The sequence below is a fragment of the Equus quagga genome, chromosome 11 (genome assembly GCF_021613505.1).
Source record: "Equus quagga isolate Etosha38 chromosome 11, UCLA_HA_Equagga_1.0, whole genome shotgun sequence".
Lineage (NCBI taxonomy): Eukaryota > Metazoa > Chordata > Mammalia > Perissodactyla > Equidae > Equus > Equus quagga.
In genome coordinates, this window is record NC_060277.1 from 105,556,262 (window position 1) to 105,700,440 (window position 144,179).

The window sequence follows — 144,179 nt, forward strand, 5'->3', positions numbered from 1 at the left end:
GTTGTTTCACTGATTTTTCGAAGTGCTGGCTATACATCAGGCACCCGATCTATATTCTGCAATCACATTTGATTTTCCTTTTCTAAGCCCAAATGAAAGTACAGGAAACCAATGATGGACTGGGCTTGTGTTGAGGAATTAACCTGTCTATGGAACTAACCTATTTGAAAGGGAGGCACTGACCAAAATATAGTAACCAGAAAAGAATAGAAAGTTCACCCTCTATCTGGACAAGTTTTAAAGTACCAGAAGACCAGTCAGTAGGTGGAACGTCAGCAGATTTCAGGTAGTGGCAACAAGCAAATCATTCAAGATCACAGTATTCTAAGGCAGAACTCAGTACAGCTTGCTTTTTAGAGGTACCGGTACTTGAAGCTGAGTATGAGTGGGGAAATTAGCAATTAACAACAACATGCATGTTGAATTAAACAAACAAAAAAATCTACTGGAGTAGAAATGATAACCCCTGGGGATATGTATCTTCACCAGTTGTATGCTATTTCTTTTCCTTTTTCCTTTATACTCAAATAATTTACACTTATATTTGGGAGTTTCAATTGGCTATTCCTAACACTGGGCTCTTCTCATTTCTTGCCTCCTTTCCCCCAAGAATCTATACAGCACATCACCTGTCACAAGCTTAGAACTGATCAGACAGAAGTATTCTCAACTGATTACTGTTCTCTACTCTCCTCCAGTTACCGATATCTGAGCTGGGCCAAATGAGTGGATTTGAGACTGTGCTGCCAAATCGAGTACACTGCACAATTCAGTTTCTGCCTCTTGAATCCCTACAGTTCATTCATCTGTAGCTCTCTTTTTGAAAAAAATAAATCACCTTAGGCACTATTATAGGCAGGCCATGATGCCATACTCTGATAGCTTGGTTATATTGGTAATTACAATCACATGAGAGAAGTAGCCCATGTAGAATATGACAACAGTAACTCAATAAGGGTAGAGCATTGGTAATTTGAGTTACCACTTTAAAAAGAATCTGATTTTTTTTTACATGTTTCCCTTCTCCACTTAAAACTTCAAAAATCTAGTGAGCAATGTTGGGAGGGTTGGGACAGCTATACAACATTCAAACTTCAGCCTTTGATAATCTCTGATGTCTAGGGGGGAAAAAAAGAAAAGTGACTCACCAGCCATCTCTGGTTTATGGAGTTGTCTTGTGCTCCTCTGAGGAAGCAAAACATATTAATTCCATCAAGGAAATGAAATATTTGGCTTCAAAGAAGTATAGGTAAGAGGGTTTAATACCTTCAATAAAATCACGTTCCCTGTATGAAACATCTGCTGATTTCCTTTTAACTCTTGAAAGCAAATATTGTTCTCACATGTTATCCTCATTTGGGGATTCAAGCAAAGTTCCCCAGAAAGGGCCTGAGATTGATTAATTGATAGAGATTTACTTATTTATACTCAAGAAACTTAAGAAACATCTTTCCCTAAATGTGAAGAATTTAAAAAGTTCTCTAAAATTTCTATTTCCTTTTTTTCAAATGGCAAATCATTCTGTTTAGCAAGTTTATTAGCAATGAGAATCCATTTCCTCTGTATTGTTCTGTGTGTGATTCCAGACCTGGCTCTTTTCCCTTGTTCCTCATCTATCATCCTGTCCAGATCAATACATGTCCTGTCCCTGGATGGCACAGCTTTCTATTTGTAGGCTTTGGGATAAACTATCAAGAGATTGAAACTTTCAGTGGCTCTTTCGAAACTCAGCTTTATTTTATGTCCCGAAGTCAGCATTCACTTGATTCTATACAGGTGGTGGGATTTTCCCCCTGTTTTAATCTTGGCTCTCTGTTTCTGGTTTGACATAAAAGAGGTTTTCTTAAGTGGCTATAAAATTAATACATATTATCAACACAAAACATTCTCAGGGGCACAGGAAGTTTTGAAGGTGACCTTTGGTACTGATTGTCTCAGCCAATTCCTCAGGAATCAATTTAATCATAGAAGGGATGTTTACAAGAAGATATGCAATGTACATATGTGTGTATGCTTTATAGCTTGTTTTCTTGGATGAGAGCTAAAAACATGATGAAAAAGAGGCCAAGCCTGGTATGGGTGTTCCTGTCATTTTATATTTACGTTGGATCCTTGTAAAATTCTTTCCAAAGAGTGAATAAGATTCTTAGACAGAGAAGATTCTGAACTCTGAACGTTATTGAAAAACCAGATGAGATATATTAAAAAGCATTTGCTTTGGTGTTTTATGTAAGTGGACTAAGGTCATAGAATTGGGGGACAAAACACAAAACAAGAACAATAAAATCCAACTTTAAATGAAAAAAGAACAGAACATTTCAAAGGTAAGAAATTGCTGGATAAATTTTCAGACTCTAACAGTAGTAAGTTGATATGCTATAGAATACTGTGATTAAGATCTGAAACAAATAGAAGAATTAAATAACCAGAGCTAGGATAAAAGATGGAAGATGAGCTGGAAGGATAACATAATCTAATCAATAAAGCATTCCATCATGTAAGAAGAAAAGAAGTTCTTGAACAATTTCTTCAACTCTACTACCATATTTAAGGTCCTCTAGTATGAGGAGATGAATGGTATTATTGGGGACAGGTGAAAAATATAGAGGTAGAATGATTTAATACATCAACACAACACTGAACAGTTATCTGGAAATCTCCACGGGTTTAAGAAAAGATTTAACTCTTCATTTGACTGTTTAGGTCTTAAATAAGTAGAATCTGAGAATATACAGTCAGTTCTGCTATAACACTTGTTTTTAAAATGCAAATTAGTTCCAGTGGACTTGATATACTGAGAAACGTTTGAACACAACATGTGTTTGATTGAGCATAAAGCAGTTTGAGCAAGATTCTTATTTGCCTGTATGTGATTTTGTCCTCAAGAAACACTAGGTGAATGAAAAAAACTGCACCTAACTCAACTGTTAAAGGAATACACAAAACACACATGCTCTAACTTCTAACATCTACCAGCCATCTCAGTTCACCTCATGTGTTAGGAGCTCTTCCACTTACACCTGGCATTACAACTTGCCATCAGATTTCAGATGATCCTCCTTCCACGATCTCACAATAACTCACAAGCTGCAAACCTTTCTTCCAATGCCCACTTCCACAAGTAAACCTCAGGCTTTTTGCATGGCAAAGTACCATGTTTTGTATCGCATTTATGCATTCCTTAATATTGACCATATGTAAAACTGTGGCACGCTTTATCAGGTTCTCATTTGTTTTAACTTGTTGCTGACTAAATTTTTTCTTTTTAAGTTTCAGGTATAAAACATTATAATTTGACGTCTGTATACACTACAAAGTGATCAACACCAAAAGTCTAAACATCCATCACCATACCAATTGACCCCCTTCACCCATTTCGCCTACCCCCTGACTTCTTTCGCCTGTTGTAACCACCAATCTGTTCTCTGTATCTATGACTTTGTTTTTGTTTCATTTGTTCATTTGTCTTGTTTTTTTTTTGGTTCCACATATGACTGAAATTGTATTCTCCATCAGACTTATTTCACTTAGCAAAGTACCCTCAAGGTTCATCCATGTTGTTGCAAGTGGCAAGAGTTCATTCTTTTTTATGGGTGAGTAATATTCCATTGTGTATGTGTGTGTGTGTGTGTATGTGTGTTTGTGTACCTCTTCTTTGTGCGTATATATATATATATATATCTTCATATACATACATATATATATACATGCATATATATATATATATATATATATATATACACACATCTTCTTTATCTGTCTTTATCTGTTCGTCCATTGAGGGCACTTAGGTTGTTTTCATATCTTGGCTATTGTAAATAATGCTACAATGACCATAGGGCTGCATATATCTTTTCAAATTAGTGTTTTTGTATTCTTTGGATAAGAATATAAAAGTGGAATAGTTGGATCATATGGTTGTTCTATTCTTAATTATTTGAGGAATGTTCACACTGTTTTCCATAGTGGCTGCACCAACTTACATTCCCACCAACAGTGTTCAAGAGTTCCCTTTTCTCCACATCCTCTCCAACACTTATTTCTTATTTTTATGATAATAGCCATTCTAACAGGTGTGAGGTGGTATCTCAATGTTGTTTTGATTTTCCTTTCCCTAATAATTGGTGATGTTGAACATTTTTGCATTTACCTGTTGGCCATCTTATATCTTCTTTGGAAAACGTCTGTTCAGATCCTCTGCCCGTTTTTCAACTGGGTTTGTTTGCGTTTTTGTTGTTGAGTTGTATGAGTTCTTTACATATTTTCAATATTAACCCCTCGCTGGATATATGATTTGCAAATATCTTCTCCCATTCAGTAGGTTTCCTTTCATTTTGATGATGATTTCCTTCACTGTGCAGAGGCTTTTAGTTTGATTTAGTCCCGTTTGTTTATTTTTGCTTTGTTTCCTTTGCCTTTGGAGTAAGATCCCCAAAGATGTTGCTAAGATTGATGTCAACGAGCATACTGCCTGAGTTTTCTTCTAGGAATTTTATGGTTTCAGATCTAACATTCAAGTCTTGAGTCCATTTTGAGTTAACATTTGTGTATGGTGTAAGACAGTGGTCTTCATTCTTTTGAATGTGGATGTACAATTTTCCCAACAGCATTTATTGAATATACTGTTCTTTCACTATTGTAATTTCTTTTTTCCAAATTAATTGTCCATTAATGTGGGGGTTTATTTCTGTGCTATCAATTCTGTGCCACTGATCTGTGTATCTGTTTTTATGCCAATACCATACTGTTCTGATTACTATAGCTTTGTAGTATAGTTTGAAATCAGGAAATGTGATAGCTCCAGCTTTGTTCTTCATTCTTAAGATTGCTTTGGCTATTTGAGATCTTTTCTGGTTGCATACAAACTTTAGAATTATTTGTTCTAGGTCTGTGAAAAATTCCATTGGAATTTTTATAGGGATTGCATTGAATCTGTAGATTGCTTTGGCTAGTACAGACATTTTGTTTTTTTTAAAGATTGGCACCAGAGCTAACAGCTATTGCCAATCTTATTCTTTTTTTTAATGCTTTTTATCCCCAAATCCCCCCAGTACATAGTTGTATGTTTTAGTTGTAAGTCCTTCTAGTTGTGGCATGTGGGACACTATCTCAGCGTGGCCTGATGAGCTGTGCCATGTCCACACCCAGGATCCTAATCAGCGAAACCCTGGGCCACCGAAGCAGAGTGTGTGAACTTAACCACTTGGCCATGGGGCAGAGTATGCTGTGGGCATTTTAACAATATTAATTATTCCAGTCCATCAGCACAGAATATCTTTCCATTTATTTGTGTCTTCTTCAATTTTTTTCATCTGTGTTTTATAGTTTTTAGTGTACAGGTCTTTCACCTCCTTCGTTAAATTTATGCCTAGATATTTTATTATTTTTGATGCCGTTATAAACGGGATTATTTTCTTAATTTCTTTTTTCTGATAGTTGGTTATTAGTCTATAGAAATGCCACACATTTCTGTGTATTGATTTTGTTTCCTGCTACTTTACTGAATTAATTTATTAGTTCTAACAGTTTGCTGATGAAATTGTTGAGAATTATTCTACAATCCTGTTTTTTACACAAGTCATAAGTTTCTTTTTGTTTTGTGAATCATGCATAGTATGTAATGATTTTTAGGAACACATATATCCTGTTATAGTAGAACTAATTACTATGCTGCAGCGGAGAACCCTGGGAATGTGGGGCACCAAACACTTTAATGTGCCGGGACTCTGTACCCTGGAGGTGCTATTTCCTGTGAAATAGGATCTCTACACTACCCTCACTACATTAGCAAGAAAATCTATACAAGTTATTTTGTCATCATTTTCAAATTTGTCCTCTGGTCATTTTATCCCTAATGCCCCCATGGCTTCATTTACCTAGGATGAACCTAACCAGTTGGCAGTGCTTCATATTCTGAGATGGCTTTTCCAAAGACCAAATGGACCATTTTCTTGCCTTTTCAAAGAGAGCCACACAGGAAGGAAAACAAGAAGTTCAACTTTTAAGCTGGGCTATTCATGGCCTTTGCTAAATCCTGGCAAAGCATCTTGCTTTTTCATTACAATTCATCTCACTGATTTCCTAATGGAATGAACGGGTCTTTTCATTAAAGCCATAGGAAAGCGAAGTTGGGTTACCCAAGCCATTAAGTGTTGTTATCTGATGAGTGAAAAATGGATTACTTTTCAACATGCATTTGGGGAGCCCTGTGTTTTCTTTCACTGGGTTCTAGTTTGTGAAAATTGGTTCAAAGGGAAGAAGAAAATCAATCTTGCATATTCTGTCCTGTTAGAACAAAGTATGCCTTTCCGCTCTGTGGGCAGGCAAAGAAAAATAGACGGTCTCAGTAATCAGAAACATGGTGCTAATGTTCCTATTTCCTACTTTCAAGAGAACCCAACCATCCCACTCTATCAAGAACATTCTATTCCTATAACCAACAGGAGTGTTATTTCATTACTTCCTTAGCTTTTCAATTAAAGCGGGGACACACACAGGCACACACGGTGACATTTCCTTCTTCTACAAAGCCCCACTTCATAGAGATATCAATTTGCGTAAGAGTGGAGAATGGATTCATTTAAACCACATTCTAAATTCATTGTTAGGAACATAATGATCTCTAACACTGAACCTATTAAACTACTTTGTGGATAAACAATGCAATTACATCTTTGCTTTAATTTGAGCTAAATTTACAGAAAAAAACTCTCTGTGATTTATAAATTATTTTAATGAATACACTGCATTTACTTATTTGAGATAATATTAAACATAATCTTTGAAGATATGATTTATCTTATTAAGGTACTATTTTATCTTAATATAGTTTCAGTTTATAACATAGATGGAACTTTTTGCATATCCAATTCATTATTTTATTAATTTTTAAAGAAGAAACAAGAATGGTAGTGAATTAGGATTGGAATGAAATAGTATATACCCCATTAAATATAATGTTCAAGCATCTTTATTAGAAATAAACAATCTATCATCCAAGTATTTTGTTTTTGTTTTGTTTGAGGAAGATTAGCCCTGAGCTAACATCTGCCACCAATCTTCCTCTTTTTGCTGAGGAAGACTGGCCCTGAGCTAATATCTGTGCCCATCTTCGCATCAGGGATCCAAAATGGCCAACCCTGGGCTGTCGAAGTGAAACGTGTGAGCTTAACCACTGCGCCACGGGGCCAACCCCAAGTATTTTGTTTACATAGCACTACATATTCAGATATTTGGTAGCGCGTGTGTGTGTGAGAGAGAGAGAGAGAGAGAGAGAGAGAGAGTGAGAGAAAGCGACAGAGAAAGAAAGAGTAGATACTGGTACTTAGCAATTTGGTTTTGAAATACATTTGTCAGGATATGAGAAATTGTGAATCCAAAATAAACTTTCTAGAATAATTGTATGCAGAGAGTTGTCTACACAATTCTGCTAAGTTTTACTTCCATCATTCTTTGTCCTTGTGCATTAATCAAAGCAATAGTTGAAATGTGAAGTATGTTGCTTTCTAAGCTGAATTGCATTTTACAAGGTAGTGAAACAACTGGGCATTATAAATATAGTCAGTCAATTTATTGCAGGAAAAAAATTTCAAGATGTATTGTATCTTCAAACAACACTATACAAATCCATGACCAAATGAAAGATTTCTGAGCCTGTGAAATCTCAGAGCAAGTACTACCATTTCAACTTTGTCTGGATCTATAATTTATACAGTGCAGTATTAGCCACTATAAATAAGACAGTGGGAATAAGAGATGTACAAAAATGTATGGAAATCTTCCATTTTGAAGGTTAATAATTGTTGGGAACGTTTACATAAGAGCAAAGGCAAATAACTTTTAAGATTATAAGACCATATAAGTGTGACTATAATTTTTTGGTGTCAAATAGACTGTGTCTACACGAATCTAACACAACCACTTATGCTAAAACTTCAAATGGTTATTTCCATTGAAAAAAGATTTAAATTGATCAATCCTTTTGCCTTGATACAAGCACACAATCTTCTGTTGATTCATTCATTTGTTCATGCAATCATTAAATATGTGTTTATCGAGCACATATTATGAGCCAAGTACTGTGTTAGGCACTGAGTATGCAGTGTAGAACAAAAATAATACATAATCCCCGTTTTTATTTATGTAGCTTCATTTCATTATAATATGACCAGTTGAAATAATAAAATTATATACCTAGAAGAGACTGTAGAATCATCCAGAGGTTTTTTTTTTTTTTCCATACTAAAAAATTAAGATCCAAGAAAGAAAGTGTTTTGACAGGGGTCATCCCTCTGGTTAGTTGTCAGTCCAGAAGTAGAATCCAGTTTCCTGACTTATTCTCCAGTGATATTCCCTCTACAATTAACTGCTTGTACTTAGTTGATGTCATTGCAAAATACTCTTCTCATTTAGGAAGTGAAGCATCTTCAGAAACATCTCTCCCACATACTCAGATAATGAAAACTCAGAATTATCTTTTGCTCTTTCTCCCCTATTGCTTAGTTTTATCAGCTGCTGAAAAACATGAAGGCATTCTATTCCATTTACATCTGCCTAATTCTTCCTCTACCCGCTAACTTCAACATTCATTAATAACTTACTCCTTTTAACTTATTCCTCTGTTTTTTTCTTTTTACCCCTCCACTCTGTCTTTATTCACTCAAGTTTGTGCTCCATATGGGCAGATACACATTTCTGAACCTGGCCTTCGGTAGCTCTCCATTGCCTACCAGATCAAGGACAATATTCTCATCTGACAATGAAGTTCTTCCAGGATCTGACCCCAAACATTTTTTTCAGTCTTTGATTCAGGCCAAATGCTCCCAAACTACAGTCAACCTGTATCACCATTGTGTCCCCAATAATTTCTCTGTTCTGTCTTTGTTTGCGCTTTTCGTTAGGCTCAGAATACATTCATAACCTTCTCTACCTTTTGAAAGTTCATTAGCTCATTGTGAAATCACCACCTGCCTAAAACTTTCGCTGATCTCCACCAATGGGTGGAATTGTCTTTACTTTGATCCCATAGCAGTTGGTTTATGCTTATTTTAAGCATTCACACTACCTAAAATCCAGCAGTTTTGTAGTTATTGTTGTTTTTTATACTTATTGTATTGTCCTACTAAGCTAATAAGTCTTCAATGGCAGGCAGAGGACTATGTCTTATTCAAGTTTTAACTGTGGTGTTCAACACATCCTTGGAATGTGACAGGTGCTCAGGCAACATGTGTGAAATTAAATTCCAAAAAAATATATAAATATCTAGGCCTAGATTTTATTCGAAAAGATGAGGATCCTTTCCTACCTCTTTCTCTTCTGCCCTGCCCTTTTTCCTACCCCCTCCCTCCATCCTTCCCTGCCTTTCTATCTCTTTCATAAAAAAAGCAGAAATTCTAATTCTGTACCTGCTTTACTATACAACAGGTATAAGATTCAGTGAAAAAATTCAAGGAATTGCTGTAATTTAGTGGTGTTCATTTTTTGCTATGAGAGTATCCAAAAGTCCTAGGAAATTGAGTTTCTTTAAACAAGTAAATAAAATAGGTGGAAAGCGGACTTTATTATAGGACTAAGATGTGTTATGTGAAACAGGGATGAACTGCAGTCAGGGTCTGAAAGGACCTGGAAGAAGGAGATGGCAGTGGTCTGCACATCAGATCTCTCATCAAATCTTGAGCTCTCATAGGGACACTGTGGATCCCTGAGTACTTGAGGCAGGGAGGGGGATTATTAAAAATTAGAAATCATTCTAAGTTGGGCAAACACCTTAAACACATACTAAATAATCATACAAAATATTACACCAAGAAATAAATTTACTTGATATACTTGCTTTACATTGAGCTTTAAGTCTGTCAAAAAAAAAAAAAAAAGACATCATCTAAACTTCAGATTTTGAGATTTTCATTACAATTTGGTTGTTTTTAGCTTCCTCATTAGTTGATATTATTTGGAACAAGAGATGCAAAAATTGACCTATAGTTACCATAACTTGATTTTGCTTTCATTTAGGGGCCGATGAAATTCACTCTGGGGCTGTTTGTTGATATCTAATCAAGACAATATATTATTTATTTATTTTTTATTTTTATTTATTTATTTTTTTTGAGGAAGATTAGACCTGAGCTAACTACTGCCAATCCTCCTCTTTTTGCTCAGGAAGACTGGCCCTGAGCTAATATCCATGCCCATCTTCCTCTACTTTATATGTGGGACGCCTACCACAGCATGGCTTGCCAAGAAGTGCCGTGTCCGCACCCAGGATCTGAACTGGGAACCCCAGGACACCAAAGCGGAACATGTGAACTTAACCACTGCGCCACTGGGCCAGCCCCTATATTTTTCAGACCAAGGAAAGATTTGTTTGGTTGGTACTTAGGCAAAAATAATTGGTTAAGAGCTCTGATTTTGCAGCCAGACTGCCTGGGTTCATATCCGTGGACCATTACTTGTTGGGTGGGGGGCCTCGAGCAGATATTACAAGATATCTATGCCTGCCTCAGTTTCTGAATTGATTAAATGAGAAAAATAAATGAGATAATACATAAAAAGTATCTAAAACAGTATACTGCTACTAGTATACACTCAATAAATGTTTCTTACTTTTATTTAGATCTTAATTATTATTGCCAAAGTAGAAATATGCTGTTGGAAAGTTTCAGAAAAAGGCTACTTCAGTTTTAGAGCAATGCTTTTTGTTATTTATACAGGATTTAACATATTACAGTAGATATCTTAATTACATTGTTTCATTTGAAATGACATCAACTTACATAAACACATTTCGTTCACATTTTATACAAATCACCAGCTTTGGGAAACTATAATTTCATCATTCAAAAAAAATCATTCATTGAACTATTGTTCATTATCTTATGAAAATGCTAAACTGGATTGATACTTGAGGAAACAAATTCAAGTTGATTATTGTTTCCTTTTTCCTCTGCTTCTTATTATGTATATTTTGGAAGACTTGGAACATCGTGAAAAACACAGAGCCCTTTAGTATTTAAACAGAAGAAAAAGGAAGAAATGAAAGAAGGGAGCAGGGAGGGAGGAAGGGAGGAAGAGAGGGAGTAAGGAGGGAGAGACAAGAAGGAAAGAAGGGAGGGAGGAGGCAGGAGGGGGATGGAGGAAGAAGGAAAGAATAGACGAAGGCAGCTTGGCAGGCAAAAGATAGTTAAGTAGAAACTTATTTTAAGAGTCAAAATTGTAGTTCTCAATACAACATGAGGCATTTTGATTTGTGGTTTGAGGGACTAGCTGTGTGAACTTTATCTTTACAAAAGGAAAAAATCCCGTTTGCATAAGCAAAGGCATCATGTTTCGGTTATATTCCCTTTGGAGATTCAAAAGGTCTCAAGTTCTCTCTCCTCCAAGTGGGAACACCAGCCGAGTCAGTTTTCTCAGTGGCACAAGAGAAGTTAAAGAACACGTGACTGGTAGACCAAACAAGAAGATATACAGACTCACTGGAAATGTCTAGATTTTGAAAAGTACCTGATGTGGAAAGAAATTAAGAGAGACATAGGAATGGAAAATTCCTTTGCTGGCTTCCTGTTCTCCTTCCTGCTAAGGTGGGATTAGTAACCGGCTGTCAAAAGAAAAACCACTTTTAATTCTTATTTGGGGGGAAGGGAAGCATTAGAAAAAAATGTCTTGGAAGAGTGTGAAGCAACAAGGACCTTCCTTTTTACAATTCATTCCTGCAATTTTGAAAGAGTACAGGGGCCAAGGAGAGGAGGGAAGGATTATGCCTCCACATGAAAAATTGAAAAAGAATTGAGGAAATTATTCAGGTAAACAAATCTCCCTCAAATATTTCCTAATGAAGTAATCTATGTGATAACGAAGTTAGTTAGGGGTTTGAGGCAACAAAGACAGAATTAATAAAAGCAAATAGTCTTGAAAATGAGGGCATCTTTTGAGATCCAATCAGTCATCTTTGACGCAATTCTCATTTCCATGAGGGGAGTAACAACTTTTCAATTTACAATTGTTTCTTGCAGAGGAATAGGATTTACCTAATGTTTGGGCACACCTTCAAATGTTTCCGTACATTTGTGGCATGATTGACAGTTTATGAACTCTCTCAAGGCATGGTTTCAGCTAGCCCACAGCATAGGGTAAATCATAGCAGTAAATGTGGGCATGATTGGGGAGGACTAGCTAGCCAGCGCACGTGCTCCAAAAGATCTGCACAACTTGCATCTCCTGAATGTTGGGAATTCCATGATTAGTAAATGCATCCTTTTGCATTGAGACAAGAGCTCCTTGACAAAGGTTAAAAAGCAAGATTCAAAATCGTAAATATAATTGAATCTCAATTTTATCTTAAAACAATAGGGAAAAAGACTGGCAATAATTCTGCCTTAGGAAATTGAGGTTTGTGATTAATTTTTATTTCCTTTTTTTGTACACTTTCATATTATCTATAATAAACATGCATAACTTTAACATCTGACAGAGATTTTTAAAGGTACTCTTCCCATTTTTTCCCCTCTGGAAAAGATAATGCAGCTTTTAACCTGTTAGCATGATTCAACAGTATCAAGATCTTTCAAATGATGATACAGTCAGTCCATTTCACCATTTTTATCTAAATCATTTGTTGGAATATTGTGCATCATCTTACAAAAATGCTGCAGGATGCTCTCTTGAGGAAGGAAATTCAGGTTAACTCTTTTTTTCCCCTTTTTCCTTGGCCTCCTATGACATACATTTGGGAGAACTTGAAACACAGGAAATCACACAATCCTTCAAATGTAAATGAGACACAATGAAAGAAAATTTGGGGAGCTAGGAAGATGAAAAGAGAGAAAACCCAGGCATGACCTAGTAATCATCATGTTGAGTGGAGGATTTAGGCAGCAAAAGGGTCTTGGTTGGAGACCTAAGAGGTGAGAATTGGACAAAGAATGCCAGGGAAGCTCCTTAAGACAATGACTGAAGAAAAGAGTTCAGAAAAGTAAAAAAATTAAGTATTTTGGCTCCCAAATATGGTATGCTTGCTTAATTAAGAAAAGCATTCATTCCTCAGCATCACTTGCATTACAGCTTTCTGGTAGACACTTTGTTAGATTCAAAGATGGTTGAGGTTCAGTCAACCCTGACCCAAGTACTGTTTAAAATTTGGTGAAGGAAATGAGACATTCAACAAAGAACCATAATACATACTTTGAGAGGGTTGGTGCCTGGAAAAAGTTTATTGTTTTTAAAAATTATTTTTAAAATAAACTATGAATTGGTGTTTATAGTAGGCAGGGAAGGAGTTAGTAAAAGGAACCTTGAAGGAAAGTGAAGATTCTTTTTTAAGATTTTATTTTTTTTGGGTTTTAGGTTTACAAGAAAATTGGGGAAAGTACAAAGATTTCCTACATGCCCACTGCTCTTATATATGCATAACCTCCTCTATTACTAACATCACTCACCAGAGTGGTACTTTTTTTTTTTTTTACCAAAAATGAACCTACGTTGATACATTGTAATCACCTAAAGTCCATAGTTTACCTGAGAGTTCACTTTTCCTGCCGTATGTTCAATGGGTTTGGACAAATGTATGATGATATATATCCATCATTGTAATATCATACAGAGTATTTTCCCCGCTGTAAAACTCCTCTGTACTCTGCCTATTAATTTCTCCCTCCCTCTGCCTTCCCATCCACCAACACCTGATCTTTTTACTGTCTCCATAATTTTACTTTTTTCAGAACATCATATAGTTGGAGTCACATATTATGTAGCCTTCTCAGATTGGCTGCTTTCATTTAGTAATATGCATTGAAGATTTCTCCATGTCTTTTCATGGCTTGATAGTTCATTTCTTTTTTGGGCTGAATAATATTCCATTGTCTGGGTGTACCACAGTTTATTCACCTATTGAAGGACGTGTTGGCTCCTTTCAAGTTTTGGCAATTATAATTAAAGCTGCTATAAATATCTGTGTGCAGGTTTTTATGTGGACATAAGTTTTTAAATCCTTTGGGTAAAAACAAAGAAGCATAATCATGATATGCTATGGTGTGACTGGATGGTATGTAGAAAGACAGGATTTTAGATTATAGAAATTCAGTTGACCTGGAGTTAAACTATGTTAATCATTAATCAGAAAAGAGGAACACTGTCTTTGGAGAAGAGTCAATTGTATGGTTTAGCTGGCTCAAGGATTGGCAAGCATTTGTCTGTAGAGGGCCAGATACTAAATATTTTAGGTTTTGAGGGCTGCATGATCTCTGTTGCGATTCTGAGGGTCATTGAACTCTTCTCTTGTAAAGTGAAACAGGCCATGGACAATACGTAAATGAATGAATGAGCGTGGCTGTGTTTCAATAAAACTATTTATGGACACTGAAATTTGAATTTCATATAATTTTCACATCACAAAATATTATTCTTCTTTTAATTTTTTCCCCACCATTTGAAAACGTAAAACGAGTCATAAGAAACACAAGTCAGGAGGACCAAACAAAAACAGTTTGCGAAGGACAGAGCTCGAGTAGTGATACCTCAATTCCATACAACAGGGAGCCCCTTTGTATAGTCTAACTTCTTTTTAGACCATTGCTAAAGTCATTGAATAGCAATGAAGTACAGATTATTGAAAAAGAGAATTATTTATCAAAAAGTTTTTACATTCACTTAATGAATTCTCTCATCATCTTGTTATCTGATACATCTTAAAACAAATATGCTCCTCCAATTTTGCCTCAGTTTCTCTCTGTGTTTCGGAGGAGATTCCAGTTCACCAAAGCTGAACTTCAAGAAAGTTAATTTTCAGTTAAGGTAGATTTAGGAGGCATAGACACACAACAGAGAAGCCAATCCAGATAATCATTTTTATTTGGCTTTAGAAAGTGTTTTTCTACTTACATGTGAGTATGGGTGTGTCGATGTTCTGGGAATTTACTTCAAACAAAGGAATGAAGCCATGCTGTGATGATCTGACTCAGTTGGAGTTGGGAAGCCGTCCAATCTCCCCAACTTGCCTCCTGTCCTGCTCTTCTCTGTGGTATTTTCTATGCTGTGTTTCGATGTCTCATCTTCTCAGATCAATCCAAACACTCAACAAAGCCACCTTTCCTGAAATTGTCCTTGGAGAGCAGAGAAGTTATGTGTACTGTGGTGGTTGCGTTCTTTTAAAAGTCCCTTCAGATGAAACACTACTGAAGGGAGCTCAGCTTTCAACCAAGCCAGTAATTGAGCAGAGTAATTGATAATACTCAGACAACCAACTCAGTCTTACTATGGATAAACCACAATGAAAATTGCCTTGATTAACATGGAAATGGAAACATTTCTCAAGCCTTCAAATTTCTTGGCAGAAGAGTTAACCTCTTGGTCTGCTGCTTTCCTGGCATTTATGGGTGATTGAAAAGATAGCTCCCTTGGAGGGTTCAAACTCTTCTACCTGTTATTGTGTAACAGATTGCAAACCATGTACTCCTATCAGAATGTCAAAACCTGAGTGACAGTTAACAGTGTCTAAGTGTCTGCCTGAGGTCAGTGTTGTTGTTGTATTTATTATTATTATCCCATTTTACTGATGAGAAAATAGGTGTGCAGAGAGGTTAAGCAGCTCCCAATGTCACAAAGCCTGTAAGTGAAGGCACCAACACTGAAATCCAGTCTTGTCCTTCAAATGTTCATGCTTTTAAAATGGAAACAAAAACCAAACAACCCTCAAACAGCAACTATGGTCAGAACCAGAAATGGCCCCCCTAAATTTGGAAAGTTAACCAAACTGGATGCGGCCTCCTTGACCCCCGATTACCAATGCTCTTTAGAGTAAAGAAAACTACTAATTCCTTGCCAGCATGATACTCCTTTTGAGCTCTCCTGGATACAGCTCCCCCAGGTTCTGAAGTGCTTAGGATTGTTATTTCTTTAGTTCCTTGTGGCTGCTTTTCACATTTTCTGGACCTTTCTCTTGACTATACCATTATAAAATCACCTCTTTGCTCATCATTCAATTTTCTGACTTCTGATCAGCTAGCTTGACCACATGACCACCTTAACATTTCATTTAATCCCTTGGAACCTATTGCTGGGGCAGAGGAACAATCAGACTTTACATTTTGGATCTGGGCCACAGTCTGTGTTTTATTTGTCATCTCTGTCTTAAGCTCTGATTCTTGGGGTTCGGGGAGGGAGGACCCTCCAGCCTCTATCTCTCTCTTCCATTTATCAGGGCTTCAACTGTGGATGCTGCTTCTTTGGAACTGTGCTGCCCAAGATTAGTAACCATTAAAGGCATGTTGAACAAAGGAATGAATGGATGCTTAGCTGTTTCCAGTTGTCCTGTCTCAGTTTTCATTGTCACGCAATCTCAATCCTAATCCCCTAAAATGTAGATAAAGAGTTCTGGTGAAAAGAGTTTCTTTGCATTGCCCAGAGAAAGTCTGAAAGTGACATGAGCATTTCTGTAGATTAGCTTCCAACACACCTGTTTGTAAATATTTGAGTCACTTACTGGCATTGTTGAGCATATTTCTGGTCCAGGAAATCTTCCTTCTTTGTACTGCTGGCGGAACGAAAACTTAGTCATGGTATGCCTGAATGACCTTCACGCTGTACCTCCTCCAGAGGCAGAGAGGCAGTGAGGTAACCTCAGTCTCAGCTGACCGGCTATCACCTGCTTTATAAGATGCCAAGGGCTACCTATGTAGATTCCCAGGGTGGAACCGTAGGAACAAACCAGTGTCAATGGTTAACCCAGATTCCTGGTGTCTGGAGCTTTTCTTCTCTTTATTATTAACCAAGCAAAAATGTTACCATTACCCAGCTGTGAGCACCTAGTTCATAGGTCTTCTATGGGGAGAGTGAATAAAGGTAAGCTTCGCTCTATTTTTGTTATTCTACAAAGTCACTCAGCCTATATTTTGCTCATGTTGGCCTCTTTGTTTAGAGAGCAGCAATGCTCTGTATCCAGCAATGTAAGTATCAATGTTGAATTAAATGCAATTAAGATAATTTAATTTCCTATCCAAGTGCTTTAAGTAGAGGTCAGTGTGTTATATTCCTTGAGTTCTTTTGAAGCTTTGGTCAAAAGTAGTTTCAAATTGGTCTTCGCAGAGTCTATTAAACAGATCTTATGTGCCACTAGACATGTAGCTTTCTAAAAGTGACCTTATTCCACAATTTCTTTCAAAAGCAAATTATTACATCTTGTGTGTATGTATCCATTTATGAATACATAGCTTCAAGCATTGAAATATGCATTTACAACCCCCGTAAAAAAAACTTCAAGAAAAACAGGTTATTTTTTTCTGAAAATTGTATATAATGAGAGAAAACAAAAGAATCCATTTTTCTAGACTGATTTTAACATAAGTAGAAGTAGAGAACTTTTTTCTTGTCCATTAAAATCTTAGAACTTTTGTCGTTGATTTTTTATGCAGAAAAGTGTGGACTTTTGATCTTTGCTTGCTGGATACCATGAATTCTCTCACATATCTAGTTGAATTATTTCCCTTGTTGGTGGATGTAGGTGGTAAGCTAAAGCTTTTCTACAAACCAGATGGATTTTGATCATGTGCGTTATACTCATATAGTTATATGAACTGGAAGATCTTTGGGAAAATAAGACTGGAGTAATTCTTCTGCGTATTACTCTTACAAGAGTCAGATCCTCAAGGAGAAAAATACATATTAATGTATCTTTGCCACTTTACCTTGGAAAATGTAGGCAAACCTCTCTCTAGGGCTTAAACCACAAACGTTTTGTAGAATACCATTTGAAAACTTCCTGAAATTAAGCCAAAAAGAAGTTTAAAAGTGCATAGGGTCCAGAGTTCAATTCAGTTCAAATCAACAGAGAGAGAAAAAGAGGGAGAGAGACAGAGAGACAGAGACAGAGAAAGAGAAAGCGACAGACAGGAGGGAAATAGAGCAACTAATAGATGTAATTCCTGTTTAAGTTTATTTTTAGAACATGAGAATTGTGGTAAATCCAAGACATCATCTCATACTAAACAAGACCATGACAACATTTAAAACTGGGAGAAAAGACTGGAGTGGGAGGAGCACTCAGTATGCTATTCTGATGCATTTTCCTAAATAAGTATATTTTGACTTTCGAGAGAATAAGAGTTTTCAAGCTTATTAAAAAAATATTTTATTCCATTCTACGTGTTAGTGGTATGTCCAAGTTAAGACTTGGACATAAATCAGTTGAAAATTATGAATTGACAAAAAGTGTAGTTTTGCAGAAAATGATTGATATATAAAGGATATTTAAAGTAAATGTTTGGTACCAAAACACCCATATATTTAGTGGAACCTTTTCTTTTTTGAATTTGTAAAACTCTTCATTTGGAGAAACTGTTCAACTTTTGTCCCCTATGAATTCATCCTCGAGTATTCTGTGTTTCTTCCTTGTACTAGGAAAAGTGGCCTCAAATCTAACTTTAGGAATAGCCGATGGAAAATTTCATTATTTCAGGCATCACATAGACTATAAATATTTTTATGATGGGGTGGGGAAATAAGCATTTTAGTGCTTACTATGTCCTGGATGCTTAAACTCTATATTCATTGGATCTTTGTCTCAAATTTGAAAGGAGCTATTAAATTCATTTTATAGATGAAGCTTAGAGTTTCCAGTTTCTGGCTGTGAAATCTTGGGAAAGTCGTGTAACTTCTTAGGGTTGGAAACCAGCGAATAGGGCTCTAAACAAGCAGCCCTACTGAGATGCATATTGTCTTAGTCCTTTCAGGCTGCTGTATCAAAAATACCACAGACTGGGGGATTAAACAACAAACATTTATTTCTCACAGATTTGGAAGCTGGATGTCCAAGATGAGGGTGTCAGTACATTCGGTGTCTGGTGAAACTTACTTCCTGGTTCATAGAGGGATGTCTTGTCACTGTGTCCTCACATGGCAGCAGGGACGAGAGAGCTCATGCCATTCATGAGAGCTCCACCCTGATGAGCTAATCACCTGCCCAAAATCCCACCTCCTAATACCATCACAGAGGGGGTTAGGATTCAACAGATGAATTTTAGGAGGACACAAACATTTAGTCCACAGCATCTGTTGAAAATAAATGCAGAAGGTTGAAATCAACTCAGACAGGTTGTTTTCAGTTAAAATTTCCAGGCCTGAGAGCTCCCCTTTGGGATAAAAATGGCTTATCTACACTCTGAAATGCATTGCATTGAAGGATTCCTATGCAGAGATTACTAAACTGTTGCTTCTTGCTTTCTTAGCTGGCCAGCCTCAGCAGACTTGGAAGAGAATTCTTTTTATCATCATTCTTCAGGCCTTGTGTATCCTGGCCTCTGCAACTATTTAAACATAAGGGGTAGATGACTTTATTTTTCTTATAGTTGCTCTTAAGTGAAAAAGATGGGATCAGGTTTTTTCCTCCTGTCACTCCAGAGTTTGTTTTCTACTCTGAAATCAAAGATTCAGATGCGAAATGTATATAGCATTTTAAAGAGGCTTTTCACTTTTATTTTTCATTTTATTTTATTGTTCTGAGGAAGATTAGCCCTGAGCTAACATCTGTCGCCAATCCTCCTCTTTTTGCTGAGGAAGACTGGCTCCGAGCTAACATCCATGCCTATCTGCCTCCACTTTATATGTGGGACGCCTACCACAGCATGGCTTGATAAGTGGCGCTATATCCACACCCAGGATCTGAACCGGCAAACCCTGGGACATTGAAGCGGAACGTGCAAACTTTACCACTGCACCACTGGGCCGGCCCTGGCTTTTCACTTTTAAATCCAACTTATTCTAGTTACCTTGGTTCCGTATTCACTCTCTTCCAAAAATAGACCTGAAACTGTTCTCAGATGTAAAGGACAATTGAAAAAAGTAAATCATCTGAGTAAGAAACAGCCCCAAATTAGATTTATCCAACAATTCTGCATAAAGAGTGTGATTTTTACCTTAACATGTTCCAGAAATATCACCTCAATTCCAAATTTTATTTTACTTATATATGAGTATAGTAGTAAGACTTCGAATGGTTACACGGCGTTAGATTATATTCCGTAAGATTTATTCTTTTAACTTAAAAACAAACATTCATTTATTCCTCCTTATTTTTTTAAAAAAGAAAAAAGCATGTTCTAGAAAGCTGACCAAAAGTCTACTTCATTACGGCAAATTTTAATTTTTCATCATATTCCATTTTAAATGTGAATCCTGTTCCCATGCAGTCAATAATCATTTATTAAGTCTGGATACAAAGATGACAAAGACATGGTCCCTGCCCTCCAGCTGGCAGGAAAAGGCAAATCTATAAATAATTAAGGGAAATTCAATGGCCTAGTACCTTGATAGCATAAGATATGATTAGCATATCAACCAATTGAACCTTTTTTTTCCAGGAAAACAGTAGGGCAGTGGCCAAGTTTATGGCATGGTGGGGGTGGTCCTGGGTGTTCTTTTGGTATTCAGAACCTTTAGATACTGAGATATTGTTTTTACTGTGAACTTTTTTTACAAGATTTTCCTTTGCCAGAAGCTCACTCTGACAGTTCTCTTCCAATTATTGTTTTCTTTCCTCTACAGCTTAGTAACTATATTAGTCAGGGTTCTCCAGAGAAACAGAGCCAGTGAGATATATATAGAGAGAAAGATTTATTCTAAGGAATTGTATTAGTCAGGCTCTCCAGAGAAACAGAGCCAGTGAGATATATAGAGAGAGAAAGATTTATTCTAAGGAATGGTTCACATGATCGTGGGGCTGGTAAGTCTGAAATCTGTAGAGTAGACCTGAAAATTAAGGTCAGAGTTGATATTGCAGTCTTGAGTCCAAAATTTTCAGGATTGACCAGCAGGCAGGAAATTCAGGCAGAGTTTCTATGTGGCGGTCTTGAGGCAGAATTGCTTCTCCTTGCTTCTTCTTTGGGAAATCTCAGTCTTTGATTGGATGAAGCCCACCCACATTAGGGAGGGTCATCAGCTTTAGCAAAGTTTACAAATTGTAAATGTAAGTCACATCTAACAAATACTTCACAAGAACATTCAAAATGGTGTCTGACCAAATAACTGGCATCATAACCTTGCCAAGTTGATACATGATATTAACCATCACAGTAACATAGGGCATTTTTCACCCTGATTGTATTTTGCGGTACAGTTATTAAACATTATAAGTTTGAAACTTCAGTTTCTGTAAAAGAAATTAAGAACTGTACTTTACTAGTTATATACATTTTAAATTCCATAGAATGTAGCATTTTTAGTGCTACAGCTTTTGATTAATGCTATTTGGTCAAAGAGAAAATGATTTCTTTTAATTGAGACAAAAAGCAAGTTATTTTAAAAGACTCTCACAGTCCAACCTTCTAATTGCATTGTCCCCGCTTCCCTTAACTTCACTTTCTGTGCCATGTCTCACAGCTATTATATATTCTCTCCTATGTTTTCATGTGGTTTATTTTTCATGTGTATGAGTCCTGACTCCAAATAACTGTGTTCACAGTAGTAGCAACATGCCAGGAGCTACGAGAAGCCACAAGATAAGCATGGTGTACCTTTTAGAAGAATTCGTTTAACCCAACAATTTAGATGGAGAGTAGGAGGAATTAAATAATTTAACTGATAAGCAGTTTAAATCATTATTTTTGTAATGTAGATATTGTGACATATATATATGTACATCAGAATTCAAAACTAGCTTATACTGTATATATCATATATTGTGCTAGTATATATTGTATATTGCATATATTGTAAAGAAAAATCATAAGACTGGAATATTTTGAGCTTGGGCCCAGTCCTTTGTGTTATGATCTCAGATTCTCCAGGATTTGGGGTAGGAAGAAGGATAATGTGCTCATTTCTCTTCTGTTTCTTCAGGATTTTTTTAATGGAAAATTTTGAGAAGCACCATTAAAGGGTGATTTTTGCGAGACTAAATTCTTGGGTTAGGTTACTACTTGATTAGTTAGTTGGCTTTGCCCCAGACAAATATCTACTCACCCACAAACTTGGCCAATCTTTTCACAACTATGTACTCTTCTCATCTCAAGTAAGACTGTTCCAAACAATGGGTAATTCAGGACATTCTGTCTCTACTTTGGGAAAAGAATTCCAAGGTAACCTCACAAAACAGGCACCTGGCTTAATGGCTGAACCACAAAAATTGTTCACTAGATCTCTGCTTCAAGGTTCTCCTATACAGAAGCGAAAACATTGAGTCTGCTGAACAAGAGCTTACTAGCTCTCCCCAACTAACTGGAAGACGCACTCAGCCATTCCCGATGAGCTATGAGGTCATTAACTGACCTTTCAGTGTTCTCATAATGTACTACTGAGTTCTGTTTATAGGCGGTCCAGTACAGTCCTTCCCTGGATTTGCAGCTAAAATTTGAGAAGCTGCCAGAATATCAGAGACTATGAGCTGTACACCAGGATTGTTACATCAAGAAGCCTGCCCTTTTGTATGTTTAGCTTGCCTTTCATTTGGGTCAGAATTGAGTCAACTTGTGGGTGGTTAGATAAAACTCTAGGAGAAAGTAGTATGGCTAATTTGAGCAAATTATCTAAGACTTATGAGTTACACATATTTAAATTTAGGCTTTGTGGGAATAGAAGGCGGTTTCATTTCCTGTGACTAGAGATTTATTTAACAGTATCAGATAACAATATTGAGCTGAAGATAAGATTACACCATTTGCATTAGGAGTTTAAAAGCTAAAGAAATATTCAGAGAAATGAAACTGAATAAAGCAAAATCACAAACAAGCAGACTCAAAAAAAATCAAACAGAAGATAACTATGCGGTACTTTACGCTTACAGGAATTAAGACCAGTAGAAATCAGAATAATGCTTCAATGCATTCTATTGCAATAGGCAGAATATTTTTTGCATGCTTCTCCTGCACAATTGTATCAGTTCATTCCCGTTCTTTGCTGGTGTAAAGAGTAGACACTGTTTCTCCAGTTCTGCATGGAATTTGATTGTGATCTGTTGGAGCAGCTTGTGCAACAGAAGCGCAGGAGTACAGAGTGAGCAAAGACAGGAGGCGAGGCAGAGAAGCCTAAAATTGTGTCTTGTAGACATTAGCTCTTCAGAGTCCCCATGCTTCTTTTGGTGTGGAAAATATGTGACTGTATTCATTGTTCACAGAGTAATACCATGATAATTGCTATTCCGTTAGTACAGTATTGTGAAACCTGGTTATTTTAGGCATCAAAATACTAGCATTCAGTAACCTCATTGCCAGTAAACAGAATGTTGTCATCTTTTACACTGTGGTTTCATGAATTGAACAATGGAACCTCTTTTCTTCTAAGTAGGTGTACAACACTCATTCCATTGGGTACTAGGTATATAAAGATAAATCCATCAGTTCCTTCCCATTGGAAAAGCCAAAGCCTAGCAAAGGAGAACACAGGCAGAAAAACCAACTGTGCCTGGAGAATTGAGGGAAGCTTTACAGTGTAAATAATACTTGGGTTTTAGCTTGAATAAAGAGAGATCTCAGCCTAATTTATAAAGAATTTAACAGGTTTGGGAAAATGTGAGAAGTTCCCTGTGACCAGTATGTAGGGTTCTTGGTGTGAGGATGGAGGCAGAGTGGTAATAAGTGAGATAAAGAAGTAGGTACAACCCAGGTACAAGGGAAGGATGCCTGTAGTGTTCACCCTTCTTTCCAAAATTACTCGGGACCATAGTTCTAAAACTGAGCTAGTTTCCCATTACCTGGGACTGATTCTACAAATGGAGGATTTAGTAAGAAATGGGGAGAACAGAGAACAGATCAAAGAAGCGAATTAGTGAGTTTTTCCTACTTTATAGAGAACTCTTTGGTTCTGATGCAAGGTAGTTTTTTCCAATAAATAAAACTATTTCTAACTCAAAGAATTTGGTAATTGCTTATCATGGTTCTATTTTCTTCTGAAGCTGACCATTCCCTGTCTTTTATTGTCCTAAATTGCTAGGTTAGTTAATGGTTAATTAAGTTAAACGTTAGTGTTAACTTAATGCCACTCTGTATGGAGTAGGTGGTCAGAATATCTTTTCACAGTTGGACAGAGTGCTTAAGATGGTTTTAAGAGTACATCTACACAGACTCAGTTCCTCTATGAACCAAGGGATGAGTAGATAGACTAAAAGAGGGACCATAGTGCAGTGGAAACAACATTGGGCTCAAAGTCAGAAGTCTTCTGTTTTTTTTTAAAGATTGGCACCTAGGCTAACAACTGTTGCCAATATTTTTTTTCCCCAACCCCCCCCGGTACATAGTTGTATATCTTAGTTGCAGGTCCTTGTAGTTGTGGGATGTGGGACGCCGCCTCAACGTGGCCTGAGCGGTGCCATGTCCGCGCCCAGGATCCGAACCCTGGGCCACTACAGTGGAGCGTGCGAACTTAACCACTCGGCCATGGAGCCGGCCCCAGAAGTCTTCTGTCTTACCATCATTATACACTTATTATTATTTGACAGTAAATAACTCTTTATCATCATTTTCCTCATATATAAAATAAATATGAATTTCCCTAGTGGTTCTGATTCTCTGATTAAGCCTTGATGATTGAGCCTGTTACGTATATAATTATCATAATATTCTGATAAGATTTGAACATATATAATGGCTCACACAATCTATGTGAAGCTGTTGTTTCTACATCTGGTTCTGGAGCCTGAAACTGTGAGGCAGGTAGTGGGAAAGGCAGATGGTTGTGAAGTGGAGGAAGACAACAAATGCGAACCAGTGAAGATTAGCTGAAAGCCACCAGGATGAAATGGAGCCCATGTCTGTCACTTAGAAAATGGGAGTGGCCAGCAAGGGAATCTGGTGCCGTCCCTCATATAACCCAGGAGCCATAGAAACTGAAGGAGGAGTCGTCCCAGTGGGAACTGCAGAAACTGTGGGTTCGCCTGCTGCCCCAGGCCAACAACGTGAGCCAGCAGATCACTAACGATTTTCATGACTTGCCACAGTGCCTCATGCCCTACGCCAACCTTCTGATGTAAAAAGAATGTGGCTATTTGTTCCCTTCCACCTTAAAAATGTCATGCAAAATGTCTCTCATGGCCCAGGCTAATCCGGAACTATGAAGGGAAGGGAATTCTAGGACATGTACTCCTAGTTAGCTAAATAAATACAATCCAAATATACCACCTGCCGTTCAGAATATAAAACAAATGATTAAGGCATAGTTCTGGCCTCCAAATAGCTAACCATGTGGTGGGAGAGAATCTTGATTCACTCTGGTATGTGTTACAATAGAACTGCTTTGCCTCTTTTACAAGCGTAAAGTGAGATTAATGCACACAAATAAGCTTTGAAAGTGTTAAATTTTAAATGGTTTTTCAGGATCTCATTTTGGTCCTCTGGCATTAGGTTACCTCTATTTTTAAAAGTAAACACTGAAAAATAAATGTATTCTAGATATTTTAATAAGTTTGCATTCCCTAAGAGCCTCTGGTCTTATTTCACTTCGTAGAGTAGTGGTGCTGAATGGATAGCAACCAAATCTCTACGCTAACCCAGATCCTTCCCTTCACGTACTTACTTACTCAAATCACCAACCATTTTTCCACAGAGATGATGTTTGTCCCACTAGAGTATAACTTACCTCTCTTTTAAGGTGATAAAAATAACAGAGATGTGTTAAGAAAGTACCAAAATTCCTTGACCACTGATTTTGAAAAAAAGCATTGAAGACAGGAAATAGCCTCAAACTGTTATGCCAGAACTTATTATGAAAACTACTCCTTTATCAGCACCATCTTCTCCAGATTTTCCCTACTACTTCTTTATTAGATTATTTTAAACTAACTCATTCACGTTAGTCTTCTGCCTCAGTTTCTCTTCCTATGATGCTGACTAGTTGGGTAGATGTTGTATATTTCAAAGACTTCATGTTTTCTCTGTGTGTCACAACAATAGTGTTACAATGATAGATGGTTTCATTGTTTCTTTGAGAGGTTTGTTTCCACATCCCAAATATTCCATTACCAAAGTCATGAAAAGAAGCTGTTTTTGCCGAATCCTCTATGAATGATAGGAAACTACGTGGAGAAACTTATGAAGCATTTCACCTACCAATAACAAGGAAACATGTCTCATTTCACAGCAGAAATAATATTTTCAATGTACCAATTGATTTTTCTTTACAAACACACAGTGCTAACTACATGCTGTGCATTATTCTAAGTGTTTTACAAATATTAGTCCTTCCATCTTCATAACGGAAGTTCGTTTTTCAGATAAAGAAAGAGGGGCACAGAGAGACCATGTAAAGTCACACAGCTAGTAAATGGCTGATTTTGGACAGTCTTTCTCTATAATATGTGTCTTTAACTATTAATCTAAAGAAACTCAATTCCCCATAAATTCATGTCGGTGTGATTATTAGAGATGATAATTGTATTAATACTTGATTTAGATTATACACCCAGCGGTCAACAAACCTTTGTACACAAGTCAAAGTGATAGCCTGAGACATGCTCAGGCATTGAAATTATAAAGTAGAATAAAATCTTACCACCTGAACCCTGCTCTCTGCTCTCTGATTATTGATTTCTTTGAAGTATTCTATTTTGCATGGCAAGCATTAAATTGCATTTTCTCTATCAAGGCATTTAAAGAATAAAAACAAGCAAATCAGAAACAGAAAAGGAGATGTCTGCACTCTATTTAATGGGCAGAACCCCAGCTGCACCAGCATGGGGATTTGTCATTTTCATCACGAACTAATAAATACAAACAGAATTCTAACAACATAAATCAATAAGGATTTCACTTCATTGAGGAAGTATAATATCCAATCTAAGGAAAGCAAATCTCATTGATGGGAGAAAATGCCATTCTTTTTTATGGTCCTGATGATATATAGGAGTCTGTTGGCTTTAATACCAAATATTGAACTAATATCAAATGAGCCATTCGTTTGAGGAAAAAAAATGTAGATAAAAGCAGAGCCCTATGGGCCTCGACAGATTTCTTTGTTTAGAGTAGAAAGTTTCTCCTTAATTAATCCAACATAAAGTAGCCTCGTTGTGCCAGTGAATATTAACTTCATTAGTTAGAAATGACTGCTCTTGATATGCCAATATTTACAGTGAGAATTTTAATGGAGAAAGTCGAGGCAGTTTCAGTTTTCATTCTTGTATTAAAGTTACTTAATTAAGAGTAACAGTGATGTGAATTGCCTGTGTTTGCCATTCATTGCATAGCAAATCCTGTATTTCACTGGTTCTGCCACGTATTACAAATGAAGTCAAATTTATATTTTCAGAAAGATCATCAAACAAAAGCCAATGATGAGCATAATAAAATTGTATTTTTGAAAGTAAAATATTTTCAGTATTTTATGAAAGAAAACTACACTTCTAAGAAAGAAAGCTGTTAACATTAAATTTTTACTATTATTAATCATTTTTCAACATTCATCAAAAGAATGTCTGTTAAAGAAAGAAATAAGATGTTTACTTTTTAAGTTGAAAAAAATAATATTGGAAAAAATTTGGCAGCTGCCCTACCCTTAAGACTGTTGGTGCATTCATCTTAAAGATCACTGAACTCCTGAAGGTTCTAATAAACTTCTGTGTTGTGTTTGGTATTTCCTTTTACGTAGTGTCAGCTTTTAAACTAAAGACCAGACCATCTACTGGTCTATTTTTATTTTTCTTGTTTTGTTCATCTTTACTCTTTTTTTGATTTGATTCCTAATGAAAATAACAAACAACATTTGTGGTAACACTTCAAAGCTTAGAAAATTATTTTACATCAATTATATCTTCAAAACAACTCTGTGAGAGTAGTGAGAGTAATACCAGCAGAATTCTTATTATGGTGATGGAAACACTAGAAGGACCACGTAAATTAAGTGACATGCTGGTGCATGGCAGACAAGGGAACTCAGGCTCCAGGGTTTCAACGCCAGACCCATTCCTCTTTCACATACCACCCAGCTACTACAGTGTGTTTTCTCCTCTTCTATCTTTGCAGTCAAGAAATCTTAAGAGGGTAACAAGTGCCTTCTTAGTGTAGCATCGGCTTGCATTTTAGAATCATACAGGCCTGGATTTTAATCTAGGCTCTGCCACTTATGATTTATGTGATTTAGGCTTGTGGTTCTCAAAGTATGATCCAGCACTAGCAGCATTAGAATCACCTGAGAAGTTCTAAAAAATGCAGATTCCTAGGCTCCACCTCAGACCTACTGAATAAAAGCAACTCTGGGCCTGGGGTCCAATGTACCAGGTGATTCTAACAGACATTAAGGTTTGAAAACCAGTGGTCTAGACCAAGGCAGTTTACCACTATAGAAGTTCCGTTTTCTCTTTCAGTTGGGTCAATGATAGCTATGCCATAGAGCTCTTATGAAGATTGGGGCACTGAATGTGAAACTCATATGGAGCAGATAGGTGCTTTAGGAATGCTGACATTGCCAGGGGATTGAATTTTGTTGCAAGGGTTAATTCCAACTCCTTCAATCAACTTGGTCCTCCAAGAGAAGAGAAGTGAAGTGGTCACCTTTCTTGGATGCGGCACTATTCCTAAAGCTGGAAGAGATGACTGTTCTAACTTGTGGGTAAACTGGATGGTACACATTGGCTATATTTGAAGTAGTTAGTGGCTGCCATTGAAAAGAAATCAAAGTAGGCCCAGTGATTTCTTCTGGTGGGAACTTTAGTAAAAAATCAGAGAGGGGACATGACCTCTGTCTTTGTCACTACCAGTTTATTTGCTGTTTGTTTATGTGATTCTGGCAGTTGTGTCACAATAGCTTTGCCCAATGGTCAATTTTAGTACCATGGCTTGAATTATTTAAAATTGGTCTATCTAAATATGCCTCAGTAGTTCAAAAGTCCTCAGTTTTCAAAAATCTATAAATTCAATTTAAAAACTCAATGAAAAAAGTTTTTCAGCCTATGTCCACCAAAATATATGAAAGTTGGTCTTAGGTAGCTATATGGTGGTATGACCAGGCACAGAAAGCCCATTTCTCCTTCTGAACCCCCTGTTTGCCCTCTTCCTGGACCTACAAAAGTCAAGAACTCTTGATAAATACTTACCATGTGCCAGGCTCTGTGCTGTGTGCTTGGGATCATCCTATCCTCATTTATTTGGCTTTTTTTATGGTGGTGGGGGGGGAGATGCTCTATAACAAGAAGTGGGGGATTTAAACCACATCAGTTGGCCACCTCAGTTTTCGGTTTTAGATCGAATTAAGAGTGGTGCATAATTTGTATACGAGTGTTAACTACCAGGAAGGAGAACAGAAGGATGCCTGCTTTTATTTCTGTCTCAGCATGCCCAGATTCCTGAAGTTTGAAGAGAAACAACCACCCAAAGCCACGCTTTTTCTTGTTTATTTGTTTCAATATTTCCCAAAGGTGGGATTCCTGACTTGCGGGGGACAGTGAGAAAAAAAACACCTTATAGTATAACGTATAAAACTACAGGGTTTCCATAATTGTGGTTGTCTGTAACCAGAGAGCACATTAATAAATAAGCTTAACTCTCTAGGAAGAAGGGAAAATATTTAGCCATAAACCAGACTTACAACTGCACGTAACATGTTTCCAAAATGCTCCCATATCTCTGTTTATCAAATCTATATGTAGATAAAAAGATTAAAAGCTAGTTACTCCATTATTTACAGAGAACACACAGCTCTGACTAACTGTTTAGAATCTCTAGTTGCATCAGACTCAAGAAAAAGGCAGAATGTGATATGCTAACGCTTCATAACTCCAGCAATAACTGCTTCTCTCACCCCAGCTCTCGCCCTGCCACATGGTTGCTTTGAGCCCGGAGATCTAGCCCAGGGAACTGGTGGGTTCCACCTCCGTCCAGCCCCAGCTGTCTCATTGCACCTCAAGAAAGCTGTTCAATCATTTGCTTAAGCATTTATTTTTTTAGGCTCCACCTCAGATTCAATCACAACTTTTTTTCCTGCCAAAGTATGTGTGCTGGTAAAACAGGGCAACTCAATCTAGGCAGAACCTGCTGTTTCTGCTTCTGTCGAAAGAGTCCGTGGTAGAAAGACTGATTGCAGTGATTTGGTATTTGAATGGGGCAATTGTTCCTGGTTTTTTGTTTTTCCCTTGAAAGAAAATTCTACAGGCCTGAAAGCTCTCAGATAAGGGGAAAAGTCTACCTGGAAACACTGTGTGCCTTCTCATAAACCTTTAGCTAGGAGAAAACAGATCATCTTTGTTATACTTTGTCTGGATAAAATTGCACGCGTTATTTGTGTAATTGAGGTCAATGAAAACACTTGGACTTTATTCTGCCAAGTACTTTTTGTGGGGGCTGAATTATGGACCTAATTTAGGCACACAGCCCTACTTACAGTTTGAGCTGCTAATTCATTGGGTGCATTTAGCATGTTCACATGCTCCTTCTGATGCTTTTGTTTTCATCTGTTCTATTGGTTGCAGGCTGAGTTCTTTGCTATGTCCGAGGTAGGGCTTCAGTTTCCTGCTATTACCCAACTGGGGCTTTAGGAGATACTGCTTTGGGGCTGCTTTGCTTGATTGTAGCCTATACTCTCGAATCATCCTCCTCTCCTACTCCATGAAGTGTCACCACTCCCTTATTTTACCCTTTCATGTAATATTTCCATTTAATTTGAGCCTCCAGGGCATTGAACTACACAATGAATAATGTCAATAGGTCAAGTGCTATGAGGGTCTGGGGAGGGGAGAGTTTTAATTTATGGCAGATGGGAGGGGTGGTTACTTGCACTGTTTAAGCAGACCCTCATTCACAGACCAGGAAAACAGATGTTACACAATACCAAAAAGTCTAAAATTTGGACTGCGCCGTCAATCACAGAATCCTGAAGTATCTATTTAAAAGCACATTTGAATGGACCAAAGCAGGCTCTTAATTTTTTTTAAATTTAGTTTTTATGGTTTTATGAGTCTCAGCTTCTGTATAGGATCAAAATAACTTAAACAACATGTTCTAAATATATGTTTGCTCTAGTTAGCCTATGTATTCAGAATTATGGAGTAAACTATATATGCAGATTTACCCCCAGGAAATGTATATCTAGTGATCTGTGGATACCATGAAAAATTGAAGAGCAAACTTTTTAAGGTTTCCATCACCTCTTGATAATGTGATATGCTACAACCTAAGAGTAAGCTTAACATCTAGAATGGCATTTTGGAAGAACAAACTCAGAACCTGACCTCTGCCGGGCAGGTGATTTTATAGTTGGAAATCAATCAATTACTTACTAGTCTATACATTTAGTTGAAAGGTAGTAGAAGATTGCTCAGAGAGGAAGAAATTTCTAAAAGATATAAAATAGCCTCTCAAATGCAAATATGGATGTTGTATTAGTTTCCCAAGGCTGCTATAACTGAGTGGCTTAAAACAGAAATATATTATCTCACAGTTCCAGAGGCTGGAAGCCTGAAATCAAGGCTGGCCTCCCTCCTCCAAAGCCTCCAGGGTGGCTCCTCCCCTGCCTCTTCCAGCTCCTGGTGGCCCCAGACATTCCTTGGCTTGTAGCAGCATAGCTCTCATCTCTGCCTCCATCTTCACATGGCTTCTTCTCTCTGTATATGTTCCGTCTTCTTATGACACCAGTCAAATGGGATTAGGGCCTACCCTAATGACCTCATTTTAACTTGATTACATCTGCCAAGACCCTAATTCCAAATAAGGTCACATTCACAGGTACCAGAGGTTAAGACTTCAAAATATCTTTTGGGGAGAAAACTATTCAATCCATAACAGAAGATGATGACAAAGAAATGAGAGTCCCTAGACGTTCCTCACCAAAGAGTAGAGAAACACAATGAAATGAAGATTACTTCACTTTCCTTTTCTTAATAATTCTTTCTATTATTGAGTTTTTAGTTTATGTTGGCAATTATGGAATGGTAAGTTAATAGTAGGTGAAAGCATTTATTTTTCTACTTATTATTTTGACTCTTTCATCCCTTTGAAGAGTCATGGCTTGACTATTCTTTTGTAATTTGCCATAACTGTTGGAATTTGATGAGCTGTCAGTAAACAGGCAACTTTAATGCTGATAATAAACAAAATGGAAGAAGATGTTTCACAAAGAGGAAGGGAAAGGCCAAATAAAAAGGGAAAATAAAAAGAAAAATTAACTGTGGATTGAGGAAAGGTAAAAGATGTGAAGTATTCTCACAAATAGTTATCCTATAAACATGGAGAAAATAAGGATTTGAGTATTGACAGAACAGCTCATGACTCAGATTTTCTTCCATAACTTTCTTGTGCCCCAGATAACCATGTGTTCTGAAGCTTCCTCTATATTTTCCAGACTTCCTAGCCTAAAGAGAAATAACAATAGTAACATTTGCATCTACTTAAGGCTTCAGAAAAAAATCAAAGTGAAAATAAAAGTAAACTTCAAGGAGTGTCTGCATGGAATAACTGACTCAACCCTTTTTGCCAAGACTGTCTTTTGGTCCTTATTTTCACGGCAGCGATAGCAATATTTTCAAGCAGTGGGGGGTGGAAGGTGGAAAGGTGAGAATATCAAATGGATCCTTCCATGAAAGAAAACATTGACATGCTGAAACATCTGCATAGTATTGATGAGTCAGTGTTGCATTTGCGAATTTGAGAAAGTTGCGGAAGTTGAAAGGACTTGAGCTGCTAACAGTTAGTGAAAGTAACTATTGTATACACAGACACCATCTAGATTGAAAGAATGGGTTGGCAAAATATTTAAATCACTACACGCAACCACTGTACTTTATTAGCCAATGAGGTAATAAGCCAGAGAAATATAGCCAGCAGAAAAGGTGGGGAAAATGGTAAAATACATTTACCTTATTTTTTATGACTAAATCAAGTTTGAATTGGTAGATTTGACAAGGCTGAAATTTATTATACACTACCCCCCCAGGTTTAAAATAGTTTTGGGTCGTTAAAATAGATTCATGCTTGAAAGTAAATGCAAAGTGGGCAAAATGCCATGTTTCCAAGAACATGATGCATCCAACTTGCTATGGTTTACCAGTTGTGAAAGGTGGCAGGAGCTGTTGTTGTCAAGATCTTATATTGCAAGGCCATGCAATTTCCCCACAGAAAAACCATTATCATTGAGTATTTGTTATGATAGTTTTCATTGAGATCAGAACGATTCAATTACAATTAAAACAATCTAGCTTTAATATATTGGCTAATAGATAATTAGATTTCTAAGAAAGCCAAGATGCCCTGAAAGAGAAAAAAAAAGAATGAGTAAATGCATATTTGGCTCATATAATAGAAGAAAGTGAATAATTTATTTGGGGGGGAGTTTATTCACAAGTGATTCAATTTGTAAGTATCAACGTGGAAGCTATAGGTTCAAAAAGCATGTTTTTGTAAGGTTGATGTCCCACATTTCATTTACCACCATATTGTGTTGCTTATGTTGGGAGGTTCAACATACAAATAAACGATGTCCAAGACCATATATGACAATACAATTCTCATCCACAACCTTTATAGAAAATAGGGACGATAAACCACAATCTTTGTAGTAATGGGCCCCAAATTGTCAAGAACTGGTCACTAACTTCCAACTTCCCTATTTTTTTCCTCTGCTTCTTAGAACCAACCAGAGAAAGCAAAATGTGCTTCCCAAACCAATCACACAGTAGGCCCCGCTTCTAGTCAGGCCACCTCCAGCTTCCTCATGCCAACAGCCTCTGATCAGACCATACCTAAAGCCTTCTCTTTTTTCACTGTAGCATTTTCTCACTCCTGTGCCCACCTTTAAGTCTCTGCCAAATGCAAGTGATGGTGGCTGACTCCCTTGTTGTAGCAAATTCTGAATGATAGCTCCTGCTTGTTTTCATTCGGAGGGTCTTTGTTTGTTTCTAACAATATGCTGTTTATTATAATTTCAGTATAGAAACCTTTAAATGGCAAGATGAGCCCTGCCGGAGTTAAGAAAATCAGTTGGGGTCAACTAGATATTAAATTTAGTGCCAATAACTTTGAAAGCCAAAAAAACTTCAAATTGGTTCAAACTTGGATCAAGATTCCTTTGACTTAGCCCTGATCTGTGATAATTTGGCATATGTATTACTCAGTCCTCTTTCTAAGTCATCACAGCAAAGGCCTCACTGCTTGTGAGTCTTCTGCACACAATCTGGTGTGCTTCATTGTTTTCTTTGTGGAACTACGGAGGAGAAATGGGACATTCACCTGTGGTTAGTTCAAATTGGCTCTATTTCTTTGAGAAGGTCTATTTTGCCTTTATTAACTGAGAAGTGTGTGATCTTTGATAGTAGAGGTTTCAGTTCTAACCCTGTCAATAAATTTTATTCATGGTGAAACTTTGGGAGAGTCTATCAACATTTTCAACTCTTATTTAAAAATTACTAGTGACACTAGTACTTATTTTATGGGTTGCTTAATAATTAAAACAGATAATTTCTGCAAAACGGTTACCAAAGTCCTGGTATGTAATACATATGTATTCAATAAGTAATAGCTATGGTTATTACATCAAAATAGGTGCTTGCATTTTTAAATGAACAATATTTTTTTGTATCTGATGTGACAACAGAACATTTGGAGCAAAGATTTGGAAATTGCTGGTAACATGCTAGAATTTTTTTAAATTAAATTCATAATAGTTTACATTATTGTGAAATGTCAGTTGTACATTATTTCTTGTCTGTCACCACATAAGTGCTTCCCTTCACCCCCTGTGCCCATCTGCCACCCCCCTTCCCCTGGTGACCACTGAACTGTTTTCTTTGTCCATGTATTTGTTTACATTCCACATATGAGTGAAATCTTATGGTGTCTGTCTTTCTCAGTCTGGCTTATTTTGCTTAGTATAATTCCCTCCAGGTCCATCCAAGTAGTTGCAAATGGGATGATTTTGTCTTTTTTCCGGCTGGGTAATATTCCATTGTATATGTATACCACATCGTCTTTATCCAATCATCGGTCGATGGGTACTTGGATTGTTTCCATGTCTTGGCTATTGTGAATAGTGCTGCAATGAACATAGGGGTACATATATTACTTTGGATTGTTGATTTCAAGTTGTTTGTGTAGATGCCCAGTAGTGGGATAGCTGAGTCATATGGTAGTTCTAATTTTAGTTTTTTGAGGAACCTCCATACTGTTTTCCATAGTAGCTGAACCAGTTTGCCTTCCCACCAGCAGTGTATGAGGGCTCCCTTTTCTCCACACCCTCTCCAACATTTGTTTTTTTTAGTCTTAGTGATTATAACCATTTTAACAAATGTAAAGCGGTATCTTAGTGTAGTTTTGATTTGCATTTCCCTGATGAACATGCTAGTTTTTCAGATTAGGCATTAGGTGCCAGGGAAGCACTATTATAAGAAAATATATGTATTATATCATATGGAGAATGAAGGCAATTGTCTTCATAATGTGGGTGATGTCCACCTTCTGCTATGCTGAAAACCAGGTCTCTCAGAACTGGGGTAATTTGGTATTAGACAGTCAGGAATATGTTTTGATCTTAGCACTCTCAATAGCCTCCACTGGTTGAGCAGGTTATAGCTAGAGACTTGGTTAAAGTTTTTGGATATAAAGTTTACTTTTTAGAGTGCAGACAAATCTACATTTAAAATATGTAACTCCAGGGGTGCGGTAAGGAACATGACACAGCCAGCTGAGGAAGGTAGCATGTTCTCTCTTCTCTTTTACATCCTATTTCCATCAAAGAGAGCATCTGACACGGTGAAATGCTTGTTTTGCAGACATGACGTGTGCAAGTTTAATTTCTGAATCAAACAAAGGAAAAATTCTTGGGCATTTTATGTGCATTTTTCTTAATAGGATCACAGAATCAGAGTTAGCCATTTAATCCCAAACTAGACATGACCTCACTGGGTTTGTTCCTTCCCTAAATTCCGGAGTTCCATGCAAGGACAGCGTCAACTGCCCTGCTTCTGCACTTCTGTCCCCTCGCTGATGTCAGGGATTTGTTTGGGGGGAAAAGGGGGGTGAGTTCCCACAAATGTTTTTGGAACAAGTATTTGTGGGATTTTCACTATTTTTGTCATAAAGTCCATTTAGTGGTCAATCTGGAAACCAAGAATGGAATGAGTTATGTTGTTAAAATTCTTAAATCAAAAAGTGTTTGTTTCATTTGGTGGGTTTCATTAGAAATTAGAGGAACGGGTCATTACAGGGAAGTGGAAAGACCTATGCAGAGTATCTGGAACACTCTTTCAAAATATACGTATTCAATTAGATTCTTGAGGAAATGTTACCAAGAGCAGGCCCTCAATGCAGCTCCACATAACATATTTTTCAATTTCCCTACAGTGACTATTTCAAATGTTTTCCATTCTCTTTAAATCTCTAGTCCTGTCTCCTCTACCACCAGGAGATAAAGTCACAAACTCCTTGCCACCCAACCCGCAGACTTGATTGCAGCTGTGCAGGTGTATCCTTTCCGCGGAATCATCCTTGACTCTTCCCCATCCCTTCACTACACAACTCCTCTTCTCCTTTCTCTCCTCCCTCCCTGATGGATTTCTGATTGTTGTGGATTCCGACTCCCAAATATCTCTTGAATCTGTTCCCTTTGCTTTATTCCCCTAGGTTATGCGATATCTCCCTTACTGCCCTCCCTATCTGTTGTCTGGCCAATCCAGTCTCACCATCACTGCCAGAATTCATTCTCTTAAATGTTAATCAGATTGTTTTACTCCCTTGATCAAAGCCGTTTAATCTGCTTTAGAATAATCAAAATTCTTTAATCTGATTTACCAGATGCTGCTGACACTCCAGCTCTATCTCCTACTTTTCCCCATTGTAGATGCCATGATCAGGCCAAATCAACATTTTTACTTGTCCTGCTAACTCTTATGCAGTGCTAACACAGTTTGTCGCCACCAGTTGCGTTCAGTATGAAAAGAGTAAGGGTGTAAATTACACCCTTGGGGAAATGTGACTCACAAGTGACTATGCAGAATGGATTCACTGAAGAACAAAAACAAACATATCCATGGCTTTTAAGAAAGTAGGAACCTACCCAAGAGTGAAAAAGGCTAATCGTGAAAACAAGTTTATTCATTAGTAGAGTTTTACGTTGAATATTTATAGGGTTTCCTCAATGCATGATCAGGACTTAATAAATGCTTCCTGAATTATATGGAAACGTTTAAAACTTTAAATAATTTTTTGCAGTCTCTCTCTTAACAAGCCAGCAGTTTTAAACCCAGTTTCTTTTCTGTTCCATTAAGAAAAACGATGACGACTTAATCAAGGCCTAGTGGTATATAATCGTTGCTTAGTGGTATAAATAATTTAATGAAAATGTACCCTAATGTATCAACTTTGCCCATTTTATTTCCAGTACAGACGCTCTAGGGAAATTTTCTTTTTCTGACCTAAATATTAGAAGTTGAAGGCTTCCTCTGTGACTGCATACCTCTCCATTCATAGATCCTTTGAAGTTGAATTTTGATGGAATTGGACCCTTGAAGTGGAATTTCGAGTGGAATCTGAACTGATCCTGGGCTGGCCAAACAACACCTCAGCAATTATCAATTAAAACATATCACATGTGGAAAGAGACATTCACAGGACAGCCAGGACATTGAACAAATTCTAAAACATAGCTTATCATACAGTGCTGTGCTGGAGCAGGCTCATAGCAGCCCACAAGAGCCAATGTGCACACCTCTTATCAACTCTACATTCTGAGACACCAGATCAGTAACTTGAAATCGGCCATGGTTGGAGTATTTACACCACTGAAATTGGCATACTCTACCCGTCAGTCATTTTTTCCTTAGAGAGGCCATTATTAAATTTTGCCAGCACAACACTGCATATAAATAAGTTGACTAAATTTCCTAGCAGTCCTCGTTGATGCCTGTTGTCTTAGTGACTTATCATTTTACTCTTTTCATTTTCAAAAGTGACAAATTAAATAATCACTATGCATATCCGGAATAATAAGAGGCTTTGGGGATTTTCCAATGGAAGAAGTGAAGACTGAGTCAGAAACTAAGCAGCAGCTATAAGATTCCTATCTTTTTTTGTATGAAGAACTGGCTCTTGGAAGCAGTACAAGACTTGTTTTGCAGAGGGACAGCATGAGGACAGGAAAGTCTTGTGAAAGCTATGGAGTGACACGTTTTTATCTGAGTTTAAGGAAGGACTTCCTCATTGGTAGAGTTGAGTCATCATAAAATAGGAACAGAGCACGTGAGGGGTCAATGAGCTCCTTGTCAATGAAAATGCTCAAGCAGAGACTGGGGCCCAACTCAAGGGTGTATTGTAGAGGTTCTCAGGCAATGATTTCTTGTTTTGCTAGTGCCCTTCTGAGGATTTCTATTTTGAGTTGAATTCTCCCCTGACAGTACCTGACTCAGACGTTTTAGCAATTCTCAGAGGGTTTTTTCTTGGTAATGTGTGTATTTAGGAGTTGGTACAACAACCAGCGGGAAAAATAATTCATTCAAATTTAGACAAAAAAATGACCCAAACAGAAATTCTTATTAAGCCTCATTATTTAATTTTAAAGTTAAATAATTATCATTAATTTCAGAGGAAGTACAGGCAAACCAACTTATTACTGATTTATTTCTGATTCCAGATTTTGACATCTTTAAGGATGATCTACTCTAGTACAGTTTGGCTAAAGAGAGGAAAATAAGTTAGCAAGTTTCAAATAACTTTAGGATCAGAAGCGGTGGGAGAGACTTTCATAAGTAGTGGGACAGGAACGCACTGTTTAGTAGTGAGGACTTCAGACACTTCCTCTGTATCCTATGATGGCCAGGCAGTTAGAATAACAGGAAGCCCTCAGGCCAGCAAAAAACGGCATCTGTGAAGTTTGTTTGGGTCTATCTGAAGGCGTGGTTTCAGCAGGGGCTGAGCCCGTGGGAAACAACTTAAAAGTTTTCATTGGGTATGGAAAATCAAGTTAAAATAAACAATTTTGTCTGTTACCTACTATCTACAGTGTACCATATAAAAGACAGACTTCTTTTCCCCTATTTCAAATTACTTGCTGAATTAGTCAGTTTGATTTTCTTATGCCTTTTCATAAGAATAGTTTGTATAGTTTTTCTCCAAGACCAATACCTTTCATTTGCACACCTTTAATCTTCTCTAACGTTCCTCTGCCCATTCCTTCAGCCTTGTAAGTTCCTCCAATGCTTTCCATTTTTTGTTTGACTTTTTGCCACGCAGAAACCTTGGCTCTCATCTACCAACCTATGTGCATCTCTCCTCATATTCTCCCATTCTGACTGCTATTTAACAACACTGAGATAGTAAATAAAATATATTTTTTTTGAGGAAGGTTAGCCCTGAGCTAACATCTGCCACCAATCCTCTTTTTGCTGAAGAAGATTGGCCCTGAGCTAACATCTGTGCCCATCCTCCTCTACTTTGTATGTGGGATGCCTGCCACAGCATGGCTCGATAAGCAATGTGTAGGTCAGCACCCACGATCCGAACCAGCAAACCCTGGGCTGCTGCCGAAGTGGAGTGCACGAACTCAACCACTACACCACCAGGCAGGCCCCAAAAAGTACTTGTTTTTAATAGAAATGACACATGAGTAATTGTAGAACATTTCCTTAATTAATAAATTAATAAGTTGACAATATCCTATGTGACAAATTGTAACATCACCCATATTAAAACAAAACAAAAAACTCTCTCCCTGAAAAATAAACCTTTCTTGACCCCCATGTTTCTTCCCATCCATCACTGCATTTTTCTACTCCATTTGATAGCAGAACTCCCTACAAATGGGATGCATATTGTCTCTACTTCCTGTTCCCACTTGTTTCTCATCTAATCAGACATTTTTCTCCAAAACTCTACTGAGATATCTTTCATCGAAGTCACCAGTGACATCACATTGTCACATTCAATAATCAGTTCTTAGTCCTTATCCTGACCTACCATTAATCTCTGACACAGATGATCACTCCTTTTTTCTTGTCACACTTTCTTCACTTCATACCACATCTCATGGTTTTCTTACTACTTCAGGCAATTCTCGTTCTCAGTCTCCTGCATTGGATGCTCCTCATCTTCCCAACTTCCAACTGAGTTGCCCCAGAGCTTAGTCACTGGAATCCTTGTCTTTGCTTCTCTCCCAGTTCTATCATTTCAGTAAATGGCACTAGCATTTACGTGATGTCTTATAAATGTCCACGTTTTCACGACTAGCTTATTCCAAATTATAAGACTTCCTTATAGATGAAAAATGGACATTGAGTAAGAAACATATTCCCTTCTTTATCCCAAACTTAGAAGAAGCAAACAAGCAAGCCACAAAACAAAACCAACTTCTCAGAAAAACATCTAAACTTTGTCCTTGGGACCACTACTGAGGTTGTCAATGATCTTCCAGGGGCACACATTTCCTTGGAATCCAAATGAAATGATACTGGTCAAGAGGCTGTTTGCCTTAGGTGTAAGGTTACATAGACAGGGTGTGTGTTTGCACAGAAAAATCTTTACTGTGACAATCAGAGCACCTACACATAAGAAGAACACACTTGAAGGAAGCTATGCAGCCTGGAGGTGTCAGCAGGAGAAAATCTAGTCTTCTGGGACAGGAGGAAGTTTAGGGGCAGTTTTTGGCCACTTTATGATTTGGGGAGATTCTTGTTCTTGAATAAGCTCACAAAGGTTTGATCAAAAAACAAAGATGTAGATAGGCAGGGAGGAAGGAGATTTCGTCTTCATTCTTGTTTTCTGTAAGCCACCATTGGCAAGACTACCTACGTGTAGGCATGGGAACCAGTTAAAGAAAGTGTTGATTCACTGGAGTGAAGCTGAGAACTCAGTGGCCTTTGTGTGTGGTGAATGTGTCCGGAAAAGCAAAGAAGAGCAAGATTCTCCTGTGGAGTTTCTCATCTCCATGGCGGTAGGTGCCGACAGCTTTAGAGAAAGCACGAAGGAGCAGAAAGAAAAGAACCCTGAGATGTCTAGCTACAGTGCTCTTAGAAGATGAAAAGGACATGGGGTTTTGATCAGAACTTCATTATCTGTAACTAAGGTAAGACCATTTAGTGGGTTACGAAGCAATCCAAGCCTGAACTAATTGCTCGCCGGCTCTCTTAAGCTCATTCATTTTTGTGTGTACGCCTTCTAATAGGCACCTTTATGATGCTTCCTTTGGCTCAGTTGTCATGCTTTATTGCTCTATGGTCTGGCTGGGAATAGTCTTTCTTTTTTGTCATACAATCTCTGGGGAGTGCTGAACTGAACAGATTAAGAATGTGAGTGCCATTTATAGATCAGTTAAGGGAAGTAACATTCAGGGAGAAAGAGACTAAAAGCTTGATGACTTAACCAGCTGAACATTACTTATTGACGTGGGACACTGTGGAAAAAGGATGAGTCTTTAATTTCCTGTGGAAATAGTCATTCATAAAACCGTCTTTTTGTATGTCTTTGTCACTCTTCCATTGTTCCAAAGCGACAACAAAGTGGCATTAAGAATTTGAAACTGTGTGAAGAAATATGCTGTCATTGATTTGTAATTAATTACATCTTTACAACTAAAAATATAGACAGAAATACTGTAAAGAGGCTTTAGGAAAAAAAAAACTGCCCAAAGGTAACTTCAATAAATAATAAACTCCTCAAGCACTGAAATCTGATTGTGTATAAAAGCACTGGGCTTTCTAACTTTTAATGTTTATGTTTTATTTATTGTTGTCTTTCGATTTGCAATCTGAACTGTTGCTACGGAGTAAATAGCATCTGTTCCATTCCATACCTTCAGGTTTCCATTTCACTCGTGGAAGGGGTAGAGGTTGAGATAATGCAGGTTGCCCAAGACTGCATAGATGCACGACCATGGGTTTAACCACAAATATGTCTTATTTATGGAAATTGTAAGCTTTTCTCTTTAAAAGCCCTTCTTTTTCTTCTTTCATTTCCTATGAGCCTTGAAATAATTCTGAGAATTCAGAGAGAGCGGGGGGCAATATACCAGAGGTTCTGAAAGCCCATAATCTTGAAGGTAGAGCTCAAATTGGCGACTTATTAGCTGTGTGACCTTCCTGAGTTACTTAGCTTCTCTCTGCCTCCTTTTCAAAAGCCTTTAATAATTATCCATCTCTTAGATATTATTTAATCTCATTCGATATGGTACCTGGCACATAGTGAGCACAAACTAAATGGAGACAATTATTATTAGCTCTGTTTTAGAGACGAAGGAAACTCTGATATAGAGAGTGATAGTGGGTTAATAGCTAAGGTCAGAGTAATATCTCAAATGGCTCAGTTCCAGGGAACACAGTCTTGTTCTCAGGTTTGAGAAAACAGAAGCCAATTGCAATTTTGTAACAAGGAAGGTGGAATACTGTTGCTATACCAAAAGTAGTTCTGGCAATTTATACCAGCTCTGACCTGCTTCTGACATAGTTTTCTGACCAATGATATTCAACTTTCACTCAGACATCCACATTCCATCCCTGGGCCTCGCCCCTCTGAGGAGCCCTATCTCTGCACACCGGCAATGCAGGCAGCTGAGGTCAGGGAAGATATGTTGGGGTGGGCTGGCATGAGGGGTACTGAGGCTCCAGAAGAGAGTTAGGGCCAGGGACTCCCTTGTGTCTATATAGTTTAATAAAGATAATCAGTCATTTCACATTTCGATCTTTTAAAATCAAAGTATCTGCATCTCTCATTGTCATAGTGGCTGCTTCAAATCAGCCAAGCAAAGTTCCAGTTTTGTTCAAGTGATAAGCTTCAGGTGCGAACTACTGGCATTTATGGGACACCTACTATTTTACAGTGCTATCTGATTTAATTCTCATAATTACCCTTTTTAAAGGGATGAGGATGAAAGAGGTCAACTAACTGGTCTGAATTCACATGGGTAAGTGGTAGAGATGAGATTCAAACAGAAATTAGTCTGACTCCAAACATCCTGTCTTTAAGGTAAAGGCACTATTTTGTTTGCATTACCTAAATATCTGGGATGATAGGCTATGGAAAGAAGCTGATAAGGCCCTCCTGGGACCCACACCATCAAAACTTGAATTTGGTTAACTTTCAAGAGATGGAATGCCCACCCTCACAGTGGGATTTAGGGGCACCTGGAACACAAAAATAACTGATCCAGAAGCATTTCCTGCCCTTGGAAATTTCCCTGTCAGTCATTATCCTGGGTTTTCCCTAATTTTTCGCTAAGAAAATCCATGATCAAGCCTGAGTTTTTTTTAACTTTAGCACACACACAAAAATAAAAAATAAAAACAGATCAGATCAGATAAAAAGTCAATGCATGAACAAGTGCACAAATTGTACCAAAAGATGAGTCAGGATGATCTTTCCTACTGGCATGACAAGATGGTTCATAATTATTTGAAGAAATTAGAAGATTCAAGTGTTTTTACTTTAATGAGAAGATGAGATCTTTCTGACATTGTTTACTTTTAATCCTCTTGGACAGTCTTTCACCACTGTTCATCTTATAAAACTGGAGAAAATGCTATTTACTAGTTAAGAATAGCATAACATAAAACCTTTAAATCTTTGTGTAAAAAGAGAACTTCAGAGTTATTTAATTCAACCTCCCAACAAATTCAGGAAACGCTTCTATATGTTCTTCAAGTTGATCATCCAAATTCTCAGTAGATTATTCCAATCTGCACTGGATGGTTGGAGATATGCACAGTGAAAAACTTCTTCTTGATACAGATGTGAAGTCTACTTCCCTATAAATTCCATACCTAGATCTTAGCTCTGCCGTAGCTCACAAAGCAGAGCCCCGTTCTCTACTGCATGAAGAAAGATGTCCCTTCTCTGCATTCAAGGATGTGAACTACTTGGAGCAGGGTAATGTTGCAATGACCTCAGCACATCTAGAGCACAGTACGGGGAACACAGTTGGTGCTTAATGAAGATTTTGAATGCATGAGTGCATATTTTCTTTAATATTTTCTTCTCCTTCATTTCTTCTTCCGGTGCTGTCTCCTTCTTCAGTCCTTCACTATTATAGTGATTTCTATTAAAAAGCAAGATACCCAGAATTGAACATTACTCTTCAGATATGAAATATCACCAATTAAAAAAACTTTTATTACTTTCACATGAAATTCTGTGTGGATGAAAAAACATGTTTGTTGACTTGCTCTCTGGGAAAGATATATTTTTAAGCTCATGGTCACTCCTCCCTTTATCACTGCTCATCTTTGCTAGTATTCTGTGTTTGAGACTGGTTAGTGTAATCAGCTGTCTAGATTTCCCTGCTGTGAATTTCTCCAATCCCCAGAGTTAAGGAATTTTGGCCCCACATGCAGGCCCCTCTGCTCTCAACTTTGAGATGGGTCAATCTGTGGAGACCCCAGGTGGCTCCAAAACACATGTCAGGAGACTCAGCCAGCATCTCTTGCAGTTAGTTCTTCTCTGAACTTGGGCCGCAGTCCTAGTGACTGGATTTCCTCTTTTTCCCTGAGATCAGGTCCAAAGACTTACCTTCACCCTCATTCTGCTTCCAATAGCTACTCTCTTACTCATTAAAACTTTAGTTATGGAGTGAGATGCATTTCTTGTAGTCCTTTTTTTCCCAACATTTACCACCTGTGAGACCCTGGGCAAATCTGCCAAACCAGTTAAGTTTCAATTTTTCATTCTTAAAACAAGGATGATCTTGGTACATGGTTCTCAATAAATTCGTGGATGTAAAATGCCTGGCACTTAATAAGTGTTTCTTGTCAGACTGAGGATTATATCTGATGCTTATCTTAGTCTGGAGCCCAGATCCTGAACCCCAGCACCATATCTCGGGTCCAATTACTTCTGGCCATACCCCTTTGATGTGGAATGTTTGCTACTTGAATATCTGTATGCTGCCTGCTCTCACTTCTCTTAAATTCCCCAGCTCTATGTTTCCCTTCTTTCTTGTCCCTTGTCTTCTTATGAGGTGACCAGTAAGCTGATTAACTAAATCCCTGTCACTCTTTTCTCCCTATACTGTCTTCTAGCAGCTCAACTGAACTTCTGCCCTTCCACAACGTAGCTGAACCTGCCTCTGAGCACGGCAAATGCCCCACTCCAGTAAGTAATCCCAAATTCTTGGTCTTTGACCTTAGGAATCTGGCCATTATACTGCCTATTAATCCACATATATCAGACTTGACACTTAGAAAGGCATTACTATATTCTTGCCAAATCAGTGTTCCCAGCCATTGGGGTGAGCCTCTCAGCTCCCCAGGCCCAAATGTTAGAGAGCAAGAAGTTGTGAGTCTCTATTCCACAACCAGCTGCTAGGTCAGCCTTAGCAACAATCTCCCAAGTCTCGTAATACTGGCTGTCCTCTGTCTACAACGTTGTAAGATACCTCTCCAGAGTGGAATGCACTACTTCCCACCTAGAAAATTCTAATCTGTAACAATAATACATTCTTTACCCTTGTGCAGTTTCTTTTAAAATGAAGATGGAAATATATTTTTTTCCCATCCGAAACTTATGTTTTTTTGTATTCTTTTATGAGATGGTCAGTCAAGTGTGGCCTTGCCAGAGTCAAGGCTCAGGAAAAAACAAAGTTTATTATACTCACAGATCCTCGAGACAGAAGGCACAGCACACCATACAGGGCCACATGGGAAAGACACCACGGTGGAAAAGAGGCGGAAAACAGGAGGAAGGGCAAGTCCTAGGCCATGTCATCTATTGGAGTTTGCATGGGAAAAGCAAGATGTACAGCTTAGGATGGCCTAGTTTGACTAATTTTGGTGGGCTTTGGGCTATATGGGTGGTCCCTAGTTGCTTGGTACCTGGCTCTGGGATGCGTAAGGCAGAAGAATACTGCCTCCTTGGTTGTAGGGGCCAGATAGAGGAGGTATGGCTCTGGGTTAGTTCGTTTATATATCAAAAGCATGCTGCAAGCTGGCTCCTTTGCTATCTCTAAGAATTGGCTAGCCCTTGAAGGGGAGTCTCTCCCAGCCAGAAGAGCGACCGGAATCTCCATTATCATAAGAGAAGGCAGATTTCTGGTCACAGTTTGAGAGTGTCCATGGGGAGAGCAAGCCAATTTTCTGTCTACCCCAGTGAAAATGGGCTTTGCCTAGTTACAATGAATTCACACACAACAGAGAGCATGTGTGGAGGAGAGATGGGAATGTTGATTCTCCAGCTCACAGAGCAGGAATCAGACTTGCACACACGCACGCACCCACACACCCTCCTCTTCAACACTGAGTCTTTTTGATTAAGACTAATCCCTTCAGAAGAGTCAAGCTTCTGGCTGCAGAAGGAATTAATGCCAAAATAAGTCTGTGTACTTTGGATCCAAGCAGTAGGAAGCTTTATCCTTGCTGCTTTCCTCAGGATGCTTTGTGACATCATCCACACTCGATTGTTTTTCCCTTTGTGTTCAAACGCTTTGGCTTAATTCCAAAGGGCGTCCAAAGGCAACAAGCCTTCCCTCCAGCCCACCCATTGGCAGCATAATCTCACAATTAAAACCATTTTTCTCAGAGAGAAAAGGCATCACCCAATTAGTTCTCATTGATAGTATCCCCGCCCCCAACCCATGTCTGGGCTTCCTTTGGCCCCTTTCCTTACTGACACTTCTTTAGATTCTTAATGGTTCGATCAGGTGGGTTTTGCTGGTTAACAGTCCCTTGTGCTTATGTATATCCATATGCACATCAAGGGCTGATCTTATCAGCAGAGTGAGTGGATATATCTTAAGAAAGCTTGAAAATAACCACAGATGCTGAAACATTCCCTGCAACACTGTTGTTTGGAGTTACAGGAATAGTGTACAATTTCTTTAATTCTAGAAAACCTGGTTCTAGCCTTACGTACAAAAGATATACACATCCAAGAGCATGACATTAACCTTTATGCACCTTTTATAATCTAGTTAGAGACCTGGGTTGCAATCCTAGCTCTTTCTGTTTGCAGCTCTGTGACAAGACTTCATTTCTCTAAGCCTTAGTTTATGAATTTGCAAAAGATAAAAGATAAAATAAAACCTGCGTTTCAAGATTGTTTTTGGGATTAGAGGAGAGTGACACAGCACTGAGGCTGTGAAAGAAGAAATCTAGCTGGACTAGGGGCAGATGTAGCTAAAAGTAGAAGCTGGGATCACATAGAGAAATCGTAATTAGCATCACAAATTGCCTATGAGCTGGACCTTCAAGGTTGCACAACACTGAACTCCTTGATGGCACTTTTCGACTTCCTGGCCATCACTGTTTAGGTAGCTGAGATTTTGATTACTGTTGTTCTATTGAACTGACAGTAAAATCTCCTTGGGGAAAGGCACTGGGAAATATGCCCACAGATGGGCAAGGTCACAAATCCCACTATGTTGCTTCCATACAGATAGTGTTCTTTGATTCAGATGACAATGGCAGAGGTCATAAATGGCCCTGCTGGGGAGAGAAAGTGGAGACCAGCTTTGCTTGATGGCACAGGCATAGATATTGTGGTTCCTAGGCATAGAGGCATCAAGAACCCAAGAATCATGTGGAAACTCTGGGTTGGTGGTGCTGGGGATGAGGGGCAGGGTCTTATCTTTCTTTGGTTTTCACAAGATTTTAGTTCCATTTAGCCAAAAACGAATGACTAACAGGGCAAATATTCCCTCAGCCTATTATGTCTCCTCTCTTAAATGTTTGTGGATATGAAAGCTGGCATGGGCATATTCACAAATTGTTGAAAATCTGTCTTTGAGGATTGGTTTCTAATTTCTTTCAATGAGGGCATCCAATCTATCTTCCTACAGGAAAGTTACATGAGATTTGGCAATTCAAATACCGATGATGTTTACGTTTCTCAGTTAAAAAGCCATTATTTCTCCCTCTGGTCCTAAACACTATGAATGGCAAAAGCTATTTTAGTTCATAGCATATTCTTTCCATTAAGATTTTAAACTTCTGCAGTATTGCCAAGGCTCATCAGTTGAATGAATTTTTCATAAATGTTATCTGCTCTACATGGGTGCAAAGTGGCATTTTGATTAAGTTGAAGCAAAAAGTAATTTTATCACCAGAGAAAACATTCCTCCCCAACCCTTCCTCCAATCACCCTCAAATAAAGGGAGGCCATGCAGGCTAGAGTTATAATTGTTACAAGTAATTTTTAATAAAATCAGTGGCTAAAAATTGTTGAATTTTAAAACCATATTGGAAATCTTTCTCCATATTGCTACACTGTGTACATTCTTGACTAAGAATGAATTTCGATTTGGATGTGGGAAATCTATTTGTTCAAGCCAAGTACCACTCAAATTTCCATCGGCAGATTATCTGCTGGATGAATTAGCCCAAGGAATAAAAATAAAAATTCCTAAATTGCCTTTTGCTCAACTACCCAGAATATTCCTCTTGATTACATCCTGCCTGTCTGATAGCTTGAATTCAGGGAACAGAAAATCATTTTAATAGTCTGCAATATGTAGAAATGGGGCATTCTTTCCAAAGTGTGTGATTTATTCCAAGCCAAATGCAAATTGATTTTTCTTTACTTCCCTTCTGTGGCTTATCTGTGTCACCATCTTCCTTCAGTAGCCTAGAAAATCAAGAATTAACCACAAAAGCAGAATCCTGGGGAAGCACCTTTGCACCTTAAGTCCTGGTAAAGGTCTCAAACCTGACCATCTTTCTTTTGGGTCTACAACATCATGCCCACGTTTGATATTATTCTATCATAGAAGCCTTCGCTTTCAGTGAGCTGTCTTCACAGAATGTCTGTGATATACTTGGCAAGATTAAACAGCTCAAAGGCAGTAATAGTCCCCATAATCGTCAGTAATAGTCCTCACAATGCCTTGGCTATAGCTAAATGTTGATTGAATTGAAGAATACACAGAGGCTGTTTCCGTGATCTTTTCCAACTCATTACAGGCATTGGTATGTTTGGCTAAATGATATAGTCAATTACAATGAAGGTTTAAATATCTTACCATGAGGTTTAAGGGAAAAGTGCTCCCATCTGCCCTACACTGAACTCCCCGGTGTCCACCACAGTGAATATTCCAGCCTAAGACATGCTGGGGACAGTGTCAATTCTCTTTTACTAACTTGGGTCACTTCTGATTGTCTAGCCATTCATAAATGATGAAATCACACCTTCCAACTGAGGTAGGACAATTCATTCTTCTACTACACTCTAGTGGAAATAGAAGTATAACTGGTGGAGAAAGTGCAGAAAAGGAAACACATGGAAGTTCAAGAGTCTATCAAATGCGTTAACTTCTGTCAGGTACCTAAATCTTCTATTATCTGTAGTAAGTGGCAATGTCTTTTTGCCAAGTGTTCTTGAAAAGGTGCAGGCTAATAGAAAGCTAATCTTGCATAATAGGCAATACGCTGCTTAAGGTATTGTCTCAATAGGCTCTCTATCTGAATCTTCCTAGTGAGATCTTTTGTCTTGTATTTTAAAGACTTCACAATTTATCTGTATCCACAAGGGAAAATAGGAATTGAGATAACAGCCAATAACAGTTGCTTTATTTTCCTCCCCAATAGAGATATCCTGGGTTTTCATTTTGACAGCTTAAAACAGAAACTCAATCATTTAAAGGTCAAAGAAGTTGTAGACGCTATCCAGGGAGCTCCTGGTCTACTAGCAAATCACATCTGTGAGTTCAATGAATCCCAGCAGATTGAATAGACTAATAAATAGACTCTCTGTAAATTGCCAGAGAGGACAATTTACAGGCAGTTTTCACAAAATGGGAAAATAGCAACAGAGAGATAGGACTTGCTTTTCTTTTGAACACCATAAAAGGTCAAAAGCCAGGGCACATATGCTTTCCCTATATTACATTTGTTTGGGGATGAATGGTTAGGTTTAATCAAAGCAGCTCCCAAAACAAACTATATGGGAGATATTAAAGGACAGTAGTAGGTAACCTGACATTTAGAAAGCAAAGTGGGTGACTAGTACAAAATGATTTCTATTCTTAGTGATATTTGTGGTTCTTCTGGGCAGCTCTGTCATGTCTCTATGAAGGTTATGTCAAGGCAATTAGCTGCTAGAAGGGAACTTTCAAGCAAGTCTGGGAAATTGTCAATCTAATAATTCTTGGTGGAAAAAAATGGCAGATAACTCTCAACCTCTCTCTCTCCTCATTTGGATCTATGCTTGAATGTGCTATAGTCAGAGCTACAAGCATTGCGATTAAACACTTATTAATTACCAGGTACTGTGAAAGGAGGTTTGGGAACACAGCTTCGTTTAATCCTCCCAGCAATCCTACAACCAGCCTTTTTCAGATGGGCAAACAGAAACTCAAAGAGGTCCAGTAAATTATGCAGCAGTGCACGGTTTGTCTTACTGGTGATCTGAACCCAATCTCAGTCTTTCAGAACCCAGCGTCTCAATTCTTGAAACTTTAAGGTAGTAGATCTCCATCTTGAGGATGTATACAAATCAACCAGGGGGCAAGGAAATCAGAAGGATTGGGGTGGAACCCAAGGATCTGCAGGTGTATCATGTTCCCCTAGGATTTCGGAAGCAGCTTGTTAGTGGACAACACTTTGAAAAACACTGCCCTGCTATACTGCCTATAGGGCTATCTGAATGAGGTTTCAGAGTTCATGAATGTGAATTATTCAGAACTGGCTAGGGCCAGCTATTTAGCAAAATCTACTTCATAAATATCTAACGGCCCTCCTCAAATTTATCCATTTCAAAGGACCATTTCCTTGGATCTTAAAAGTCTATTAACACAAAGCTTAAAGTAGTAACGTTGCAAAATAGCACAATTTTTAGCATTTCTTTCCAAAGTTATTGAAGATATTAAGATAAAAGAAAGAAAGATTCTTAAAACAGACTTTGGTATACCAAGCCAAGAAATGAAGGTATTAGCAGTTTAATATGTTTTGGAATGGGGAAGGGAGAAAAGGGGGTGCTGGGAGGGAAGAATTGCATTTGATGACTGTTTGATTTTAATTCTGCTTTATGTATCTCTGATTTGTTACCAACTGCTTTCATGATTTCTCCAGTTGGTATCCAGCGGCCAAATCTGACCCAACTCCCTCTCCCCACCCCTTCCTTGTTTTAAATGAGATCTGGTTTTACTTAGATGAATTAAATGTCACTATATTTGTTTCTGTGAATTGTTCCAGCAAAAATTACAGCATCAATGTCTGACTTTAAACGTCTGTAAGACTGTCTGCCTTTCTGGGCTATTTATAGTTGCCTTTTAAAGGCTCTAATAAATGCTTTTAGATTGCCATTGGTTTGCTTTCCCTTTATGGAGCCTCAAAATTGGTACACTTCGAAGTACCAGCTGAAAATACCTGTTTTGCTTTTTTTCAAAAGTAATGCATGTTCATTGTAAGATTTTAGAAAGTATAAATAAGCAAACAGAAGAAAAAGGAGGAGAAAAAGTAATCATACCAATCAGAGAGGGCCACAATTAACATTTTATTGCATATCATTTTGTCTTTTCTGCATGTTTAAATGTATTTAAACTTGAAAAAATTATATTATACAAGCTGTTTTATAGTCCTACTTTATTTTTTCTACCAAACACTATGTTTTACATATTTCCTGTCATTCTTCTATTCCATTGCTTTTAATGGCTACATCAAAAGTAATGAGTAATAACATGATTGTGATGCAGGCTCGGTGAGTCAAGAAGTCGAAAGAAAGATTTCTTGGACTCTCAAGGTCTGGCAGTAGTGCTCTTTTATTCAGAGAATAGCATGGAGTAGCATGGGGACAGGACCCATGGACAGTAAAGAGGTGCAGGCATGGGGACAGGACCCATGGGCAGTGAAGAGCTGCAACATTGGGACAGGACCCATGGGCAGTGAAGAGCTGCAATGTGTTGAGGGTTAGAGCTAAATTTATAAGGCATAGGGATGTGAGTTATTTCTTTACAAGACAAAGGAAAGATGATGTAAAAAGTCATTAAATGGTATTAGTGCAGGTGGGGTCTGGTTATTGTGTGGTCATATAACTTTAGATATGTATTGGGTCATATAGATCGGCATGTAGGCCAGGATGCCCTGGGCTTCTCTCCCTGGGGCAGCCCTAATCCACACCATAAAATCCATCAGGTCATATAGATCAGCATGTAGGCCAGGATACCTTGGGCCTCTCTACCTGGGGCAGCCTTGATCCACATCAATTATATCATTCCCTGTGAAACAATCCCACATTTATTAGATGGCTAGGCCATAGACAAAATTTGCTACTACAAAAGTGATACAAATTATGTGTCTGTGCTCCTTCATGATAATTTCTTTAGGATAAATTGCTACAAGTGGAATTAATGGAACAGAGGCTGCACCAAATTCATAGACTATTGTCACATATAGCCAACTAACCTCCAGGAATAGTTCAAATTAAATATGTATATATTCTATTTGAATATTTCTTTACAATGACAGTATAATAAGGTGCATTTGTGCTCGGAGCACCATATCTCTAATAATTCAATCATTGGTTTAACAAATCTTATTAAACACTTTTTCATGCCAGGCACAATTTTTTTCAACTCTAGACTTCCAGAGAGTTCTGCAACATAGTTACATGCAGTTATTATACTGAAATCCACAGTTCTAGGGAAGCTGCTAAGCAAAAGTAAATAATATGACTGTTTTTTGTAACTATGTATAAAGTGGCAGCTAGGACAAGGGAGAGGCAAAGTAAATGGAAGGAATTGAGAGCTGACCTTTGGAAGACTGTCAACTCTGATGTTTTTAGAGTTCTAGGAATGCTGATTCTCTTATTAGGACCGAAATCTCCTTGAGGATATTATATTGTTCCATTATTTACTAATTCGTTCCTTCAAAGTATAATTAGTGAATGCCTACGTGACACATATTGCTCTACCTGCTGGAGACACAGTGGTAAATAAGACAAGGAGACCTTTTTCTCATGGAGCTTATAATCTATTTCATGGGACAATCCAGCCAATAAACAAATAAATCAATCAGTAGTGGTGTTTTGAAATGAGTAAATCATGTTAATGAGACAGAAAATAATGGTGTGGGGAGGATTTTAGTTTACATACTCAACAAATGAGTCCTCTCTGAAAAGGTGACATTAAAGATGAGACTTCAGGGACTGGCCCCGTGGCCGAGTGGCTAAGTTGTGGGCTCTGCTTTGGTGGCTCAGGGTTTCACCGGTTTGGATTCTGGGCAGGGACCTAGTACCGCTCATCAGGCCACGCTGAGGCGGCACCCCACATAGCACAAACAGAAGGACCTACAACTAGAATATACAACTAGGGACTGGGGGGCTTTGGGGGGAAGAAGAAGAAGAAGAAGAAGAAAAAAAAAGATTGGCAACAGATGTTAGCTCAGGTGCCAATCTTTAAAGAAAAAAAAAAAAGGATGAGACTTCAGTGATGATAAGAAGCCACACAGGCAGAAAAGGAAGTGGAAAGGCCCTGGGCAGGAACATCCTTCTGTGTTAGAGCGGAGCTTAGCAAACTTTTTCCATAATGAGCCAGATAGTAAATATTTTTGGCTTCGTGGACCACATGGTCTCTGTTGCAACTACTCAAGTCTGCAGCAGTAGCCTGACAGTTAAGTAGCCATAGACAATATATAAACAATGGTCTGAATGTATTCCAACTAAACTTTATTTACAAAAACAACCAGTTAGCCAGACTTGGCACTTAGACGATAGTTTTCTGACCCCAGTGTTACTGAGAAAGGGAGACTCAGTGATGATAGAGAGTGCACAGTGAGAAGCAGATTCGTAGGAGAAAACTTCCAGAGATGGGCAGACAGACGTGTACAATCTGTATACAATACAGATTATGCAAATTACTCTAATTGCCATGGGAAGACACTGGAGGGTTTGAAAGAGGGGAGTGATATGTTTTGATTTCATTTTTCAAAAGAGTAGATTAAAGCACCGCAAAGACAGAAAGAGATCTCTTAGGAAGCTATTGTGGTCCATAAAGACCTAAGACATGGTGCTTTTGACTACTAGGAGAAAGTGGCTAGATTTCAGATCTGCTGTGAAGGTGAACCGATAGGACTTGCTGCTAGTTTACGTGATGGGAATGAAGGGGAGTGATTAGACCATAGTCTCGCATATAGGAGATATTTTTAAAATGTAAATTAAACTGAATTTTCCCTGCTTCAAGCAACAAAAACTATCTTTGGTTAGCGCAAGCAAAAGAAAATATTATTGAAAAGATATCAGGTAGCTTATAGCATCAAAGGAGGTATGAAGAGAGAGAACCTGTTTCAAGCAGAAGCAAGAGGCAAGGCAAAATGGAAATCTTATCTCAGGGACCGCCTTCTCAGGAGCTGCAACTTGGGCCCTTCTCCGGGGAGGCTTAAATGCACCATCACAACACTGGCCTCTGGACTCCTGGTCTTTGCCTGGAATAATGGGATTCAGCACCTTGTCACTTCCTTAAGATTCAAAGTCTTGTTCTTGCTATTCTAAATAGCCACTCCAAAGTCATGTGACCCTTCTCCAGGGGCAGGGTGATGAAACACCCAAGTGAGAGGTGGCTTTTGTCACCTCCTCTTGCATCATCCTAATCCCAGCCACCATCATCTCTCACCTGACCATCTCTCACCTTCCTGGTTTACCTGCCCACATCTGCCTTTAAATTTCTCCAACCAGTTTTTCACTGGACAGCCAGAGTGATCTTTTTAACATGGAAAATGTATCACGCTGTGCCCTTGGTTAATATACTCCAATCACTTTCACTGTTCTTGGGAAAAGACCCAAATCTTTGATTCTCCCTCCTTGGCCACTGATACTCTCTGTCCCTATCTCTCTTTCCAGCTTCAATTCCCCGCCCCCCCGCCCCTCACTCTCACCCTTTGCTTTGAATTTAGTTCTATGGAAAGCATGCCCTATGTGTCTTTGAGTCTCAGAGCCTTTGTAAATGCTGTACTTCTACTTGGGAAACTCTTTTTCTCTTTCTTCTAATTTAGTTAACTTGTATTTGTCTTTCTGATTGCGGCTCAGACATCCATCTCTCCTAGACTAGATAAGGACCTAGTATTATAGGCTATTTCAAGAAGGAGGGGAGGGAAATTAATTCAAATGAAAGGTTAAAGGACGACTATAGATAAGGACAGTTTCCAAGGTGCTAGGCATTGTGCTCTTTTAGATTACATCATTTAATCCTTACAAAAACATTTTGAGATAAGTCAACTATTGGCCCTGTTTTAAATAAATACAAGGAAACTTAAAGATATTTGTAAGATGCTGATATCATACAGCTAAGGTGTGGTGGAACCATAATTAGAATCCAAGTCTTTGATCTAAACATACCTACCCTTGAACTGCGCTACCATAGGTCTGTATTATGGAGCTTGGACTGTGCCCCATGGTAGCAGGAGAAGGGATATTTACATTTCAAGTTAGAACAATCACTCTGGATGAAAGTGGCAGATGAGTTAGAAGGCTGTTATGTAAATCAGGTAAAACCAGGTTTTTATCTGATCAGGAAAACCTGAATTCAGTGATAAAATGCAGATACGTTCCTGTAATGATAGGTTCTTGTGAGAACCAGGCCTTCAAATTCGCTTAGAACAAAAGAAGCAGCAGCCATACTACACCTGTAAATAGTGAGAGTCTTAACAACTAGACAGTGACTGTGCCACAAACAAACAAAATAGGACAGAGAGCAGGTCTGAGCTGAGAACATTTTTACCTAAGGCGAGAGCCAGGAGAGGTGCAGAGCATGCTATCAGTTTGAATGTGGGGTCCTGGACCAAACTTTCTCTGATTACCCCTGTTAAGCGACACCCTCCCTCCTTGCTCCGACAGTTGTTCTCCAATTCATAATTCATTTTACTTTCTCCTTGGTACTTACCAGCATCGGCGGTGACCTCAGTTTATTGTTTTCATGTTTATTGATGCCCAGCTCTCAAATGCAAATTCCACAATGGTGGGACTCTGTTCACTCATTCTTAAAAATAGGTGGGTCTGGCACACAGTAGGAGCTCAATTTAAAAACTGAATAAAAAACAAAATAAGAATGGAAATTATTAGTAACAAATTATCCATTGGAGAATTTTAGAGGCCACTGGGGAAATACTTTCCTTACACATCAAGGAGAAATTGAACTGTGATCGTAAGACGTAAAATCTCATTATATTCAACTTCTTCAGCAATGCAGATGCAGCTCAAGGTAAACTCTAGGCAACTTGGGCTGGCATCCAACCAAGACAGGGATGGGTAGACTGATATTCAAGATAAGAACAAGAGAAGCCTTTAGAACCATATTAGTAAAACATGCACATACCATTCAGACAAAGAATAACCATGATAATCACCTGGTGAATTTCTTGAACCTGTTAAATTTGCCAAGCTTGTCAGTCTTGTTTCGTTTAGGTTGGTTGCTCAGAGTAAATAGCAATACAATTCTTAAACAGAGTTGGAGTATGTGTATGTGTGTATATATGACTGTGTGTACGTGTGTGTGTGTGTGTTGAGAACGAGAAATAAGGCATCTCCCATTTGGTAACAGTTGTGAAAAAGAATGGAAAATGACCTGGTTCCTGGGGTTTGGGAGAAATAGTAGAAGGACAGAGAAGTGGCCAAGGTGGCTTAGTGGTAGGAAACAGTGGTGACATCCCTGAACTTAAATAGAAATATCTATTGGGAACCACATATTGTCTGCCCTGCTGTCATGCAAGTCTCTTTTTTAACGTCACCTCTTCAGAGACACCTTGTTTGATGAGTATATAAACCGAAACCTTGGTCTACACCATTATTTTCTGTCTCATTAACATAATTTATTCATTTCTTTGAGAAGGTTAAAGCAGATGTTTCTATATTTTACAGATGGGGAAACTGAGTCCTCATGGGATTCAGATTTAAGCAGTGATTATTGAATAAATACTGTGAGCCCAGCACAGTGAGAGATGGATTCCTATTCATCATCTCATTCCAACATCACAGCAATTTGGTGACATAGGTATCATCCCCATATCACAGAAGAAGACACTGAGGTTCAGAGAAATGTTACTTTTACAAGCCAATCAGGGTGTTGAGGACAGAGCTGGAACTGGAGTCTGCCTCCCAGTGCATGCTTTCTCTATAATACCAAAAAAAAAAAAATTATTTCAGACTATTTTTTATTAGGTAATTTGATTTTTAAGCCAGAAAATTTGGTATTATAATTCATATTATTTTGGTACTATCTGGACATCTAGAAAATGGAGAAACATGATCTCATACTTCACACTTCTTTTGCTTCTATATAAAATACAGCATCATTTTGGGTGAGGCAGAATTTATGATGAGGTTGTAGATATTACTCAAAGAAAAAGTGGGCGAGAAAGAGGATTTCCAGATGAAGTTACTAGCAATGTTATAATGCTGGATTTCTGCTTCTCCTTCCCAGCACCAACTTTCAGTTTAGTCATTTGCTCATAACATATTATAACCTCTTTCCTATCATAAACTGGCACAAAACTTTCTTAAATTGATTCAGAAGGAGAAACTGTAAGGTTAAATCAGGAAAGAGGTAAAACCCATGGTCTCTGAGAAGTTGGACCAGGGTTGGAGGGTAGGGTTGGGAGGCAGAATCGAAGAGAGAAGGAACAAAAGCTGTAGGTCCACGCAAGGCCTGCTCTGGAAATGACAGCAGCTGAGAAGGAAACGTGAGAATGCCGTGGATTTGTCAACAAAGGCAGAACTGTTTGAAATTAGGAGACAGGGAGTGTTTGGAGAAGTACAGACAATATCCGGCAGGCACTGGGCGAAGCAGTTGTTCAATGGCTGAATGAAGAGCTCTGCTTAAGTGTGTCTAAATGTCTTATGAGGATTCCAGGCAAGATAAGGCTCAGGCATAATTCCAGGGCAAGAAGTTGCGGGACAGGTTTTGAGCAAAATAGCCTACCTTGTTTGGGTTCTGTCCTAATTCATTGACACCACTCTTTCTTTCCTCCTCAGAAAGCAGAGGCCCCCAACAAGTGCCATCTGAAGACACTTTGTCTCCCTGACCTTCCTACCGCCCCTCCCCCTCCCTCTTCCTACACCACAGACCTCCACCCAAGCCAATCTTTACAGGCAATGACCTGCATGCAGAATTGAGGCCATCTTTTCTACTCTCTATCCCATCAACTCTCATGTTTCCACTAAAATTTTTCTCATCTAATAGTTGCCAGGAAAGTAACTTGATCACTGACGACTTCATGTAAGCAATTTGCATGTTAAAGAAGGTTCTTGTTAATCTCAACGGCCAAGAGCATTAATAAGAGAATTTTACCAAAGATATTTTGACCATTTTTCATGGTGCAGCTCAAATTATACAAAGACAATTACTATTACTATTAATTTATCTATATTAAGGAGGTGCTAGAGACAAGATTGAATTTTATTATCAAAGTGATACAGGATTGTAAAGTCACAACCATTGTGTTGTACCCTCAACATGCTAAGGAACAGCTTAAATTTGAAGAACTATCTACAAGAGTAATCTGCTTGGTAAATAGCTGAATTTGAGAGGATACGGTAAAATGGCAGAGGAATTGTTTCAAAATTTGCGAGTCTGACTGAGGCACTTGAGCAAATCAAGAAATGGCAACAGATATGCAGGATGCTCATTTGTTTTGTTGAAAATGACAACTACTAAGTCGGTAAAGCTTTCTCCCCGAATTCATGCAAAGATCTAGAAAACTGAGGACTGAAAACAGATCTCACTAGTTAAAGTTGATTAAGAAACACTTTTTTATGTCTGAACTTCATGCAGTGAGCAAGGTTTAAGAGGAGTCACTGTCAGTATTGGGTCTGCTGAGCAATTTTCTCTTTCTCAGTTGTCTCTGTGGGATGAAGTAAATCAGGGAGTCTCGTGGTGTTTTCCTAAGCGTTTTTGCAAATTGTAATAAACTTCGATGGCATTCTCAGGAAACCATCCACCTCCTCACCGTGCATTGCTCCTTACTGTAGCCACATCTATAAAAGAGCTCCCTATCATGGCAAAGAAAATGCAGGTCTTTTCCTGCCTTTGTCATGAATCACCCGGCAAAAGACTTTGAAAGTGGGGCAGGAGGGGGACCTTACCTGATTTAGTATTTACTTTTGAACTTTATACTCCACAATTTTGTAATTACAGTGATCAAATTTCCATTTTTAGTAAAGAAAAGGAATTTTGCAACCAAGGAAGTAGCCACCATAAGTTTCTAGAGAGCTAGGAGGTCAGCAGGCAAAAAGAAAAACAGAAGTAGGAACACGGCGAATTCTTTTTCATGATGGAATAGACGGTGACAAGATGATTAGAAAACCATTAAGGCATTTGTAAAGCTGGGTCTTAATCCTGAGAAATACGAATGTTAAATATAGACTATCCAATCAATCAACAAGTTTTATCCTCTATTATTTAATGGCAAACAATTGGCAAAGTGCTCAAATTAACACAATATAAGAAACAAGAGATTAATAACTATTTTGTCTAGCTATTTTGATTAAAGGGCTTCCATAAACTTCTTGGCTCAGAAATGGATAAGACAATAAAATTAGTTTGGTCATAATCTATCATTTAACTTAAAGACAAACGTCTTTTAGAAAATTGCATCATTTTCTTGGTCGGAGAATTAAAGAATAAACAAAGTATATGGACCTAAACAGAATCTGAAAGCTTTTCTTTAAATAAGTTGAAATGAATGATCACAATAATGAACCGTAGCAGAGGACATGGTGGGTTTGGGGCAAAAATTCTCACAGCTGTTACTTGTATCCCTGAAATTGTTACACTATTCACAGATAAATTTTCCACATCCTCAAATTTGCTCACTTGTAGCTTGTATTAATTGAAAATCCATTCCCCAATTAGCGTACTGTTGAAGGTGTTTTAAAAATGTCTTGTTTATAACAGTTGTTGGCACCACTGGAGTTCAAAATGATGCCAACCAAATGCCATTTCAAATAGAAACCTTTCTTTCTTCTTTTGGCAGCAGAAAAGAGCAGAGTCACACAGTAGCTCTTGATTTATGAACTGTGCTTTCTTATTCTCAGACTCCCACGATGTGTACTGTTCCCTTTAAGGAACTGGGTTGGAAGCATTTAACAAGAAAATAATCCCATCTCCAAATCTGCTTTTTAATTTGAAATCATGTGGGCTGTTGGCCATAAGTGGTTCCATTCTCATGGCTCGAAGGCTCAGGTGAGAGAATGGAGACTGAGAACTCTTGAGCGGCTTCTCCTGTTTGTAAAGTGTCTTTGATGACACATCAGACAGGAACCTACAATGAAAGATATATGTTGTGGACAAAATTTATGAAAATACTTTACCTTCAACATTCCAGTAAGCATTTTGTCAGCCATGGTCATATCCTGAAATTATACAATTGTCCACCCAAAACACGGTTGAAGTACTGACAAAGGACAGGATGTAACTACTCAAAGCAGATCTGAAGGACGGGTAGGTGAAGTGGCTGGGGATGGGTGGATGGATAGAGAGAAGCTCAAACAAGCCTTACAGGATCTTTTGGCGGTTAAGCAGAGTCCATCCTCACAGTGGTCCACCAAACAAAGTGTTTATTGTAAAGTAGGCCGGATCCCTGGAGAAGAAGAAAAATGATTCCTTTTGACTGGAGGGAAATTAACTCTTTCTGCCCTTTTGCAGCAGGGAAGGTGCTGGATAAGTATTTAGTGATTAATTTCCCTCATTGGTTTCAAGGGGAGTCTCAGTGTCAGGAGTATTTACCCTACTGCATTTTCTACGCCGCAGAGTGTCAGGATCCTCTAGTCTCGGGTCTCCCTTCCCCCTTACACACTCTTTCCCCACTAGCACAGGTAGACTACATGGAAAACATATCTTAACACTTGCTAAACCATTAAAACTGGGCTGCAGTGACTTCTTTTTTCGCGTAGAAGTAACTAAAGGCTATTTAGCAATGCATTTTTAAAATTTCCTTTCAGACTTGAGCTGGGAAATCCATTGGCCTATACCACAGATGCTGAAAGTGATAAGAACTGTATGTTCTGCTTTGATCTTTTAAACACTGAATTTGGAAGGAAAAAAATGATTTTGCCTAGGGATGGCTGTGAAAGCATCAGGAATACACTGAAGAACTAGAGAGAAAGGTCCAATTGTATTATGCTCCCTTTAAGAGGGAAACAAGATTAGCAACGTTGGCAAATTTTCAGCTTCCATTAACAGAGATGGAGAAGAGTGAACAGTATCAAAAAAAAGAAAAGAAAAGATGGATGTTTTGAGACAAAGGCAGAAGCAATTTTATACCTTATTGAAAGCTTACCTGGGAGTGGTTTTAACTCCTCTGGGTTTAAGAAAGATTTTTTTTTTCTCTCGAGACTAAAGGTGGAGCTAAAATAAAGGAGTTGAATCTGAAATAGCGTCCCTGTCAGTTCTGTGCTAGCCTGGGAAACACACAAGGAAGAACAATCTCCTGTGGAAGAGAGAGGACGGCGGAAGGTGAGGACTACCTATTACGGCAACCAGAATGTAAGTTACATTTTAACATGAAGGTCGAAACTGTTAATTGCCTTCTTCTAAGGAAAACCATCTGACTTAAACAGAAAGCTTCTAAGACTGCTGGACGAATATCTGAATTATACTTTGTCTTTTTATATGGTAGATTATTTTGTTCTCTAAATGCCCTCATGCCAGAAGAGTCTACAAAAATAAGACAAAATTTTTTTATCTCAGGTCAGAAAAGGTACTGAGGCTTCATCTGGGATAATCATAGTGTTTACTCAAGCCTTATGCATATATAAAAATGTCATTTTCTCTAATTGCATATTTTGTTCCTATAATGACTGAGTGGAATTCTAAACTGAAATAATTTAGAGTAATCAATACTGAATGTCTATCGTTCAAACGAAGTCTTAGCTATTTCAGATGGCATAAAATTGCTTCAAGTTTCGCAAATTGCTATAAAGTTGGAAATTAAAAGCTAAAGCTAAAGTGTGTTTAATTTTCTTTTTTTTTTTTTTTCAGGTCTTAACTGAAAACCTAAACCAACAAACACCAACACATCTAGAACTATTACTACTACGAAACTCAGCTGGATGCCCCAAGGGTACAGGAAAGAATGAGCTATTACGGCAGCAGCTATCCGATTGTAAATGTGGACCCCAAATACCCAGGCTACCCGCCAGAGCATGTTATAGCTGAGAAGAGAAGAGCGAGAAGACGCCTGCTCCACAAAGATGGCAGTTGCAATGTGTACTTCAAGCACATTTTTGGAGAATGGGGAAGCTATGTGGTCGACATTTTCACCACTCTTGTAGACACCAAGTGGCGCCATATGTTTGTGATATTTTCTTTATCTTATATTCTCTCCTGGTTGATATTTGGCTCTATCTTTTGGTTAATAGCCTTTCATCATGGAGATCTGTTAAATGATCCGGACATTACACCCTGTGTTGACAACGTCCATTCTTTTACAGGCGCGTTTTTATTCTCCCTTGAGACCCAAACTACCATAGGTTATGGTTACCGCTGTGTCACTGAAGAATGCTCTGTGGCAGTGCTCATGGTGATTCTTCAGTCCATTTTAAGCAGCATCATAAATACCTTCATTATTGGAGCTGCCTTGGCCAAAATGGCAACCGCTCGAAAGAGAGCACAAACCATTCGGTTCAGCTATTTTGCACTCATTGGCATGAGAGATGGGAAGCTTTGCCTCATGTGGCGCATTGGTGATTTCCGACCAAACCATGTGGTAGAAGGCACAGTTAGAGCCCAACTTCTCCGTTACACAGAAGACAGCGAAGGGCGGATGACAATGGCATTTAAAGACCTAAAGTTAGTCAATGACCAGATCATCCTTGTCACACCAGTAACTATTGTCCATGAAATTGACCAAGAGAGCCCTCTGTATGCCCTTGACCGAAAAGCAGTGGCCAAAGATAACTTTGAGATTTTGGTGACATTTATCTATACTGGTGATTCCACTGGGACATCCCACCAATCCAGAAGTTCCTATGTTCCCCGAGAAATTCTCTGGGGGCATAGGTTTAATGATGTCTTGGAAGTTAAGAGAAAGTATTACAAAGTGAACTGTTTGCAGTTTGAGGGAAGTGTTGAAGTCTATGCTCCCTTTTGCAGTGCCAAACAATTGGACTGGAAAGACCAGCAGCTCCACAACATGGAGAAAGCCCCACCAGTCCGAAGCTCCAGCACATCAGATACCAAGGTCAGAAGAAGGTCATTTAGTGCAGTTGCCATTGTCAGCAGCTGTGAAAACCCAGAGGAGACCACCACCTCTGCCACAGATGAGTGTAAAGAAGCACCTTATCAGAAAGCTCTCCTGACTTTAAATAGAATCTCTGTAGAATCCCAAATGTAGTCCTAAATTATAATTACAAGGGCTTCCACTCAATCGTTAAACTCTCTAGCCAATCACCTTAAGGCAAGTAGTTATAATCAGGGTTTCTCAAGAATGTTATATAGTATGTTTGATAGTGATGGGGGGGTAAGAGCAGGTTAAAATCGATAAAAGATAATCTAAAAATTACATAGTTTCCAATCATTTGAACTTTTTTTTTGGCTAGCAGATTTTGTATTACAAAAGCTATTAAGAACCTAATTGATTTTAAATTTCATCTCTTTTATTGTCCCATATACTTGTATCTTCAATTGGAGGTGTAATATTCAGTAATGGGGATCAAAGGTAAGGTATTGGAATAAATAAAAATAGGAAGATAGGCAGCCAGCATGAATAACAAATTTTTAAGTGTGTCAAAATTGATGGTATAATGAGTGATTTCCTATAAAAGTGTCATGTCATCTAACTGAGATATGCAAGATATGCATTCAGTAGATGGTAATGTTGAGATATTTAAGCTGGTTCGATGTTTGTCGCTCATAGTGTCTTGGTATCAGCAGGCAGAGGTAGTGGCTGTAAGAAATAGGCAATGCCCCCAATTCAGACAGTTCTTCCACTGCCACTTGCCTGGATAATGATCAATGAGTGCTAGAAACTATTTTTCCTCTAACCCTTTAGGCAGAAGAAAAGTTGACACTATTATTCAGAGCAGTATTTCTCTCTTAAATGCCCTGGTTGACTCCAACAAATGGCTTTATATGCAAGAGCAGAAATAAGGCGACTAGAACCTTTCTAGGTTCTCTGACAAGGGGGCTTCCTATGCCCACCTCCCACCTTCTCCAAGGACAACAGGAAGGAACAGGATCATAGAGATGGGGTGAGGGAATAGGTGGAAGTATAAACATTCTCAGCTATTTAGGAAAAAAGCTGTGCATGTGTCTGAATGACTGAAGCTTGGGCTGGGACCTTTATTTGGAAGGGAGGTGGGCAAGGGGAAAGGTATTTATTTGCGCCCAGAAGCAGTTGTGTATGATTCCTGTCTTGGTCATTTTATAAGACATAAATGACTTGAATTGTGGATTTTAAGAAACTCATCCATTGAACTTGGAACAATCATTTAAACTGAAGATTTTGTGAAATCTAATTAAGGTGATTTAAATGCACAATATTAAGTGGATATGCTGAGCGCCAGAGAATTGCTTAAATTTTAGGATATGAGATAAATTTGTATACTCTATTTCCATGTTAAAAGATGTTAATCATGATTATTTGAACTGCAAATCCAATCACTTATGAGTGAAGAGTCAGTCACTTTAAGCATTATAAATTGAAGAGTTATTAGCTACATTCAGAATTATCTGTTTTGTTTTGTTTTACATTATTGCTAAGCTGGCAATATGTATATGCCACAGCTTTTTATTTGTTTACTTTATTTAAATATATATATGTGCACATATAGTTTTTGTTTTTTCTGGAAAATCTCTCTCCCTTTCTCCCTTTTCATTTACGTTAAAGCACACAAGCAAATTGAATCACATAGTCCACAATTACCGATAAAAGTAAAATATGGAGGAATATAAAGTTTTTCTTCTTTTTCCTTCTTCCTTCCTTCCTCCTTTCCTTCCTTTCTTTTGCCTATGAGCAGTAAAGTTCCTTTTTAAATGCACATGTACAAATCTTTTATTCTCATTATTTTATGGACAAGAGATTTGTTCAGGTCACAAGTTGTAAAACTGTCCTGAAGCTTACTATCGGAGATCTAAATAGTGCATATTTTTTTTCTGTCTTGCTTCACGAAAGCAGAACTCATTTTTTAAATTGCACCTGCCCTATAGATTTGGATTTTGTAGCAGCAATTACTCAGCTAAATTAGAGTCCAACAATCCACTACGTAGAAACAACTACCACCACAATAAACAAAAATGTCTTTATTTTTTCCTTTTGTTAGCTTGTTTCACATCCACCTAGTCTCATTGCACTTTGCTTTACTTCCTGGACTCTGCCTGTCTGTGATCTTGCTTTGTCAGTTCAGAATAGAGACATCAATGCCCAGTAAGTACATTCTGTTGTACCATGTGATTCCATCATCAAATTCTCTTGCCCAGAATAGAATGCAAAATTGACATTCCCATGTAATATTTATAATTTTCTGTTTAGATTTATAACATACCTTGACACGCCAATGAGTTACTTGATAATAAAGATCTTAAAATAGTGCAAAAAGTGTGTGCATATGCCTATATTCCAGGTAGCATAAATTCTATTTGCAGATATGGTCAGCTGTAGGTACGGTGCACCAAAAATAAGATTGCCGCCTCATAGAATTAGAACATAGGCAGAATTACAAACCATTTTTATGGGTTTTTAACAGCTTGTAGAACAGCTATATCTGAATTAACAACTAAGTGCTTCTGTGAGCATTGCAAGAAGGCTCTGTGCAAAATGACATTTCTAGTTTCAAATGTTCTGTCACTGATGAGAAGTAGGTTAAATATTGTTTCTTGTGGCATCTATTTTCTCCCTAAAGATGGAATTATTCAGTGGACTTAATTAGATGGAAAACAGATTGAGGCATCAAGGCACTGCTCTATGGTGTGAAAAAGCCTGTGAACCGGGCCCTCGAGGAGTGAGGGAGAGAGAAGGGAATGCTGTTTTCATGGACCACCAGTTCATCAAGTGCTAATGGGTGTGTTATACAGATACACTTTCTTCCCACAACAAAACAGCAAGGTAGAGATTTTTAACTACCATGTCATCAAATATCTCATTCTTTGCTTCTTCCTGACTAAAGAATTCCCATTTGGGACAACAATTTGCCCAGGTTAAAAGAGAAAAAGAAAATTACGGCGATGCTTCTCAGTCTCCCTACCAGCTAGGCAGAGGGGGGGCGCTTAAGTGGCGTGGTTCTGGCCTATGAGATGGCAGCAGAACTCTCTGGATGTGAGCTTTAAGAAAGCTCTTCTGGGACCAGCCCAGTTCCACAGCGGTTAAGTGCTCATGTTCCGCTTAGGCGGCCCAGGGTTTGCCAGCTCAGATCCCAGATGCAGACATGGCACCACTTGGCAAGCCATGCTGTGGTGGGCGTCCCACATATAAAGTAGAGGAAGATGGGCATGGATGTTAGCTCAGGGCCAGTCTTGCTCAGCAAAAAGAGGAGGATTGGCAGCAGATGTTAGCTCAGGGCTAATCTTCCTCAAAAAAAAAAAAAAAAAACAACCAGAAGGAAAGCAAGGAAAAAAAAAGAAAGTTCTTCTCTTGGGGCTGCCTTAGCTGTCATATATCCTTTTACTCCCTGTCTTCATTCTTCTCCTTACCCAGACCTTAAACTTGGTAGTTGAAGTTCCTACAGCCATCTTGTGAGAATGAGAATCAAGGACACCCCTTCCAAGGAAAACTAGAAAAGTAGGAAAGAGTGCAAGTCTTAATTGCATGTCTCCAGACTTCTTCTGCATGAGTGAAAATAAATTATGATTTCCGACTGACATAGTGAGCGATCTATCTAGAGGGCATTATCCAGGAGAAAAAGGCTGGTCAGGAAAAAGTGAGGACAAGGTGGGTCCTACTTGTACTTGTACACGACATTTGATGGAGTTGGTCTCTGTGGAAACTGGGGAGTTGAGGAAATGCCGCTATTATTGTAAAACAAACACAAAAGAATTACTTTTGGCCTGGAAATCCCTCTGAGACACTGATAGCTGTGTGACCTTGATAAGAGGATTGACTAGGCGTGCTGTCAGGCTGCCCTTTATCTTCTTCCTTCCCTCACGCAGAATTACATTCTATATTTTAATGGGACTTTGACTAAGCCTAGTGACCTGAAATCCATGGAGACTCAGGCAAGCCAGCACCGTACAGCTTGGGCAAAAATGCAAAACTCTGCTAATACAGACAGCCCCAACTTAGGATGGTTCAACTTTATCATGGTACGAAAGCAATGCATTCAGTAGAAACCAAACTTGGAATTTTGAATTTTGATCTTTTCCTGGGCTGGCGATATGCTGTATGACCCTCTCTCTGGCGCTGGGCAGTGGCAGCCTCAGCTCCCAGTCACCACGTGATTACGAGGGTAAACACTTATATGCTTACAACCACTCTGTACCCCTCCAACCGTTCTATTTTTCACTTTCAGTACAGCATTTGATAAATTACACGAGATAGTCACCACTTTATTATAAAACAGGCTTTATTATAAAACAGGCTTTGTGTTAGATGATTTTGCCCAACTGTAGGCTCATCTAAGTGTTCTGAGCACGTTTAAGGTCAGCTAGGCTAAGATAGGATGTTCACTTGGTTAGGTGTGTTAAGTGCATTTTCAACTTAAATTATTTTCAATTTCTGAGGGTTTATCCGGGTGTAATCTCATCGTAAATCGAGGAAGATCTGCCCTGTACTGTGTTTCAGACCCCAGGGAGAGCAAACTGCATCAATTTATTCAAGTGGACTCTAATAGTACACCAAGAAACCTAGATCCTTACTTTAAATATTTGCATTTTATTACTTCTGAGTTGGCCAGGATATGTGCAAAGTGGGTTCTACAGACCACTTCCATTTCAATGACTGGGCGCCAAATTCTACTCAGTTTAGAATATTCTATTCATTCTACTCATTACAAGCATTGATTCTTCTGTTCTGAATGTCCTGCAAGGCCCTGTGTTTTTTTAAGGTGAGCTTCACCTTTGGACTTCTAGAAACCACCCCTACACACCCTTGGTACTCTCTAAATCACAGGGCTCTGCCTCAGTTCTAAATTTGGTGTGACCTGTCTCTCTCACTTCTGTCTTTAAAGGAGCATTGTGACCCACACTCTGGAAAGAATAACTTTGGACACTAGCGTGCAAGTAGGGATAACACAACAGACCAATTAAGGACAGGGAGGCACTTGACAAATTCTCTGCAAAGATTCTTCTAGATATGAGGTCTTTGAAAATGGAAGCTAGTAACTGAGACTCAGTTCAGATCCATCGGTGGTCAGAGAGAAAGCAAGGCCTCCTCACAGGGGCATTTTCCTGAAGAGGTGAAATCATAATGTTGCCGGGAAATCATCACTGGTCTGCATAGCCTTTGAGCTTTTCTTCAGTAAGAAAAACCTTACATCCAAGTGAATTTGCAATTTCTTCTTTCACTGTTCTTAGTTTACTAAAGCAACTTAACACGAACCTCTTAGACTGTGTGGTTGGGTCATGAGATTTGGCTGGGGGCAAGCAGCATCTTGCCTCATCATGTCATCCCATGCTCCTTTCCTCGGGAATATCCATGCCTGTGGTTTGAGATCTCTTGTGCAGAGTTTGGAGACTTAAGTCTTCAGGGCTAAATATTTCAAAGCTGAATAGACTCTTAGTTGCTGAGTACCTAGCAGGAAAAATTTTACAATAAAATAAATGAACTATTGCCTTTTGCCATTGGTCTCGTTGATTTATTCTGTTTTATAAATACTGCAAAGTAAAAGAATCCTGGATCTTGAGTCTATCTGTCATCCCACAAAAAAGCAGCTGGACTCAGAGTGAGCACCTTCTGAATAAAGCAGGCAACCTGAGCTGGGTAATCACTGAACTCGGGCTCTCGATGGAAACTTTGGAGCCGCCACGGGCTGCAGAGAAACAGGTTACTCATTTGAAGTTTTCAGCAAGCCCAGTGGATGAAAACCCAAACAGATAGATTAAGTCTTGCTAAATTACATAGCCAAAGCATGCTTTTTCTCCATGCTATCACTTACCACAGGGGCCTATAAAACATCCTTAATCACTAGCTAAGTAACTTGAACTTGAGAAAGAAAGAGTCCCAAGAGGTTTAGTCCCTGTGAAAAGTTCTTTACAGAAAGTTATCAGAAACCTTCAAATTTCCACATAAAATACTTCAGTCACATGTGCTACAAACTGTGGTTAAAGGCTCTTTATTTGAATTAGAAGCACATGTTAGGAATCAATTATGTATTGTGCTGCCTGTTGATTCTATCTGACATCAGTTTGCCTGGGGAAGGGAGGCTAGCCTCCGGGGCCAGGGTAAAGACAGAATAGCCCCGGCCAGCTGCCAATTCCAGAACCAAAGGTTTTTAGGACATCGAGAGGACCTTGACTCATTTAATCAGATTCCATTTTACATATGAGAGAACCTCCAACTTGGAGAAGTTGTCTGCCCAAAGAGACACAGCCATGGAGGGACAGCAGAGGAAGAAAGCCCAACTACCAACGGCCAGGGCCCTTTTGAATCACCAAAGGCAGTAAGCAGTCCTTATTGCTGCCCGAGCTGGAGATATTTTTATTCTGTAATCACTAAAAGGGGAAGGCGATCCTTTCAAGACCCTTTGTTAAATAGAAGCCTGTTATTTTCTAGAAGTGCGTCTGAACTGAACTGTTAATTGGTTATGAATTATTTAAAGAGGTTGGAGTGTGGGGAAGGAAAAAGAAATGTGAGAAACAGCTGGCAAGAGCAATGATGAATGAGGATAATCTCCTTCAAAATGTAAACAAAAATGATTGAATTTTTTAAAAAAGTTTCTCCCCTTTTCAGGGCAATGCTAATGCACAGAGGGCCACTCCAAGCCTGTCACCTTGGAAGCAGGAACATCGAGTCCTCTGGCAGGGCCAGCCTTAGGGAATAAGCAAACACATTGAGTAGTGAGGTTTTTCTTCCAGTAATGGACCGTTAAATTGACGTGGACCATTTTTGAGGAAGGACCTACAAGAAAGGAGCCCCACCTGAGAGTCATGTAGCCATGGGCTGACAACAGGTGTTTATCTTATTTATTGTGCAGCCTAGAGCAACTTCGTTGGCATTTCCAATTCCTAGTTCCCTTATCTATTGTTTTTCTTTCAGTTTTAAGCTGTGATTAAGAGTACAGTCTTAAGGATCGAACTGCCTGGCTTTGGATCCTGTTTCTACTATTTGCTTCCTGTGTGACTTTGGGCAATTTAGTTAATCTCTCTGTGCCCCAGTTTTCTCAACTGTGAAGTGAGGAAAATAATAGTCTTCACCTCACAGTTGTTGTAAGGATTAAATGAAATAATATTTTTAAACTGCTTAGAACAGTACTTGGCATATAATGAGTGCTAATAAATCACCAGCTATTATCACGGCCAGCAGTAAACTCTTCATCTCTTTTCATCAATTAATTTCATCAATTAATTTACATTCCTTAACTTTCAACATTGACTAAGCCAAAAAAGAAAGAAAAAGAAAAAATAATTAAAAGCAGCGATTATTTGGTAGAAGGAATATAAATTATTCCCAACCAAATGTAAATGATTTGTGTACTGTCTTACCAAAACCACTTTGGATTATGTAAACACAATTTCCTCTCCGTTGTGTGAGGCATCAGGATTCAGTAAAATGGTGCTTTGAGAACAAAAATATTGTTCTACTCAGATACACAGAAGGTTTAGTGAATAGTACCAAACCAAGGAAAAGTCAGACTACATATCATACAGGATACTCCCCGCTGTGAAAACTACCTACTGGGCATCACATTTAAGCTGTTTCAAAAAGCATTTAACTACTTTATATCACAATACCTTGCATAATATTCAAATTTCTCAACACGTTCCAGCAAATTAAAGGGGTCCTGGGAGGAACAGGCTCATGGCCCAAAAATGACCCAATGCCACCCAAACAAGCTGCTGCTAATTGAACCTGGAACAACTTGCTGGCCTGTGATGTGCTGCTGGGCCCCGAGGATCTGCAAACCACCCAGAAGACTCAGAGCCACACTGCATGTGCCAGAAAAGAAGTGTGTTGTTGACCTTGTCTGGGATGGAGGAATAAAAATTCTTCTTTTTCTCTGATGTATGACATATGATGGTAGGAGGATCACGGACTTAGTCAGACAGAAGTGGGTTCAAATTCCACGTGTCCCCTTGCAAGCTGTGTGAACTTGGGCAATTTCCTAATTGTCCCTGAGCCTCAGTTTCTTCATGAATATAAATGGAAATAATAGTGTGTACCTTGTGGGCTAATTGTGAAGAGTACATCAGGATACTCACACACACACGCATGTATACACACACATATACACATAACTATCTGGCATATAGGAGTTGCTCAATAAACTAATATTTCCTGTTTTCCTTCATATATATCAGTAATAGTAGCATATTTCAAAGGAATTTGACAGCAAAAGCATTATTAGTTGTAGGATAACAGTGATCTACTAATTATCACAAAATTGCTTCTTTCTAAATATCAGGCTTTTGTCTTGATGTCGGAGGTCAGTTTGCTGAACGTATTCTCGTCCTGCTCCCAAGAGGAATTGATTTTAGTCCTAGCACTGCCACGAATGAGCTGTGGGACTTGGGGGACTTACTTACCCTCTCTGGTTGACAGTTTCCAAACACTTATGGCATGAGTGTTGCTTTAAATTACTTCATGATTCCCTGCAGCCAAAAATGTGATGATTTTGCCTCACTTGACTCCTAGCCCTGATTCTTTTTTTGTTCCTTGTTGGCTTTTTATGTTTTTTTTATTAGCATATATAATTTACTGCAATCTTTCCTGTTCTCATGCTTGCTGTGCTGTCTGAATTTAACAGGGAAGTTCTAATTTCACGCTACTTTCTGCTTCTTTTTAAATCCTTCTGTCATGTACAACTGACTGTGATGTACATTTTACACTTCCCATGATAATAAATCGACAATTCAGTTACAATAGTAGTATTTGGTGGCTTTAGTTTTCAGATCTAATGTTACTGTCCTTTTCTAAAATTGGACCTATTTTAAACAGCAAAATTTAAGGCACTTAAAGTCAACACGTCTGATTTTTTACAAAAACGAAATATTGCTTTTGCAATTACAATGGCAGGAAGCAAGTAGTGGCAGAAAAAATGTAGTAACTAAAGTAGAGCACTGAGATTCTGATAAGGGCAATCTAAATTTATGACAAACTAACAGAGGGCGTCAAATACGCTATTAAATTTTGTGAAATGCCAGAATGCTTAATCTATGGGAGTTGGGGAAAAGCGCTCAGTCAAGGGTGCTACCAATCCTTTGTGTTATTATTAAGAGGTGCATCTTCAGATTGGTAACTTGTGCAGTGAATGACATGAACAACTGTAGCTGGCCAGCCTGTGTTTCATTACAATTTGGGAAAAAGTGGCTGCTCTTTCATATCCTCCTGATAAGTATAACTGACTATGGTTGCAGCACCTAGATTCCCAGACACCAGTGGTCTCCTAGTTCCCTGAGCATGAGGAGAGATGACTAACCTCAATACCAAACAATCATAAAATAAATGAAGATCACATTGGAATACTCTGGGTGTTCTTCCCAACATCTAAGAAATAGCAACTTGTAAATAACAAATCTGCACCTTACTGTAAAACCAGTTTCCAGAATGACTTCTTTTCTTCTTATGACTCAAACTTTTAATTGAGAGCAATGTCAGATCCATCAAGCAATATAAAGTTTGTTTATGCTTCTCCAGAAATGTAACTTATTATCTAAGTTATTACTCTTTATTTGAAAGCTTTGGATGATAAATGAAATGAAGCATCTGCACACCTAATTGTCCTTTCTGGAATTGGGCACCAGGGGAAAGCAAAATAGTAATGATTTTGTAGGCAGACAAAAGAAGACAAAAACATGAATAAAAGCACTGTATCTTTTCACCAAAGGCTAAGGTGATGTGTTGGTGTTTTGAAATATCATAACGATAATAATAACAGTATTAATAATAGCAATTATGTAAAAGCCTCTGGTAATTGCAGTTCTATTAGGAGGTTGAGTATTATTGGTCACCATTGTGCCACCTTGTGGTCACAAAAGAACACATGTTTTTCCCATGAAGTAAATCCATTAAGTTTTTATCCCCCCCAACCCCCCCACCCCTTACCCAACTGCTATGGGATATTATTTGGAAGAAGAACTTGGGAAGCATGTTGCCAATATTGCCTATAAACAAAATATGATGGGCACCACTCAAGTCAGAAAATAGCATACACTGAAAAGCAACAAATGGAATTGATCTAAGTATGGATTTCACACACTAAATTTTCCCTCTGCCACCTCAACGTGGATTATATATTTAGAAGATGAAATTGGAGTTCATTTAGGTTACCATTCTCGATCTACAAATATAGACATAGAAGTCTGGATTGTTTCCATTGAGAATCTAATAAATAATTCAGCAATCTATTTATAGTACGAAAAAGCAGCCAGAATTTACGTATCAATTACCAATATTGTGTTAGAATAATCACATCAATGCATATATAAAAACAGCATAATGAACACAATTTTAATAACATGAGTAAAGATTTTCTTTGTAAATATGTGTATTATAATCTCATAATTTTTATAAATTTCAAAGAGTTTGTGATATTTATCTAAAGGACTTTTTTGTTTTCTAAACTCCACTTATGTCAGCTTCCAGATGTGAAGAGCAGAGAAAGATAGGATTGGCCATCTTTCCATGGAGTACTGGCTGCTAGAGACTAAATAATATATCTTGTAACAAATTCAGAAATTTAATGGCCACTGTTTTATATTATCATTGCTTGTTTGATCAAGGCTATGGTTTTTATCAAGGATGAAAGTATTAGGAAAAAATGAAGTTCCAACAATTCTCTCATCATAAGTAATGTATGTGTGTAGAGAACAAGGAAGAGAGAGAATTTAATAAATTCTCATAGATGTATTGCCATACTAGTATTGTTTTCTTTTTTTCCCCCTTTTTCTCCCCAAAGCCTCCCAGTACATAGTTGTATATTCTAGTTGTAGGTCCTTTTGGTGGTGCTATGTGGGATGTCGCCTCAGCATGGCTTCATGAGCAGTGCTAGATCTGTGTCCAGGATCTAAACCGGCGAAACCCTGAGCTGCACATGAACTCAACCACTTGGCCAAAGGGCCAGCACCTTCTTTATCTTTCTGTCTCTTGTTCTCATTCTCTCTCTCTTAGTCTCTCTGTCTCTTTCTCTGTTTCTCTGTGTTTTGCTTTGTTACACTCTCTAATTTAATTTAGACAGAAATCTAGGAGTTCGACGGATCTGCACTTGAATCCTAGCTCTGTGGATTGCTAGTGGTGTGCGTTTGGGCGAACTACCCAAGATGCTAAGCCTGTTTCCTTATTTGTTAAATGAGGGTGAAAGTACTCACATCATAAAATTATTGTGACAATTAAATGACACATTGCATGCAAAAGTACTTAAGACAATACTGAGCACAGAGTTAATGGCCAATACATGGTGTTTGTCTTTATTTTTATTGTCTAAAGAAAGTACCCATTCTGAATATTCAAAATCCCTGTCCTCACGAGATGTTCCAATACTGCCTCATTTAGAGGTACGATGTCGCCATAAGTTAGAGAAATAGTTCACAGAATTTTAAAACAGAAAAATCTCCCACATACCTCTTCTAACCACTTTATCAATGAAATGCTAAGAATCAGAAAACATCTTCCCTAAATTCACGTAAGTAGCAGAACCTATCCATGAATCAATATCTTCTACTTGTACATCCTTACCCAGAGATTGTTGCAATGAAAAACAGTTCTCATTCTAAACCATGGTTTTAATTTTTCACTACTCTTCCTTCCTTCCTCACTTCCTTTCTTCCTTCCTTCCTCCCTTCCCTCCCTCCCTCCCTCCCTCACTCCTTCCTTCCTGCTTTCCTTTCTTCCTTCCTTATCTATCTATCTAACTATCTATCTATCTATCTATCTATCTATCTATCTATCTATCTATTTATTTTCCAGGATTAGAATTAAGGCAGTCAGTGAAATGAATTTTCAGTCACGGCACTCAATTTTTCTAAAATTACTTAATTCATGCATTCATGTATTGAGCACCTACCTTGCGTCTGGTCATTCATAGACATTGTGAAGGCAGTGATGAATTAAACAGAAAAAGGATATTGCCCTCTTGGAACTTATGATCTAACAGGAGAGACAGAAAATAAAGAAACAAATACATAAGTTAATGCCAGGAACAGTTAAGTGGTATGAAAAACAAAGGAATATACCCATGCAGAAAGTGATGGGTGCCATTTTAGGTAGGTGGTCAGGAAGGCCTCTCAGTTGAGGTAATATTTACTCAGAAACCTAGAATAGGAAAGTAAGCCATGTAGATACCAAGCCTGTGGAAAGGCCCTAAAGAAGAAACAATTTTGAGAGTCTTAGGAGTAGCAAAAATTAGGAGTTAGATTTTGGCCAGGGTGTGTTTTAAATACTTATTAGATACCAAGTGGGAACAAACAGTAAGAAGTTGTATATGTGAGTTTGGAGTTGTGGGAGAAGATCAGACCTGGGGATGTAAATTTGGAAGCCCTCTGCATAGATATGTATTTAAAAGTATAGGCTTGCACAAGATCTCCCAGGAACTGAATGTAGATAGGGGAACCATGGGCACTGCAACATCAGGAGGTTGAGACAAACAGGAAACTCATTAGAGGAAGATAAGAAGGCACAGTCAGTGAGGTATGAGTGAAGAGTGGTTGCTTAACAGCCGAGTAAGAAAAGTGACCCTCAAAGTGACTGACCACTGGATGCTGCTTACAGATCACACATGAGAGAAGAGATTGACCCTGGGACTCAGCATCAGAGACTTTGGAAAGGGTGCCCAAGGTCAATGCCTGACTCAAGGAGATTCAATGGAGAAGAACAGGTGAGAAAGTAAGGACAATTTTTGAAAAATTTTGATACAAAGGGGAGAAGATAAATGAAGTAAAAGCTGGAGGGAGATATAGGGTCAAGGGAAGTTTTCCTTTTTTTATTTCTTTCTTTGTATTTTTCTTTCTTTTGTTCGTGGGAGGTAGTTCAACATGTTTATGAACAGATGGGAATGATCCCATAGAGAGGAAAAAATAGACGATGTAGGAGAGAGGGGATAATTAAAGAAGTAGAGTCCTTGAATAGAAGAGAAGGGATGGCATCTAGTCTATGAGTGGAGGGAGGGATGACATAGCCACAGACCTGGGAGGGAAAACAGCATTTACAGTAGGTAGAGATGTAGAGGTGGATTTCATGTTGGGATGGAGGTGACTGAAAGTTGAAGAGGTTTTCTTGTCTCTGCTTCCATTTTTTCAGTGTAATGAGAAGCAAAGGAATCAGATGAGAGTGAAGGGTATTAGAGGTTCGAGCGAAGATAGAAAAGATTCGCAGACTCATCTCAGAGACCAGGAGTGTGAATGAACTAGAGAATTATAACAGGATGGCCAGGCAGTCCCAAAGTCCCCTTTGAAGTTTGTGATCCTACATTTAAAGTAACAGCTGCCAGCATGGCTGTGTGTCTTTCTTCATCTATAACATTTGTCATAAAGTTTAGTTCCCAGGAATTTACCAGCTAACAAAAATTCGGCTTTTCAAATGAACACATTTCATTTTTGTGAGCAGCACATGCACACACAATTCAATAAAAAGAGATAACTAATTTAATCTGCTCTTGAAACATTAATTGTGAGAATCTAGAAATAAATGACCAGATCACCATTTTGGCTCAAGAACATCTTACTACATAAGTAGGCCAAAGAGAAAAAACCTATGACTCTTCACAACGTGACGGATTTCCATCGTTTTCTCTATTTGGTCATACAATACAACCAAGTGTTGAGGGAAATGTGTCAAGTTTGTCAGGACTCTCTCCTAGGCCATGGGTCTAGATACTGTTTCATAAGCTTTTTAGTATATCATATGAAAGCATAATAAAAGGGCTACTAAGTGCTGAGTGCATGAGCAAAAGAACCATGAATCTGTTTTAAACTGACATTGTTCTGGAACAGTGGCCACTTGGCTACTGTGGGTTGATGCTGGAGCTAAATCGCAATCAACTGAGAAACAAAAATTTCAATCAAACAGTTGTTTGTTCTCATGATAGTTTAACTTATTTTTTCCCATCCATAGATTTGATTTTTATTCTTACACATTTGTGTATAATGTCAATCTGTGTATAATATCAAAACTGGACTGGTTAAAGCTAGTCCCATCTCATCTATATACCCTCCCCTGCTATGATTTCCTCCCCAATGGATCCTTTGTGTTTCCACTTTTTTGGGAGGAAGAGGGGACAGACCTTAATGGATGTGGTGCTGCTTTGGTTTGGGATATAGTCTTCGATCCTTTTAGAAGAAAGTCTTTTTAAATTTTATTTTTAAATTTACTTTTCATGCCTTTAAAATTTTTTGTTACAATGTATCCAGTTAATTAATGCTAAAATCCAATAGGGCTATTTTCAATCAATCTATCATAACATAAAAACTAGAGAAGTTCACTTATTGAAAGTGTAAAGAGAGAGAGAGAGAGATGGATTCAAGTGTGACTGATGGATTCAAGTGTGCTAATGGGTTTTTCAGTATAGAAATTAAGTATTTGTAAAGCTGTGTTTGGGTGTATACTCGGGCATGCATTACTGTATTGTTTAATAAAAAATAGTCAGTGTACATTCTTAAAAGTATTCACATATATGATATATGGCATATTATGATTTATGATATAAACAAAACTCTAATTTAATGTATATTTCGTGGTTGTCATTGTAAATTCAATTGTAATATTTGAATGAGAGATGTGTTTACATTTAATTTATAGTAAAGTTGCTCCTTATCAGATACCTACAGTAAATCGTTGATTTTTATTGACTATCATAACAGATAAACAAGAGAGAGCTTAGAAAACTTGTTTGTATGCTTATTAACAAATATTTACAAAGGAAACACTCTTGAAAGTATCAAATGCACTATCTTATTTTTTGATTATTTTCAATGATAGCTGCTGGATGTTTACTTAGTTCTCCAGAAGCCTGTATAAAGGAAATCCACAATCCTGAAAGAACATTATGTTGAAAAGACAGAACATCTTTGTTTTTAGACTCATATGCAGTGTTGGCCATGAAGAAAGAAAGTAGTTGTCTTTAGCTCAGCATCCTCTGAACTGAAAACTAAAATGATAATGATGATAATAATGGCAATACTGGTAACAATACCCTTATATCAACCTTCAGAGAGCATCAGATTAAAGTAACTGGGCAAAAACAAACAGAAAAGACATATAGTCATGTCATACAACTGAAACCACTCAGGTCATGGAGCACTAAGGAAATAATTCATATTTAACTGTGTTCATATCATAATCATTTAAATTATATGACTGTCAAAGGACTTACATTCATGCAGGAGTTTTGAAAATTGATTCTAACAATTTTATTTCTAGTAGATCAAATTGTCAAGAGGGTCAATAAAGCATAAGGTAAACCTGCCATTTTAGTTTGGCCAAAGAGATCACAGAAAAATAAATCTGGAAAGAATCTTAAGGGAGATCTTGTTCAACTCTCTCTTCTATGTTTGCAGAATAAAAAACAGGACAAGAGAAGAGAATTGATTTGTCCATGGATTTATGATGAATATTTAGCTCCGAAGATCACTAAAATCTGTTTCTAAAATAAAATTTGTAATGCTAAACATAAAGGACTTGGGAGAATCCTATATTGTTTGAGGTAATTAATATCATCATTTCCATGTCATTAGAGTAGACTCTGACATTCAAAATTCCATTGAAACGAATGGGCTGGCTTTATTTCTTTTTAGTGTTTGATGAATTTTCTTCCTACAATTTCTCATGAAATGTAATAATTTATTACTGTTTAAATCCCATCCATGTTCGTATTTGATTTTTCCCTCTCTGTTGTAGTTCTCTTTACTTGACTCCCAGAGGCAATTCTGAAATTTCTACCCACATATGTCACGTGATTTGAATGGCTAACTGTTCTCTCTGGAAGCACAACCATTATGCTACCACCTAATTGTGTTAAGAAAAAATTAATGTCAGGTGACAAATCTATCAGTAATAAGCTCACTGAAAATCAATATTTTCACGTTAGAATCTGATTTACAGGGTCTGTCTGTGGGTTTAGCGTTTCATAGTATAATAACGCAACGACAAACCAGGGGCAAGAGAGAGTTAACGATGGGATGTGCTCTCAATTCTCTTCCTCTTAAAGAAAGTATTCAACGGGGCCGGCCCCGTGGCCGAGTGGTTAAGTCTGTGTGCTCTGCTTTGGCGGCCCAGGGTTTGGATCCTGAGCTCAGACATGGCACGGCTCGTTAGGCCATGTTGAGGTGGCATCCCACATGCCACAACTAGAAGGACCCACAGCTAAGATATACAACTATGTACTGGAGGATTTGGGGAGAAAAAGCAGGAAAAAAAAAAAAGAAGATTGGCAACAGTTGTTAGCTCAGGTGCCAATCTTTAAAAAAAAAAAAGAATATTCAAATGAGCAGGTCTAAGAGCTCCATTTGTGTAATACTGAGATTTTGATATTAAAACAAACAGACAACTTAACTCTTACAGAATAGGATTAAATTAGGTTTATAGGCACATCTAACGGGGCTCAAGGAGAAAAGACCAAACTTCTAGTAATTCTTAGAAATTTCTAGCAGGAACAAATCTTTGATGATTTTCTACTTTGGTTTCTAGAGGAAATTTACCAGGATTTGCCCTCTATGGGCACCGTGGTAAAAACTGCACACTCAATTATGGTGAAAATGTGCTTTCTACTTTTTGTTTTTTCTAATTAAACCCAGTGAGGGAATTTCCCTTAGCCTCTTCCACCAGTGAACTTATGTTGATTTAGAACTATTTCTGCATTCACTCATTTAACAGCTGAAGAACAAGCTATTATATGAATGATTTAGTTGTGTTTCTAGACAGATAAAATATTTTTTTCCTCTAATGAATAGAGAAACAAGATTGCAAAGTCTACGTGCACTGGAAGAGCACTTACCCAGTGTTCTTTGTAGCCACCTCAGCAAATGAAAGATCATAATTGCATCTTGGCCTTAATAAAGAAGACAAACTTTTAATAAAAAAGGAATATCTTCTTTGTAGTCTTAAAATTATATAGTGTATTAGGTTTTGTTCTTTATATTATGAAATGGATATTTAGAGAAAAATAAGAAAATGCCAAAAAACAAACATAAGAAAATAAAAATAAATTATAATCACACTAACTAGGTCATTGTTTTTAAGTTATATATTATATTATATATATATGAGGTTATATAATATATATATGATACTAGAGCTGAGACATGAGAGCCAGATCCATCAAAAATGCCATGGGGCCACCACCATACCTTCTGTGGAGTACCTACCTCCAGATGTTTCTACACAAGATACAGACACACACACACACACACACACACACACACACCATGATGACATATTTTGTTTATTATGGGTTATTTTGCATTATTTATTATTTAAAAAAATAGTGCATTGAACTATTACTTATCTTGATTACTGGAGGGTTTTTAGTGCCTCTTAAAGTTCACACTTGAGGTGCTCAGTGCTTTACTTACCACACCCTAATCCTAGCACTGAAGACAATTACAGAAGGAGGTGCAGATACAGAAGTTGATACAAACAGATAAATTTTTTTCTCAAAGAAATGGCGTTATATGATATAGTCTGCATTCAAAATTAAAAGAAATTCTTAAACACTTTTCAAGAAATAATTTTTTTGTTGCAAAAAACTCCAATCTATTCAATTATTTGTTGTTTTCTCTGTTGTCTTCCAATCACTAAACACTCTTAAAGGCAACATTTAACGATTGCTAATGAGATCAAACTCAAGACTTGTTGAGTTGAAGCAACCCAAAGTGAAATACTTGCCTGAGAGTTCAACAGACTCTCAGATCCCTCTATGGGGATCTTGAAACAAGCAAGCTTGAAACAGCCTAGCTATAGATTTTCAAAAATCAATCTCCATAGAATGTTTCGACATTCCTTGATTTTTAAGGATAGATATGAATAGTAACCTTAATTCTATTTTATGAACCCACTTGGAAGCCACTTAATTTTAACATGTAGGTGAATTTGATCAAAATATGTCAACTATAATTAGTTTGAACAGAAAATATTGTTTAAATACATATTTTATAAGCACTATGGAGTTAATCCTAAAATAAATCTATGAGCATTTTATCTCCACTTTAACAAGGAGGCACCAACAGTTAAATAAATCCTACAATTAAGTTTATTCAGCTGACTAGAATCAGAGATGAGCCATAACATTCACACCCTTCTTACTCAATTCGGCCTTATGCTCCATAGCGTTATTCTGGGCCAGCGGTAAGCAAACTTTTTCTGTAAAGGGCCAGCTAGTAAATATTTTAGGTTTTGTGGGCCACACATGGTCTCTGTCTCAACCACTCAACTCTTCCAAAAACAGTCAGAGACAACCTGTAAGTAAATGAGCATTGCTGTGTGCTAATAAAGCATTACTTACGAATATAGAAATTTGAATTTTATAAAATTTTATAAACTATTCAGTGTCACAATATTACTATTTCTTAAATTTTTTTTTCAATACCATTTAAAAATGTGAAAACATTCTTAGCTTATGGACTTTCTATATGGTCAGCCACATTTGGCCTGGGGGCTGTGGTTTGCAGACCCCAGCTGCAGGATCATGGAAAATATAATGACCTTGATTTAAAATATCAGAAAGGCCCAGTTTTCAGAAAAAGGTTTTATTTTCTATAAGTCTTATAAGTCTGTAAGTCTTATAAGGATGTTCACCCATGCAGCATATATCTCTGTTCTGGGTCATTTTCTCGTGCAGACGCTTTTCCATCAAAAACGCTCAATCCTATATTGTTTTTCATGAACAAAAGAAGGGATCTGTTTGGGAGAACTCATTTCAGACTTGGCCACATCTGGTGCCAGGAAAGTTACTCCACATAAAGGACTGAGTTCTTTGAAGAATAGATTTCTAAAGAAAAATCTCCTAACCATGCTATCTCTAAATATTGTTTTTATGTTTTCCTGAGTTGCTACCTTTTCCATTTTAATTCCACTCTTCATCAGTACTTCTAATACGATCATTAGTATTCAAAAGTTCCCAAGACCAGCTCTTCTAGATGTCTGCTAATCTAGATATTTGAGCTCTGTTGCCAGGAAGCATCATAGAGATTCTCCTTGAGGAATTTGCGTGTAGATAGCAGGAAGAAGGAGGAGAAAGAAGGAAGAGAACAGAGCGACATTGGCAGGACATGGCCGGGCCAGCTGCTGCACACCACTCTAGCATTAGTAGGCTTTGCAGGCAAATACACAGCCACCCAGATGCATCCGTGGCCAAGGGTGAAAGTGCAATATCTCCCATCAGTATGATAACTGATGTCCTTGCTCTCAACTGATGGAAAATTCCTCGAGGAGAAAGGGAAACGAGGACTATTGGGCTGTTAAGGAATCTGAGTTGGAGAAAGGGTCTCCTACCTCTCAGTGGCTGCAGCCCAGCTCTGTCTGCTTTCTACTGGGCCATGTGATTCCCCTCCTGAGAGCTCAGTTTGCAATGAGCTACCTTGCTCATCTAGGGAAGCCTCCACTGCAGGGTTAGGACAGAGGACTGAGGCATCTTTCTCATTCACTCTTTGGAGCATTTGATCCCATCTATAAAGGAAAAGGAAAGCATGTTCTCTATTTCTCCTCAGGGCCAGTTCTTTTTTTTGCTTAAACCACTGCAGTGGCTTTTATCTGCTCATAATTCTTTTTGAAGCCAAGTCCTCTGGCTATTCAAGCCATCTCCCTTCCTAGCAAGTTAGGATTGGGACAAAGCAGTTATAATTCTAGAACTTGTCAGCCAGAATCAAGCCATCACAAACCATTCACACAAGCTGCTCCCTTCAGCCCAATAGTTGAGATGATTTTTCCATGATGTAATGAACCTTTTAGGTTCTTTTGAAAGAAAACTCGCCAGCAAGTACATGTCTCTGTCTAGAGATCCTTTCTAACCAGAAAGTTGTTGAGATCATCTTTAGTGGGTGAAAATATCTCCTTTCGGGAGAAGGCTTTTGAGACCAGAAGTGTAAGTTTTGGAGGTTGCCATTGTTGTTGTTCCTTGCAAGGAAGAGAATAAAAGTGCAATCATACTAGGTCATGTGTAAATTTATGCTGTTTTTACTGGCTCTTAACCCTTTTCCTTCCAGGAATTGTTAAGTTCCTTTGCAGTCATATATCAGTCCTCGGGTATGTTCTCACCAAGGGTAACTGTTTGACGGTAAGGTCCCTCAGTAGACCAACAGAATAGAAGTGGGGTCATGGAACGGACTCCCTGGAAATTACGTAAGAGAAATAAATACCCTGGGATTTGTACAGAGAGGAAATTATGAAATTCACTTCGAGCATGAATTCATAGACTCTCTCAAACTCTCTCGTGAGAAAAATTTTTCTTGGTCTGAGGGGGTCTTCAGTGGAGTTAGGGGTGAAACCGTTTGTAAGAGAGATCTCCAGGTCCCATGTTGCTTGCAATGGGCTGCAGATCAGGCTGCCTTCCGATGGAGACTCCGAAGAGGTTTCAGGAGACAAGAGAAAGAACAGAACATCTGTGGGTGCCTAGAGTTCTTTCTTTTTTTCTATTCTTTCCTCCTTTTCTTTGGTTTTATGTCATGGCCTGTAAGTCAATTCACAGAGAATGCTTTCACTTATGGAGAAATAATTTCAATTTTTTCTTTTTTTTTTTTTTTTTGTGCTGACTGGATTGTCTCACCTGCAGGGTATGGGTTAGTTTTTTATTATTAAGTGTGCTTGGTGCTTTTCCCACATGTGGCTTTGAGAGGTTATGCTTTTCAATGGAGCCTGTGGAGCTGGAATCAAGCAGATCCTGAGCTACATTTCTAGAGATGAACCAAATGCTTATGGTAGTCATATAGTTCTGAGCACTCTGCCTGGATCACTGGCTATGTTTGGGTTCCAATCCCCTTTTTGTAGGATTTGAAACAATATGTGGACCATGGAGAAGAAAAATGAACCAAGGCAAGCAGTGCATGAGGAAAGAAGACAGAACGTAGAGAGGAGGGAACTGATTTCTGTGCTTAATTCACTTAGGGAAGGGCACTGATTCATTTTGAGCCCTGGATTAAGGAGACGCATAAATTTCCATTATTCTGTCTGGATTTTGAAACTATGGATATGGCATTGGTGACTAAGTCTTTTGTGCTAAATGATGCTTTGGTCAGGTAGATGTTCAGAGAAACTCTACAAGGAAATAAAAATAACATTTTAATTGTCTGCTACTCTAAGAGAACTGCTTATGTGATGTGTACTTAGCTAGTGTTCTATGGAACTATTGAAGCTATTTAGCCTTGGATCTTGATAGATTACTCTATTTTTGGAAAGTACTGAGAGAGTTGCCACTACCTACTTTGAATTTTTCATATTTAAATGCATAAGAAATATGTGTGAAATGGGTGAGTAGATGATTTTTTTTAAATTGCAAGTTGTAAAATATAACTGAACTCTGAACACCATAAAATCAGAATCATGAATGCCAGTTACTGAGAAATGGAGTCTCAAAGCTGGCTATAGCTCTTCTGTAGAACTAAGTAACTACAAATCAAAATTTAGCCATCTTCAACCTCTTATGAGCTTTTCAGATGTGTCATCATTATTAGGTCAACAGATATAACTCTGTGTGTGTGTATGTGTGTCTGCATATTTATACATACTTTGAATTTGCTTTCTGCCGACTAATTTATTAAGTACATTCCTTCCTTCATTTAATCGTGTACTGAGGCACAACATTTTTATATAAAAATAAGAGACATTAAGAGCAATGGCTTTAGGGTTTGACTTTGCCCAAGAGGGAAATATATCATTATTTTTCAAGGATTTGTTTTTGAAAGCACTATTGCATGTGTTAACACGCGTAAGAGGTTTAATCTCAGTAAACAGGAAAACTGGCTCTCCTAATTCATTTTTTCCCCCAAGTTGACTTAACAGATACAGTATGAGTCTTCACGTACTCCAGTTTACCTGCAGGGAAATGACAGTCAGGTTACAAAAAAGCATTATTTATAATGTCAGTTCCTGCCCTGCCAAAACTTGGTGACTCAGTTATGCAAACCATATAAAAGAATAGATTTTGGTATAAATACAAGTTTTGAAATGAGATCCTCTTTGCTGATATGAAGATCAGAAGCTGAAACACTGGCAACAGAATTTAAGTCTGTGTTATAAGTTTAGAGTTTCTCTATTGCTAACCACAGAAACAATTTTCTAAAACACTTGTTCACAGTGATAATTCATTTGAATTTCTTTAACATTTGAAACATACTGTATGTAGTTCAAATCCAAATGCAGGAGAAGAAATGTCTGAATTTCATCCTACTTAGTACATTAAACTATCTACATAAGCACCTATGAAATGAGTAATGACATAACTTGGGTTTTCTTTTAATAATCATTTAATGATATTAATGTTATTTGTTCTATCCTTAGTCATTAATGTTATTGGTGGCAGTAGGGTGCAGCATTTTATTTTTGCATGGTTGTAATACAAGTTTTATTTGTAACTTATATACAAGGGCTTTGAATATTAAAACATAAATTTATCGAAAGCCTGGATTAAATATCAATTGAGGATATATGCCTGCAGAATGCAAACTCGTCAATGAAGGAGGAAAAGATTCATTGAAATCCTCAGATACTGATTAAATTTATTTTTAAAAAGGAAGAAACTCTCCCACAGAGAAGCACAAAAATTGAGCCAAATATTTGGAATTAGCTCTTGCATAAGGAGTAAAAAGCCACACTTTATATACTATAGTCAGGGTACAAATAATTTGGGAGGAATTAGTAAGTGTGAAAAATATAGGTCACATTCTATGATTTCTAGATTTGTCTGCACAGAGATGCTATGAAAAGTTATATTCTGCAGAAAATGGAGGGAGAAACACTAGATTTGAAATCAGCAGGCTTAGAATCCATATGTACAGCTTCCACTCACATGAGGAGCTTTCTTGGAACATAATTTCTATATCTCTATTTTCTTACAAATTAAAATTGGGATTTTGGAAATCACAGGAAGAATAAAACAGAAGAAAAGATCACATGGTACAGCCACAGCCAGAGGCAATGGATAAAGAAATGACAGTTAGATTAACGTTCCAACAGACCTGCTTACATCTCTTATTCTTCTACTCACTCATCTGTAAATCCCTCCCTGTCTAAAGAATAAAGTGTCAACTCCTCATGCTTGTCTTAAGGGTCTAAAATCTGGCCCCAATTTAACGTTCAACCCTAATATCCCTTTATTCAGCAATTTATTCAAATGCTGACCATCAATTGGAAAATTTACTTTCCAACCTTTGTCTAAGGCCACCTATATTTCCAGATATAGCTACACTGTGTTCCCAAACTCCTTGGATATTTACCTCTTCATTTATGATTTTAGCACTTAGGCACTGCACTAGATTGCTATGTTATTTAAAGACATCACATAGAAATATCTCTTTAAAATATCTTATTCCCTCAACTAAGTTACTTTATTTATTAATCGTATCATTTTACTCATTAGTAGTAGTAGCAGCAGTGGTAACGTAAATAACTCCCATTATCTAAGTGATCACTGTGTGTCAGGCATTTTATATATATTATTTCTAATCCCTATAACACTCTTTCACTAGCTAGTTTGATCAATCTTGCAAACACGATCAGGCTGACCCAAAGCCCAGGCTCTCCCCACTGTGCCACGTGTAACCAGTGTAAAGGTCAAATAATTTAGAACATCCTTGGAATTCAATGCATTGGGATTTTACTTGAAAGAACTGCAATTAAAAAAAAAAGTTTCAGGAGATCATACCCTTTGACCTAGTAATTCCACATTTGGAAACCTATTCTAAGAAAATAGTAAGAGATGAAGATTAATGTAAACATTAATCCACAAGGACAGTTAATGCATCCTCCTATGAGTATAAAACAAAAATGAATATAAAGGAATAAGGATAGGTGATGATTAATTAAAGTATGGTTCATATGTATTATGGACATAAAATATATGCAAACAAAATATATGCTTTCAAATGATTTTTAATTGAATGACAAATGCTACATAATTCTAAAAGGTATGATACTTATGTATCAAAAAAATCACAAAATTGATCTCAAAATTATAAAAAATATATACATGAAGATATAAAAATAGAAACAAAAATATAGGAAAAAGGGAAAGAGATACACCAAAGTATTCATAATGGTGGGAATATGGATTTATTTTATTTTCTATGTTTTCCTACATTCTTCTATATTTTTAATGTTTATCTTGTACATTTTCCACAATGGGCCTGTATTGTTTTGACCAAAAAAAAAAAGACTTAAATATACTCATACACTTTGAAAACCACATGCACAAACTGTTAAGGTCCATATCCCCACAGCTAGATATTCAGGTATATACCCTTTCTTTCAAAAGTATCATTACAATATTGTTGACATTACTCAAAATATGTTTTGCATTTTCTTTGTAGTTTGTGGCATATTCCCTAAATGTTGACAATAGCGAGTAACCTTGGCTGTCTGAAGTTATCTTTCTGTTGTTGTTAGTTCTGAACAAAGCCAAGTTGCATGCATCTTACAGCAGGGCTACTTGGCCTAAGGAACTGCCATGCATGTCAACAGAGGATGAACCGAGGCTGTAGGCTCATTACCTTTAAGAGAGCTAATGTGCCATTGGGACATTAGGGACCATTGTCATCACTGTGTGAAGAACCATAGTAACGGAGGGTCTGGCCCTAAGATGAATATGAGATTTTCAGAGTGTAATTGTCTCACCCACATGAGATAAACGAAGTCTTCCCGAGCACGACAGAAGAGTAAGTGACTAAATAATAACTTGGCTGCTCTGGAAGTGTGAGCTTCCTAAAGAACAATCCCACTTACTGCTGTTCATCTTAACATATTTGATGGAAAAATAAAGATCATATTAATAGACACAGTAAGCACTCAAATGATTTCTCAATAAATGAATATATAATTTTGTTGTCATAAATGTAGCGACATATGCATATTTGCAAACACACAGGTACCTCACTTACCTAGAGGTCTTCCTCAACTATTCATAACACAGCAAATACAAGGACTAAAGCGTTTAAGTGCTCTGAGAAGCTAAAATAGATGTCATAAGTCCATATTCTGAAACATTTTACTCAAAAAGGAAACTGACCGACACAAGGTAACTCCAAATTTAGCATCTGCTCATTCTATTTCAAAAATATACATTTGGGGGCCGGCCTCGTGGCCGAGTGGTTAAGTTCTCATGCTCCGCTGCAGGCGGCCCAGTGTTTCGTTAATTCAAATCCTGGGCGCGGACATGGCACCGCTCATTGAACCACGCTGAGGTGGTGTCCCACATGCCACAAGTAGAAGGACCCACAACTAAGAATATACAACTATGTACCGGGGGGCTTTGGGGAGAAAAAGGAAAAAAAATAAAATCTTTAAAAATATATATATATATATGTACCTTCACTTTAAGCCCTTTAGATCATATTTGCTTTTACTTTACATATATTTTTTAACAACCTTGGTTACATAATTTCTGAGCCCAGTGCAGATTAGAATCAACAAATTAGATAGAGCATGGTGACAGTCTAGATTCAAGGCACATTAGCAGAAGCAAAAATGAGAAATGAAGCCTGTCATTGATGATAAAGGAGGAAAAACAATCAAGAGACTCAAATACACTTAGTCTAGGGTCATTTAATGTAGAGGACAGTGATCTTACTGGACCCTAGTAGGCCAATTCCATCTCAGGTAAAAATGACATAGCTTATGATTATTACAATGATACTGAGTCATTATTCAGAAGTCATGTTATACTCAAAAATACTGTTACTTTCACTCATTTCATCGTTCAACTGATATTTATTGAGACCGACTTATTTACTAGACCACGTGCGAGGCAATGAAGATATAAAGATAAAAAAGACATGGTAATGAATTTCAAAAAGCTCACTATTGGTCAGTGGAAACAAACATAGGGAAAAAAATCGTAATTGCATGAGAGGAATCAAATATGCTATACTAGAAATATGTAGAGTGCCATAGGGACAATCAGAGAGTTTGAGGATGCATACAATATATCAGAGAAAATAATTTTCACCCAAACAAATCTGTTATTTAGAAAAGCCATTATGTGATATGCTGCATTCCCGGTATGACAGACAATTAAAACATCATTGCTGTGTTATTAGTGTTAACAAATGGCAAATAAAGCCTTGTGGAATAAATTCCATTGCTTTAGAGGAAATAACGTCTGTGTAGGCAGCAGCATGCAGCAAGAACACGCCATTCTTAGAAGCAACATGTCATTTATACACAAAGTTACATGTATATAGAAAGATCTGAGGGCATAATAGGCATTTCAGGACATAAACTGAATGAGGAGGCAATCCTGTTTGCTCATAGGCTCTCAGCTTCCTCAACACAACTACATATAGTAGCCATCCTAAAGACTTCCTCATAAATCCTACTCCATTTCATTCCACTTCTCAGAAACTCTCCAGAATTTTAAAAAAAATTTTTGCTGAATCCATTTTAGCACTTAATCCTAGGCTGCTTCATACTGTATTTTGTCATCAGATTTAACTGGTGCATAGTTGTCTTCTCAATTAGATTGTGAGTTCTTAGAGGGAAGGAACTGTTTCTCCCAGGGCTCTTACGTCTCCCATATCACCTAGCACATAGCTAAAGTACAAAGTAGCTGCTCAACAAACACATTTATTGAATTTAATATGAAGATTACATCTTATCAATGCTGTAAGTGAAATTGCCAAAGCTGTTTTCCAATAGGTAAGATTACATTCAGTGCCTTAAAATACCCTAGTAGATGACTTGTCCTCATAGCAGCAGATTGCAAAACCACCCTGTCTTCATTTCAAGTTAATCTGACATTTATTTATTACTTATTACTATTAATTATTACTGTGAAGATTAGTAAGTGGTTCTTAATACCTAGTAGATGCAAATGACAGGAGTTCTCTCTTATCATTGTGAAATCGGACTGCATGCATGGTTAATGGAAGTCTGAAAAGATATCTAATTGCTGGAGATCTTCATATAAGTGCAAGGGAAAGATTTGTGCTCCTAGTGGAACAATCACCTTCTGCGTCATAAGAGCATTCATAATCTGACTGCAGATCTGGAATATGACTAATATTTGGCTCTAATACTATAGGTGGTTGCTGTGGAGGGAATCAGTAAGACCATAATTGTCATTTCCTTGGAAAAATTTAATCCACAGATGGATCCCAACACCCAACTGCATTTGTGTCCAAAATTCATGGGGATTTTTGCTAAATAAGGACTGATTCAGCCAAAAAAGACAGACTCTGACTAGAGAACTCTGTATCACTCAGGGCTCCAAAAAGCGTATTTACCCAAGCACTGAATGCTTCGGAACACTAGAATTTTCCTAAGGGGCAACACAGTGAAAAGTCACTTACTGGTTAAAATGCACATTTATATTTACCCTTTATAAGATGAAGCAATGGAGTTAATCAATGCTATCATGCATTTACAAAGTTTCCGTTACCTACAAAAGATAACCATTCATGTTTCCTTATCAGCTAAATAATTAACATAAAAATTCTATTCAGATTGGGAAGCTGCTTATTAAAATAATCAGCTTTTCTCTAACTTTCTACTTGAAGAAATAAGCCTTGCTGCATATGGGAGGTGAGAGTGATATTGATGGTAAAGATTAGCAAACATATATTTATTTGCCCCCTCCCAGAACTAAATTTATACAACCAATCATAATCTTGTAACTTTGTATTCTTTTCTTCAAAGATTTTCCTATCATATGAAACTTTCTGTATTCAGTTTATTTGGAGTCGAATAGTAAAGTAAAACAATTCCAATCCAAATTTCAGAAAAATGGCATCTCTTTCTGAGTGACAGATCTCCAAAAGACTCGTTACCTGGAAATAAAAGTGTTGCCTCTCTGAGTTTACAAGGTTTGGAAAATTCTTAGCCATCTACTAGTGCACAGACTGAATCATAATAAAGAAAAGAACATATATAAATGATTAATAGCCCCCTTCCAATTAGGCTTAATATGTTGTAAGGGATTATTTAGACCTCTCCTGCCTGTTTCTTAGCAGAAATCCATGAGGAAACACATTTCAGAAGCAGTGGAGCGAGCTGTTACTCATCGTCTGTCCTTTGGCTGTATAGCGTTAGTTTGTCTATCTCCAGGTTCTTTGAGCTTTGGGTTACAGCCTGGGTTCCTATACATCCACCTATGTTGCTGAGTTAATTCAAGCTGTTTATAAACAATACATGACTTAACAAATGTTAACGTAGACCTCCCTTGTGTGAGGCATTGTTCCCACGCACGGGCCTTTAAAAGGCAAGACAACCGGTTACAGGGCTTGAAGTACTGTGTAATTTCAACAAACGGAATGGAACAGCAATGCGTTTGGTTATCAGAGCAGTCACACGTCGTCCACAACCTATTCCACACGCTTGTAATTTCAGTATCTTGCTCAGTGCTAGGGAAAGAGACACACTTGCTAACGGAGGACGAAGTACGTATCTGCAAAACCTCAGCATATTTCACCAGCACCTCCTAGGGGCCATGTGTGGGTATGAGGCTAGGAGGTGGGCACCAGGGTGCACCGGCGCAGACCCTTCCTTGAATTGTCGGTTTCACCTCTCCTACGCACAAAAACATACTCAGGCTGTGCCGCTCAGAATACAAGCTAGTTTGTTGAAGTAGTTTGGCAACTCTAGGAGGTCTTTTAGAGGTTTAAATAAACTGCACGAAAGGCGCATTTGGTCGCTTGAGAAAATAAACATTCAACACACACTCAGGGATTTCGAATTCGGTGTAAGGAAAAGACTCCTAAAGATATTATGTCCTCTAACAGCAAAGCTTCATTATGACACCAAAGTTCTCAGAGACCTGTCACTTACTCTTCAATTTACACACACTCACACACAAACAAATCCTGTAACGTTCCAGGATCCAGACCGGGTTAACACTGAACTCGACATGGGTTTTTAAAGGGTCTGCATGCTCTTGCCTGGTTGCTGGGAATGAGGGCTGGGAGGCGCTGATGCGAGGGCAGAGCTGAGTGGCTGTAGGAGTTGCTGTTCCAGAGAATTCACTACTCTGTAATTGCTCTGATTTTAGATCAGCAGAGCGTGCCGGGCGGTGGTGGAGAAAGAGATTGAGGGCGGACAATGCGAGAGGGAAGGAGTCGTTCACCGTTCAGAGAAGTCTAGGCGCTTTGTAAGTAATTCACGAACAGTCGGGAGAAGAAAAGAGCCAAGCGGCTGTGCAGTTGCAACACTGGTGTGCCTCTAAATCCAGCTGGGTTCCGCGCGCCGGTCCCGGTCCCGGTCCCTTTCCCCATTTAATTCGCGGCTCCTTCGCGCCACCGCAGGTTCTGCGGGGGATTCGGGGGACGTGAGCTCTGGGTGGGAAGGAGGGGAAAGGGAGACGCGCCCGGGCTGAAATGCAATCCTCCCCAGCTGTAAACGTTTCGCCCCGGCATTGGCACCTCGCAGGCCCTTCGAGGAGCACGCATAGGACAGCCGCCACCGAGGAGAGAGAAAGGGAAGTGTGGGGCTCCGAGCGGAGTAGGAAGCTTTGCCCAAGGCCAGGCTGCAATTAGGCGGCCGCAAAAGCCCGGCTGCAGAGCTTCCCACCTGCTGCTGTCCCAGCTGGGGCGCAGCTTCCTCCTCCCCAGCCGGGGCCGGACTCCCCGACCAGGCTTGGAGGGCGGAGGGGGAGGAAGCGGCGGCAGGTTCTCCTCGCAAGCGGCCGGTAGCATCCTCCCCTCCCCGCCGGCGTTCCCGGGGCCGGCTGCGCGGCCAGGCGCCCTGCGATTGGCTGGCAGCGGCCGGGGGTGGAGCCAGGCTGGCCGGTATCTCGTGGACTGCCTCAAAAGAGCCCAGGATATTGCAGAGCGCACTAGAGCCCTGGCCAGCGCGCCGCCTTCCCCGGCGCCGGCAAGCTGGGTCTTAGGAATTCTGGTTTGCTTGGGCTCACTCGCTTTTACAAACTACTGGATCTTACATGCCTCTGTACCCCCCACTTCCACTCCATGTCCCCATGCTCCTGCGCCAGCAACAGGTAAGGGCTGCTGTGTGTTTTCTTCCCTCCTTCTCTCTCGCTGCCTGTGTGTCCTAGGGAATGGACTCGGGCTGCCGTCCCCGACCCTACCCTCTCCCGCTGCTCCAGAGGTGCCCAGCTGTCACGCTGTTGTAGCACTCACTCACGCTCCGGAGTCCCAGATCATGCCTATAGAGTTTGTGTGCGCACCAGAACATCCCCAAGAGCTAAAAATACTGAGACATGCTTGGAACAGTTGAGCAATAGAAACAGATTTCTCTGCAGCATCTGTTTGTGCTCATAACTTCCAATGCACCAGCTGTAGCGAGATACTGAGTTTGGAGACAAGGGCGAGAGAGCCTGCGTTCGGTTCTCGCTCTAAGGGGGGGCGGAACAAGGAGGGGCACGCGTCTAGAACGCTGGTCTCAAACCTTGGCAAACCTTGGGACTCAGCGCTAGTTGATCCTCGGCTTCTTTTTTTTCCCTTTCCTTTGTCATTGCTTCAAGCGCAGCTTCGCGTTCCAAACAGAGCGAGCGTCTCAAAGTTGCGTTGCTGGGGAAGAGAGCGGGAGCCCGAGTTGGATTTGAGCCTGAAGATCGCAAAACTTTCACATCATATGTCACTCTCCCCTAAGCAACTTGTTAGTCTTAGAAATAATAGTATTAATACTTAAGTTGGAGACAGCGTGGTTTCAGGGAAGCACAGTGGTCAAAACGACTTGGTTCTGAAAAAAGATTGCATCATAACGTGGACTCATCATGACAACTGAAAAAAAATAGAGATAGGAAATGGGCAGTTTAATGTCTGTGTCTGGGTAAGCGGATCAGTAAGATGGTAACTAGGATACGGCTGTGAATCCTGGGGATTTTCATAAACTCAGAATTTACCTGTTAGGAAATAACGCATTATTTGAAAACGTGTTTTGGGTATGCAAAGAACGCATATTGCCTTTTGCCTCTTGTTTTCCTTTTACATTAATAATCAATAGGCTGTCAGATTTCCTCTCATTAACCTTTGCATATCAGCTGAATATGACCTGTGCACTTAGTTTTTTCCTGATCACTTCCACCCCCACCCCAAGGATTTTATTTATATTTGCCATTATCCAGAAAAATCTCCATGCTCAGGAGATAGAGATGTTACTTCAAGGATGATGGGAGGGGTGAGAGTTGGGGTCAAGGTCATTTCATTTTGCTTTCAGCCCCTCCCCCTCATGTTTTGGTGGCACTGTCTTATGTTATTAGTATCCGTAGGAATATTTCTTCTAAACTCTTGCGAATTTGGCTTTTCCTTTTAAGAACACACAGTATTTCTCCTTCCTTCAGCCTCTCCCGTTGTGGAATCCCTGGTCAGCTATAGAGTCCTTGTATGACTTTTGAGTAGCCTGAAAGATTGACCACATCTTTTCCTGAACAGATGGATTATTTCACCTTTGTGATTTTTAGTGTATATTTTTGTTCACCAAATATGTGTATTTTTCAGCCTTTGCAAGTGCTCAGGGATGCTACATGCGCTGTTGAGTATAAATGTTATGGTGCTCACATAGATAAATGGGTATCTATTTATGCCCCCCCTTCTCCCCTCCCCCTCCCTTCTGTTTACTAAGCTTCTAAGAGGTTGCCTGCTAGCAGTTGTGCGCACATAGCAACATGTGCCCAGAGCACACTCAGGCTGCTCTATATGGCGTCAGCTGGGGAATAGCCGCTCTAAACACTCATTAGCAGACCTCTGTGTCAGCCCAGTACACTTTCTCTTACTATCCTTATTTCCTATCCTTAGTTAGAAACTTTCTTATTCACTGCACATCATGAGCATATATTGAGGCATCTATTTTCATTTATTCTTCATAATTACATTTTTCTGGTTTTTTATAATCCATATTGGAAATATTTCCTATATGATAAAATTGATTTTCAGTCACTCATTAATACCATGTTATCTCCTTGACCTTGTATTTATCCATAGCTCTCTCTCCTTTAACATCTACCTAAGATTGAAACACTGGACTATTTTTTTCCATCGCTTATGCTTAATTTTGGCTCAGCCTATAAATAGTCTTAACATGAACAGCACCACATGTAGCCTCTCCATTTCCCAGAAATACTTTCTACCTCATTGGTTGTGGCCTGGGTAAAATGATTATTTGTGTCTATTAAATTTACATCAGGCCCTTAGATATTTTGGCTGAAAGGAGAATTTACACATTGTTCATCAAATCAGATACCAATTCTCCTGAGTTGTAGCCATGAAGGAGTCAGGTCGTGTACTGTTCTCATCTACACTTAATCAAATGTTTCTCAGAGAATTATTATGAATATATGCCTAAAATAAAATTGCACGAAAGCCCTATTCCTAAGGAAAGTTTTTCCCAGATGCTCATGAATTGGTGATTTTCAATGAGAAAAGAGCAGGCAAGGAAGTTTTCTGTATGCATAAAGCCACTCGGGCGTGTAGGCAGGTTGATAGGGAGAGCATTTTTTGTGGTGAAATATTGAGACCATTACCCTATCAAACTGTGTCATGTTCTAGATTTTTGCTATGTAAATCAGCTCCACAAAAGTCTGAATATACATAATGTGTGTGCATACATATACACACATAAATCTGTTTTGGAACGTATCTATTTGAAGTGACAAAAGTTTCCATTTTGCCAAAAAGCTGTTTTTTCCCCTTTCCAGGCAGAAATGGTAAAATATCTAAATGATGCTCCGCATGTGGAACAGATTCTGTCATTAGCAATGGAAATAAGACAATAATAGTCACTCAATACAGGCTATTTTCAAGGTTCTAAATGTGGAAAGCTATTCGTAGGAAGCTGGTATTGTGTGTTTTGTGGAATTCAGACTAATGTCCTAGGGTCAAGATTTTTGGAAGGTCGTAATTCAGTCTTTAGATTTCATATGGTTGTTATGCTTTAATCTGGAAAGAGTGCAGAAATAAGTCAAAAGAAATTTGAGACTGTCTACACATGGTCCCTAATGGTAACTCAGATGCAAGGATTGTTTTGAATCATGAAAAGGGAATTTCTTGGTGTCAGCTTATAATATAAGATTCTGAAGTCAATCAGAACTCAAGGATGCAAGCATTATTGAAATGAGGCTCGTTTCTCCCCTTTTTTGGAAAGTATACTGGCATTAGATGTTATATTATTATCTTTGTTTTTGTGTAGAAATGTTTGGCAATTTCATATGAGCCAAATAAGCTGAAATCACTGTTAAAAAAATTCTTTCCATGTCCAGGATCTAGAACCCTGAGGAACAGGAGTCTTCTTTCTTTTGTCCAAGTACAAACTTCATAGGGAAGCAGACAAAACATTGAAGCAGGTGGAAGACTGGGAAGGCACAGTAACTTCTTTTTATAAAGTAATTCAAAGGCACTTTGAAATCGGGCATCACTTAGGTGTCAAAAGCTGCCAAAATGTAACACACATTGCAATTTTCACAGATGACTAATCTCAGGAAAAATGTGTTGGGGCACATTCTTGCATAATAACTTGGATAAAGAAGGAGAAGTGAAAAAGACGTTAACAAGGCATTTTCAAAGACAGTGCACCTTGCCTCTGTTTAAGGGGGTGCACAGAACAGGGTTGATGATTTGCTTTATTTGTTTGTATTTGGCTTGGCTGAAATCGATTCTGTTAACTGCTTCATCTTAATGTGGTTTCAGGGGAGAAAGGAAAAGTGGAGTCTCATTATCAGGGCTTCAACAAATTTCTGATCCTTTCCATCTGTTTTTCATTGTCCCCCCGTATTACAGGAGGTAGAGTTGGTTCTTTGAAAAGGAGAGAATCACTTTTACTTTTTAGTTCTATGCTATATTAGTTCATTAGTTTATACTTGGTAAAGAAAACACCTTAGACTTTCTTTTGGTAAAGGAAAAAATAGTTTCTTTGGAACGAAGATGGAAAATTAAAGTAAATAGGTGGTTTTTATCCAGGGGAGAATGAGGCATGAGGAGAATACTGAAAACTACTATTTGTTCACATTAGGTAAAGGTGTGTGCCTTCTCCATGGGAGCATATAGCAAACAGCAGCCCTCAAAGTGAAAGTAAGCTGACTGACATTTATGATCTATTCTTACAAAGTTGTTTCTGTTTGGGAAAACACAGGATTGGACCCGCATGAAATGAGTTCCTGCCTTATCTCAATCCGATAAAGACCTGGTCCTTTGGCACAAAGGTGCTTGCTTCCTAGCCTTTCATTACACATGGCAGTCCCATCTCCAGGGAATTTCAGGACTCTTATTGCTAGGCAACAGAATCTGTCTTTCCCCCAGAGCTAACCTGCATCTTCAAGTCAGAATCATTTGCACTAACAGAGATGTTATCAGGCATTTCTGCATAGCGCCTGCTTTAAAGTGTGCGAAGTGATGGAGGAAGCCCAAACAGTTTCCAGAAACTGGGATCCATTTCAGATGATTATAAGGGCTGTCTACTCAGTTTTATCATTTAAACAAAATAGTCTGTTCCTTCCGATTTCAACCATGTCATCAAGGGCTCTAAGAGTCTCCCATAATGCACCTGGAACTCAATTAATATTAATATTCTGCTTTCATATGAAATGTTCTCTAGAAATGTCTGAGTTCTTAAAGCTTCGTGACAAATCTTGGACTTAGAAAGTCTTTCTTCTGCTTAATAATTTGGGACCCTAGAAAGTAGAGAAGGCAAAAGAAGAGGCTAAGAGAGGAGAAGTAAGTTGTTAAAATAGGATCTTCTAGACGGCTGGCCAAAAATAAGAGAAAAACGACCTGAACTTTTGGTTGAAAGACTGACACAAAAAACTAACTCTTCTATGTTTAATGAGTTTATGCTTTTAAATAAAATAAAAAATATTTTTTATAGTACGAAGAAATTAAAGTCCTGTAATTCAATGCTGAGTATTTTTATCTATATCTGACTCTATGTCTTGCTAGGAAATGTTGCTTAGAGAGTAGAAGCCTTTAATAATGACTTCTTTTGTAATAAATGATCTCTCTTTTTTTGCAGGACATGTTCTCTGGATGTCAGCTGAGTTGCTAAGGTAACTCTGCATGTCAGTAGACAGACCTTGGTAGAACCTCAAGGCTCCTGGAGACCTCCATCTCTCCTTACATTTTTTGCATGTGTGTGTCTTCACTGAACATTCAAAACTGTTTCTCCAAAGGGTTTTGCAAAAACTCAGACTGTTTTCCAAAGCAGAAGCACTGGCGTCCACAGCAGAAGCGATGGGCAGTGTGCGAACCAACCGCTATAGCATTGTCTCTTCGGAAGAAGACGGCATGAAGTTGGCCACCATGGCGGTTGCAAATGGCTTTGGGAACGGCAAGAGTAAAGTCCACACTCGACAACAGTGCAGGAGTCGCTTTGTGAAGAAAGACGGCCACTGTAATGTTCAGTTCATTAACGTGGGTGAGAAAGGACAACGGTACCTCGCAGACATCTTTACCACATGTGTGGACATTCGCTGGCGGTGGATGCTGGTCATCTTCTGCCTGGCTTTCATTCTCTCATGGCTGTTTTTTGGCTGTGTGTTTTGGTTGATAGCTCTGCTCCATGGGGATCTGGATGCATCTAAAGAGAGCAAAGCTTGTGTGTCTGAGGTCAACAGCTTCACGGCCGCCTTCCTTTTCTCCATTGAGACCCAGACAACCATAGGCTATGGCTTCAGGTGTGTCACGGACGAATGCCCAATTGCTGTTTTCATGGTGGTATTCCAGTCAATCGTGGGCTGCATCATTGATGCCTTTATCATTGGTGCAGTCATGGCAAAGATGGCAAAGCCAAAGAAGAGAAATGAGACTCTTGTCTTCAGTCACAATGCTGTGATCGCCATGAGAGATGGCAAGCTCTGTTTGATGTGGCGAGTGGGCAATCTTCGGAAAAGCCACTTGGTGGAAGCTCATGTTCGCGCACAGCTCCTCAAATCCAGAATTACTTCTGAAGGGGAGTACATCCCCCTGGATCAAATAGATATCAATGTCGGGTTTGACAGTGGAATTGACCGTATATTTCTGGTATCCCCAATCACTATAGTCCATGAAATAGATGAAGACAGTCCTTTATATGATTTGAGTAAACAGGACATTGACAATGCAGACTTTGAAATTGTTGTGATACTGGAAGGCATGGTGGAAGCCACCGCCATGACCACACAGTGCCGTAGCTCATATCTGGCAAATGAAATCCTCTGGGGCCACCGCTATGAGCCTGTACTCTTTGAAGAGAAGCATTACTACAAAGTGGACTATTCAAGGTTCCACAAGACTTATGAAGTACCCAACACTCCCCTTTGTAGCGCCAGAGACTTAGCAGAAAAGAAATATATTCTCTCAAATGCTAATTCATTTTGCTATGAAAATGAAGTTGCTCTCACAAGCAAAGAGGAAGATGACAGTGAAAATGGAGTTCCAGAAAGCACTAGTACGGACACACCCCCTGACATAGACCTTCACAACCAGGCAAGTGTACCTCTAGAGCCCAGGCCCTTACGGCGAGAATCGGAGATATGACTGACTGATTCCTTCTCTGGAATATTTACTTTAAAACACAGTCTGTTGGTCAAAGGCCCCAGTTATTCAGACGACGGTACTGGCGAAGAGGTGGGTCAAGGCAAGTGGCCACAAGGGACTGAGGCTAACACAGTGGTTTCAAAGAAAGACTGTAAGCTCGAAGATTCATGTAAAGCACTTAACATGCTTCCCCATGACCTGATGGCACATACGTGTTGTAGAATAAGTTATGGGGTTTTTATGTTTTGTTTTGTGTTTTTACAAAACTTGAACTTGCAGGCAAGCCTTGGTTGGGTGTTTGACTTATCCAGAATGCTTCTCTTTAGGGAACAAGAATGTTTTTAATGGCATAACAAAGGCAAGACTCTGCCTTAATTTTTGAAAAGCTGCTAACTACATGAACACAAATTGTCTTTTTGTTGCAGTGTAGTTTTTGTTTCGTGTAATTTAAAAGTCAGTGTTGAACTTTATTGAAAGCTCATGATATGTGCTTCAAAGTGGCAAGTATTTGGCTATTAGCTGCCAAAAACGAGAGCCTGATTTTTTGAGGCCAGTAATTTGTTTGCTAGAATTGATTTTCTCTCTCTCTCTCTTTCTCTTTGGTTACATAAGGGCATTATGTAACACTAGCCAAATGGTAGCCTCTGGGTTGGTTTGTTGTTTTTTTTTCCCTCCATGATGTTAATGGGTTATCTCAAATTTTAAGTTAGACTACCTAAAATAAATACCAAAGATAATGCACATTTTTGCACAGTGGAGCTTATACTAAAAAGGAAAGAAAGCCCTCCGGCTGCCTTGAAATAAGAGACAATAACTTTGAACCTCAGCAAGACCTTGAACTGCCCTCTCCTTTGCACCTTATTCAGAAAATAGAACATCATACACAGAGTCTAGTAAGTGTAGTGCTTTTTAAATTGTGTTCTTTCATGTAACTTTCGTATTACAGGAGGAAGAGGAAAGGGAAAGTAAAAGTCACACACACACATAACACAATATCAACATCTTTTCTTTCCTGTGAGGTAGTGCCAGCCAGGCTAACACAGAAGGTGAGAGATGGTATGTGCTCTTACACTTTTCTGGATTTTCCCTTTTTGCACATTCCAAAATTTATTCCATAAGACCAGACCCAGGTTGAAGTTATTGGCATCCTCAAAACTGAGCCATCCAACATGAAAGACAAATAAGTTTAAACCCTTGCGGCTGAATTCCTTGCCCTGACTGTCAGGACATTTCTAACCTGACATTGCCTTCAAAAGATGCCACACCTGGCCTCTAGGCTGGTTCTTCCAATCAGTCTGTCTGGAGTGAGTCCTACAGTGTCTGTATTTGCTGCCGATGCCAAAATGAAGAGGCAGTGAGATGAGGACAAGGCACTTTGATCTAGCACGTCAGCTCAAGTATTCAGCAGGGAGAGGAAGGTTGCTTTCTTTGATGGTAGAGGGTAGGAACGAAAATGTCTCAGTATTTTAGGGTCAACAAGAGCCATAAAACATATAACACAGTCACAAGTAAGGGAGATAATGGCCTAAAAGCATTATTTCCTCTTATGAATCCACACTCCTGATTGAATCTGAGCTGATCCTTGTCGCCTGTGGAGCCCTAAGGCAGGTTACTAAGGACATGTTGTTTTCCAGAAGCCTCTCCTGCCTGGCTGCCTGACTTGCTAGAAACTTTTTTTTTTTTTTCCGGCCTGGCTCAATAGCGAAACTCTTTTTTTGGTTTAAAGTTCTTTATTGGTGAATTCTCGTGTTGCTGACTTTTGAATTGGAGTCTCAAAATCAACTCTCTTATGGTATTATATCCCTGTATGCCATTAAAAAACAGCTTGTTCTAGAATCCTGTGTTTTGTAACTTGACGTTTGTGATGGTCTCTGGTTTCGAACAGCCATATCTGAATGAGGTGCCTGCAATAATATGACAGTTTCTGCTGTTCTCAGCCTTCAAAGTCAATGGGTTTGAAAGCTATGGTGTTATTTTCATTGAATCCAAGATAGAGATGTCAAATGTGTGGATGCTATGTTAAATACAAATTTAAAGGCAGGTTTAGGAAGTTGAGTAGAGAGTTGGAGGGATCGGGATTGAGTAGACAAGAGAATTTATAGAAGAGGCAACCATTTGGCCGTTGACAGTGAGAGGGTATCGAGGGCTTCAGCTGCTGCTATTTCAATATTTTGCAAAGGAAAATAATCAAACCAAAGAGTATTCAGTGATAAGTAAATTAAATGAAGATACGGTGGAGAATGGGGGTGACCAGAGAGAAGGCTCCTCCCAAACACACAGTGCTGCCATTTCAAATGACTTGAGATATTTGAGAGGGGGTGGGTACGGGGGCAAGAATGAGGGAGGGAAATCTTTCAACTTCTTTCTGAAAAAGAGAAAAAAAATCTAACATTTCTGGTGCACAGGTTTGTTTTTTTTTTTTCAAGAAAATTTTGCAGAAGCTATGTTTTTAAAGTGTACATTTTATAAAGTTTATCAGATATTTTCATATTTAAAGCCAAATGTAAATAGATGTCTGTAAAGGAAAAAAATTGCCATAGAAAGTATAATTTCAGTGCAGCAATTCTGAGAGCTAGTACCTATATGCTACCGGTTAGCATGGTTTTAGCAAATATTTACCAGCCTTATAAGGTTCGTATTGCTATGTTCTTCTGTTATTTATTTCAGCATGGACTGATCATTTGAAAGCTTTTTCTAGTTATTAGTATTTTAACAGTTACAAGCTTTAAATGGCAATTTTTCTTTGTCAAGAGCCAAGACACAGGTAATGCACAACATTTTTTGCTGCATTTTACCTTCAAAACGTTTGTCCTTGTTGACTGGGTCTCCTTAATTAGTGTACACATGTCATTAGAATGCAGACTGAAGAGACTCATCGTGAATATCTGGGGTCTATTCCAGATACGTGTTGCTTCTCTATTGCAAGCAAACCCCTTCTGAATTTACTTAGGAATTATTCCCTTTTAAAGAATTTTTGCCCATATCTAGATGGGCATTATATTTTTGGGAGGAGGCATAGATTCTTGGTTATGCTATTTTTAAACAAGAGGTAGACAAAGTGAATTCTATTTTGATTATTGAGAAAGGAATAGTTTTCTATCCCTCTAAGAGTATACTTGAATCAGACATTCTAAGGATGTCACCATAGCACTGTAGTCATTTCCAAATTCCTGGAGAAAGTTTGTTTTACTTTGTTTTTATTCTATTAATGCATTATTTCTTCCCTTCACTTCCTTTCTTCTCTATAAACTCCCATCCCAAACCTTGATGTTTGTTCCGATGAGCTCTGTCCCCCAAATCATGTTACCCTTTCAAATAACAAATGTCAGTTCGTATTTCATTATAAGCCACTCAGTAAAGGTAAAAAGCTTGTTCTGAGAAGTAGAGTGAGTTCTTTTTCACTCTGTGTCTATACTGTTAAAGTGAAAAAAAAAACAAGTGTTGCACCGTCACCTCCCCACTCCCAACTAGAATCTCTTTTCTAGTTCTGTTGGGTTTCAGCTCTGGGCTCTGGACGAGTTGAACAATCCCGGCTTTTGACAATCATGATAGTTATTATTTTCCCGTTTGCCGTCTTTTTGTATCTAAAGTCTTCCTATTGTACTGCACAAACCATGGATTGTACATATTTTTATATATTATGTCTTATTTTATTATTTCTAAATAAAAAATAAAAAATTGAGAAGAAATTGGTGCAAGAATCTTTGGGCTTCCTGTAGAATCGTTGAGATATAAAGCAAATGTTTCCAAACAATATGGTATAAACCCTGATAGTTTGAATGAATAGAGCCATAGAAATTGCCTAAACAGACAGCTGTGGGGGGTGGGGAGGGGTGCTTAGATTAGTTTAATCCAAGTTAGAGGAAGTCAAGCTCATATTTTGTTTTTGGACAGAGTGGCCTAGGTAGAGAAAAGATAGAAAAGACCAAAAAAACAAGTAAACAAACAAGACTAACAAATAATATTATAAAGTTGAGATTTTGATTCTCTGTTTAATGATAATAGTTACTCTGTATTGAGCCTAGACTATGTGTAGAGTTCTGCCTTATATATTATCTTATCTCATTCCCAGAAAACAAATCAGGATATCATTATTCTCATATTATAGATCAGGAGTTGGTAAATGCGTACCATAAAGAGCAAAATAATAAATATTTTTGGCCTTGCAGAATAGTCTTTAACTCTGCCCTTATAATGTGAAAGCAATCACAGATAATATGAAAACAAATTATGTGGCTGTGTTTCATCAAAATTTTACTTATAACTACAGGTAGTAGGCCAGATTTGGCCTGTGGCCTGTCATTTATTGGCCTCTGTCATAGATGAAGAAACAGGCTGGATTTTAAAGCTAATGAATCCCCGAGATGGTATTGGAATTTGGATTTTATCTGCCTCCAGACCTAGTTTAATCCACTAAGATATATGTTGTTTCAGGGCGCAAAGTTACCGAGGATATGCAGTCTCAGAGAAAATGCCACTTCCTCTGGCAAATTTGGAATGACTTAACTGTTTTTCACGATTGGAAATACTGAGAAAATCTGCATTCTGAAATCCAGGTTGCTCCTCAATATTTTTTCTTTAATAAACACCCATATGGCACTTATTATGTTGCCCAGAGAGGTTGAGCACCTTGTGCAAGCGCACAGCTGGTGAGTATTAGAGCTGAGATTTAAACTGAGGCCATTCAGCACGGGGCTGTGCTTTTTATCACTTCTCTATGCTTTCCATTTGGAGACATTGTTGATAAAAGTGTCACCATTTAATCTAAGACCTTTCTGCTTCTCGGTTTTTACTCTTCTCGGTGACGAAAACGCATTCTTTTTCTCCAGGCAGAATACAGGAGCACAGGATTCTTGCCTCCTTCATAACCTGCTCCACATTTCCTTGTCTAGTTCTTGGAGAGAGAGAACAACTCACAAGGGTAGACTAATTACAATTTTAAGCGTTGGTTGTGGGATTTGGGTAGATTTCAAACTTCAGATTAATTTCAGTTAACTAGGAATTGCTTAGTCTTATCTTGAGGCAAAACCAAAAAGTCTGTTACTAACCAAACTGCAGGCACCCTACGACAGCATACACTTCTGCTTGCTTCCCACTGTAGGCAGCCAAAGGTGTTACAGGATCCTCTTGGTGACTGTTCCTATTATGCAAGAAATATACTGGTAACTCCAGACAGTGCACTGAACGCTATATGGGCCTCACCTCTACTTCTTAAAAAATTTCTATTAAATATATATGCAAAAAGAAAAGGCAGAAGTGGAATTTCAAAGACCTTCTGCTTAGCCCTTTCCAGTGACAGTCGAATAAACTCTAGCCTTCTTAAGCATCAGCTCCCCAGAAAATACTTGCAAAGAAGAAAATAAATTTACCTCTAGAAATTTCCATTTTAGAGCTAGCAAAACTGATTAAATCAATCAGATTTACTTTCTCAAATTTTTAAATAAACCAACAAATAAATAAATGAAGACTAGCTCTATGCACCTTAAGTGAAGAACCAAGTCGATGGTTAGCATATTTCAAGACCCCAGAGCCTTTTTTTCAAAGTAGTTCAGATCAAGGATTCTAGCGATCTGATGATTTGAGTCAATATATCAGGGTTGTTATAATGACATTTAGAAAATATATATACATAATTACAAGGTAATACCTGCAAGGCACGAGTACAATAAGACTATTGTAGTACCTGGTTCTGGAGTAAGGTGACCAACCAGGACAGAGGGATTTCCCAGGCTGCAGGACTTGCAATACTAAAACTGAGAAAGTTCTAGGCAAACTGTGATGAGTCAGTCATCTACGTTGGAAGCTAGAGAAGCAGAATGCTTGGGGGAAGAGAGGAGAGAGACAGTTAAGAAGAATGTGGAAGGGGGGCAGTTTAAGAAAGGTGAGGCGCATTCAGCACGAGTGTTCCTAACTAGTTAGAATAATAATGATGAATAATTACACATAAATGGTTCTCTCCAATAACTGAAATTTGTTGCCTCGAGGGCATTCATTATTTTGTAGGAACAGTTTTCTAAAATCCTATACAATTCTCTGCCTCATTCAAGAAGTGATTTGTATTATTTCACGTTTCCTTGTGTGACACAAGCAAATAGATGCATCTCTTCCTGGTGGGATGTGCTTTTAAACATTTGTCTCTTAAACCATCAGCTGCTGTTTTGTCCACTGTCAGAAGTCTCCTAGCATCCTTTAGGTTTTTGCTTCTGATCCACTTTGTTGACGAAATCAGATAATCTATTATAAGGACTTTATGACTAATATCAGAATGCCAAGCAGGCCAGAAAGGTGCATGTGAGACACAAAAGACTTCGCCTGAATGTAGGGGTTTTGTGGTGACGGTATTCATTTTCAGAGATCTTTTTTATGTCAGGTTTGAGCTTATATTCTGAGAGATTGACGCTGTTAAGGAGTTTAGACTTCTAGAAAATTCTATTCAATTTGGCAAAAAATTTATTGAGGAATTATTACATGGTGCTGGTTATTCAAATTCTTCTACGTGGACTTTGTCTTCAATGGATCACAGTTTGGAAAATGGGTGCTACAGTTGTATATTAATTTTGTCTTACAACTGAGAAAAGTAACTGAGTGTTAGATATAAAAAATTTGTGTATAACAATAACTACCAATTATTTAATACTTATGGTGTATCAGGCCACAGTGCAAAGATACAGTCCTAGCCCTCCATAGACAGAAATTTTTACTTGACTAAATATTTTTTCAGGCATATCACCATGGATTCAAATATTTTTGCAATACCTTATTAGGAATCCTTTATGATGATTTTGTAAAAACTTTGCTCCCATGGACTCTGTTCCTTCACTTCTTCATGCTAAATGACTACTCTGACCCCAGACTGCTTAGGTGAGGTTTGTGAAATCAACTTTGCCTCAGCACCTCCCCAGTCCTGACACATGAGCCAAAAGACATCCTTTGGGTGAGTATCTGGGTTCACTACTGTTTAACAAACAAATGAATTAAGTCTCACACTGTATAGTTTCATTTGGCTTTGGTTTTTCAAATTTTTGCTGATATATTTCTACTCCTAAAGTCCCAGTTAAGCAACTTTTTAGTTGATCCTGCAAAGAAAATGTTTCACTAAACAGTATATACCAGTTTCCTTTAAAATATGTAAATAGCTACATTAGGCACTTAGATACAGACCCATAAAAACAGTTAATTTACCAATAGGGCAATTTCAGGGCCAAGTGTGTACACATCCCTAAAAAAACACTCTTGGCAAAAGCACTTTCTGATGGCAACCATTCATACAAAAATGAGGGAGAGTCCAGTCCACATTTTGGAGGTTTTCTTCTGTCCTGTCATAAGCTCTTTTGGTGGCCATGAGATCAATCAAGCAGTCTTCTCTGCCTTTTCCAGGATCAGCTAAAAGTTGCAGTTTGTATCACTTGGGTACACTCAGTCAATGAGACAGCTGAATAAGATGCCCCAGAGTTGCCATAGCAACTGAAAGAAGCATCGAAGCACCTTCTCCTGCATTCTCTTTAATTTCATCTGAGTGACTTTATTCAAGAACCAAAAATAAAACGTGCACAAGGATGTAATTATATAAAAAGCATGTTCGATTATAAATACAGTATGTACTTTTGCCTCAGTGTACAGCTTGCTTCTCCCTTCTATTTTGAAACATTTGGACTAGTGTTCAAGCAGAAGTCTTCATTTAAGGTTTAATTGAAGTGAGGCCCAGATTTGCCAAGATAAGGGAGTGAGGCTTTCTTCTGAATTTCTACCTTTCCCAGGCTCGTCCTCAACATCTGAATGTGGAGTCTTTTAAAACAAGGTCCATTTCCAGTGTCTGTTCATATTGGGCCATCTGGGCTCAGCAGGGCCTACTGAAATTGCTCTGCCTGCAGGCATTCACTAGTCTAAAACATTGTATAGGTTTATGAACATTTTGTAGGATAATAAAAAGAAGTGGACAGGAGCATGCCAAAAAAAGCAATTAGTGGAGAAGGCTAACAAAATTCTTTTTTTTTTTTTTTAAATCCTGTTGCTACTTGCAATAAACAGCTCCTTTCACAATGGAGAGGTGGGGGAGGGAGATATGGGTATCTCCATGGTGGGTCTATTGCAATATTCACTTGGGATTCTCTGGGTTCAGAATTTAGACTCTGCCCTGGTTCTTTACACCTGATGGGCTGATGGATTAAATTTTGTGGAAAAAAAAGTTACCTCTTCTTTCTAGTATGCTTTAGAGAAACAGGCAATCCTGGACCTGCAGGTTGGCATGATTTGAAAAGTCGTTAGGTTGCTATTTCCTGCTAGTGATTTGCATGAAGTTGTGTGCAATATAGAATTTACTTAAAAGGGAAAATGCAAAGGTACAAGGTGTGTCTGATGAGCAAGAATACGATCCTATTTGTTGTCTGTGCCTTGTCTGTTCTTTTGATTTGGAGGGCTGTGCATAATACTCTCACCATTTTATATTGTGTGAGGGCCCTACACTAAGACCTTCTGCAGGGCAAATAAGTCCTTTATATGAATAAAATATGAAAAGATTTTCCCCTTTTGGAGAGCTGGCAGCCAGCAGGTGAAAAAAATGTGGCTGGTTCAGTTAGTGCCATTTGTGAAACTAGACTGGCCATGTTCTTTAAATGCCTACTGAAACCAGCTACATGCTTGCAAAGAAATGGAACTGAAGAAATTCATTGACTGCCTGAGGTTGGGAATTTTTCCTTTAATGCATCTAGAATTCCCAGACCTTTGTACCTAGAGGTATGTCATAACCACTCAGAGGAGGATACTATTCTGTCTATCTTAGTGGCATAGTTATTATGTAAAATAAGGAGAAATCTGTGCGGTTATAAAGCTAACCATTTCTAACAGGGAGGATCTTGTTAACCACATGGTCATTTGTTTTGCTTAGCATCTTAATGGGTTTCAGGAGGTAAAGAGTAAATCTGGCTGGGCACTACTAGTGGGGGTTGGTAAGAGAAGGAAATCCCCATAGAAACATGACCTGCAAGATCAATTAGATAGTGTTTCCTGTAGAGCGTGTACTAGGAACTCCTCCTCATTCTCCCATATAAAATTTTCTGTAAAGCCAACATTGCTCGATAAAGGACTTTTAAATTATTTTGGAAAAACTCAAAGAGGAGTTGAGTTCTTGTGGATTGACGTGGGAAAACAAAAACAAAAACAACAGCAAAAAAGCCCCCAGAAACAATCCTTCTGAACTCAGAGCCAAGCAGATATTTAAAGCTGTGTTTGAGGAATCTCCTCTGAGTGGCTGTTACGTGCCTATAGGTACAAAGGTCTAGGAATTCTAGATTCATTAAAGTAAAAATTTCCAGCCTTAAATATTGAAGGAAGTTCTTCAGTTCTGTTTTGTTTGTTTATTTTGCAAGCATGTAGCTGGTTTCAGTAGGCATTTAAACAACATGGCCAATCTAGTTTTACAAATGGCGCTAACTGAACCAGCCATATTTTTTACCTGCATGCTGCCAGCTCTCCTTTTCTAGAGAGTCCATCCTATCTTTTGCAGGTTCTACATATCTCTGCTTTGATGCATCCTGTCTTGATTTTACCCTCTAACCCTTAGAGGAAAATCTTACTTGCTAATTTTCAAGATCTTGGGGACTTGTAAGCGCTCAATGCATGCTAATCAAGTTCCACTCCCTGAGCCCCCTGGCTCACTGACATTCTTTCTGTGAAATTTTTGGTAGCAGAACTTTTAAAAAATTACGTATATACAACTCATATATATAATTTAGTATATATATTTTCCCTAAAGAAATCTGCAATTCTAAGAAGTTCTCAAAGGAACTCCTATAAGTTTTACGCAACAGATTTGATTTCTCCCCTATCTTTTTACTTTTGTATAAGATGTAATTAACCTCACTCAGTGAAATATCATTTGTAACCTGAGTCATCTTCTTCAGAGAGATGTCTGCAAAAAAGCTGCCTTTCCCATTTTTACCCAAGACTTTTGAGCCTTGGTTTGCTCACTGGAAAAATAAGAAATAAAAACCAAATTTTGTGAAATTTAAATGGAGATAGTTTTCGTAAAAGTGCTTTCTAAATTATAAAGTACTATATAGATTAGTTAGTTTTATACTTGTAGGAGCAATTTTTCATTTTCTGATAAAGATAGCCTTTACTCCAAAGTCAAAACATTGAAGTCTATCCAACAAAAAGAAAAAGAAAAAGGACTCTCCTCATCTTGGAATCATTCACCAAGCGTCAAGCACCTAGAACTATGATGGGTGATGGTCTTTTCAAAGAGCTTGCAGTGGAGTGAGGGAGCATGAGAACAACAATTACAGTAGGCTAATTTTAGATTTCTATCTTTGTGCTCTGACCTTAGCAATCAAGCCAAAAGACCTCCAATAGTGTCTGTGCGAGAGACGTAAGGACACTCTTCTCTGCCCTTGCTGAGAAAATCCACAGCATTACCTGTCATGTTATACTATATGAATTAAATACCAAGAATTTTTTTTTTTTGCTTTGTTTTTTGTACTGGAGTTTATAAGGTTGAAGTTTATGCACCTGGCACTACGTGAAAGGAAGGTGTTATTCTTGGCAAAACGCTTGGTAACAAACCTATCAGATTACAGAGTGGATTTCCTTTATCTTGGAGCAGTGGACTCTATTTAGGGGGCAAGAGGGATAGGATTTCACAGTTTGTTAGGACACGCTGGTGATTTCTTGTTCTCGTTCTTTCCAACAGAAAAGTGTAGTTTTCTGGTGTACCTTCTAGTAAGGTCAATGCCCAAACAAGAAATACATTAGGAGCCCCAGATGCCTTCTACTGAACCAAAGGTCTTCATTGACCAAAAACACAACTGCTTTCTAAGTGCAAGAGGTTGGCTCTTCTCAGAACTTCTAGCCAAACTGGAAGTGTCCTTGCTCTTTCACAGAAGATTGGTGATGCTTCTCTCAGGGTTGGTTGTATAAGAAAACTTTCTATCCTAACCTCAGTGACCAAGGTCATGTCCCCTCATTGGAGGCCAAGCGATTCTTTCCCTATCACTTGCTCACAGATATTCTTTCCCTCACTGTTTTCATCACTTCATTTTGCATGCCAAATCACAAAATTTTCATGTCACTGAAACCTTTCTGGAAAATCTGCTAAGAGGAACCATTTATTTTCCTTTGACAAACTCTTTTAAAAAGAAAGCTGTATTCTTGACAAAGCATTATGAGGAGGCTCGTTTTGCCCATCACCTCACCCTAATGCATGTACACACACACACACACACACACACACACACACGTGTACCACTTGCACATACATGCATTAAACTAAATGCGCTCCATGATGGCTGCCAGACTCCTCATTTTTAACATCTTGCTTGTGATTTGGTAAGATCAAAGAGGAAATTCAGCCCAGAAACAGTACAAACATCACAAATTTTGGGAATTCAGTTTGAATTATTTATTTTCCATTATATGTGTTAAGGTAACAGGAAAGGAAATAATAGTAATGGTAGGATTGTGGGTGATTCTCATTTTTTTCTTTTATAATTTATTTACAATTTCCACATTTTTTGCAGTGAAAATGTATTGCTTTTTAAGGTCTTAGTCAAGATTGTTGAGTTTAGCATATGGTTCATTTTTCCCATTGTTTTTTTCTTTGTTTTATGATAAATGCATTAGTCTATAAAATACCATCTGAGTACCATTTTTGCCCCAATCCATAGGTTTTTGGATATGTATCATCCTCATGTTTTTTTTTTTTTTAAAATCTAAGTAGTTTATCACAACCCAAGGTTATAAAAAAGAATCTTTTTAAATGCACAGGTGAATATTTGTTTATTTTTTGTATTGTTTTGTTTTTGTGGGTGGAGGATTTCTCTTTCCTTTTGTTTTTAACTTCTAATTTTATTGAACTGTGATGAGAAAATATGTAATAAATTATTTTCTTTAAAACATAAAGGCCAATTTTTGTAAATATGCCATGACTATTTGAAATGAAAGTATATTTACTAGATACAAATTCTATGCATTTATATGCCTGTTAATTATACCATTATATAATTCAAATATTATACAATTCAAAGATTCAATACCCTTAAATACTTTTTATCTGCTTAATCTCTTAACCACTGAGATAAGTGTGTTCGTCTCTACCATGATGGTGGAATTGTCCATTTCTACTTGTATTTCTAACGGCACTTGTTTCCTGTATATCTCAGTGATATATTGTTACATGTGTTCATATTAATGATTGTTAAATCTTATTAGCAAATTGTAACTTTATCAAATAAAATAATCTTCTTTTTTTTGCCTTGAATTATTTTTTGTCAGACATTATTAGGGCAATACTGTTTTAGTTTTCTTGGTATTTACCCAGTATATTTTCTTTTCTCCTTTCATTTTCTATCTTTTTATCTAAATTTTTGTGTGTCTGATTTTTACACCAAATTTGAGGAGGATATTTATGATTATTATGAATACTGCCATGTTTTCTATTTTCCTTACCCCTTCTCTCTTTCTTGTCCTTTACTGTATTGACCCATTTGTCTTTACTTTTTCTTCTATTCACTTATAAAGATAGACTCTATTTTTTAATTTAGTGGTTGTCCTTACATGCTTAACAATCGAATTTAAACAAATCATTCTGAAAATGCCTAGAACTTGTTTGCATTTTTATCTATAAGACAAAACCTTAACTTGCTTTCACCTCTCTCTCCTTCTCTCGTATCCTTATGCTTGGAATTTCTGCACCTTATAGTCCATGATAAAACCCAGAGATGAATGAATTTTAGTGGATTTTTATTTTAAATTTAATGCAAATTTATTATGCTCTCTTAATTAAGATGAAACAGACAGTACAGTGATTCAAGTAGAATAAAAATTTTTACTACATCAACAGAGGAATCTGAATTAAGTTGTAAATTGCAGGAAATAAGTCATGTTGGTAATTTGATATTGAGCACAGCTGCCTTTCACAGTCTGGTCTTGAGAACCCACAACTTACCTTTTTGCTCAACATTGCATGCAGTAAAGGACCACTCTGAATTTAAACAGATCTTCTGAGTCATTCTGATGCACCGGAATTTGAGATCTCCTGCACTAGACTAGACAGAGAAAGCTGAACCCCAACCCCAGAGTTTCTAAGTCAGTAGGCTTGGTGTGGGGCCCCATAAGTTGATTTCTAACAAGTTCCCATGTGGTATACAAGATGCTGACCCAGAACCTCACATGAGGAACAACTGATTAGTGCAACAAGTCCTGAACAGGAGCCCTGGGTACTTATCTTGACTGTAATGGACTAGCTCCACCACCTTGGGAAAGCCATTCACCCTTCCAAGATTCCAGTTTCCTCAAGTAAAGGGGCAGAGGAGGGACCAGCTGGTTTCCAATGTCCAGCTACCTCTAGTTTGTTTTTTGTTTCCTCTCTATAAAGAGACTGTGGTTTATTTTCTATCACTTTTGATGAAGGAGAGCCTCATATTATAGCATTTATTAGTGACTTTGAGATAATTACATAGGTATTACTATTTTGGGTATTTATACCCCAGTAAAAAGTTTCATACAAAAAGATGCAACAGATTCGTTAGAGGCAAAAAAGCATGAGGGAAATAACGTTCAAACAGAATAGAGAGTAGCTTTCATAAGTTGTGCTGTTAATATATATACATGTAAAGAATGGGCCAAAAATTTGCTTCTGTATATATTTTTTTAGCAGCCAAATTAAAGGAATACAGTCACAATAAGTTACATGGTTTAAGAAATGCATAAAGTGCTAACGGTAAACCAAAAGTGAAGGAAAATACTTCGATTCGGGGAGCTTGGTTAACACAGAGAGAAAACTTTGGTAACAGGCAGCTTTTGAGACAAATCTGAAATGATGGATATGATTCAAATTGGTAGAGACAGTAGGGATGACATTGCAAGTGAGGGCTCGCTGCAAACACAGATATATACATGGGAAACCTAAGGCATGTCTTGATAACCACAAGACGTTTTGTCTAGGGCAGGGATTTTGCTCCACAGGAACTTTAGACAACATCTAGAGACATTTTGGGCTATCACAACTAGGGGCGGAGGTGCTACAGGCATCTAGTGGGTAGAAGACAGATATGCTGCTAAACATTCTACAATACACAGGACAGGCCCCCACCGCCAAGAATTATCCAGTCCAATATGTCAATAGAGCTGAAGTGGTCTAGGGTGTAGCTTCTTTGAGACATTAATAGGAAATAAGATTGGAAAGTAGCTTAAGGATTTTAAATGATTGAAATAAAAGATTGTGAGCAACCACTGAAGTTTTTTGAGTAAGGGAATGATATAGCTATGGTGCCTTTTAGGAAGATGAAGTGTCAAATACATATAGTTGATTGGAAGAGGAAAAGATGAAGACAGGAGCTGGGTAGACTAGTTATTTCAGGTGAGAGGTAACAAGTGCTTGAACTTGAGGATGGGAAGGAAGTGATCAATTCCAGAGACATTGCGGAAGACGAATGTACATGACTTGGCAGCTGTTTAAATCATGGGAGGGGAGAAGGTGGTTGGAAGACTCAAAGACGGATCACAGCATGGCTGAATTAAGACACAGAGGAATCAGGAGAGAGGGCTGGTCGGAAGGGTAAGGAATACACACTGACTTTGAGGTGTGGGCAGGACATTTATAGGTGGACACATCAACTAGGCTGCTAGAAGGCAGATAGATTTGAAGTAACACTTCTGTCTATATTCCTAAACTTTTCCAGTTGAGTTGCATCCAAGTTACCACCCTCACTTGCAGCAATGTAATCTTTTCCCTCTCAGGTGGGAGGGGGCACTGTCTTGGCACTTTAGCAATTCGACTGGTGAGGCCAGCTCATCTAATCTCATCCCAGCAGTGTATTATTGGAATTCACTAAATGTTTAACAGTAGTCAAGAGGGGTAATGGTTTTTGTTTACTATAAATTGCGTCTGCTTCTGTGTACATCTTCCATAATTTCAGAGTTGTAAATTTGCAAGTCACATTTGTTTTCTGGGCATGAGTTCACATTTATGTAAATCATCTTCACATGCTGCTACAAATCCACTCAAGTCAACTGTTCAGCACATCCCGACATGTACATTTGAGAGGTTTCCATGAATTACATTCTTTGTTCTAATCCTGCATTGACTCATTCCCATGTATTTGCCATCACGCCTGCTGCAACTTGACCCACAGGCTTTGTTGGCCTTGTTATATATGTCTTACTTTACAGTGGGCAAAGACAGTGTCCCTCCTCCTCCTGTGGCATGAGTGGAAGTGGAGGAGGCCAGGAATTAATCACTGCCCACAGCTGATGTACACACCAGCCAGAAACAGGCATTTTGATATATTCATCAGATAGAAGTATAGACAATTTAATTCCTTCTGGCTTACGCAAAGCACATTGGCTTCCACTTCAGGATTTCCTCATGCTTCCAGCTCCATGGAATCATGCAATGCCAGAATATTCTATGTGTTACAACCATATTTTTGCCATGAAATTTGAGTTTATGCTACAAAGAGTAAACATGATATAAGGCAACTAAACTCTGGCCAGTTGCTATACTTCTCTCTACCCATGTCCCATGTTTCTGTTAACTGATTGGTCAAAGTTCTCTCCCAGTTTCAGAAGCACATATATTCCATGAATTTTGTTGACTGGGCTGGATTTGGTACCTAAGGTCCTTAAGGTACTTGTCTCCATGTCCAACAGGAGACATGTCTCCTTCTCTTACCCATGAAGACGAACATACACCAGGAAGATCCTCCTTGAAACCTGCTGAGAGACTATCTTTGTGGCAAACCCTTCACAGCAGAGGGAAAGGACAAGGAGAAGAAATTTCCTTCTTACCTACCACCTTCCACGTGTCATCAAAAGAACAATTTTATTTTTGCTGAGGAAAATTAGCCCTGAGCTAACATCCATTGCCAATCTTTCTCATCTTTGCTTAAGGGAGATCAGCCCTCAGCTCACATCTGTGTCAATCTTCCTCTACTTTGTGTGTGAGTTGCCACCACAGCATGGCTGATGAGTGGTGTAGGTCTATGCCTGGGATCCGAACCTGCAAACACAGGCCACCAAAGTGGAATGTGCCAAACTTAAGCACCATGCCATGGGGCTGGCCCCGAAAGAAACAAATTTTAGGTGGACAAATTGGTCGGTGCCATTCATCTGCCACACTTGGCATGGATGATTTTTCCATAGGACACACCATTCCCTCACTGCCTCAGGATCCTGAGCAACTTAAATCTTAGTAGGCTAAACCTCTTCCTCACTGATGGAGAATCTATCTCCTGTATATTTTTCCCTCTCTGCCAGACCATAATTCTCTTCCTTGCCACTTCCATTTTCCTGTACAAACTGCCTTATTCACATTCCCAGAGGTGTATAGTAATCATCAGCAAATGCTTTTGAAGTAGAAGGTATCAAAGAGGATGGCTTAAAGGTAAGAGAGATGAAGAAAATCTTCATCAACCTCACAATTCTCTAGAATTAGTCCTGCTTCTCTGGCTCATTTTAAGTTGAAGTTTTTTGAAAATTATGTGTTTGAAAGAGATAAGGAATCATAAAGAATAAAGAATGGGATGATAAAAAGAGAAAGAAAAGACCTCGGAAAATATGGATTCTTGAAAAGTTATGGAAGGAATTGCAATTCTTCTCTAAAGGGATTAAGATGGATGAATGCAGGTTTTATTTAATCATCTGGACTTTCAGGCAGACAAGCTGCTCCCTGGGGCTCTGGAAGGGACTTCTAGAATGAAGTATGTAACAAATTGGTTCCTCAGGGACCTAAAAAGGAGAAAATACATTTAGAAATTCTTTTTTCCACATAAGATCTAGTCAGTCCTAATCTTTCTTCCTTCCTGTTTTACCAACCTGGAACATCTTCTAGGAAATATCCTCTTCAAACTCTAAAATTCAGCAGCAATGACATAATTTTATAGAGATGAAATTGAAAGAATGACATTAATAATATCTTAGATTTATGGCAAGTGTTTCCAGTGAGCGTTCCTCTTCAGATTTTGTCAAAAATGACCACTAAGACTGAGTTGGGAACTGACACTCATTGGTACCCCAAAATCATTTTAGTCTGACTGCTCGTGAAAATTACCACCTAGGTTTCCCACCTTTTCTCTCTACACACGTGCTTTATGTGTTCACGTACAGACACACACTAAAATTAGCTCTATGTAGACAATATTATTTTTCATTGTATCTTAAACAGTTTCCTCAGTCACATTTTTCCATATGACAATCTTAGGTGAAAAAGATCCACCCTAGCGGTCGTATATTCTTTCACCTGAGAGTGGAAAAGGGATTTATTAATTCTATAGATTTAATGAAGTGACCTAAGGTTTCTACTTAACTTTAGTTTAGTGTCATTTAGGATCCATAATTAGTAAACAATTTACCTTAAGAACTTTAAAGTAAGTCTTAAACTACCTTTATTAATCCAGAAACTATTGGGAAAAACATCCTTTGGGTCATTAATTCAGGCCCTATGAGTAAAGACTGTGCCTCTGCTAATTAAACCAAATGAATCTTAACTGTCTGGTGTGTCACAATTCACAGTATCTCAGGATAAAGATACATGTTAACTAAATAGCCTTCATCTCCTATATTCATTAGACAATGAGTTAGTGTAAGTAATTGAAGATAAATATTTTTAATGGCATGGAAAATTAGCCCTCAAGGCCACCAACCCGGTATTCGGCAATCTTGTTGTTAACCTTATGTCTTCCTTTTAAAGAATTACAGGAAAGCTTAAATTGTTCAGGATAATTCTGGACAACCTTTGAAACTTGTGAAAACTTTTGTAAAAATACCGCTTTTGAAAAGGGCCACCATGATCTCAGAAAATTGTGGTTAATAACATGTCTCTGAATTTTAGGGAGTTCTGAATCATTTTCTGTTTCTTAAGTAGTAAAATCTTTGAGAAGTGAATCATTTTGGTGTTTTTATAAAAACGACTTAACAAATGCTCAATGAACAGTGATGTCAGAGTAAAGATAAAGCTGTGTTCTGGAAGTTACAATTGAAGCTATGTGTGTGCTACGTCAAACTGTAACAGTTCCTTGAGTCCAGGTGATTTTGAGGTTTGAAAGAAGATCGTGAAAAAGGAGTCAGAAATCATTGCTTTCCTGGACTTTAATACACTGCTTTACTTATATTTCGCAGACTCTTTTCACAACAATAAATTTGTTCACAATGCCAAAATTGTTAAATTACTCTCTGGTGGCTATAGATTTGAACAAAATAAAACAAAACAAAATATGTTTATTTAGTTGGTTGGTTATTGCAATAAGATTTTTTTCCTGCTTTTGCTGTATTTTGTCAAATAAAATTTTTAAATATAACAACAACAATGATAATAAAAGCAACTTTGCTATGTGCCATGCACTATGACGAGAACTTGACATACCATATGATCTCATTTAATTGTTAAAAAAGCCTTTGAAGTAGGTATTACCACTGTCATATTCATATAGAGAAACTGAATCAGAGAGATTTTAAGAAACTTGCTCAAAATTAAATTGTTACTGGGTAAGCTGGGATTTTAATCCAGGTTTTTAAAAAATTTTTTAAAAATTAATTAATTAATTTTTATTTTATTTATTTTATTTTTGAGGAAGATTAGCCCTGAGCTTACATCCACCACCAATCCTCCACTTTTTGCTGAGGAAGACTGGCCCTGAGCTAACAACTGTGCTCATCTTCCTCTACTTTATATGTGGGATGCCTGCCACAGCATGGCTTGCCAAGCGGTGCATATGTCCGCACATGAGATCTGAAGCCATGAACCACGGGCCACCAAAGTAGAACGTGCAAACTTCACCACTGTGTCACCGGGCTGGTCCCTTAACCCAGGTATTTTTGAGTTCAATCAATCCTAATCATTATGTTACACTGTATAGGACCTCTATTTGTGTGACTACATTAAAATAAGGAAGTCATATTCCCTTATTTGAGATTTACTTGGATTGATATTGATCCATATTTATTCTTTTGCAATGTGTTGTGAACCACTGATCTTACCATTTTCTTTGTACAACAAGGCGTAGGCTTCTTTGAAAAGATTTCTGCATTTCCTAACTCGTATGTTAGCTCTTAAATTCCCATATGTCCATGTATCTGGCCCTCAATTTCAATGGCAGCAACTTATATTATGAGTTATACAACTGTCAATCATTTGTTTAAATCAAAAAGGTGCACTGTGAACATAGGGAAAATTCTTTAAAAATCAATTTAAAAGTCTCTAGGAATGAATTAATTACACAACATCACATGACAAATGCAGAAGAAACTTTCAAATGTTGGCTAAATAGATGTCAAACATGTGACAATTTCAATAGTATACCTGTTCTTTTGAAGTTAATGTTTACAAAGTTAAACATAATTGCCATATTGATCACTGAAAGGCTAATCATGTTTCTGAACTGTGTAATTATTTTTACATGTTTTTATTTTTGGTTTAAATGACCATTTTTTTCTGTGTTCTTTAATCTAGTCCTATTGAATTTGCAGTAAATATTTATTTACTTAACCGTTAACATCCTTCAGTTGAAACTCATAATTCTCAAAGCTGTAAACAGCTCGGCATAGTGTCATTAGTAAATTGGCAGTTAAACCATTGAGTTTATTTTACTGTATGTAAGCAGGCTGAGCAATGGTTACCTTGGATGACATTTAAGTGAAATTACTAATTCCATACCCTTTTAATCTGCCTAAGTCAGTACTGCTGAAAGGAATGGTAGAGTAAAATCACTTTTATTTGGCAGTCCTCCACAAAAGACACCCCAAACCAAAGAATTAACAAGAAAAAGAAAAGAAAGAATAAATATCTTGCTCAACGGAATGAGGATATGACCACAGCTGCTACACTAACTGTGATGAATATCTGCCCCGTACAATGAAAGTTGAGTCGTTCTGAAGAAGGCCATTGCGAGAAACTACATCTTCAGATCTCACACAATGTGGCTGATTTTTTTTCTAAAAGTGATAAAATCAAAGGTCCAACCAATGACCGTTTTCTGGGAAAACCAAAACATATGAGCATGAGCTATCCGAGGGAAAAAAAATCACACAACCATCCAATGGTATACAGTCCCCGCTCTAGACCAGCAGGAGGTCAGGGAGGGGGGATCTAAGCAGACACCACCGTTTTCCAGGATTTAACACCTCAGCTTAGAGGAATGTCTTGAGGGAGGCAAGCCAGAGTGAAGAAAAGAAACAATCCTATCTGTAGCTGTTCTCAAAACCAGAGTAGTAAAAAGGAAAGGACAACAACAATTATTATGGAACAGAGAATCTGTGATAGTCAGACCAGAGCGAGAAGAACAGAAAAACTAAGGATGTATTCCCAGAGCAGAGGGCAAATAGACTAGGTGAGAAAATGTTTTGAAGAAGAAGCCTCTGGGAGACAGGGCAAACTGACATTTGCGCAAAGCCTGACTCTCATTAGGTGCTTTGTTCATATTCCTTGGATGATTTAAAGAAGGAGAGAAGGAGGGAAGAGGGGAGGAGAGCAGAAAAGTGGCAAGCAGGTGGCAGACACCTACCCTTACTTGTTTCTCTGTTTACACTCTTGCTTCATATAGATGCTGTCTTTGTTCCTTTTTTGGTTTTCTACCAAACTTTTAGAGCCCATGTGATATTCTGGGTGCATCTACATCTGGGCCAGAATCGTACACTGTGTTCTATCTTTAACTCACAGGACACACAGCAGTAGTCTAAGTCTCCTGAGAAGTCCTAGAATAATCAACAGATAGAATTTCTTTTTCTCATTTTGAGCAATAATTAAAAGTAACGGAAATAAATTTAATTTCAGCAAAGGAGCTATCTTTGGATTCCATGAGCTTGAGCCAGAAGGATAGTATTTACATTTTAGTGAGTATCAAAATAAATATTTATATTGATGTCAAAGTGAGAAACACATTAACTTTTAAACTCATGCATTCTAGAAGTGATATATGTCTTATTAATTCCTTTTTGAGTTTCCTAAACTTTCTTTGGCTCAGTTTTCTTTTATATAAAATGGTGATGAGGATATCTACCATGCAGGGCTGGTGTAAGGATATAAAAGAAAAAAATTATACAAACTATCTAGCACCATACCTGGTACATGGTAAGGGTCTAATTTTCCCCATTCAAGACCTGACCTTAATCTGGCAATGCTTTTTGTGTCTATTTTTCTGAGAACACTTTGGAATCACTTTTTTTTTCACAATAAAGTATTTGAAAGTTATAAAGTAGAGAAAGTAAAAGCCAACATTTCTAAAATGTTTGAAATAGTTCATTAAACTTAAAAGAATTAACACCTGAAAATGAAAGGTCGTCTATGTAGGTTGAAGGTACAATGCATGCTTGTTCTTGATAGTTTGAAAAAAATCCAAAGTTGATTTTTGTTTTCTCTGACTTTCCGTACTTAACTTCCACTCACTTGTCAGTGTTAGAGATTTGAAGACTGTGGATCAGTTTCAGGCACTGGTTAAGGCAAGCATTCTAAGTTGGAAAAGTTGGAAGATGGTTTCTTGCCCAGCCCATCCCTGATGGTGGGAGGAGCTCCCTGAAAAGAGCCCTTGGGCACAGATGCAGAGCTATAACCATCGAAATGGGTCTCAGGTTACCTGGACCTCCAAAGGGAAGAATCTGTGACTTAATTTATAAGCCTGTGTTCCTGGAGTAGTTTTCAACCCAGGCGATACTACTCTCCAGTGGATTTTTGGGAATATGTGTGAATGTGTTGGATTTCACAATGACTGGAGGATATTTCTAATATTTAATCCAGGAAGCCAAGTATGCTATACTCCTGCAATGTGCTAGGGAGCCTGCAAATGAAAAAGTATCCTATCCAATGCATTCCCGTGAATTTAAAAATATTACTATACACATATATATGTCTAGATAATATATAAATTATATACATATCTGTATACAGAACAAAAACAATATCCATCACAAGATGTTAATATAAGTGAGCATATAGAATGACTGATGCGCTTCTTAACAGCTGCGATGCTTAAGGCTTAATCTCGTCTATCTCTGAATGTTGATTCTCAAATTATTCTCCAAAGGTGCCACTCTTGGCAATAGAATTGCCTGTCCCCACCACACCCAACTTCTGTTAAATATTTGGAATGGTAACAGATGTCTAAGAACCAAGTAACTTGCTTATATTTTTTAACCTCAAAGTTTAAAGATTATCTTTCAAAGAAACCCTTGTCAGAGGCCACTTTGGGTAGGTAGTAAATCTGTGAGTGAGCCTCCATGCAATGCATCTTCTTTAGGAATGGATGCTTTTTAAAGAAAGATTTTTGTAGGTGGTTCTTTTTTGTTCTGACATTGCGTTTATATTGGGCTCCACCCTCACATTCTTTCATTTGGTTGCATTTTCACAAAGGCAACTCATAAAAAGATATGTATTTTTCCTTGTCCTATACTGGGATGGAACGTCTTCTTATTTATACCCACTGTCATAAACAGACGCTATAGAAACACAAACTCTTATTTTTGGTGGTAACTTGTCTTTCCTAACTTCATGCAGACCTGAAGGAAATTATATCCTAACAAAATAGAAGATTGCAACACATTGGTGAAAAATCCACTCGAAGAGCATATTGCTTAAGAGCTGTATTACTCAGGTGAAGTACTTCTAGTCCTTTCTTTAATGGCCTTCTTCCATTGATCCCTTGGCAAGGAAGTTTTGGTTATCATAGGTGTATTCTCCACAACAGTGGCAGAGCCATTGCCTGGTTTTTCTTAGCCAAATGTACAACAGCAAAGAAAAAAATAGTGGAGTTTTATGAGAAATATTTTACTGGGAGAGTAAGTTACAAATTGGGAAGAGAAATTTTAATGTGGACCAAACTCTTGCTTGCTGTCAGAATAACTATTGCAGTAATTGAATAGCTTGTGTGTTGCCCAATTCTATGGCAGTCTCCAACAGTCAAAAAATGTCCTTAGATCATACGTGCATTATCCAACATGCATCTTATTATTACTTTATTTGTGAACAATAAAAGTAAAAATGTTTGTAAGTGTTCCATCAGTATCTACATTATTAAGTGCTTTATTTCTTAAAGGAGGGATTTCTTTTGAATCTAATACAACTAGACGAGAGTCAAATTCTTCATTGACATATCACACTATTTTTTAAAACGCTTTTTTCAGAGCAGATTTAGGTTCACAGCAAAGTCTTGAGAGGTGGGTACAGAAATTTTCCATGTAGTCCCTGCCCTCACACACACACAGCCTCTCCCATTATCAACATCCTCCACCAGAGTGATACATTTTTTGGAACTGATGAAACTATGTTGACTCATTATAATTACTCAAGGTCCATAGTTTAGATTAAGGTCACTCCTGGTGTTGTATATTCTATGGGTATCATAGTATTTTAATACCTGTATTCTAAGGCAGGTATTGAGTTCGTGGGATCATGTAAAGTCAGAACTCTCTCAAACATCTAACTATTTCCCTGAAAGAAGATAGGTCAATGATCAAAAGTTCTACTTCCTTGTCATTCTTTTTCTATTTTACTCTGCTTTCATATTCCATTACACTTCCTGGTTCTATCTCATACTAGAAGTGCCAAAATGTGGCAAGAATGGTCAACCCTAGCCTTACTAGAAACAGGAAGTATTTGAAGGCTCACGGAAACATAAAGCTCTTATTGCAAAATTTCCAATCGAGTTGCACAAATTTAACAGTTTCCAGTACAAACTTCCCCATGTAGTCTCATGTGGTGTATGGTGGGAAAAACACCCGTGCACACTTTTTATTTAACTCAATGAAGAGACATTAAGAGGGAAGAGGCATTAGAAGAATCTTGAAATACCACCAAAAGGTAACTAGGAATGTCTCAGTGTCCTGCCACATCCTCCTCAGTTCTACTCACACCTCTCAGGATATGGCTGGTGTTTTGGGCACAACAACATGGCTCACATGACTTATTTCTGAGATGTTAAATGAAGGATAATATCTATTTATATGAACACATACATTTTAAAGTATCAACTTTCTCCCTTGGGCCATACATATTTTTCAAAATACTGTATCTGATAACCTACAGAAGTAATCATGATTACCACAGTATCTAATTTGGTAGCAAGCAGACCCTCCTTGAACTCTGAGCATAAGTGTCTATTTATCGAAACAAAAAATTAACTTGTTAACACTGTATTTTGCCTATAGAGAAGCTAACATAAAAGAAAGAGCAAGTGCAATTTTCTAGGAGTCAAGTATTTTCAACTTAAAACAGAATAATCATTTTTTCACCTTCTCACCCAACCCAAATCATCTGCAGATCCTGTGTATTAAAATGACAGCTTATCAGTACTCTTAAGTACAATAAGCTGTTACTTTCCTCTGGTTTTCCATAAGTTGGCATCCTACTCGAGCATGTGATGTTTGCGTTCTAATTACCGTAGCTTTTGTGGCAGGGCCATAGTTTGATTTTTTATGTTTCATATCCTCTGGAAATCTGAAGCTTGAACTGCTAAAATCCTTAAAAGTTTTTCAATAGTTAATAGAGGAAGACATTGGCTACATCTATACATTTAAAACCAGTTTGACTGAATTAGATTTTTGTAGTGTCACATACAGTAAAAAAAAAAAAAAAACCCAAAACTATATCTTTAGTAGATAGGACAATAAACATGAAATCTTTCACTTTGCAAAACATGGTTGTGTAGACACAGTGTTGTTAGCAAGCACCTCATCTTTCGAGTCACTGTTCTTCATTAGAGAGTGTCAGTATCACCAATGTATCCAGTACTCTTGGCCTCTTTTGCTTTTTACAATCACAGGGCCCAGCTTCCAAGAAGAGTTATAGGGCAGAGGTACCATACAAGTACCTATTCCAGTCCTCTTGCATTGCCTCTTAAAAAACAACTATATTTAGAGGATGATTTAACCAGTCTTAGACTCTGTAGTTTGGTGCGTAAACACGATTCAAACGTCCTCACAATTCTTCAGATAAGCAAAAAGAAAATACAGATCTGAGTTAGTACTATAATTAAAATATCAAATACAGTTTATCAGTGTGTGTGTGTGTGCGTATGAAGTTCCTCCAAACCTATACCAAAATGTTTACCTTGCTCATCTGTGGGTGATGGGGTTACGGATAATTTTATGTTCATCATGAAAATTGTATGTATTTGCTACTTTTTAAAACGATTAACATGTCAACATTATGAGAACAAAACACTTAGGGTGTCATCAGTGAATGCAATTAACATTCACTTCTGTCTGAAGCCCTTAATTTCATAATCAGTAAACAGTAAATTATTTGCAAGAGGTGTGAACTGCTCTTCAACTAAGAGACGCATATAGTAATACGTAATGTGTAACAAAGAGAAAAGATGACGCTCAGTGTAATAGAGCAAAGCCAGGGGAAGTTATAAACATGGAATATGTTTTGGAAGGAGCTTCAGCCGTTAAGCAAAATGTGTCTTTGGTGAAAAGAGTGTGAAAGGCAGTCTGTCTTTTAAGACTGGTGCCTGAAAGTATGAATACGACCTTGAAGACAGATTGCTGTTTTAACAGAAAATCTGAGTCTGTAGCGGAGGACTGAGGTGGCTGGTGGAGATGAATTTAGCCAGACTCTGCCAGTGCTAATTACATACTCATGATTTCATTTACCGAGATAGTTTTCATTTCTTTTACTTTTGATCTTTAGTGTTTGTTCTCCTCTTGTAGTCTTTGAATTTTTCTGCAAAACAAGACTTCTTAGCCTTTTCCCAAAGCCTGGTATTGACAAGATCAGCCGTAAAATCTGTAGAGGGCTTGTGATAACTGCCATGCTAGAGTTTGTGGAATGGGAATTTGTCATATGTAGAGTTTGTGGAATGAGAATTTTGTCATATATCGTCTGTAATTTTATTTTTCCACTTCTATATTTCAGACTTTTCTTATTCCACTTGAAAGGGAAGAATGTTTATTCCTTTCTCTTGCAAAATAAAGAATATTTTGATGTGGAAAAATAAGCTTAATTTCGAGGGGTACCTCATTGCACATTTATTGGAAAACTTCTCTTTACCATCACCTGAGTGTAAAGCGTCTCCAGATTTCAGTGGAAATGGCTGTCTCTTCCTGAAGATGTGTGTGGTGAAGTCACCAGGCAGAGGCTGTGATCTCTGGCCACCACACTGGGTTGGAACTTTGATGTCCTCCCAGACATGCCTGTCTCTCTACCCCGAGGAAGGCTGCTACTCTTTGGCTGTTAATAACCAGAGACAGGATTCTAGCCCTGGGCTTCGTAATGGAGAATACTTATTTCAAGGGCCTTCCTTCATAACTTACTCTGTGAGATGTGGGGACAACCTGAACACAACATAGACACTGTCCTTTATAATGACCCATCTGATTTGGAATTTTCCTCTTTGTAGCATAGAATGTATCATCATGAAGTAGAATATAGACCTCTAATTACGTACAACCCAGGACTGGAGGGAAGCATGAGAAATGGGGAACATCCCATACTTATTTTCCATTTTCTGTCATATCTTCACAGTCAGAAGAAAGAGCCTAGAGTCTCACACTCACGGTTCATCCTGTCGAGAACATAGCACCACCCCCAGAAACCCAAACTGGTTAACTCCTGTTTACATTTCAATTGGATCTCCACATTCTCAGGAAGCCTTCTTTGATCCCTCACCTATGTTTCCATAGCGCTGGTATTTTTCCTCCATAGGAAAAATTTTAAATTTGCAAACATATATTTATTTGTGTGCCTTTTTTTGGTGATAGCCTAAAATAGTCTTTTGTAATAGACTTAAAACTCCATGATAGTAAGAAGTTGATCTGTTTCCCTTATACTGTGCCTCCCCTCCCTGCATTCCCATGTCTTGGAACATAACGGGTGCTGATTAAATATTTATTGAATGAATGAATGAATTGAATGAATGAACAAATAAACAAATGGGAATCCCCTTTATTCTGATTCTCCTGCTAACCTCTAGGGTTTTTTTTTTAGTTTTCTTTGGTCATTTCTTTTGCCCACTCCTTAAATCTTTTTCTCAAAGTTCCTTGATCTCTTTCCTCATTCTACCTATTTTTCCCTGATTAATGTCATTCATTCTTATGGCTTCCATCAACCATATGTATAGTGACTCCTGAATCTATATTTCCTACCTTGACTTTCCCTGAGTTTAAAGTTACCTTTCCACCTTTCTGTTGGAAATCTCCTCCAGATAAGGTTGTCTAGGCAACTCCAGATCAACATCCAAAGTGAAGGTACTTCTTGCCTCCCCTTCTGTCCTACTCTTACCTTGCTCCCTATTAGAACCTCTGATTTCCCAATTACCTGAGCTAGAAAATTGAATATTATCCTTGATTCTTCCCTCCACCTCAACACTCAATCAACACATTTCATCAGCTTCATCTCCAAATTATCTTGAGAATCTTTTCACTTCATTCACTCCCACTGTCCCTGTCTTAGTATAGGCTCTCACATCTCACCTGAACAACTTCTGCCGTGTTCTCCCTGCCTCCTGTCTCACTCCAACTAGCACATTTTTTTCTTTGGCTGCCAGATTTATTTTTCTTTAGCATAAATCTGCTTCTACCATTCTTCTGCTTAAAAAAACCTTCAATGACTGCTCATTACCACATAATACATCCCAATAGTTATTAATCCAGCTTCCATCACCTTCATTTTTGTCTAGCTCCAAATTTTTCTGTTTCTTTAAGTACAGTGGGTGCTTTCCCATGTCCCTGCATGTATATCTTGTTTGTATGTGTTAATATATGTTTATTGTTCTTACTGGAATGTTCCTCCTTTACTTTTCTGTGCCAAATAATCTCCCACTCATGCTATGAAACGCAGTGCTATCTCTACTGAAATGATCTTCCTTTCTTCTTTGAGCAGAATTAATTGTTTCTTCCTTATACCCACACAGAACTTCATCTGAATTTTTTAGATAGCATTATCTGAAAACTGAGGAACAGATCCAATTCTCAGGGTCCAGAGTGATGCCTAAAACAGTTATGACGGGTCATTTTTTAAATTTAACAAACATTTATGCCAGTCTTATTATGTTCCAGGCTCTGTTGTGTTTACCAATATTAACTAATTCAATCTGCATAGAAATTGATGAGATAGTTACTAATTACTATTCCCACTTAACAGATGAGAAAACTTAGATGCAGACAGTTTGAGTAACTTGCTCAATGTCACACACAGGCAAGGATTTGAACCTAAGCAGTCCAGCTCCTGAGTCGATGATCTTGCCAACTTCAAGACTGTGCAGTATTCCTCAAATGAATGATGGTCTTCAGGGCATGTGCATCAGTAGAATTTTGGATTAACAAAATCATTTCAAAGGAGTTAGTAAGATATCAGTCTCCTTATTATTCATTAAATCATATAGCCACAGAGTGTACTAACCAGAAGTTTCCTTTGAACCACGACGCTTGATTCAAGCAGCTGCTCAGTCACACAGCTTTATGATCTCTTCATTCACACAGTGCAAAAAACCAGAACAGCCTGTTCCCGCTGAACCTAGCGTCTCCCAAAGTGGAGGAGATAGCCAGTTCTCATTAAGCTTTATGAAGCTCCCTGCTAAACAGAATTCAAGTGGCTTGGAGACTAGGTGTCCTTATATCTTTCGGTTGCCCAGGATATTTCCTGAGGCTGAGCTCAACAGTTGAAAGTCCATGGCTTGTGGCTGACTTTTTCCTTCCGAGAAAAATTGGCTTTGAGATGGTTAAACATGTTCCAAAATGTCTAAGCTGTACATAAATGATGATATTTTTGAATATACTTCTTTTCTGATAGATTGGCACCTCTTCATGGAGTATATATAGCTAAACGGTTAGTAGGTTTATCCTAGATTGATAATATACTTCAGCATTTAGGTTATTATTCCTTTGATAAATGCTAAGTTAAACAAAAAAAATCATTGCTTTACAAATATATACTAATCATGCATTTCATATTTTAGCTCTATTTTTTCCTTCTGGTTACAATAGGAAGCATTTCAAAAGCAATACTTTCATTATGTGCTTACTATTCGAACATTACAGAAAAATATAGCATAGAATATAAAAGACCTGTATAAACAACTTCTCAAAATAACTGTAGCTAACAGTTTGGTACACTCCTCTAATTTTTAATGTGCACACGTATATCTACACATCTATATATTTATCAGATAATTATTAACAATAATTTTAAGCAAAATTAGACTATATTATAAATACTGTTTTAAACTTTGCTTTTTAACTGAGCAATAATTATTGAGTCCAGAAGCACTTATGAAGTATTATATTATACAATTTCTCTTGTATGTGAGAATCTGATAGTTTAATATCACCTAATTTCCTATCTCTAAAATGTTCTGTATTTTAATAAATTAAAACAACTTTTGATAAGAAAAAAATTTGCCACCTTAAGTAACAGCAATTAAAATTTCTTTAAACTTCCTCCATGTCATTCTTGCAATGTTCTTGACTGCTGAATTGAATAAATAAATTATATAGGAACTTTGCTATTCCTCATTATTTTAAATGCATGCACAAATCTATCAATCAAACTCAGTGTTCACATATTACTCACATCCATATTACTCACTTATCTGCATGAGTTTCAAGACCTTTCCATCTTGAGAGCTTTAACCTCTAACATTAAAAATAATCCCCTCTCCAAACAAACAAACACTTATATAAGTTCCCATTAAACTTTAATGGCAAATAAATTTAATAATTTAGCTTAAAAATGCACACACACAAAGAAAATAGATGGAAAAGAACTTCTATGGCTAGGATAACAAAGACAAGGGTTTACAATGGATTATTCTCTTATTAAGCTCTTTGCCACCTTCCATAATTATTTTTTAAACACTTCAGAACATCTGGAAATATTGTTTCTTTGCAGGATAACTCTCTCTTAAAGAGATGCAGAAATGTTGTAGTATCAACAGAAAAGTGAACAGAATAGTGAAGGGATTATATCAATTAAAGAAAATTTGAAGAATATGGGCCTATTTAGCCCGTATAATAGGATAATAGAATAGAAGGTCTCTTTCTCCATCCTCTTCCCTCCTCTCCTCCCCTTCTCTCTGTCTGTTTCTTCCTTCATCTCTCACTCTTTCTCCGTATGTGTTTAAGTCTGGGGTTGGCTGGGAGCAGAGCAGAAACAGAGATGTTGCACTGGGGACATGTTAATAATTAAATTTAACCAGGTAAAGTGTTGGCTTGCTTTATTTATATATTTATGTACGTATGTATGTGTGTATTTATCTATGCCACAAGGGACTAAGTTAGAATTAATGGTAAGAAATCTCAAGGAGCCAGATTTCAATATAAGGAAATTTATTTGCATCCAGAGACATACATAAATGAAATTGCTTGCATTGAATGGTAATGAGGAGGATGATGATGGCATTATAAACAACATAGAAATAGTGGTTAACGTATTGATGATCATCAAGTACATTGCATGCATTATCACATTTACTTCTGATAATAGCCTCAGGAGCTATCCATTTTCGTTATCCCCATTTTACACATAGGAAGTCGTGATATTAAAAGTTTTTCAGTGTCTTGCATGTGATAAGTTTGAACGTAGGAATATGATTCTAGATAAGCTGCATTGTAAGGGTGTGTCTTATTCTAGAAACTGAACTCATGAATACTTTGGTGCACTGAGTGGTAGTGAATCACCTATTTGTGAATTAGCCATGGAATCCTCTGGATAAATATTTAGTAATCTCTCCAGTAAATGCTAAAGCCATCGTGATAATAAGAATGTAGTGGGATTCAAACAACTGGTAAGTTGTTGGATTAGAATTCATTAGTTTCATATTTCATGACCAATCAAAAACAAAAGTCACAATTTCTGGGTTAAGTTGGCTAATTTGGAAGCATTTTTCATATGCCTTCATAATTATTATGACCCCTCTGCCATACACACACACACACACACACACACACACACACACGGTCATTTCAGACAATGCTTCCCACTTGTGGTACATGGCACACAACTTAAAAACCAACAGATTTTGGAAAACTCTGTCATCATTGCAGACCCAACACATAAAACCTTTGCTTGTCTTCAGAAATTCCTCTTTAAAAGTCTTGTCATAATGACAACGAAGAGCAGTTGATCGTTTTCTATGCTGCTCCATTCTATTCATTTGAAATATGGAAGTTCAACAACCTGTGCAGTGCAGCAGCTGTGGTAGAGCAGATCTCTGCTTTAAATTGTCCTCAGGACTCATTACACAGGGATCTTGAAACCATTTCTTAGCAAGATGAGTCAATAAATTGCAACATTGCATTATTGAAATAATAAATATAATAAGTATTAGGTAATGTCATTTTTCTAAGGATGTAGTAGCTTCTCAAGATGCATAATATATTTCTCTTCAGGATACAGTAGTCCTCCCTTATCCGCTGAGGGTATGTTCCAAGACCCCCAGTGGATCTCTGAAACCATGGATAGTACTGAACTTTATATAGACTATGGTTTTTTTCTATACACAAATACCCACGATAAAGTTTAATTTAAAAATTAGGCACAGCGAGAGATTAACTACAATAACTAATAATAAAATAGAACAATATAACAATATACTGTAATAAAAGTTATGAGAATGTGGTCTCTGTCAAAATATTTTATTGTACTGTACTCACACTTCTTCTTGTGATGATGTGAGAGATCTGCATGATGAGATGAAGTGAGGTGAATGACATAGGCATGGTGACATAGTGTTAGGCTACTACTGACCTTCTGAAGATACATCAGAAGGTGGATCATAGAGCCATGACGACGATGATGATTGGATGTTAGGCACAGATGATGTCAATAGTTGGGAATCCAACAAACGGGTAATTCACATCACTCAGCAGGATGGTATGAGATTTCATGATGCTGCTCAGAATGGAGTGCAATTTAAAACTTATGAACTGTTTATTTCTGGAATTTTCCATTTAATATTTTCTGACCACAGTTGACTGCGGGTAACTGAAACCACGGAAAGTGAAACAGATAAGGGGGAATTACTGTATATGTTGGAATGCTCTGTATTTTCTTTTGTCTATGTTTTAGGGTGTGTTTGGACATGGCTCTGTGTGTGCATGTGTGTGTGTATTAAATGATATAAGTATATATATATATATATTTTTTTTACTGAAGCATAAAATTTCTGGGCGTAATTTGTTGCTTGAATGTGTAGGCCCTCACAGTGACTAGGACAGAATCCCACCTAAACAGGCTCTCAAAACTTGCAGAAATATGACAAAAATAATTAGAATTAATCATTAGAACTTTTAAAACGTATTTAAACTTTTGAATCTCAGATAATTGCTAATTCAAAATTCTGAAAATCCAACCACTTTACCAAAAATATTTTATATTTGCATCTATTCTGCAGAATTAATTTGTATGTGTTTATTTTGTCTGGATTAGTTTTCAATACCACCCACCTCTCGACCCCAAGGAACACCTTGAAAGGAATGTGACAAGAAACCTTTGTATTATACCTTTGGTGTATTTGATTTTTTTTGTGGGTGGTATATTTTTATTTCAATAAGATGATCTATGCTAATTCTTAATATGCTTTCAAATATAGTTTATGAGAGTTCAAGTGAGCTGCGAATCCTGGATTTTGGATAAATTGACAGTGATGCAGTTCTGATAACATGTGATTGCTCTGTCTCTTCCCTGGCAGCCCCAGGACATTTTCCATGCCATTCAATTAAAGGAGTTTCCATTATGACTAACTTTATGTGCTCTGAAGATCTTTCATCATATGGTGCAGTGAGGCATTATTTTAAAATAGAAATGCCTATAAGAAAGCTCTTTATTTTCTTTCTATTGTGAAATGTTCCTTTTAAGTATGTGTACACCACCCAGACATCATCCACTTTATTCCTTGATTCCTGATGGTATCTGTAATTCTCTACCTCTGTAAGGGCAACGTTTAAAGATCAGAAGAAAAAAGGAACAGGAAGATTTGCATATATTTCAGAGTCCAGCTGAGAAAATAAAATAAAATAAAAAAGATCCTTGGCCTGGCCACTCACTCTTTGTGTTAGCACATCTCGTTTTTCCACTCTGGAGAAGACACTTAAAATGCAATAATTATTTCAAGAACTGTAAAGAGGTATAATAGCTTACTCAGCTCCCCAAACTTTCCTTTTGACTTGGCAAGACACAAATAAAGTCCTTAATTAATTATTGCAAGTGACTAATTATATATCAGTAAATATCTTACCTATATGAGGTTCAAATTACTTTAGAGGATTTATTAAAAATCAATGTTAATAAAGAATGAGAGCTGAGTTCCCAATATACATAAAGGACTGATTTTTTAAAAAAAATCTAACCCAAACTGAGATCTGGCACTCCCGTTTGTAAGGTATATTGAGATGTAACATTGTGAGTTAAATCAAAGTATTCCTTTGGTTAAAGATGAATTTCTCTCTCATACTTGGAAGATATTTTCTGTGGTTATATGTATAAAGCCTGAGAAACACATAAAAATAATTGGAAAAAAGTTTTATTGGGATTAGCACCCTTTTTCTGAATTATACAGATTTAAGTTTTGCTCAAGAGAAGAAGACAGCATCAACTCAGATTCATGATTTTGCTTTGAAGTCAATGCCATTGTCAATTGGTAACCTCTTAAACCTTTTTCATTGCCAAACTTCCTTTTAAACTGAAGAACTCCATTTCTTTTCTTTTCTTTTCTTTTTTTTAAAGATCAAGGTTTAATTTTACAGGACATAGCAACATTCTTTGAAGTCTGAGTGTCTTTCAAGATTCTTTTTTTTTATTGATGTCATATTGGCTTCTAACATTGTGTGAATTTCAGGTGTACGTTATTATATTCCACTTTCTGTATAGTCTGCATCATGAGGTTTCGTTTCTTAAGCACACAGCACTGAAACGTTCCTTGGCCTCCAATTATTCACAAACAAAAATTTCTTTAGCAAAAATGTTATATCCAAAGGTAAAGAAGCCCATTTGTTAGAAGGTATCTAAGGAAGGACATGGAACTTTGAATTGATGTTCTCCCTTTCAAGTTCAAAAGGGATAAAACAAATTTCTATGAAAAGGTCTTTGTGTTTCATCAGCAAATAGGTGTAATCTGGATGACACACATACGCATAGTTCTCTTAAATCCTAGAGATCATAAGCCATTTCAAATGACAACTGTTCTAAATAAACATATGATTCATAGCGAAATTTTTATATTTTCTCTACCTATTCAGTTAGTTCACCTTTCAGCAACTGCTAGGGTTCTTCTGATGTATTAAACCATCGAATAACATGTGTTAGGTTAATTTCTCAATATTTTGGAACAGTTTGTCCTTACTTCAAAATGACACAGTGTTTTGTTTTTTTATCTGTCCTGTGTTGCTCCATGTAATATTTTATTATAGTAAATCATATTACATTAACGATATTAAATATCATATATGAAAAGTTGCTCCACAGTGACATTTGGATGCAGATAACTCCAGTCTACTACACCAAACACATTTTCAAACACTTTTTTTTTTAAGATTTTATTTTTTCCTTTTTCTCCCCAAAGCCCCCTGGTACATAGTTGTATATTCTTAGTTGTGGGTCCTTCTAGTTGTGGCATGTGGGATGCTGCCTCAGCATGGCTTGATGAGCAGTGCCATGTCTGCACCCAGGAGTCCAACCAACGAAAGACTGGAGCGCCTGCAGCGGAGCGCGAGGACTTACCCACTTGGTCACGAGGTCAGCCCCTAAACAAACACATTTTTTAACACACCAAATACAAGTTGTAATATAACTTTTTAAAAAATGGTTTACTTAATCTACATTCTCTTTATCTCCCAACTCACCCCTCCAAAACAACTCTCAGGAATAGAAAGAAATTTACAACAAAACAAATTTTGCTGATGGGATTTTTATCTCCTTCCCTCCATTCCTTTCTCCCTTCTTCCCTTCCTTCCTCCCTTTCATGCTTCCTTCCTTCCCTACTCCCTGTCTTTCTGCCTTCTTCATGAATAGCTGATATAAGGTTCTTTATATGACAATAAATACCCAGACTGGAAATTTCACTTTGTCTTTAGCTTCCCCTTTTCATTATGTTATCAAATACATACAATGATGCAATAAAACGTGGCTTCCTTTTCTGTTTTTTCTTTTTGAGGAAGATTAGCCCTGAGCTAACATCTGCTGCCAATCCCCCTCTTTTTCTTTTGCTGAGGAAGACTGGCCCTGAGCTAACATCTGTGCCCATCTTCCTCTACTTTACATGTAGGATGCCTACCACAGTATGGCTTGCCAAGCAGTGCCATGTCCACACCTTGGATCCAAACTGGCGAACCCCGGGACGCCAAAGCAGAATGTGCACATTTAACTGCTCAGCCACTGGGTCGGCCCCAAAACATGGTTTCGCATTTGCATCTGACTTTGTCCATTTTCAGATGGAATTCTTTTGGAAAGAGATAGTAAAAGAGTGAAACCAATCATAGGTATTTACTGGGGCATTCCCTGGTATCAGGGTATAGCATTAACTAGTAAACTCACTCCATGGTATTCTCATTTGGCTTCAACACAACAAAGTCCAGAAAGTTCTTAGCACAGAACCTAGATTTGGGTAAACATTAGTTATAATTAATGTTTTATAGAAAAAGAATGTTTTCTAGACAATAGTTATCCTTATGGGCTATATATTTTAGATATAATCCAGTGGAAAACATGTCTAACTTCCTTAAAATGAATTTCTTTAAGTGGCCAACGTTGAGGATGATATATGCTTCAGGACACTAGTCTAAAAACCTCTTGAAAAAATTTATGAGACTGAGATTGTTAAGGACCCAGAAGTATTCATCCTTCCAATTTTGCGTATATATAGATCAAGAATCTGTTCACTATGGTCTGTAGGCCAAAGAGCTAGTTTTTGTAAATAAAGTTTTATTGAAACACAGTCATACGTATTTGTTTAACTATTGCCGATGGCTGCTTTTGAGCTACTGTTGTGGAGTTGAGTGGTTGTGACAGAGACCATATGTGGCCCACAAAATCTAAAACACTTACTATCTGGCCCTTTAAGGAAAATGTTTGCCAACACCTGGTAGAGATGATCAGGTTCCATTGATTTTAGATGAAAATTAAATGCTTGCTTCAAAAAAATGTTTAGCAAGCATTTTCAAAGTTTCAGATATGGAAGACAAGCAAATACTTTCCTCACAGAGCTGCAAGTTAGTCTATTTGAGACAGAAATAAGGAGCAGAACACATTAATCTATCCCTTGCTTATTAAAAGAAAAAAAGCCCTTATGTATTTCAATGGTTCTCCTTAATAAGACTTCTGAGAGAAGAATTTTCCAATTCATCTCACATATGGGACCGGATTTTGACAGAATCTCTATTCAACAAAATTCAGCTGCCTTCGGGGGCAAAGAGAGGAATCAAGATAAGACCTTCCCTCCACTTTGGCAAAGGAGAAGAGAACATGTTCCCTTTTTGACAAATCAACAAACACAAAATTCACATTTTGTTCCATGAGGCAAAAAGAAATCTGAAGTGTTAGTCTTATTACCTCAATTGCTGGAGCATCATTCACTCCCTTACAACACTTCTGTCGTTGAATCTCAGAGGTATCTGAGGCAAGATATGCATGGGTTGTGATTTCATAAACAACCAAGTTATCCATTCAATTCAGTGCAAGCAGAGGGATGGGAATATTTCCAATGCTAGTACCGGTTCTGTTCTTTGTGTTACAAATTAATGCTCGCTATTCTAAGGTGCTGCACAACAGTGGGGCAAGTAACATGTCTAATAAACAGTATTAGTCTGGGGAGTACTGTGCACCGACAAGGTGATAAAAAGCAAGACTTAAGTCCTGTGTTTTGAAAACGTTAATAGATATGCAAGCATGGTTGCAGGCTACTCCTTTCACTTGCAAACTAAAAAGACTCCCAGAGAAGTGTGCTAGCCAGTTAAATATTCCTTTGCCAGAGCAAACACGAAGACAAGATGTAGTGCTAAGAGGAAAAGCCATTAATCAGTATTGTCATAACATGTCCCTCGACTCCATTGCTTCATTTCAGAGGGTGACATCAAGAAGAATTATCACACATGCAGATTTCAAGACTCTTATAGGAGAAAGGTATGTTAACGTCTAACGTCAACTGTAAAGAGCATTTTGAAATGTTTAGATATAAAGTTCAAAACTAGGGAAAACATCCCCAATCTCCTTAAGGCATTTTCAACCACGTGCAACATAAACTAGCTCTCGTGAAAGCTGGCACTAGGTTAGTGAAGACTATACTAACAAAAATATCATTTTCTGGCTTTCAGGGATGAGATGAAAAAAAATCACTGGAGATATATAAATTTGTTTGAATTCCTAGCATCAATAGATATTCTTACCATTGATAGACATACTGACCAGGAGACACACGACTGAACAATATACTTGTCCCAGAGTCTAGAAGCATCCTCAAAGGATAAGCTATTCCTTCTCTTGTATTTTATTTGAAAGCTATAGATAGGAGAACTTAGTCCTGAGGAAACATGGGCATTCAGCTCATCCTAGCCCCTCGAAGACTTCAGGTTTGTCTAGGAGGCCTTTGAGTGCACCAACAAACAACTATCTTGGATCAAAGACAAATAGAAACAAGCAGAAGGAAGCTTCCTAATGTTTGCAAGATATCGGGCAAGAGTTAAAACGGAGAGCCACCTACCATATGTCTAAATATTTTAATTATAAGCCAAGCTAAAATAATGAAATAAAATACATTCTATTCTACTATCTTGACAAATACAGCTTCTTTGTGACTTGGATAGCTGAGCCTGAATTTAGAATTTCCAGACTCTTTGGAGTTCCTCACTGGTGTAGGAGAATAAGGAAGTGCTAATTCCCAGGGCCTGGTCCTATGTCCACATCCCATTTCTCTAACTACTCCTGGTTCTAAACCAAACCATGAATGGACTTGCAGGCATGTCTGTAGATAACCACCCATGAGATGTAAGATCCTCCCACACTCCCCAACATCTCTGCCCCGCCAAATAGCTACCTTTGTCTACTGCCTGGATCTGGGAGAATACTTATGAGTGACAGCCTCCAGAGGACTGGCCTGGAAGCAGGCTAACGCTGTTTGGGCAGGAAATTCCATGGTCCTGGATACCTGGAGTATAGTCTAGAAGGGAAGCAGAGCTACTAGCATAACCTATCTGTTTTCTTTTTCCTTGTTCCATGGGGAGGGGTACCTCCAGACCATGGACAGAATGGGATTGTCTGAAGTATGACCTTGGCACAGGGGCTTCCTGGTCGTGCCCAAATCTAAGGGTAGTGCCGCTGTGCCACTCATGTGTTTCTATGACAGAAATGCCTACCTTCACAATCTCCCATCATATATTTTCGACCTGCCTTTAAAACATAATTTAGAAAATATTTCACTCTCAGCTAGAGTATAAAAAAGATCATTGTGATAGTATGTTATTGAACAGCATTTCATAATAACATAGATCAAAGTTCTAACTTGATAAGATCAAATCAATTGGCCTCTGCCTTCTGTAATTATTTTGTGAAGGATTTATTGAATTTAGCATGGATTACTGCATATAGGGCACAGCCAAACCAGCATGGATTCATCTTCATCCCAGATGAGAGTTTCATTGTATTTTAGGAGTTGCTCTGTACATGTCATGCACCATGTCTTTAAGTGAATAGGCTCTGGTTTTGACTCTTTCTGTTCACATTGCTGTTCCCTGTGTCAGAGTGTTTACTCAAAATGAACCTCTCCTATAAATGTGCTTCTTCAGAATCTCTCCCTGGGGTTTATTCCTGTCCTTCTTCACTTTCCATGACATTTTTCTGAGAAAATTGTCTCCAGCTCTTCTTTGTTCTAATAAAGTTAAAAAAAAATCCTGAAAAAAAAAGTTAATTTACAGGGAATATTCAAGTTTCACAGAAAATTGCATACTGATCTCAGTCCTTATACTTCTCATAAAGGCATTTGGCTGAGGTAATTTTCTTCAGGACAGGAATCTCAATATGACATGATCATTTGTACAATGCATGCTTCATTTTACAACATTGAGAGCCAGGAGTGGAATACAGGGTGGGGGGATGAGAAATTACTTCAGCACCCCACTTCCGAAAATATATTTGCAGTGAAATATAAAACTCAGGGCTTGTTATATAAATGCAGGCCTTGAGAAAGCTCAGATCGCTCTCCTTTTCAATCAGATGGCCATCTTGACTCTCACTTTGGAAATAATTCTAATGATATACTCATTCTCATAAACCTACAGACTTTTTGGAGTTGTATTCACTTACGTTTTTAACCAAGCAGAATTAAAAAGTAAATAAATAAATGAAGGCTGGATAACAAACAAAGTAAACTTAAGCTAGGCAGTCAGATTTTCCCTGGCCTCACAAGAAAACTATAGCAGTGCTAACCCCTAACGCATTATACGAACGTCATTAAAAGTGATGAGGATAATGCCCACACATTAAACACTTATATTTTGGGTTACATATTTATTTTTATAGCTGGCATTTAAGTGGTAAAACAGACCGTTAAATAGGTCTGCTTACTCAGACTTATCCTAAACAGAGTGAAGATTCTGTACCCAGAGGAAACAGTCTTTCCTTTTGCATTAGCTTATCCCAACTGCAATTTGTTGGGTTCAGAGGACTGACATGGTTCTCATTTCCAACATAAGATAAGTTGTAATGGTCCCCTGGTGGTCAATGAGTCATAAGGAGCTAACATCTCAGGTTTTTCCATTCCACAGGACTAGATCTTTCCTCTTTTTTCTGTTTTTTTAAACAAGCCACATTCTATCCCAGGATCTTGGGAGCAAGAATCATAATAGCTACGAATTATTGAGAGAACATTATTCTGTGTTCCAGTGCTTTACATGGCTCATTCAATCCACAGTGACCCTATGAGCTTGGTACTGTGACTATCTTCATTCCACAAATATAGAAATGAAAGATCAGGAAGTTTTGGTGACTTTATCCAAACCCACTCTACTTAGTATATGCAGAACTGATATTTGAACCTAAGCCTGAAGGACTTTAAAAATTATGCTTTAATTGCTACATGAGGTGTTTTATGGTGGACCTAAATCTTTGGTCTCAGAATATAGCTGTGTTTTTCTCTTCTAGTCCTCTCCTCTGGCAACATGGTAGTATATGCCTACTGAATCCTTGAGTGCCAATCATGGAGTTATTCAACAGGACCCAAAATCTGGGGACTCTATGAATTGTCAAGACTTGCTTGTTGAAACCACTGTAGTTTACATAACACAGTGTCACTGTTCTCTTCTGTGGCACACCAAAGGGGGCCACAATTCTGAACATTTCCCTAAACCAGCATTGGTTATCATACTCCCTCAGTGTATATTCACAGGGTGTGGTGCTATAGTGTTCATTTCTGTCTCTCGTGGAAGTTTCCGAACTCATGTACCTGAACAACTTAGTAACAATGCAAGCTTTTAATACAACTTATAAAACCAAGTCAAGGTATATTGGTAAATATGATACACAATATCATTTGCTTATCAGGTCTCATTTAATTGACCATATTATGCAGTAAATTAGTGGTTTTCGAATTTCTGTTGGAATTGACTATGATGACAATATAAGCTTATATAATTTAAGCTCAGCCTTGGTAAAATTGTTAAGACTCCTAAATTTCTAAAACCCACTGGTTTCCTGCTTTTCCCTAAATCTAAATTAGATTACATGGGATGCTCTCTTGCCAATGGTTTTGAAAGCTGGCCTTTTTAAACCAGTAGCAGCCAATGATAACTAATCCAAAGGCACTTATTCTGTACGAGTATGTCTACCCGCCTCAAAATGAATTTGCCATTTTTCCTAATTTCTTAGAAACACTAAGAATAAAGGCATATAACTTTCCAGCAAGAAAAGAGAACAATCTATTCTTTTGACTCTCTGATGAAGCACCTGTAATTATTTAATATGCTCAACTTAATTAATGATTTTTATGCATACATTTTTAAGCTGGGGGATAAAGATGTAAAATCCAGAATAATATCATTATATTATTCACTTCCTCACATGAAACTCTGCCACTTACGATAAGTTTATAGATAGTGCCTTGTTTTGTTTTTTTTCCAAATATGAAGAAAATTTATTTTGAGCCATTAGTATGCTTTTATTCGGTCTCTGTTTATTTTCTTATAAAATTCCAAACTGCATAAAGTTTAATCAACTATGTTACATCCCTCCAAAGAAGTCCAGCATTGGGTAAAGTTGAGCCCAGGTTGGATGGTAAGAATTTGTCTCTAAAGTTAATCTTTAATCAGAGATTAGTTCATTGTGTGCCCATTCTGTCATTGAGGTTGGTGGCACCATATTTACCTACAAAGATTAGCACTTGATTATAACACTACTCGAGGAGATCAGCTGTATAATCACCAGTACATAGATCAATGTGGAAAAATTAGGTTTTTCCCTTCAGCGATTTCTGTAGTCCATCTTCCATACTGTTGTACACGTTACATAAGTCATGCATAGATTTACCATCTCTCCTCCCCCTTAAGTTTTAGAGGCTGCTCATTAGCAACAAGATACAGAGTTCTGCATTGTCCTGATCCAAAAGGAGCTTCCGAAACACACTCTACTTATTAAGAATATTAAGTATATGACAAAAGTAATAACAGAAATAATCTATTATTTAATTATCAAAACAGGGCTGTGGTCAATTCAGTTTGGTTCAGTTTTGGAGAATCCTTGATCTCATTTTCATACAAATGTACAAACTTTATCCAGCTCCTTCTTTTATACCCTGGAGCACAGGCAGCCCTCAACCACGCTTCCAGATTTTTAATCATTTATTTTAAGCACTTGAATAATGATGACACACCATCAGTCCCATTAAATTAGATTTCTTTTTGAGGGAGCTAAGAAGGCAATTTAGCTTCAGACTCAAAAAATGATCCAACCCACATCAAGGCTGAGGCCCTATTCAACCAGTTCTTGGCTAACGCGGAACCGATTTGAGAGAGTCTTCCAGCAACCTCTGTCCTCAGTAACAAGTTATTTATCAGAAACTGATGGAATTAAAACGTCATGACATTTACTTTTTAAGACAACAATTGCTTATTTCCTTACTGGGACTGGAAAGAGATAAAGTAAAATAAACAGAATTAAAATCAGACAAACTTGCTATCCAGTAACCTCTACAATAAGCATGGTTTTCTTTTCTGGAAAGCCTTCCCCCTACTTGTCAAAGGACATCAAAATTTCAGTTGCTGAAACAAAGAGGAAATGATTATTCTTATTATATACTTCTATTACAGTGATAATTATGGCATAGAGACATATTTTACATAGTAAAATGAGCATCTGAATCGTTTGCAAAGAGTGTGGTTGTTTCCTTCCTGGGAGAGGAAGTTCTGAGGGAGCTAGGGAGGAAAGGGATACTGATAATTCTGTTAGCCTGCCAGGAGAAAGCCTGCCTGGCCAGTTTAGGGGAGCTGAGCCTGAATGGGGTATTCTGCAGCCAATGGGAATGCCAATTTCTGTCTTGATAACTTCCCATTTGGCAAGTACAACGTGTGTCGATTTATACAGCTGATATTACAGAAGAGTAAGCAGCAAAACTAAAGCAAAAAAGCAGAACCATGGACTGCTGAGCTCAAAATCACATCTCAACTCACAGGGCTAATGTATATTTTCCAAGGATTTTACCGTTAGTGTTCTAGAATCATAAGATTAGAAACTGCAGGCTCTCATGTGGTTTAGTTACCCAAATCAGGGCTGAATGATGTCTTGATAGTGATCTCAAAGAATTAGAAGAAACATAAACCCAAGGCGGGACTGGTCTATGCACATGCCATTGTCCCTTAACCTAAGGCTCAATGCACAAGTTGTTAAGTTGGATTTGCAATGATACTTAGCTGTATTGAAATGTGTACCGCATTTAGTATGTCTGGGTTCTTCAATTTCTCACTTCAGTCAGATTTTTGCATGTTTTCAAAGAAAGCTTCACACAGCCTCAATTTGTCACCTTCCTCCCTTCTGTTAACAGAAGAAAACTTAATAGGTTGCCTTACTTTGCCTTCCTTCTATATCCCAAACAGCATGAATAAATCAAATTGCCTACAAATTGTGGTTCCTAGATTTGTCCTCAGGATATTAGCTTTCATAGCCAAAGGACTCGCAGGCAGGCATACTCTGGATGGTGAACACTGACACAATCTATCATCAGCTGCCACCGAACTGATTCATTCAACCATGCATTTGGATAATCATTCACTCATTCAGTCATTTATGCAACAATATCTTTGGGACACCTTTTATGTGGAACAATTGGAAAAAGACTGCAAATTCCCTTGGAGGAATAATTTCCCATGTCCATTTTTAGTATTTAGCTTTAAATGTTTAGCCTAGTATTAAATGTGTACTTCTCCAGTACTGTACTCTTGAACAATGCAAGCCATCTTCACACACACACAAATGTATACATACACACTTATATACACCAATTGTTATTTACCTATATAAATGGAGAGAAATATTGATGGAGAAAATGCCAAATGGAAGACAATTCAAAACTTGCTCGTGCTTACAAACTATATATATATATATTTTTTTTTTTAAGATTTTATTTTTTCCTTTTTCTCCCCAAAGCCCCCAGTACATAGTTGTATATTCTTAGTTGTGGGTCCTTCTAGTTGTGGCATGTGGGATGCCGCCTCAGCATGGCTTGATGAGCAGTACCATGTCCGCGCCCAGGATTAGAACCAATGAAACACTGGGCTGCCTGCAGCAGAGCGCGCGAACTTAATCACTTCGCCACGGGGCCGGCCCTCAAAGTATATATTTTGGGGCACTAGATTTACTTTCCAAGCTGTGTTAATGATAAAATGAATTTGCATTTGCTAAGCATGTACTGTTGTACATTCGGATGAGAGGCTGTGTGGGGAGGGGAGAAGAGGAAGAAGCAGTCTCTAATAATCAGGGAGCAGCCAGAAGGCAAACTAACATTTTAAAATCGACTCTGAATTACCCAGAGAATAAATAAAGCACATGCAGAACCGGAGGTTCATTGTTAACTTTCTTATATAATTATGTTTTTATCTTTATATTTCTTTTCAAATGTATTCCTCTTAAAAAATAATTTTTCAAATACATATATACATTTCAATCTGCAATGTAGACACCTAGAAGAAAGCTACGCTTTCTATGCCCACACAAGCACATGGAAAATGATTTTCTGGATGAGGTTTGTCCTGTGTGAGTGATATTCTCATATATAAACACCATGGATATTCAGGCATCAAATCACTTCTCGCTTTTTTACCAGATTGACTCAGGAATGAACCAGGGAATAAAATAAGTTATGTAGGTATTCTCTTCTTCCAAGCAGGCACTTGACCCTGAGGAGGAAAGGTGTGGTTGTTAAAACAACAGACTGTAAATTAGTGGAGTGGACTAGGAAACATCATTTAAGAGACGCCTTGGAAGGGGGAGAAGGACTGAAATCTCAGCATTGCTTTGTCCTGGACCTCAGAGAGGACAGCCATGAGAAGCGCTGCCTGGCTCCCAGCCTCCCTGCCAGCCACTTCAGAATTCTCTTTTGAGTAAAGTGCTTCCATTTGATGGTCAAAAGGCTAGGCCAGAAAACCTGCTGTAACTGCCTTTGGACAGTGCAGACAATTTCCTGGGGAAAACACCACTTTATTTCTGCTTTCCCTGAATCTGTTAAAAACATGTTTGTTTTGGCATTTTTCAGCCTTAGTGTGATTTTTAGTATTCCACAGTTTGAAAGGATTAGATTACACCTTGTGACCAAAATGAGGGCTGGGAGTAAGTTAACTCCACAGCCTTAGAATCCTATAATTATGGGTTCAAGTAGAAGGAGTAAGGTGAGTCTAGATAA

General features: G+C 38.0%; 2 protein-coding genes and 1 long non-coding RNA gene across 12 annotated transcripts; 2 read left to right on the plus strand and 1 right to left on the minus strand.

The window, feature by feature from the left end:
- The first annotated feature begins 16,713 nt into the window (after nt 1-16,713).
- Nucleotides 16,714-66,170, plus strand: KCNJ16 (potassium inwardly rectifying channel subfamily J member 16). 8 transcript variants are annotated; one of them, XM_046675702.1, is made up of 4 exons: nt 39,441-40,938; nt 44,882-44,954; nt 61,110-61,230; nt 61,756-66,170. In XM_046675702.1, exon 4 carries the CDS (start codon nt 61,850-61,852, stop codon nt 63,107-63,109), a length of 1,260 nt encoding a protein of 419 aa, XP_046531658.1. In that variant the 5' UTR covers nt 39,441-40,938; nt 44,882-44,954; nt 61,110-61,230; nt 61,756-61,849; the 3' UTR covers nt 63,110-66,170. The 8 variants fall into 8 exon arrangements, with proteins under 8 accessions (XP_046531653.1, XP_046531656.1, XP_046531652.1 ...); XM_046675695.1 differs by having other exon boundaries at nt 39,442-40,938; nt 61,110-61,260; XM_046675697.1 differs by lacking the exons at nt 39,441-40,938; nt 44,882-44,954 and adding an exon at nt 16,714-16,830 and having other exon boundaries at nt 61,110-61,260.
- An 89-nt stretch (nt 66,171-66,259) lies between these two features.
- LOC124246928 (uncharacterized) lies at nt 66,260-79,843 on the minus strand. Its single transcript, XR_006890634.1, has 3 exons — nt 79,788-79,843; nt 74,865-74,947; nt 66,260-68,437 (listed from the first exon to the last, which is right to left on the minus strand). It is a non-coding gene; the product is annotated as an uncharacterized LOC124246928 (long non-coding RNA).
- Nucleotides 75,660-103,075, plus strand: KCNJ2 (potassium inwardly rectifying channel subfamily J member 2). 3 transcript variants are annotated; one of them, XM_046675694.1, is made up of 2 exons: nt 75,660-75,682; nt 97,889-103,075. In XM_046675694.1, the coding sequence occupies exon 2, from the start codon at nt 98,107-98,109 to the stop codon at nt 99,388-99,390; it is 1,284 nt and encodes a 427-aa protein (XP_046531650.1). In that variant the 5' UTR covers nt 75,660-75,682; nt 97,889-98,106; the 3' UTR covers nt 99,391-103,075. The 3 variants fall into 3 exon arrangements, with proteins under 3 accessions (XP_046531650.1, XP_046531649.1, XP_046531647.1); XM_046675693.1 differs by lacking the exon at nt 75,660-75,682 and adding an exon at nt 88,299-92,078; XM_046675691.1 differs by lacking the exon at nt 75,660-75,682 and adding an exon at nt 92,765-92,924.
- Nucleotides 103,076-144,179: the final 41,104 nt, after the last annotated feature.

Bases quoted from the DNA above. Each gene is read 5' to 3' on its own strand.
- KCNJ16 (XM_046675697.1), top strand. From the start codon at position 61,850: ATGAGCTATTACGGCAGCAGCTATCCGATTGTAAATGTGGACCCCAAA.
- KCNJ2 (XM_046675694.1), top strand. From the start codon at position 98,107: ATGGGCAGTGTGCGAACCAACCGCTATAGCATTGTCTCTTCGGAAGAA.